General features: G+C 41.3%; 3 protein-coding genes and 1 long non-coding RNA gene across 5 annotated transcripts; 2 read left to right on the forward strand and 2 right to left on the reverse strand.

Annotated features, from left to right (window-relative positions):
- Positions 1-7,924: 7,924 nt before the first annotated feature.
- ACSF2 (acyl-CoA synthetase family member 2) lies at positions 7,925-100,495 on the forward strand. Its single transcript, XM_089537006.1, has 16 exons — positions 7,925-8,080; positions 33,417-33,612; positions 34,173-34,301; positions 34,636-34,689; positions 37,746-37,864; positions 40,774-40,936; positions 41,410-41,502; positions 43,456-43,604; positions 52,571-52,662; positions 55,724-55,800; positions 94,497-94,604; positions 94,726-94,877; positions 97,305-97,446; positions 97,653-97,763; positions 98,434-98,502; positions 100,113-100,495. Exons 1-16 carry the CDS (start codon positions 7,992-7,994, stop codon positions 100,161-100,163), a joined length of 1,794 nt encoding a protein of 597 aa, XP_089393132.1. The 5' UTR covers positions 7,925-7,991; the 3' UTR covers positions 100,164-100,495.
- On the reverse strand, positions 65,311-75,727 carry CHAD (chondroadherin). Its single transcript, XM_089537018.1, has 3 exons — positions 74,948-75,727; positions 66,719-66,882; positions 65,311-65,452 (listed from the first exon to the last, which is right to left on the reverse strand). The coding sequence occupies exons 1-3, from the start codon at positions 75,725-75,727 to the stop codon at positions 65,311-65,313; spliced, it is 1,086 nt and encodes a 361-aa protein (XP_089393144.1).
- A 381-nt stretch (positions 100,496-100,876) lies between the features above and the next one.
- On the reverse strand, positions 100,877-106,901 carry LOC149322228 (uncharacterized). The gene is made up of 3 exons (XR_016282214.1): positions 106,739-106,901; positions 103,790-103,841; positions 100,877-101,996 (listed from the first exon to the last, which is right to left on the reverse strand). It is a non-coding gene; the product is annotated as an uncharacterized LOC149322228 (long non-coding RNA).
- An 11,436-nt stretch (positions 106,902-118,337) lies between these two features.
- On the forward strand, positions 118,338-134,553 carry RSAD1 (radical S-adenosyl methionine domain containing 1). 2 transcript variants are annotated; one of them, XR_016282221.1, is made up of 9 exons: positions 118,338-118,558; positions 125,403-125,536; positions 126,112-126,316; positions 126,824-127,189; positions 127,609-127,672; positions 127,917-128,064; positions 128,507-128,561; positions 130,491-130,617; positions 130,852-130,924. XR_016282221.1 is itself a non-coding variant. In XM_089537030.1 (9 exons), the coding sequence occupies exons 1-9, from the start codon at positions 118,382-118,384 to the stop codon at positions 131,698-131,700; spliced, it is 1,368 nt and encodes a 455-aa protein (XP_089393156.1). In that variant the 5' UTR covers positions 118,338-118,381; the 3' UTR covers positions 131,701-134,553. The 2 variants fall into 2 exon arrangements, 1 of the variants encoding a protein (XP_089393156.1); XM_089537030.1 differs by lacking the exon at positions 130,491-130,617 and adding an exon at positions 131,586-134,553 and having other exon boundaries at positions 130,852-130,955.
- The last annotated feature ends 9,626 nt before the right edge of the window (positions 134,554-144,179 follow it).

Consider the following 144,179-nt stretch of genomic DNA (forward strand, 5'->3'; position numbering starts at 1 on the left):
GCAGTTTATGCACATTTAGTATGCTCCATGGAATTCAGTGGGACCCATCATGGTAACGTAGAGAGAATAAAGTTGGGTACTGCTCTTTTTCAAAGATGAATCCTCCTTGCTATAGGAAACAAATGAGGTGATAACAAGGTTTTCGACTACTGTTTCTGACAGATTAGAAGATGGTCCAGGAATTAAGAAAATAATCAAACAGAAGGTAGGCTCTCTTTCTTTTTGTATGAAGTTCCTATTAATGATATCAGTCTGTTTGTGGAAATGTTTGCATTTTAATTAAACCCTTTTATAATTTTAACATGGTGAAGATCATTTGTTAACAGAGTTTTCCATGCTGAACCTATGTAGGCAGTGGGAAATAGCTCTTAGTTCAGTGGAACTTATTCCCAGTACATTGGATTGCAGTCATGGACCTAAGTTCTATTGTTAGTCCTGACTAGAGTAGGCCCATTGAATTAGTGGGATTTACTAATGTGTGAACTCATAATTCATCAACTGATTTAATGGATCTGCTCTAGCTGGGACTAACCAACAGTATGGTCTGTAACCTTTATTCTAAGATTGCAGTACTGGTTTGTTTTGTTTTTCAAAGAAACAGCCATGTTAGTCTCTTGTAGCATACAAAAGAGGAAGGGAAGGGAAGAAAAAAAGTAATGTAGCAACACTTTTAAGACTAAATGGTTTTTATTTTAGCATGAGCTTTGCCTTTAATGGATATAAACCCACTTCTTTAGATGCAATACCAAGTTATTTGTTTTGGATATCTTTGTTTTTATGATTTGTTAATTAATGTTAACTTATTTCAGTACAAGTGAGATACACATGTCTATCAGTTGTGGGTTTTCCTTAGGGGCACCAGGGGTAAGGGCCTTGTCTCAGTGAACCAGCACACTTCAGAATTTACCACCACACCACTGATGAGGCATTCCCAGTGAACACGCATGGGATGAAACCTCTTATCTCCCAGTCACGGTTCTTACTGATAAGGATTCACATAAGAGTAAAGGAAAGAGTTTATATGGAGACTGATGTGTCATAGTTTTCTCCATTTTGTTTATGACACAAAGCAGTCTACAGTAGTTTTCATGGGCTTGTTGTCCATAAGTAGTTTCTTTTGCAGTAGCTTTCAAGCACTTTTCTGGCTCACTGCCTGACTAATTGTCTGAGTGTATAAAATCCTTTTTAAAAAACATATGCAATATTAAAGCATGTTGCAAGTGAGGCATTAAATTCATTACCTGCAAGAATCAAGCATAGGGACACTGCTGTAAAAATTGAAGGCACAATAAGTGCTGTGATGATCCTCCACTAGATTGAGATTTCTTTTATCCAAATCAGATGCTTCAAATTAGTGTACAGTCTAGAAAAAAGTAGTACAAAACATGGGCTGCATCCACACTGCAGAAATAATCCACTTTGACACCACTTTAACTGCCATGGCTCAATGCTATAGAATTCTGGGAACTGTAGTTTTGTGAGATATTTAGCCTTTTCTGTCAGAGAGCTCTGGTGCCACAACAAACTACAAATCCCAGAATTCCATAGCATTGAGCCATAGCAGTTAAAATGGTGTCAGATTCGATTATTTTTTCAGTGCGGATGCAGTCCATGTTTTGTACTACTGTCTTCTAGTCTGTACACGAATTTGAAGCATCTGATTTGGATAAAAGAAATGGTAGTGAAAAACAATAATCTGGAATAGTAGCAGACTGAGAAAAAGGAAGCCAAAGACAAGCAAAGACTGCTTTGATAATCAAGTCTGGGGCCAAACACATTCACAAATATTCATCAGACCCTGAATAAGTCTATCCTACTCCTTCGGAAAAAAATATGTTTATATCGTCAGCCATCCAGGGTAATATGCACAAGTAGAGACCTCAAGTGGTCAGAATGAGGCAGGATTGAAAGGTTAAACTGGGGCATGAGTGAATAATATCTGTACCTAAAAGAGTGCTCCCACTTCACATTCCTGCAACTCTAAAAAGCATCTGATAAAAATTAAAACAGATACAACTAAAATCCGTCATTAGTAAAACTATCAATAAAATTAAAAATAAATAAGTATACAAAAATAAATAAAATACACAAAAATTAAATAAATACACACAACTACTTTTCTAAGGAGACTTTTTAAAAAATATAGCCATTTAAAAGTGAAACATAAAAGCCCTATAGTACAGTTGTTTAAGTAGCTCTTTCACCATAAATGTTTCTCAGAAGCCTGTTGAAACAAAAAGAGTCTTTACCTGTTGCCAGAAAAACCCCTCAGAGGGAACTAAAACTAGCCTTTCTAGGATTCATTATACACAAACTGGGAGCAGCCACTAGGAAGGCCCCACCAGACATACCTGGGAAAATGGTAGGACAATAAGGAGGGTCCCCCCACTAAGATCTTAAAACCTAGGCCAGTTTGTATGTGACCATATAGTCTATCAGATAACTTGAACTATATAGGGCTTTATGGATCTTAACCAACACTTTAAATTGTGTGCAGAAACAGATCAGTAACCAGTAGAGCTGTTGTAAAAAAGACACCATTGAAATGGCAAGATGACACCTAACCAGCTTATATGATGTCTATATAGCAGGCATGAAGCCAGATTCAGTTTAGCAATCACAGGGGTGGGGGAAATCAGACATCAAATCAGATTAAGACTAGCAATCACAGGAGGGAAGAAAGTCTTGTTTATGGGCTGCTTGTTTTACAGCCTCTGAATTCCCCTGAAGGAGTCTAATCTTAGGAGACCGTTGTGCTGTCATTCACTGAAAGCACCACACCTGTCAGAACAAGGGTAAATACATTAAAAAGTTATAAAAGTGATAATTGCTTCAATATATTACCATAACAATGTAGGACAAAGTGTAGTGAACATTAAGATGTAGCAGGGAAATTAACTTCAAACATGGTGTCAGTGTGACAAGCACATGTCAGTGTATGTCTATTTTTAAACTGCCACCACTGGGATTTTCCACTTAGCATAACTATGAAATCCACATGTACACTAGGCATAAGTAAGCATGTGTATTTCTGCACTGTCATATGAGCCAAATGATAAAACTATTTCATTTATAGGAAATAAAAATTATTCTCAGTTTGTTCAGATGTATGAAGTTTCTTCATACTGGGTGAGCCTTTCAGTCCTAGTTCCTCTCTTACTTTGAGACATAAAGCTGCAGTAGTGCCAAGTGATGTGATAAATCTGGACTGGGCAACAGAGGAGGAATAACAGGGCATTTTTTAAATAATTGTTACTGGGTATCCATTGTCCCATTTGAAAAGGTCATCAGTAGAGACTTTTCCACTACATACAATTCTCATCTTCAGACTGTTGAAAATTATATTTTTTTAATGCAAATACACATCAACATCTTAGCCATTTTTATTATCCTGCCAACCACCAGAAAACATCTGAATTAAAAAAGAAGAGAAATCCCTAGAATGTTTAGCAAAGCTCAGGGGAAAAATACCTAGATAAAATACAAAACTGACCAAGAATTTCAAAGGAGATATCTTTGAGGATTATTTTAATTTATGGTTTGCAATAATTTGAAGAAGGCATTAAAACATGAATTTCATGATGTAGTTTGAATGTTGGACTGTAACTCTGGAGACGAGGGATCAAATCCCTGCTTGGCCATCACAACTCACTGGGTGGACCTTGGGCAAGTCAAACACTCTCAGCTTCAGAAGAAGATAAAGGCAAACCCCCTCTGAACAAATCATGCCAAGAAAATCCTGGGATAGGTTTGCCTTAGGCAGGTCACCATAAACAACTTGAAGAAACAACATGAAATAATGTCCTGCACTCAGGACAAGTGGCTACTGTCAGGACAGAATATGGAGAAACAGAATGATTTCCAATTGGCAAGGAGGTCAGGCAAGGCTGTATTTTATCACCCTGTCTGTTTAACTTGTATAATAAACATATAAAATAAAGCAGGATTAGTCACAGAGGAAGGAGATGTGAAAATTGAAGGAAAGAAGATTAACAATTTAAGATGCACAGAGGACACCATACTGGTGCCAGCAACGACTCATAACAATTACTGAAGAAAGTCAAGGAAGAAAATGCATAGGGAGGCTTACAGAAAAACACGAAAAAAACAAAAATAACGACCACAGATGTTTTAAATAATTTAAAAGTGGATAAGGAAGACATTTAAACAGTTCAACATTTTTCCATACTTCAGCTCAGTCATTAATCAAAATGGAGGCTGCAGTCAACAAATTACAAGAAGGCTAGGACTTTGAAAGGCAGCTATTGTATGTAGGAACTAGACAAGATCCTTAAGTGTACAAATATATCGTTGAATGTTAAACTTAGGATTGCCTATGCCATCATATTTCCAGTTTCTATGTATTACTGTGAAAGCTGGACAGCGAAGAAAGCTGTTGCAAGAAAATCAGCTCATTTGAAATGTGGTGCTGGAGGAGAGTTCTCCAGATACTGTAAACTGGTAAAAAGACAGATAAGCAAATCAAGTCTAAACTCTCCTTGGAAGAGTTTATGACTAAACTGAGATACCTTAGCCATATAATGAGTGACTCACTAGAAAAGAGAATGATGCTTTGTAAGGTAGTAGGCAGTAGGAAATGAGGAAGACCCCATTTCAGATGGAGAGAATCAGAGAAGCCACGGCCATGAATCTGCAAGACCTGGTCAGGGCTGTTGATGACAGGCTAACTTGGTGGTCTTTCATTCATGGGGTTGCCATAAATCGAAGTTGACTTAAAGGCAGTTAACAACAAAGGAATCATAAGATTCACATACCAAAATTAAATGGTTATTCCAAGTCCAGTCCCCCAGAATCCTAGTCCAACGCTCAAATCACTTCTCCACACTGGCCCACAAGATAACTCTGTATCACTTTAAAAACTGGGCTGTGCTTGGAAGGAAGTTCACTGAACGTGAGGGAACATTGTTTCACATTAATTACACAGTCACTCCTAATGGGGAGCTCAATTTTTGAGTGTTGAAAAACATGTGACAAAAATAAAGCTGCTGAGAATGGAGAAGGAGAGAGTCTGCAGAAAAGCAAGCTGTTTTTAAGGGGGGATATACGGATGTGAGAGCTAGACAGTGAAGAAAGCAGATAAGAAGAAAATCAACTAATTTGAGATGTGGTGCTGGAGAAGTGCTGAAGATACTGCAAACAGCCAAAAAGACAGACAAATGGGTCCTAGAACAAAACAAACTGGAAGTCTCCCTGGAAGCCAAGATGACAAAACTGAGGTACAATTTGAGACAAAAGGAATCTGAGAAAGTTTCTGTCCACAGTCCTTACTGCAAGCTCCACAGCCCACTGTCCCTTGCTCCCTGCAGTCACAACCCAGAAATGCTTTTCTACTATCGGTTAACAGCATCCCAGCACAGTAACATTTAAATCAAATTGCTTTGGATTATAGGGTAGGTCTTGATCTTCATCTCCCATCTTATATTCGTCCAATCCTTAGAGAGGAGAATTCTGCAGTGAATTGTGACTGAAAACAGAATCATATTTTGTCTGTGGATGATCTGTCTGTTGCCAGACTCCTCCTGAAATGCCACCTGCCAAAAGTCATTAGGGTCCACAAACATCCAGGTTCTCCATTAGGTGTCCCAAGAACAAAAGATGGATCAAAACCCCCAAAAAGAAGCAGTTTCACTATTTCGAGCCTCAGCTGTTCATACAAATTAGGTGAAATCAGGACTTGCGTTCTGGGGTGGAAAACCATACTGAAATAATGCCCTTTTGCTGTGCTCTAACATGGAAATCGTGCTTTATTGCACCAGAATATAAACAGCACAGTGTGAGTATGTGAATTCAGGAAGGCCTAGGCAGCTTACAGAAGCGGTCTGGAGCATGTCTCCTGGCCCCAATGAGATACAGCTGTGGTGTTCTCTGACAGAGAAGGCTCAATGACTCACAAAACTAGTCCCCAGAATTCCCTAGCACTGACCCAAGGCAGTTAAAGCAGTCTCAAACAGGATTGTTTTTGCAGTGTGTTTTGGACGGAGGATGCCACTGTCTGGCAAAAGGGTTTCAGGGGCTCTGAGAAGCAACCCCACCTGCTCAGAAACAACCAGGATCTGGAAGGGAGCTCGAAGGAACGCATCACTAGCACCTTCCAAATCTTGCCAAAGCAGCAATTTGTAGCTCTCCTGCTCTCACGGAGCAGCACAAAATGGGGCCCTCCACCAACAAAGCCTGTCCCAAATGCCCCCATATATTTGTTGAATATGATGTTAATATCCATATTATGATGATTGTGTTTCTGTTAACATACACACACATACATATAACTTATTATAATAATGTTATTAGAATGAAAAAACACATAATAAATGGTCACCTTATTATCTCTGCCCTTTTTCTTGGGAAGCTGTTCTGCCACTCTTCTTCCCAGTGTCAACGGTTTCCTTCCACCCAAGCTTTTGCCATATGAAATCTTTTGCACAGGTTTGCTTACAGCCATACATCAGGTTGTTTTTAATAACAATAGAATTCAAAGATATTGCCATGGTGTCAGTCTGTAGAATCAGCACCCAGAGAGATCGTGTAGCACCTGAAAGGAAGAAGCTGGCAGCAGGAGTTTTCCTACTAGACTTATAGTCTACTTCCTCAGATGCATAAAGTCTAGGAATGCTCCTGCTGCCAACTTCTTCCTTTCAGTTCCTTCCAAAAGTGCTACAAGATAACACACCTTTTAAACGATCACTATCATCCCCTCCATCTTTTTCCCCACGCATTTCTTAGGTCCAAAACACACTGTAGAAATAATCCAGTTTGAGACCACTTTAAGTGGCCTGGCTCAATGCCAGGGGATGCTGGGAACTGTAGTTTTGTGAGACATAGAGCCTTCTCTGACAGAGGAAGTGTCTGGGGCCACAACAGTTCCCTGGATTCTCTAGCACTGAGCCAGGGCAGTGAAAGCGGCCTCAGGGGGGGCTGGCTTCCAGCGAGTGAGGAGGGCTGGCTTGTCTCTCCTGGGCCCGGGAAGAAGGGGAGTCCGGAGAGCCCCTCCTCTCAGCAGGAATGGCTCCAGAAAGCAGCTTCTATTCTGGGCCTTCTCGGAAAACCTTTCCCGAGAGCTGCCTGCAGCCAGTCGGCCTCCTCTTGGGTGACATGAGGCCAGGGCCTGCCCGCCCCCCCGCCCGCCCGCCCTGGGATGGCCCCGCTGACCCTCTCCTCCTCCTCCTCCCGGCAGAAGCGCCGCTCCAACAGGGGTCCGGGCTGTTCTGCCAGGCAGCAGGGCTGGGTTCCCAGCGGGGCCCCGGGCAAAGCCCCGCTCCCTCCCTCGGCCTCCTCCTCCTCCTCCTCCTCCGGGGAAGAAGGCACGGCCAAGACCCTCTCTCTCTCTGAGTGAAGCAGCCTTGCCTTCAGCCGGAGGGCGACTCGCCAAACAAGCCCGCTCTTTCTTTCTTTCTTTCCTTCCACTAGAGCCCCCCCCCCCCAAAGCCAAGCTCAGGATGGCTATGGCGCTGCAGCAGCTCAAGCGGTGTCCAGCTGCTTTATTCCTACAGTGTAGATGCACCCAAGGGGAGGCGGGAGGAGGACGGAGCACGGCCCCAGGCAGCCCCCCTGGCCCCCTCTCTCCTCCCCAAAGGCCCGCCCGGGAGAAGAAAAGGGCTAAGGGAGCCGGAGGGTGCCAGACCCACCCCTGGCCCGCCCGCTTTCTCAACCTCCCCCCTCCTTCCTTCCTTCCTTCTTCTTTCTTTTTCTCCCTCCCTCCTTCCCTCCCTCCTTTCATTTATTCTTCCTTCCTTTCTTCTCTCTCTGCCTCTCTCTTCTGCGGGAGAAGGCGGCCTTGAGGCGGGAGACTGGGAAGGAAGTCCAAAGTGGCAGCGCCTCCCCTTTGCCCCCGGCTCCTCCAGACCAGCCCCGACGCCGCCGCTGCCCTTGCTCTCTTGCTGCTCTCTTGCTCGCTGCAGGGACTGAGGGAGAGGGGTCCTGCTGCTGCTGCTGTCGCCCCCCGAGGAGTCCCGGGAGAAAGGAGCAGCCCCTGGATGGCTTCCTTGGCGAAGCGAGGGGCCCGGAGGCTGCTGGCGGCGCTGCTCTCCCGGGCCCCGGGGCCCCGCTCCCTCCACCGCCCCAGGTGAGACCCCGGCCCCGCCGCAGGAAGAGGGCCACACCGAACTTTCTCCTCCTTTTCCAGGACAGCAGGGATTCCGAAAAGCCCTCCATTTGGAGGAGGACTGAGGGGAGTGCCTTGGCATCTCTAGAGGAGTCTTGTAGCTCCCACTGTGCGGTGTCCTGCCTTCTTCTTCTTCTTCCTCCATGTCCTCCATGTCCAGCTTCTCTCCAGGAGGAATTCCAAAAGGTCCTCCGATCTGAGTAAGACTAAGAAGCCTAGATAGGAGGACAGCCTTTATAGGAGTGTTTAGAGCTTTTGATTTGGTCACATCCTCCATTTTTTGCTTGAAGATCCTCCATTTTACAGCCCCTGCTCCTCCTGTAGGGCTAGGAACTCTGGCCAACCTGTCTCTTCAAGGTGCACCTGCACTGTAGAAATAATGCTGCTTGACATCACTTTAAGTGCCACAGCCCTGTCCTATGGAATGCCTGGATCTGTAGTTTTACACAGTCCTTAGCCTTCTCAGGGCCAAAGAGTGTGGGAGCCTCAGGATACTACAGATCCCAGTATTCTGGAGGATGGAGCCTCAGGCTCTGCTCTGGTGCCACAACAGACCACCACTTCCAGAATCCCATGGCACTGGGCCCTGGCAATTACAGTGGTGTCAAACTGGACTATTTCTGCAGTGTGGATGGGCTCCTGGTCATTCAAGTGGTCTCGAACTGCATTATTTGTACAGTGTAAATGCCTCCTTGGGTCAAGGTGCACTCTGTAGATACTTGTGGCAGTTGTGTGCCTTCAAGCCATTTCCAACTTATGGAGACCTCAAGACAAGCCTATCAAGAGATTTTCTTGACAGCGTTTCTCAGGATGTTTTTTATCTTTATTTCTTCACAGGGGGTTTGCAATTGCCATCCTCTGAGGCTGAGAGAGTGTGACTTGCCCAAAGTCCCCCAGTGGGTTTTTGTGGCTGAACAGGGATTTGAACCCTGCTCTCCAGAGTCATAGTCCAATGCTCAACCACTAGGCCATGCTGCCTCACCTATATTTACTTCGACATAGGCTATGAGGGAATATGTGGCTGCTCAGCAGAAGCAGTTAGTCTAGATCTCATTTGGGCATCTCACAGCAAATACAAACCCAGACAAGTTTTGATTTTTGTGCTGAATACAGTTTCCGTTATCCTGAGGTATTGACCCTAGATTCACCAATTTAAACTCCCTCCCATTTTACCAAACCGCTTTAATCTAGCCAAGCACTTTGGATACTACCCTCACCCCTGAATGTTTTATCTCCCTTTTGCCCCATTTCCAGTGCCAGTGTGTGGACTGGGAGTTTCTCCAAATCCTAATAAAACGTGAACGTTGGTACAAAAAAGGCCAGAGATGGGTGGTTGTGGGATTAGTATAAACAGAGAGCAAGAATCCTATCAATTACATGTCTGGGCTGGAGAACAGGAACAAACGTCTCTGAAGTCACTCCTGGTAGGCCTTTGTCAATGGCTTTCTCACACACTATATTTTTAAATATTTGGCGACAGCAGTGGATTTATCTCAGCAGTTATCTCTTTGCTGCCAGCAGTGAATGTTACATCAAAGACGCCACGTTCATGATCAGCCAGCCAAGTTTCTGCAAAAGTACAGGCCACGAGGGCAGACAGCTCAGACCTGGCTAGAGCCACCACCACCACCACCACCACCGTCTTGACTACCCAGGGACCAGTCAGGTTCTTCCTTCGTGTGACAAGCGTTCGGGGAGCAAGGAGCAGTTGTGTCCCCCTCTGGTTCTTTCAGGACAGGAATGAGCACTTTAAGGCTCTGCAAGTATAGGTGTTGGACTGTAATTCCCACCATCCCTCACCACTGTATTATGCTGGATGAAGCTAATGGGATCTGCAATCCAACAACACCCGGAGGGCCACAAATGGCCCATTCCTGCTTTTATAATCTTATTGTTATGAGCCAATGAAACTGATGTTATAGGACACAAACTGACAGGCTTTATTTGGCTTTTAGTAGAGTGTAGTAGTGGTGTAGTAGTTTGAGCATTGAACTATGATTCTGGAGACCAAGATTCGAATCCCAGCGTGGGGTACATGTAAACCCACTGGGTGACCTTGGGCAAGCCACACCCTCTCAGCCTCAGAGGATGGCAATGGCAAACCCCCTCTGAACAAATCTGACCAAGAAAACCCCATGATCTTACAGTCGCCATAAGTTGGTAACAACTTGAAAGCACATAACAACAACAAACATTGAGATGTGAAGGATGGTGAGGAGGCAGAAAAATCAGAGGAAAACTGTTTCCCTAGTTTTGGAAGCGTGTGGGTGGATTACTCCCTTTATATTTTCTGGTCCCCTTTGCCCTAACATTTTCTAGAATTGCATTGGTTCAGAAGGGACAGATAATTGTAGCAACAAGGCACAAAGAAGCAGTATAAGTTCAGTTTAAGCAAAAGGGAAACAAGTTGGGTGGATCTGAGTTACATGACCCTTTTAATGAAATCTGTGCCTGCTACCTCTCTACAGAGAGCTCTTTGAACAACTTGGGGCTTTCCTGCTCTGTTCCATGGGGAGAGTACTGGAATATAGAGGTGAAAGTGTTACCTTGAATCAACAGATGCAAAGGGGCTTTTAAGGTCAGCCAAGATAAGCTGGCGCTGTGTTTCAATAATTAAAACTATGTTGAAGTTTCCTCTGAATTTAATCACTACTGTAGCAAAAGAAAACAACATTCACAACAGATATGAACTGCAAAATAAATTAAAAAAGGAATTCTGGTGTCAGAACTATTTTCCCTGCAAGCCCTATACTTGTTTCCTTGAGAGGCTTTTGTACCTCAAGGTTCAGTTGCCATCTTTAGATAACTAATAAGAGCCAAGTGTGTTCTTATTGCACCATGTATTTGCAGCAAGGAGGCCCTCCTCTTGGAAGAACGCTGTACTGTTCTTGGCTCATTTGTTGACCAAATAGATTTTTTTTAAAGCAAAATGATGGTTATTGTGCTTTGGGGGCAGCAATTTCATTAGAAAGTCAATTCTGCTTTTGATTGAGTTGAGTTACTTAGTGGATACTTTGGAAAGTCACATGGAAGCCTGCAGTGTGGCTGATTCCCCCTTCTCTTTACAGCCTTTATATTACGTATTATTACTCTCTCCAAGCCTTTTGGAATGGACAAAATGTTTATCTGGTGTAATTAATCAAAACGACCAAACTCTACAACTCAAAGTTATGCTTCTACAGCCTCAACACTGTCAAATCATCAAAGTTGTTCACAAAATATGGCATGCTCACCAATTACACCTTGCCCTCCCTTATTAACAATTTGCCATTTTACCATTGATTCCACACACACCCCATAGGCCACATATGTCATCACAGTTCCCTGTGCATTGAACACTGACTCAAGTGAGTATAAGGGTTAACCAAACATGGCTGAAATCCAGGCCACAGAAGATAAAAAGTAAAACTCAATGCTCGTTTTAGATGGAGCAAATGTATTAGCAGATGGCAATATTTGTTCCTGCATATCCCAAAGATCCAAAGGGGGTTTCCCAATCACTCAACGTTTTGGACTATTTCTTTTACTTTTCTGTTGTATTCGAAAGTATTTTGTTCTTACTCAAAAGGTATTCATTCTTTCTGTTGTTGTGTACCTTGAAATCATTTCTGACTTACGGCAACCCTAGAGTGGATCTATCATGGGATTTGCTTTGTGAGATTTGTTCAGAAGAGGCTTGTCATTGTCTTCCATGATATTTTAATATCAATCTAAAGCAAATCCAATTCATAGAATTAAGCAGATGGTTTCCCAAGGCGAATGTGTGTGTTATGTGCTTTCAAGCCAGCTTCCAACTTATAATGACCCTGTCATAGGATTTTACTGGCAACTTTTATTCAGAGGAGATTTGCCATTGTCTTCCTCTAAGGCTGAGAGATTGTGAGTTGCTTAAGGTTACTCAGCAGGACCACCAACTGTAACAAAATGATCTAGATAGTAGAGGAACACCTTGTTAATCTAAATGAATTTAAGTCTCCAGGACCAGATGAACTACATCCAAGAGTATTAAAAGAACTGGCAAATGTAATATCGGAGCCATTGGCAATAATCTTTGAGAACTCCTGGAAAACAGGAGAAATCCCAGCAGACTGGAGGAGGGCAAACGTTGTCCCCATCTTCAAAAAGGGGGAAAAAGAGGATTCCAACAATTATCATCCAGTTAGTCTGACATCAGTACCAGGAAAGATTCAGGAGCAGATCATTAAACAGAGAGTCTGTGAACATCTAGAAGGCAATGCCATAATCACAAAAAGTCAACACGGGTTTCAGAGAAAGAAGTCATGCCAGACAAATCTATTCTCTTTCTTTGATAAAATTACCAGCTTGGTAGATTAAGGGAATGCTGTGGATATAGTATATCTTGATTTCAGTAAGGCCTTTGACAAGGTTTCCCATGACATTCTTGCAAAAAAGCTTGTAGAAGGTGGGCTAGACAAGGTAACTGTTACATGGATTTGTAATTGGTTGACTGACCGAACCCAAAGGGTGCTCAACAATGGCACCTTTTCATCCTGGAGAGAAGTGTCCAGTGGGGTCCACAGGGCTCTGTCCTGAGCCCAGTGTTATTCAACATCTTTATCAATGATTTGGATGACAGAATTGGGGGCATACTCATCAAATTTACAGATGACACCAAATTAGGAGGAGTAGCTAACACATCAGAGGACAAGATCAACATTCAAAATGACCTGAATAGACTAGAAAACTGGGCCAAAGCTAACAAAATGAAATTCAACACGGAGAAATGTAAGGTACTGCACTTAGGGCAGAAAAATAAAATGCACAGATATAGGATGGGGGACACCTGGCTGAATGAAACTACATGTGAAAGGGATCTGGGAGTCCAAGTAGACCATAAGTTGAACATGAGTCAACAATGCGATGCGGCAGCTAACAAGGCCAATGCGATTTTAGGCTGCATCAATAAAAGTATAGTGTCTAGATCAGTGGTTCCCAACCTTCCTAATGCCGCAACCCTTTAATACAGTTCCTCATGTTGTGGTGACCCAAACCCATCAAATTATTTTCATTGCTGCTTCATTAACTGTAATTAAATAGGTGTTTTCCAATGCTCTCAGGCGATCCCCATGAAAGGATCATTCGACCCCCAAAGGGGTCCCGACCCACAGGTTGGGAACCACTGGTCTAGATCAAGAGAAGTAATAGTGCCACTGTATTCTGCTTTGGTCAGGCCCCACCTGGAATATTGTGTCCAGTTCTGGGCACCACAATTTAAAAAGGATGTTGAGAAACTGGAGCGTGTCCAAAGGAGGGCGACTAAAATGGTGAAAGGTCTGGAAACCATGTCCTATGAGTAACGACTCAGGAAGCTAGGGATGTTTAGCTGGGAGAAGAGAAGGCTGAGAGGTGATATGATAGCCCTGTTTAAATACTTGAAGGGATGTCATATTGAGGAGGGAGCAAGCTTGTTTTCTGCTGCTCCAGAGAACAGGACCCGGAGCAATGGATGCAAGCTACAGGAAAAGAGATTCCACCTCAACATTAGGAAGAACTTCCTGACAGTAAGGGCTGTTCGACAGTGGAACACACTTCCTCTGAGTGTAGTGGAGTCTCCATCCTTGGAAGTCTTTAAGCAGAAGCTAGATGGCCATCTGTCGGGGATGCTTTGATTTGGATTTCCTGCATGGCAGGGGGTTGGACTGGATGGCCCGTGCGGACTCTTCCAACTCTATGATTCTATGGTTTCCCTTTCTGGATCTTTTTACAACTTCGAAACAATGCATTATTGGGTAGAAATTCTCTTTATTCATTACCAAGGTCTGTTATTTTTATTGTTTAATTAACTTATATCAAGTAACAAACTTATAATTTTTTTTTTAAAAAGGTCACTAATCATATTTTCACAGCTGAGTGGAGATTTGAACCTTGTTCTCCTAGAGTCCTAGTTTACCACTCAAACTAATACATCATTCTGGACCTCCTTTTTATCTGCTACTTATGAAGCAAAGGCTGTTGTTATTAAAATCCATATATGCTTAATTTGGAGAACATCTACTGAATTGCATCAGTATTCCTTCTGAGTAAAAATGCATAGGCTCAACTGAAAGCAGAGAAGCATAGACAATAAGCAAGATATGAGAACAGAACAAAGGTTCCAGGTGTAAAGCCAATGAGATTCACTTCTGAGTAAACTTGCACTGTAAGTCTGAAATTCTGTGTATTTGGGAGGAGGCCCCATTTAACACAGTGGACCTTCTGAGTAAATATGTATAATAAGATTGTGCTGTAGTTTTATGGGAGGTGATTTAAAAAGAAAAAAAGTATTTGGAAAGCAATGAAATGTATCTATAAGCTTAAAGTTCAATCTTCTGAAAGACTGTGCTGGAAAATAAAAATGTCAATGTAACATCCCCTATCAGCATTATATAACACCCCTTATTACAGATTGCCACAGCTTTGACTTGACATTCCCTTTTGTGTGTGCATGTTTCACTCCAAATTGTTGCTGCGTTGTATAGGACCTCTGAGTGGCTTTTGGCATCCTCTCACCTTGTATTTTGTCACCTCACTAAACAGTAGTATTTTCTTCCTGGGGAAATGCATTTTTGCTTTTAGAAAATGTCAGTTGTGATATTTGCTTTCCATGACAAGCCAGGGGACTGTGGCAAATCTAGCTTATCGAACACAAGCAACATACTGGTACAAACTGTCAATTGCTCCTATTCACAGTAGGAGTGGTGAGCCACAAGTGCTCTATGGTCAACTTATTGTTCCTTTTCTGGCATTTTTTTCTGCCTTGCTAGAAGAGGGATCAGAGGGGTAATAGGGCCTGCATTCAGGCAATATAAATGTTCTATGGTTTGTTTAGCTGCTCCAATTGCCAATAGAAGCAATTGGGGACAGTGTGCGCAACTAGACTTTATTAAATAAGCCAAGCTTCCTATGATTCCTTCCTTGTGAACTGGCCCAGTGAGTGATACATGAATGGTGGGGCTAAGCAAATATCAGAGGTAGCTCCTGAATAGTGCTGGTTATGACTTATAAAGCTCTATACAGTTTAGTTCCAGGCTATCTGGCACTATGGCCTAAAATTCATAGCCCAAACGATGTGGATTCCGGTTGTGTTTGGGGTGTAGCGTTCAGATGACACACGCCCCAAACACTGCTGGAAGCTGCACTGATGCCATGCCATCCAGGAAGAACTAGAGCCAAGAAGGAGTGGATCCTTCTATTCAGGTGGGCGCTTGTGGTTGCCATAGCCTTGGCGTTGGCGTGGCCATGCATCACTCTTTCAGCCCTATCTGTTTCAGGCCTATGTCTCCCCATATGAGACTACATGGACCCTGAGATTCACAAGAGAGGCACTCCTCTCAGTCCCACTTACCTTCATAGGTGCGGTTTATGAAAACATAAGAGAGGGCTTCTCAGTGACTGCTCCTAGATGTTGGAACTTCCTTCTATGTAGGCTAAAATGGCCCTTTCCTTGCTGATCTTGTATCAGCAGGTGAAAACTTTTTTAAAAAAAAATATTCAGACAGATTTTATAATTGAGGTGTTTTAAGGAAAGGTCAGTAAAAGCTGTATTGTTTTTAACTACTATTTAACTTTTAAAAATCTTTTTGAAGTGTATTTTTAATATGATTAATTTGGATTTCAGGTTGACTTTTTGTATGCTTTTCATTGTAATCTTTCTCATGTGCAAGCTGCCTTAAGTTTCAGTCTTGGACTGGGAAAAGGAGAGATATAAATAAAGAGGATATAATATTTGTATCCATAACTTTACCAGCAATGAACAACACATACATAATCTTTTACATTAAATTCTGCCTTGTTTTAAAGTATTTTCAGACATTCTTTAGAGCAGTGCTTCTTAAAGTTGTGATCCATGACTGGTGCCAATCTGTGAGCCAATGGTGGCTCATATGTGTTTGTATGTGCCTTCAAATCACCTGTTGGCTTATAGCAACCCCATGGATTTTACAGGGCTTTTTTAGGGAAGCAATACTCAGAGGTGGTTTTGCCAGTTCCTTTCTCTGAAATATGTAGCAAGATTTCAGGAACGAAGTGAAGAGTTTTAGCTGATGGGCACAAATATGACACACTGGGGGAGGAGGAAGTACTGTAATCGCCATTCCCCCATATCAGATAGCCTAAGGAGCTTTACATTAGAGGTTCTGCATACTTTTGACATGGTAGAATTGAGTGCAAAACACTGATGACATTTTAATAACATAACCATTAACTGAGTTAGCAGCAGCAATGCCATACTTCTTTTGTAGCAGTGCTCTATCATTTTATGAACCTTTCTTCTAGTACTTTCCAGGCTGAGCAAGCAGTCTCCCATTTCCAGCCCATGGGCATGCATTGCATTATAGAATTGGGACATTGCATCAAATACCCCTTAGATAAATGAATGCATTTGAAGTTGTCTATTAAGGCTAAAGCAAATATATCTGAATTGCAGCAGGCATTTCCCAGGAATTTATGATGACACTTGTCCTTTCCATGTGACAGTCAGCTTCTATGAATGACAGAAAATGGGACTTTTTTTTTTTTGGGGGGGGGGGGGGCGGTACTTGTTTATCCAAAGAAGTTCCAGAAATGAAATGGAACAGACTGTTTCAATACTATGATGGTCTCAGTTTAAGCATTACAGGACTAAAGGCATTCATAGAATCGCAGAATTGAAAGAAAACACAAAGGCCATGCAGTTCAGTCTCCTGGGACACATCATAATTATCATGGCCCCACAAATGTTTCTTGAACAGACATTAGTCATCCATAGGTTTTAATGAAATGAGTGTTCATGACCCTTATTATTGCAGTTCTCATTTCAGAGTTAAACAAAATCCTAAGGAAATGGAGGATTGCTTGGACACGTGGGTGCCACTGAATAGTTTGAAAAGCAACTCTGCAGTATAGTTGTTCTTGGCACTTTTATAAAATATGTATTTCAACAGAAGGAACAGGGTTTTTCCCCCATCCATGTTCTAATCAACTTCTAAATCCAGTTACCTCTGCAAGAGCTTGGACATTGTGCCAAAATCTAAGCATTGTCAGTTACTAATTATTTCTTTGGTCTCAGTCCCCATGGAAACCTGCATAGAAGAGGAAATTCACCCTTATTATACTTGCTTATACCTAGTTCTTAGGAGATGCTGAATGTCTTGAGTAGCCAGTGACTCTTGAGAATTTATGGCTGCTGATCTTCTAAAAGGCACTTTCTCTTCATCTTGATAGTGACACCAAGCATGGTAACAGATTGGAATAGAAAGACCTGTGTGTCCATGCGTGCAAGTGATTTTTGTAATAATGTCATTATTTAGATACTTCCCCCTTTCAGCTCCATTTTTCCAAGCTAATTTCAAGATTACAAAAGATTCTGGGAGTTTTGGCTGTTCTTAATCCTACTGTTGCCAAGAACATGTTTTAGGCATTGAAGGATTAAAGCTACAGCAGTAGTGGAATTGAGCATCTGTTAATCTTTTGTTTTATTTTTGGAAGATGATTTTAAAAGTTTGTTTCAGTAGAAGAATCTGACTTCAGGCCTAGATGTTATTTCATAAAATGTATAGAGGCATTTTCCCTCTAGAATACATCAATTTAATGTACAAATGTTGCCATGTCATAGAAGACCCTGTGATAGGTTCTCCTTAGGGTCACACTAAGTCAGAAATGACTTGAGGACACACATCAAAGAACTGATTTATTGTAACAAACAAAGAAGAGAAAAAAATATGCCATGCTTTCCAACTGGTTAAGTCTCTGCCATTCGACGTTCTCAGCTGCTTTTACAATGTTCCAGTTTCTGTCTCCTCCTCCCACCTTCTTTCTTTGTCCTTGGCTTATTTCAGTTGTTACAAACTAAGTTCAAAGTGCAATACAGATTCAGTCTCCCTCATCCAGAATTCCAAAATCCAACATACTCCAAAATCCAAAATTGCCCACATGGGTGGCTGAGATTGTGACACCTTTGCTTTCTGCTGGTTCAGTGTACAGAAACTTTGTTTCATGCCCAAAATTATTTAAAATATTATGTATAAAATTATCTTCAGGATATGTGTATAAGGTGTATATGAAACGTAAATGAATTTCATGTTTAGACTTGGGTCCCATCTCCAAGTTATTTCATTATATATATGCAAATATTCTAAAATCTGAAAAATTCCAAACTCCAAAACACCTCTGGTCCCAAGCATTTTGGATAAGGAAGACTCAACCTGTAGTAGTTTGTGCTGAATTAATTCAGCTGGAGGGAGAGAAGAGGAGATGTAGGGTCTTACTCTTCCCATTAGGCTTTTTAAAAAACTTTCCTAAACCCAATACATAAATTTAATGTTACTTTGCTTAAAATGGTGGTTTTGTGTCTTATTTATCAATTATTATTTATTTTCTTTATATCCTGCTTTTCTCCCCTGAAGGACCCAAAGCAGACCACTCCCTGCATTAAAACAATTCAGCTAAAAACATTCCAAAATACAAAAATTAAAAAAATACAAACCACTGAAAACATTGGTTTTAAACAATTAAAAGCACATGGAAACCTACCCATTATACTACTCCATCAGATACAAACTGGAGACATATTTGATTGGCGTATCAGTCTCATTAGTGAGTGGAAGCTTGTGCAAATGTCTTTTCTCAATCCCTCTATGATTTCGCTTCCTTCAGGAAATTTTTAAAAAGGTCCTGTTTTAAAGCATACAAACAAGAGATTGTGTGGGTCAGCTGTAGCAAGCATTGCATCTCCCCTTAGCCCAAAGAACTGTACGTTTTTGTCTCTGGGAATGCAAATGCAGTTGCAGAAGCAGAATAATTTCTCATAGTGTCTGCCAGTTCTTGGGAGAATAGAGTTAGTAGAAGCAACAAGAGAAAATGGAGATCTTGGGGAATGTGCACCTATAGGTGGTTATCGGTTTTATTACTTAGGTTGCATCCACACTGCAGAATTAATGCAGCTCAATCAGGTGGAATTCTGAGATTTGTAGTTCTGTGAGATATTTAACCTTCTCTCTCAGTGAGCTCACACTAAAAAACCCAGAATTCCATTGGATGGAGCCACTACAGTTAAAGCAATCCATTAATTCTGAGTGTAGCAGTAGCCACAGTTAACACTGGCTGTGTCTGAACAAACCAAATACTACATCTTCCCCTGTCCTCATGGCAAGGAATCCTGATAATCCAGGCAGGGCTCAGTCCCCAGTTCTGGTGTGAACTGTTTAGATGATGACCATTCAGTTCAGCACCAAATCTGCAGTATACCCTTTAATCATTGGGGGGGGGGGGGGGTAGCGTTTGCTTCTGTTGTTCCGGAGCCCTCTGGAGCAATGGTGGGTGGCTGTTTACAATGTGTCCTCCTGTGCCACCATTTGCCACTGCGTGGCCTCAGAAAGCAGTGATCCATGGTTGCAGCAGTGGGCAGCACAGCAGCACACATATGAAAATAGCTACCTCCTATTGCTCCAGAGTGCCAGGTAATGGGAGGACGTTGGAACAGTTCTGGGCCCAGAATACTCTAGGCTGCTTCTGAAGTATTCTGCTTATGCAGGGGCTAAACGGACAGGCAAAAAGAGGTGCTTTCAGGCTGACTTGAAGGTGTGGCCGTTTCAAAAAGAGGCAGCTTTTTTCCGTTTCTTCCTGGCTTGAAGCCATATCATGGGATCATGACATGAGCACTCCAGCTGCTTTGGGAGCCGGTGGTGCGGTTGGTGGGGTTTCAATGTGACTTCACGCCACTTTTTCCTGCCCATCTGTTTCGCCCTGCAGATACCACCACTAACAAAAATTCTAGATGTGTTTTGAGTGGGAGTTCAGCACCTTGAATACCTCCCTTGAAGTCTGAAATAACTCCCAGAGGCAAATCCAATATGCCACTGACAGGGGAGCAACCATCTACCTCTAGAAGGAGATAACAGTACCTCTGTACCAACTATACTATGTGTTGAGCCTATGAGTGGTTTTCCTGATTCATTTCTAGGTACTAGTTTTGACATTGAATTCAGCATCTTTTCCAAAAAAACCCTCTCCATTTTCATTCCATTTGGTGCTATGGTCATTTTCAAGACCTGTCACCCAGATTGGCTCAGTTTGAAACATTAGAGCAGTGTCCACAAATTGCGCTCTTTAGAGATTTTGGACTTCAGCTCCCAGAAGCCTCAGACATGTTGGCCAAAATCCTTTAAAGAGCACAGTTTGGGGACCACTGCATTAAAGCTGGGCCTTGATAGCGTTTGTGCTATCAAGAAACCCTTTCTCAGTATATATGGCATATGTATAAGGCCCAACTGTTTATGAAGACCATTGGCTACACACAAGAAGGGTTTGGTGAAGAAAAATGTTGCTCATTTTTCCTCTTATTTCTCTAATTATTCAAGTTTTGCAATTAAAGGTGAAGATCTTTACATCTGAATAGTCATTTCTAAATCAGAGATGAACATTGGATAAATCATTTTCATAGAGTTTTACTGAACTCTTGCTTATGCCAGACTGTGGTTAGAAGCATACATATTTATCATTGCAGGTGTTTCTGTGCATTTGTGTTAAGATCAAGAATAGGAAGTGGTAACAGGCAGCCCTTATGTGAAGCAAGAGAGAGCAGATTGTTCAGTATTGTTAAAGCAGAAAGCAACTGCAAGATTTGTGGAGAGAAGAAAGACACAAAAATAACCTTTCTGTTTTTAGGAGTGAGTTTGCTAACTGTAGCCTACATTATCTAGGTCATGCTGAGGTTGGGAGATAGCAGGTTGGTGGCTTCCCAAACTATATTTATTTTTATTTGAACTTCCATCCTAGCAATATAAGCATCCAATTTTTTTTTCCTGTTTCATAGCATTCGGAGTATCTTTCCTGTGAATAGAAGATTCCCAATTTGTAGATATTTCTACTGCAATTTTGTTCTTTTAAAAATTTATTTCTCTAACCTGCTCAGAAGTTTCCAAATAATAAAAGTTAATCCGGTTGAACATTTGCCAGCTGGCTCTTTATACATTTCTGTTTGTTCCCTCTTCTCTCATCACTTACATCCTGCCATAACACTGTTATTATGGCTTTAGTATATAATATAATAAAAGTGGGTAATTTCTGCAGTTATACAAACAGGAGGACTGAGAGAAGGAGGCTTTGCCTTTCCTTATGTCCTCCTTTTCCCTAAGTGTAAAAGGCGTGGCATACCACCATGTTCTTTTTTTAAAACTTACATCACATTTCTAGAGAAGCAGGGCTGGTTTGAAGGTTCAGTCTCTCCTTTCAAAAAAAAGTTTTAAAAAAGTATTTTGAACAAGAGAACCTGGGCAGATGTGAAACACAGAGACCATTCTTAGTTCGCTGAACTTGCTAACAGGGCAATTGCCCCATTTCATACCCCCATTATTAATCAACCAAAGAATGGCCAATAGGGAATTGGATGATGCCTTTTTAGAACAGATGACCACATACTCAGAAATGAGAAATGTAAAAGTGATGGATGATTCCAGCTGTCATCATATTTGATGGAAGTCAAACTCAGCCAAAAATTTAAGGTCCAAGCCAGTTCCTCACTTGCCTGGCAGATAATTTCATTGTTCAAAAGGTGGAAGAGGCAACAAGGGGATCAGCTATTTTAGATCTGATCCTAACCCACAGGGATCACCTGGTTAATGGGGTACAAGTGGCCGGATCCTTTGATGGGAGTGATCATGTTCTCCTGGAGTAAGTTATATAGTGGAAAGGAGAAACCAGGTGTAGTCAGACACACATTCTAGACTTTAAGAAAGCTGATTTCAGTAAACTTAGGCAAATACAGTCTGCCCTTCTTATACACTGATTTCTTATACACGGATTCAAGCATCCACGGTTTGAAAATGTTCAAAAAAAATATAAATTTCAAATATCAAACCTTGATTTTCCATTTTTATAAGGGACACCATTTTGCTATGTCATTATATTTAATGGGACTTGAGCATCCACAGATTTTGTTATCCACGGGGGATCTTGGAACCAAGCCCCAACGTATAACAAGGGTCCACTGTACTGGGTGTGATTCTGTGGTCAAGAATAGTAAAAGAGAAGGAGTTCAGGATGGATGGGAGTTTTGTCAAAAGGGAGATACTGAGGACACAGTTTCAAACAGTTCCAATGAGGAGGAAAAATGGAAGGTGTTTCAAGAATCCAGGATGGATGACTAAAGAACTTTCAACTGAGCTAAGTTTTAAAAGGGACATGTATAAGAAATGGAAAAGGAGGAAAATCACCAAAGAGAAATCCAAACAAATAGCGAGCATGTGTAGAGGGAAGGTCAGAAAAGCTAAAGCTCAGAATGAGCTCAGGCTTGTTAGAGAGGTTAAAAACAATAAAAGGGGCTTTTTAGTTATGTCTGTAACAAGAAGAAGGAGGAAATGGTAGGGCCACTGCATGGAAAAGATGGCAAAAAGCTAACGGGACAGAGAAAAGGAACAATTTACTCAACACCTTCTTTGCCTCAGTCTTCTCAGAAAAGGCAGAGGGTGCTCAACCTGAGGAAAATGGAGCAGATGGCAGAATGGGAGATTCAGCACAGAATAAGTAAAGAGATAATACAGGAATATCTGGTTAATCTAAATGAATATAAGTCTCCAGGACCTGATGAACTACATCCAAGGATACTAAAAAAAACCTAGCAGAAGTAATCTCAGAGCCACTGGCAATAATGTTTGAGAACCGCTGGAGAACAGGAGAAGTCCCAGAAGACTAGAGGAGGGCAAAAGTTGTCCCCATCTTCAAAAAGGGAAAAAAGAGGACCCAAACAATTTGTGTCCAGTTAGCCTGACATCAATAGCAGGAACGATTCTAGAGCAGATCATTAAACAGAGCATCTGTAAGCACTTAGAAAGGAATGCTATAGTCACAAAAACTCAACATGGGTTTCTCAAAAACAAGTCATGCCAGACCAATCTTATCTATTTTTTTGATAAAATTACCAGCTTGGTAGATGAAAGGAATGCTGTGGATATAGTATATCTTGATTTTAGTAAGGCCTTTGACAAGTTCCCCTGGGATATTCTTGCATAACAAGCTAGTAAAATGTGGGCTAGACAATGCAACTGTTATATGAATTTGTACTTAGTTGACTGACTGAACCCAAAGGGTGCTCACCAGTGACTCTTCTTCATCTTGGAGAGATGTGACTAGTGGGGTACTACAAGGTTCTGTCCTGGGCCCAGTGCTGTTCAACATCTTTATCAGTGACTTGGATGACAGAATTGGGGGCATACTTATCAAATTTGCAGACAACACCAAATTAGGAGGGCTAGCTGATACCCCAGAGGAGAAGATAAAATTCAAAATGACTTTAATAAATTAGAAAGCTGGACCAAAATTAACAAAATGAATTTCAACAGGACGAAATGTAAAGTCCTACATTGGGCAGTAAAAATGAAATTCACAGATATAGGATGGGGGACATCCAGTTTGACAACAGTACATGTGAAAGTAATCTAGGAGTCCTAGTAGAGTAGAAGCTGAACATGAGCCAACAGTGTGATGGTCACCTCAGTTCATAAAATGTTCACAAGCTGGAGCATGTCTGTGGAGGGTGACCAAAATGGTGAAAGGCTTGGACAGGCAGCGGCAGTGAGAGGAGCCCAGGCAGCAACACCAGCCCTCCATGGAAGGCGGCCAGAGGGAGGAGCAGCAGTGGGGAGGCATTTAGGCCCCCACACTCACCACCAGCCCTCCACAGGCAGCAGCAGTGAGAGGAGCCCAGCAGGGACCCAGGAGCCCAGGCAGCAACACCAGCCCTCCACGGGAGGCGGCCAGAGGGAGGAGCAGCAGCGGGGAGGCATTTAGGCCCCCGCACTCACCACCAGCCCTCCACAGGCAGCGGCAGTGAGAGGAGCCCAGCAGGGACCCAGGAGCCCAGGCAGCAACACCAGCCCTCCACGGGAGGCGGCCAGAGGGAGGAGCAGCAGCGGGGAGGCATTTAGGCCCCCGCACTCACCACCAGCCCTCCACAGGCAGCGGCAGTGAGGGGAGCCCAGCAGGGACCCAGGAGCCCAGGCAGCAACACCAGCCCTCCACGGGAGGTGGCCAGAGGGAGGAGCAGCAGCGGGGAGGCATTTAGGCCCCCGCACTCACCACCAGCCCTCCACAGGCAGCGGCAGTGAGAGGAGCCCAGCAGGGACCCAGGAGCCCAGGCAGCAACACCAGCCCTCCACGGGAGGCGGCCAGAGGGAGGAGCAGCAGCGGGGAGGCATTTAGGCCCCCGCACTCACCACCAGCCCTCCACAGGCAGCGGCAGTGAGGGGAGCCCAGCAGGGACCCAGGAGCCCAGGCAGCAACACCAGCCCTCCACGGGAGGTGGCCAGAGGGAGGAGCAGCAGCGGGGAGGCATTTAGGCCCCCGCACTCACCACCAGCCCTCCACAGGCAGCGGCAGCGAGAGGAGCCCAGCAGGGACCCAGGAGCCCAGGCAGTAACATCAGCACTCCGCACCGTCCAGGGCCCTTTAAAAGAGGCCCAAGAACAGCAGCCTCGGCACGGCGGCGAGGCAGCAGTGCGGGAGAGAGGCAACTCCCCCTTGGGGACACCCCACTACGCAAGTGTATGGTTAGAAGACAAAGACTGTTGAAATATATTTATCTTACTTAAAAACAATAATAAATACCATAGGTAAAGTAGGGGAGGGTAAGAGAACATTAAGGAGGGGAGGGAATAAGCAGGCTCTGAATGACTAACTGCCACAGGTGAATGGCGAAACGGAACTGAACTGGGAATAATTTTTCCAATTCAGTCAAAGTAAGGGTGAACAAGGTTTGAAATCCATTAGGGATATTGTATAAATTTACTTTTTTGTGTCTTGGAATAATCGTAGAATTGAAAAGGATACTAAACTGAACAGAAAAATTTTAAGCAAGAGAAAATTAGTATCTAAACTTATACAAGTAAAATTAACCTTGAAAATCTCCCGAAAATTAGAAATAAGTTACACTGGTAAAAATACAATATAAGGGGACAACCCTTACATTATTAAGGCCTAAGGGCAAAAGTGACGCCCACCTTTTTAAGTTTACTCCAGACCAAGGAAAGGGGAAGAACGGAGGGGAAGATAACTTGGGGGAAACAGTAATAAATCGAAAGTGCTAGGCAGTTTGTAAAAGTTAATAATCAATTTATTTTGGACACTCGAATGAAATTTTGGCTCTCCGCTTGAAACTACAATTTAAAAAAAAAAGAGGGGAAAAAAAGCGGGATAGGGGAAAATAAGATCATGGAGGAGCAGCAACAAATCTATCCCAAGAAATAGAAGGTAACACAACAGGGGAAAAGAATGGGGGGATAGACTCCCTGAACATTCACAATTCCAATAGTATAATCCTGGAAGAAATTAAAAAACTAAGGATAGACATCAGATCTGAAATTAGGGCAGAAATCCGACAAGAAATTAAAGAATGGAAAGAAGAGATAAAAACAGAAATACAAAAAGAAATAAGGGAATTAAAAGAGACATTAACAGATATGGCACAGGAGATAAAGGAAAATCATAAAAGAATTTTAGAGACAGAAGGGAAAACATCTAGAATAGAAGAGAAGATAGAACAAATAGAAGAGGCACAAATGATAGAAGAGAAATTCAAAATCCTAACAGAGTTAAGAAATAAAGAAAAAACCTTGAAAATTCGAGGACTCCCGGAACAATATAATGAAAATCTAAACACTCGGTTGATCCCAGCACTAGCATATTATATAGACTGGATGCCAGAACAACTAGATTTAGAAGTAGATAAATTATATAGACAAAATTCCTGGATCGCGACTAACAAAAAACTTCCCAGAGACATTATAATACAATTCGTAAGAACTAAAGTGCAGGATCTAATTTTGGAAGTTAACTACCAAAAAAAATTCTTTATAGAAAATTATCCTCAGGAAATTAAAATATTTAAAGATCTGCCTCCTCAAATCTTAAAAAAAAGGAAGGATTATGTAAGATTAACAGAATTTCTCAAAGAAAACAATATTAAATATTGATGGGGGAAGTTTGAAGGAGTAAATTTCTCTATAGACAAGAAATACCAAATAGACACTATAGAAAAAGCAAGAGCCTTCCTTAAAAAGTTTGAAGGATATGAGTCGATAGGGAGCACATCTTCGGAAGAAGATAATACCAATTTAGAACAAAGTACTGCCCAAAAAGCTAACCAACAGAAGCATAGAAAAGCAAAACAACATAGAAGGAAACCAGAAACAGAACTAAGGACAAATTTTGAAAAAGAAGAGGAAAGTCTCAAGCAAGAAACAAAACAGCAAAGTCAGTCACAGGAACTAGAAGAAGGAGAAATACTAGGAGAAGAAGAACAGGTTAACAGGAAAGAAAAAGGGAAGAGAAAATATAATACAAGAGCGGGGGGCGCAGCTAAAGGAATAAAAAAACTGGTAGAAAACAAATCCCACTCAGACCAAGAGAAGGAAGAGGAGGAAAGTTACCTATACTCAGAGATAGGTAGAAGGAAAAAAAGTAGGAGGAAAAATAAGAGATAGGAGAAGGAAACAGTGAGAAGTAGCAACGTTTATAATGGCTCTCAAAGTATTGTCATGGAATGTTAATGGCCTAAATTTTAAAGAGAAAAGAAATAAAGTATTCCATTTTTTGAAGAAGCAAAAGGCGACCATAATTTGTCTACAAGAAACGCATTTAAGACAGAAAGACATAAGACTGATACAAAACAAAGTCTAGGTATCTTATATTCCGCCTCTAGTACTCAATTGAAAAAGAAAGGAGTGGTAACTTATATAAAAAACAATATTAAATCTAAAGAAATCTTTAAAGATATCAATAATGGATTATATGTAGCAACAGAGGTTGAGTTACAATCCGGTAAAATATTGATAGTCAACATTTATACCCCACAGGAAAAAAAAGCGAAATTTTACAATGATTTAAGACAAAAGATAAAAGAACAAGACTATGATAAAATAATAATTAAAGGAGACTGGAATGGTGTATTAGATCCTAAAACAGATAGATTAACCCAGGCTAAAAGAGATAATACACAGGGAACACTTCCAAAAGCAGCACTTAATTTAATAAGGGAAAATTATTTGATAGATATATGGAGAGAAAGCAGTCCTAAGCTTAAAGAATTTACATTCTATTCTGAACGATTTAATTCCTGGTCTAGAATTGATTTTTCGGCAATATCCAGATCACTATGTAAGCAGGTAACAAAAACAGAGATCATGCCTAGGATCATATCTGATCATAACCCAATCTTACTACAGTTGAATGAAGGGAAAAAAGAATACTCTTGGAGACTCCAAGATTATTTACTAATGGATGAAGGAATAATAAAAAAAATTAAACAAGAAATCAATGAATATTTCAAACAAAATGTTAATCAAGAAACTCCAATAGATATCATATGGGATGCATCAAAGGCAGTAATCAGAGGGCATTTAATCCAACAAGAGATAAGACAAAGGAAGATCAAAAACAAGGAAGAAAAAGATCTAACAGAAAAATTAAAGCACAAAGAAAAAGAATGTGTAATGAACCCAAGCAACAGCAAACTAAGAGAGGAAGAACAACTACTCAGAATGCAGATAGAACAGAAAATAACAAAAGAGGTCCTGAAAAACATAAAAGACTGCAAACACTACCATTTTGAAAATGCAAACAAGGTGGGAAAATGGTTGACTAACAAATTGAAAAAAGACAAGGCGGGGAAAACAATACTGAAATTAACAGAAAATAGTAGAGTGTATACACAGCAAAAAGAATTAATTAGGATTACAGAGCAATATTATAAAAAATTGTTTAATGAAACAAAGGGGAATAAAAGTGGGGAAGAAAAAAGGGAATATATTAAAGAATGCCACCTCCCAAAAATATCTAAACAACAATTGGAAAACTTACTCACCTATATCTCTCTCGGAGGTTGACATAGCAATCGAAAGATTAAAAACAGACAAAGCGCCAGGACCAGACGGGTTTACGGCGAGATATTATAAAACATTTAAATCAGAAATATCTCCATTGCTTCATAAAACTATTCAACAAATTGACACAGGGAACATACCCGAAACATGGAAACAGTCGTTAACGGTACTGATTCCCAAAGAAGGTAAAGATCCCGAAAATATAGCAAATTACCATCCAATTACACTCTTGAATAATGATTATAAGATTTACACCTCGATATTAGCAGAAAGAATAAAGAGATTTCTAGGAGAATGGATCTCGGAAGAGCAAGCAGGTTTCCTCCCCGGGAGATACTTAAGAAACAACATACGTATGGTATTGAATATAATTGAATATTACAATAATTATAAGCATTTAAAATTAGGACTACTCTTTCTAGACCTAGAAAAGGCCTTTGATAATGTAAATTGGGAATTTCTAATGATACTGATGGAGGAAAGTGGAATCCAAGGTAAATTTCTACAAGGGATACAAAAAATTTACGCAAATCAAGAAACTCAAATAATTGTTAATGGGGAGAAAACAAGTAAGTGTAAAATATCCAAAGGCACCCGACAGGGATGTCCACTCTCACCACTGTTATTTCTTATGATAATGGAAATTCTATGTCGAAAATTAAAAATGGAAAAAAAGATTAAGGATCCAAAGACAGAGAACTATCAATACAACCTGCGAGCATACGCAGATGATATAGTAATATTTATTGAAGATCCGATAAGGGGTATAAAAAGAACAGAAGAAATATTGGCAGAATTTGGCAATACAGCAGGAGTAAAAATAAATAAAGGCAAAAGTGGAATAATAACCAAAAATCTAAGCCCAAAAGAGTTAGAAAAGCTACAAAAGGAAACCGAATTTAAACTAATTGATCCATCTAAATACCTGGGAATAAAAATAACTAATAACAACAAAGATCTGTATAAAAACAACTATGAAGGCACATGGAAAAAAATTAAAGAAGATTTAGAAAACTGGTCTAATAAGTACCTGTCACTCATGGGAAGGATAGCAATAATACAAATGCAAGTCCTACCCAAAATGTTATTTCTGTTTCAAACACTTCCAATATTAGAGAACAAATCTCCCTTCATACAATGGAACAAAGAAATAACAAAGTTTATATGGAGAGGGAAGCAACCGAGAATGAAATTAAAGGTATTGCAAGGTAGAAAGGAAAAGGGTGGTTTAGGCTTACCCAATCTTGAATTATATCATAATGCATGTGCACTTATATGGGTAAAAGATTGGATATTGTTAGAAAATAAGAAACTGAATCAATGGTAGTTACTTAAGTGTCAATGTTTGTTGCTGTTGTGTGCCCTTAAGTGATTTCTGATTTATGGTTACCTGAGGGCAAACTTATAACAGGATTTACTTGGCAAGCTTTATTCAGAGGGGTTTTGCTATTGACTTCTGAAGCTGAGAGAGTGTGACTTACCCAAGGTCACCCAGTGGGTTTTCATGGCCAAGCAGGGATTCAAACCCTAGTCTCTAGAGTTCTAATATAACCCTCAAACCACTACCTCATGCCGTATCACTCAGCAATTGATTCAGTGGGTCTACTCTTGCTGATATGACCAATTAGATTTAGTTCATTATTTCAGAGACATTGTTAATGCCATGTTTGCTTTGTAATATTGACTTCTAACATAGGATGGTCTTAGAATCCTTTTGCTATCATTTTGATTTCAGACTTTCACCTTAAAAACGTTTACAGAGACAGAAAACTGGCTAAAATGTACACATAATATATATAAATGTGTACACAAAATCTATCAGAAGGCATTAACAATGTAAATAAGTAATTTCCTTCAGATAGATGTTATCTTGATAGCAAAGCCAGATCACATCCCTGTTAAGAATAAATTAATTTGCAGGGACTAACAGACCCACAAAGTAATAAAAAACTAAACTCTTCCATATGCTTTAACTTCACTGGTTTGTCAGGAACAATCCCAATTAATCTACTGTCATCCCAATTTTTCAATTTTTAAAATGTTAAATTTTCATTCTCCTCCCACTTTTCCTCTTTGCCCTTTAGCTGACTTCCATTACTACAAACTGAATGTAAAGTGCAAATGTATTTTGCAGTCAATTTAGCTGGGGGAAAGGAGATAAGTGGGTACAATCTTACCCTTCCCGGGAGGCTGAGACGGCTACAGCTTCTCCTAGTTTTTGTATACTTCCTTATTAATAACTTTTGCCATCTTAACCACACTCAGATGTTGCTTGATCCCAGCTTTTATCTGTGAAATGTTAGAGATTTCTCTAACTCTTCCATTCCATTTTAAAAAAAAAAAAATCCAACCTAGATGTTAATAGACATCTTAGTTTTGCAAATTTCTAAGAATGAAAAATTCATTTTTAGGTCCAGGTTGAAAATCCGACATTTTCTAGATGTATCAGGGATAACATCCACAATGAGACCTTTACATAAATTTGTAGTCAGTAATATTGTAATAAAAGTGAACAAAAAAAAGCAACCCTGGACTCAAGCTGTACCAACTGAGAGGGCCATAGAACTCCTCAAAAGCTTTACCTTGCCCAGTAGAATTAAAGATACGTCATTGTTATGATATACTTCTGGAACACCTCAAATATGCCCATGGAATAAAATAGGGCTGCTGTTGGTGTACTTCTGTGGGATGGAGTCAGATGAATTTTGCCTGTGGAGGGACGAATCAGGTGACTCAGATAATGTCCATGCTTTGTTACAGGGGTGCTAAAGCATTCTCCTCTGCCTTATCATGTCTTAAGTGTGGTGGCTTGCCTTGCACCACCCTACGATGGCCTGGGCAAAGTGGCTTCTTCTGTGTCCACATAAAGCTGAGGCATTTTTGCTGGCAGTTCCTGATTTGCTAGCTGTGGTAGACTTTCCAGTTATACCAGGGAGTACATCTTTTCGCTGCCCTTCCGTAACTGAGTAGTGTGGGCATAGGATTTGTTTGCTGTCTCTGATTGTTCTATTGGCTGAATAGAGGACACAAAACTGAAAACGAAAGGGGGAAAAAGGAGTCAATTATGTTTATATTTAATAGATAATAAAGATAACTGTAATATTAACAGTATTTAAAAAGTTGAAAACTTGTAATTTAGAAATAGAACCATTATTTTATTTGTTGTTGTTGTTATTGTGTGTTTTCAAGTCATTTCCAACTTATGGCAACCTTAAGGCAAACCTATCATGGGGTTTTCTGGGGCTGAGTATGTGGTTCACTCAAGACCACCAAGTGGGTTTCCATGGCTGAGTGGGGAATCAAACCCTGGTTTCCAGTGTCATAATCCAATGCTCAACCCACTACACCATACTGGCTTGCCAATTAATTCTGCTTTTGAAAAGGTGGAAGTAAAAATATTGTCTTGGATCCATGCAAGCTATTATCATTATTAAGTTGCATATTTAAACAAAATGTAATACAGCAGATGTCAGAAAGCAAACCAAAAAAATTCCATGTGGATTTGAGATTTTTTACTATACTTTTATAATATCCAAACAAATAAATACTTGTGAAGTTGAAGGCTTTCATGGCCAGCATCCATAGTTTTTTGTGGTTTTATGGGCTATGTGGCTATGTTCTATAAGAGTACTTATTTAACAGAATACAGTTACTATAATCATATTAATTAGTATTATAATTTATTTAAACATGACAATAATTAAATATATAAACTCGAGTAGTGGTGCAACTCAAATTTAATTGCATGTTTTGGGCCAACTGCAAACTCATATAATTCCCATTACCATTGTCCTTGTAATGGCAAGTCTCTTCTCATTGTTTGGAAGATGTCACTCTTCTAGTAATCATTCTTTAATTTTTATACTGCCTGGAAGCTCAGTTGTCATTCTGAACCAATTGTTGTGCTTGTATGGTTAAGGGAATTCATTAATTACTACTTACAATTCAATTGGTTACAGTTAAGGTTACAGTCTTATTGCAACATGAAGAGGTGCTTTTGAGACGATTTTGCAGCACCAGAGAAGGGAGGGTTGGCCCTGCTGCTTTGACACACACACACACACCCGCCCCTGCTGGAATTATGCTTTTAAAAGCCCAGTGAATGCTGATTCTTGCTTTCCTGTTGAACCATCTTTTGCCCTATTTGCCAAGGGCAGTCTATTGACACTGACTACCCAGACAGATAATAATAATAATAATAATAATAATAATAATAATAATAATAATATTTATTTGTATCCCGCCCCTCTGCTTCCTCCTCCCCACCCACCATAGAGCACAACGAGGTCTCATATGGTAACTTGATGGCCACATGTGCAGCTTCTGACATTTGATTCTAAGGGAGGCAGCCAAGTACAAGTATTCTCAGAACCGCCAAGAGATAGTTTATCCTTCAATTCTTTCTGAGCAGCACAGTACTTGATAATGCCTAAGTGGCTTGCGGCTTTGGTCCCATTAACAGTGATGTAGACTTGAATCAATTGACTTGAACTCAAGTTGGACTCAAGTCATTTCAATGACGTGAGTTGGTTTAAAATCAGCAATGAATGATGTACTACCTCAACTTGGGATTTGTATATTTTTAGTGACTGACTTGTTGGTGTCATTCACTTTGAGCAGTAGGCAAGAGCTGTCCCCAGAATGCAGGGTATGCTTCTTTGAGGGGAACAGCAAATGAGTTGGGCAATGGTATTATGGGGGAAGGATCCATCTAAAGCTTTTTAAAAACTTTAGACTATGCAGCGGGGATAGTCTAGTCTCAACCCCCACCTCAGTCCCATTGCCTATTACATTTGCTGTTCTCATCTGAGAAATATGCCCTGCCTCCTTTTTTCCTGTTAAAAGTTGGCTCTCAGGCTTGAGACTCAACTTGTGACTTGACTTGAAAATATCTTGCAACGGTTTGAAACTTGACTTGAGACTTAAAGGTAGAGATTCGAGACTCAACCTGAGATTTAGAGTAAAAGGCTTGAATACATCACTGCCCATTACTGATGGTCTATGCCAATAGCAATTTTCTAACTATTTTGCTTTTTGGCACAGTTGCCTACCTCTGCTGTAGGGGTAAAGAGCATTCCGGACAGCTTGACATTTCTGAGGGCAGAATCCACTAAGCTTCCCAGTGCAGCTATAGCTTACTTTGCTAAAAAATGATTAAAATCCTAAGGAAGGTCAAAGAGTTTGGTGGGCTGAAAGGCTGTAGATATCACTTTCTACATTCACATTTTTGTGCATCGTGTGAGTGGGATTATGTCCCTCCTTTCCCTGGTGAAACTGATTTTTGTTTTGTTTTTTAATCATGTGGCCAGCATTTGTAAGCAGTCATATTTCCCATTGTTTATTGTAGTGGTGCTGTTGAGCTCTATTTGATTATAGTAAACAAGTCATAGCAGACCTTGATTCCTGATCTGCCAGTTTCACCATTTTATATTCTCTTTTCTTTGCAGTGCTCTGCAAACTGATGTACTCCCTGCTGCTCCTATAGCAAACAAAAGCTATCTCAGTGGGGTGTCAGACATTCCACTTCTCTACAAAACTCTGGATCAGTGCCTAGAGGAGACAACCCACCGGTATCCTGAACAAGAAGCCTTGATATTCTCCACACAAGGGATTCGAAAGACTTTTGCCCAGTTTAAACAAGATGTAGGTGACCAATTCACTTGTTACTCCATTCACACAGCTAAGGTAGACAGTTCGTCATCCCATAGTTACACTATATATCAAAAGAATCTTGAAATTGAGTTTAAAAGATTACTGGGGAAAATAAGAGTACTGTATGTTGAAAGCAAAAAATAAGTGAACATTATTTTAAAATATACAAGGATAAAAGGTTCTCTCACTACCACTCAGCAGTGGCACCACTGGGAGGGGGGGGGGACACCACACCAGGTGACAAGCTAAGGGAGGGGTGACCCCATGCTCCTCAAACATCTGTATTTTGGCAGATATAGGCAGTGGCATTCGGCTGTATCTTTTTAAAATGCTGAAGAGATTATTATTATTATTATTATTATTATTATTATTATTATTATTAATATCCTGCCTCTCTACAAAATGCAATTGGGGCGGCTTACAAAGATTAAAAATATACAGTCCAAACCCTCAATCCCCCCCCCCCTTAAAATACAATTAAACAATGTAGAATTTAAACATAAAACATACTTAAAAGCAATACAATAGACTGTGTCTCTTGCAAATTCTAGGTGGAGCAGGCAGCAGCTGGGCTTCTGGCCTTTGGTCTAAGAAAAGGAGACCGACTTGGAATGTGGGGGCCCAACCAGTATGAATGGGTTGTGATGCAATTTGCCACAGCCTATGCGGGAATTATCCTGGTAAGTTTATCTTGATTATAAGCAGGTTTGTGGTTTGATGAGAGGTAAAAAGCTTGGAGGGCCTTCTGAAGAAATGGGATGCTGTGGAAAAAACTTTGTATATCCAAAGGATTGACACTTGTTACAATCACATATACACAAACCTTTCAGGTAAGGTGTGTTATACAATAGTGTTTGCATTGGGTTGAAAATAAGAAGGATCAGGGGGGATTACCTATCCACCCCCTTCGCTGGGTCTTAGTGGCTTCCATGAAAGTGGACTAGACAGCCAAAGCACCTTGCATTTGTAGAATTGCCAATCTAAGTCCAGCCAAATATTTCTTTTCATTTGCAGGTTTCTGTGAACCCAGCATATCAGTCCCAAGAGCTGGAGTTTGTACTGAGGAAGGTAAGAAAGACCTATTGCAGTCAGCTGTCAGCACACAGCACAGCATTTCAGAAAAAGCTTGATGCAGGTAGCTTGGATTGTAGGAAAACATGGGAAAGAATACTACAGGGACAAGTTTTGAAATTAGCTGGGGATTTGTGAAACTAATTTGGAAAAAAATGAGCTACATATGTTTATCCTCTTATTCTAACTTACCATACTAACTCTGTGATCTTCACATGAAGTTAATTAGCAATAGATTAAGAACCAGAACTTGGAAGACTTACTTTTTTGGACTACAGGTCATGTTATCTCCTTGTGAACAAAGAAATTCAGGGAGTTTTACTCTTAAAAACTAACTTTTTTTAAAAAAAAATTATAAACTTTATTAAAACTAACTTTTAAAAATCCTGTTGTGGACAAGCAAAAGGGGCATTTCTTTCTATAAAACAGACACACTTGACCAAATTTGTTACCATAAGGTTTGTTAATTACAAATAAGTATTATTTTTAAAGCCACATTTTAAAGAAATTGGATTATTCACAATTATTAGCCATATTCATAAACAGGGTGACTAATGTGCAGAAGCAGCATACCTGTAAACATCAGATAAAATGGACAAACAATTGGGTAGACTATCATGATCTTGATTTAGACTGATCTTTGATCAACAAGACAATTGTTATGTTCTTAAATGCTAAGGAATCCACAGTTTGATTTTCTAGAAAAGTTAAGAATGATAATTCTCATTTTCTCACCTTGATTTTCTTGGTGCTTTATTGTGTATCAAAGGACAATGGCTTTAATGTATCATTATAAAAAGAGCCTGAAGCTCTTTGGCCTTTCACAGTCTTTTGACTACAATTTGCCCAATGTCTTATCTGTGACCATGCTGAACAAAGATGATGGGAACTGCAGGTCAAAACATCTGGAAGGCCAAAGACCCTCTACTCTTGACCTACAGGGTCTCTATAGAGAACCAGTACCACTGTTTAATAAGAGAAATCTGAGAAGTAGCCACTCAGAGGCCAGAACAAGCACATGTCTCTCCTGCAGCAAATACCAAAAGCTATTGCTGTAGATCTAAGCAGCTAGTGGATAGTACTGAGTAATTTGTGCTATACTGAAAGCAATGCAGAGGGATTCCCAATCCCTCCATGTTTAATGTAGGAGTTGCTTGCTTGAATTCAGGTTTCCTAAATAACACAGATAATTGCCATGTAGGGAAACTTTCCCTGACTAGACCAATCCAGTGTCTTATAATTAATAATGAGGGATTAAAACTATTTAGTGTCTTGTAAATAAAATTAATCTTGCTAGAATAAAGATGTTCATTGTACTTGCCTTTCTTATTTAGCTTTGTTGCTAAATGACTAAAACTCAAACACTGTAAGTGTGTGTGTGTGTGTGTGTGTGTGTGTGTGTGTGTGTGTGTGTGTAAACTGCCTTCAAGATAACATCAGTTTATGGTGACCCTATGAATGAGACAACTCCAAGACACCCTATTCTCACCAAAAACACACACCACCTTCTTTTTTTGACTCCCAGATTTGAGATTCAACTTGAAACATGGCTTGAAAGTATCTTACAAGGACTTATGATTCAATTTGAGACTTGGTGGAGACTTGACACTTGACTTGAAACTTGGCATAAAAGACTTGAATACATCATTGCCCATCTGTTTGTCTTTTTAGCTGTCCACAATATCCATAGAACCATTCTTCAGTGCCACATGAGTTAATGTTCTTCCTGTCAGCTTTCTTCACCATCTAGCTCTCACAACCATATACAGAGATAGGAAGTACAATGGCATAAACAATCCTTACTTCAGTATTCAGTGAAATTTCTTTGCTCTTCAGGATCTTGTCTAGTCCTTTGATTAGCTGCCCTTCCAACTCCTTGTATTCTGATTTCTTGACTGCAGTATCCATTCTGATTGATGACGAAGAAAAGGTATGGAAAAACATTAGCTATTTCAATTTCTTCATTGTCTGCCTTTTGTTGTTGTTAACTGCACTTGAGTTGATCTTGACCCATGGCAGCCCAGTGGATAAGACATATATCCAATACCCCCTGTTCTCCATTGCTCTTCTTAGTTCCTGCAAACCCATGCTCTTGATCTCTTTAATAGAGTCCATCCATCTAGCATGCAGCCTTCCTCTCTTTCTACTTCCCTTCGCCTTTCCTAGCATTATTGTTTTTTTTCCAATGAGTCATGTCTTCCATTGATGTGTCTGAAGTACAACAGCCTCAGTTCTGTCAGGGAGATTTCTGGCTTAATCTACTCTAGCATCCATTTGTTTGCCTTTTTGGCTGTCCACAGGATCCTCAGCATTTTTTGCTAGCATCACATGTTGAATGAACTGATTTTCCACCTTTCTTCTTTCTTAACTATCCAGCTCTCACATCCATATATAGTATATAATAGGGAAAACAATGGCTTGTATGATTCTGGCTTTTGTATTCAGTTGTATATCTTTGCATTTTAGAATCCTTTCTGGTTCTTTCATAGCTGCTCCCTATTCTTAATCTTCTGATTTCCTGGCTGCAGTCCCTGTTTCTATCAATGTTTGATCCCAGGTATGAGTACTCTTTTACCACTTCTATTTCTTCATTGTCTAGCTTGAAGTTGTCTAGATTCTCTGTTGTCATTATTTTTGTTTTATTTATGTTCAATAGCAGGCCTGCCTTTGCACTTTCCTCTTTGATCTTCCTTAGTAGTTGTTCCAGGTCTGGGAAATTTTCTACTAGTATTATGGTGTCTTCTGCGTATCTTAGATTGTTGATATTCCTGCCTCCTATTTTCACTCCTCATTTTTCTGTGTCAAAGCCTGCTTTTAGTCAGGACTTGAGTCTATTATGTCTCTGTAGACTGAAGCAGTTCGATAGCTATGCCATCTGTTCCTGGTTATTTATTCCTCCCAAGTGCTCTGAGTGCAGCCTTCATTTCTCGTATGGTTGCAGTGTGATCCCTATTGCCCCAATAGCGTATTCTGCTCACTGTTTCTGAAGTGTGACTTTATTGTGTAGACTGGCTTACAACCAATTTTCTTTCTCATTATACCTCTCTCTCTAGGTTGGCTGTAAAGCACTGGTATTTCCTACACAATTTAAAACACAGAAATACTATGAGATCTTGAAGTGTGTTTGTCCTGAGCTGGAACAGTCAAGTCATGGAACATTAAAAAGCAAGAAGTGAGTTCTTAGAACACTCTCCATTAGCTTCTTCTATGGCAAGGTTTTACAAAGTATCTTGTTAAACTGAGATAATAAGAGCCTATGCAATGAATAAAAAAAAAAAGCTACAGGAGCAGAAAGTTGGTGCCTCAAATCCAGTTGTTAGCACTAATGTAAGTGGACTCATTGAATCAATGAAATCTTACATAAGTGTTCATTTACCAGGTTCCTGTTGGTTTGCTCAGTCTACTTTAGTTGGTACAGTACTAATTATTGGATTGAGCCCATTGGCTTTAAAGACTGCTTCAATTCTGTCATGTTTTCCTTCCTCTGCATTGTAATTGCCAGTAGCAGTGATGCAGAGGCAAGAGAAAAGCAATACAAGGAATATCTTAACACTGAATCAGACATTTGGCCCATTCAAGCCACTGTAGCCTACAAGGATTGGCAGTGATATCCTCCATCCAACATGGCCAGCATTCTTGGAGTTGCAGCTTTCCTTAGCTCTGGTTGCAGGCAGATGTGTTTACCACTCTTGCTTCATATGTTACTTTAACCAGAAATAAAAACATGCTCCCTAAACTTGGCCCTTGGGAACTGCATGAATGCTCACAAGCTATGTGCATGCACATATTACATGCTTCCTGTTAAGATATTTTTTTAAAAAAAATGTACTGAAGATAGATTTAAAATATTACAAAAACACTGAGCATGAATGCCTAATTTACAAATCAATTATCTGTTGGAATCCTACGGGAGTTTTGCATGTGTTGTTTTGTGTAGTGAAGCAGAATTACAGGCAGACTTTTCTAGCCAGTTAATCTCTTGTATCTTCATAGAAATATCCAAATCAAAGTATCTTTTCTCATGTGCACACAGACACAATTCCATTGATTTTTTATCCACAGATTCAACTGTCCATGACTTGAAAATATTCAAAAAATAATATAAATTTCAAAAGCAAACTTTGATTTTGCTATTTTATATAAGGAACACCATATCAGTACCCCATGGGGTGTCCTGTAATCAAACCCCAGCAGGTACCAAAGGCCCTCTGTACAATGCGCTCGTGCCATACACGGGCACACTATATGCAGCTTCAAGCTTACACTGAAGCTGCATGACAGTAAAACATATGGTGTGCACGCTACCGCAAATATGTGCCCCCTTGTTTTCAATGGGTTGTGAGCATATGCAGAATTCACCTTACGCGGGGGGGTCCAGAATGGATCCCCCCACGTAAGCGAAGGGCCCACTGTATTTACAAATGTGCATGACTTTTTCAAATGTGTTCTTACACAGTACATCTGAACGACATTTTATCTCAGATTTTGGTTCTTTCCACCTTTCTTCAAGAACATTTCCACATAGTAATAAGATTTAAAGGAGTTATTCAAGGTGCTGTAATTATTTAGGAATAATGTTCAATGCCTTGAAAAAGTAAATGCCCCTTTAAAGTCTGAATTAAAACCTGGAATGGCTCCACTGCCTTACTGAAATGGGAGCCAACACCCACCACTGCTGGTTTACCAGCTAGTTATACAGTACTGTGGTAAATTAGAATTTAAATGATTGTTTGTATTTCTTTTCCATTGTCACTGGGTAGAAAGTTCTATTTTTTTAGTTGCCACCACCAACCAGCTCTCAGACTGTTCAGGTCACAAGTTTCTTGGTTATCTAGAAATGGCTATTAGATGTGGAATGGGTATCAAAAGAGAAGAAAATAAATAAAAAACAACACTACAAAATGTTAAAGAACAAAGTTTAAAATATACACTTGTCCCTCCACATTTGTGGCTTTAACTTTTGTGAATTTGATTTTTTCATGGATTTTATTAATATGTTCTCTCTAGAAATATCTAGGTACTTCAGCACAACTCTAGGGTCAACTTTAACCAAAAGTCGCATTGAAGGACCTAGAGAGTCCTAGAAAGAATACTCTACTAAGTATTTGTAGCTCCTCCAGTGTAATTCTGTGGTTAGTGTCTGGCAGATGTTGGCCACAGAGTTGCACTGGAGGAGCTAGAGATTCCCATAGAGGTGTTCTCTAAGGTAAAAACATAGTGGTTTTGTTAGTTATGGTTTTTCCACATTCACGGGGATCCTGTGCTCCTAACCCCAGAGAATGTGGGACAGGTGTATTAAAGAAAAATGTTTTAAAATATTTTAAAAAATAATTGGATATCTACATTAGTATGCACACACACACACACACACACACACACACACACACACACTATGAGCAATAGGGTAATAAAGCAAGCAGAGATATTCAGCTAAGTGGTATACCTCTTCTGTCTTCGTCCTGTATTTAAGCAATAATTTACTGTTTTTGATCTGCCGGTAGTTTTTTTCATATGGTTTTCCAGTTCCAGCAGCTCTGATTCTATCTGTAAGACTCTGCCATTTGTTTTTCTTTTGTTTATGATTTCACCTTTCTTCCTTTTCTCTCTCCAGTTCCAGCCAATTAGCATTGTCACCTCCTGCCAACTAACTCTTTCTTTCTTTGGCAGTCTTATTCACCTTTAATTTTTTTTGTGGAACTGAGTAGCGTAAGAGGAAATGAATGCACAATAATCTTATTTGCAAAAACTTAAAATTTTGGGAGATAGGAAAAGGGAGATAGGAAAATTAGTATTAAGAGGAATTAGTATAGTGAAACCATCCAGTGGTAGGATGATAAGACCTAGGATATCATCCTAATGCCACTCAGTTATGGATATTAATCGGCATCTCATTATAGTCATTCAACCTAAAAACAGATTCCCAAGCTTTTCCTAAAATCATACTGAAAGCCCAACTGGAAGACAGTGTGTATTGCTCCTCACCATGGAATTTGGCCTGTATACTAGGGACTTTACTCCTGAGTATGTGCCTGCCCCAAGACAAGCTTCTCTTGTAACTGACTAGACCATCCTTTCTTTCAGGCTTCCAGATCTTTCTGTGGTCATCAGTTTGGACTCCAAGCTGCCTGGCACATTCTCCATGGATGATCTGATGCAAGCTGGAGATAGCAGCCATAAGAAAGAGCTACATGACATACAAAAAACACTGGACAGCAAGGAGCCAATCAATATACAGTTCACTTCAGTAGGTGCCAAAATTTTTTTGTCCCTAGTGTAGAATGCAGGTCACAATTATTGGTATTAGGCATACTTTGCCAAAAATCCTAAAGGTGGTATTCAGAAACTGATTGCACCAAACCTTCTCTTTAGATTTGCATAAATTAATTATTCTGCAGTATTTACCCCCAAAAAATAATAGTTGGGAAGTTGCCTTTTGAATTCCCCTTTTCCTACCCCCCCCCCCCCCCGTTTTTGAAATGTCTGCCATGGTGAAACAGATATGTGGCTGTAATAGGTTCAAAAGGAATACCTGCTGAGGAGAAGAAGAGAGAGCAACACAAGGTCCCGCTGTTGCCTGCTTCAGTGCTGGTTCAGATTTTCTTACAGCACTCAGCATTTTCTTGGTTTATAGTTTACTTATGCCTTCACATCCTAAATGTTTCTAGTGGCAGAAAGTTCCAAAGAAGCATGAGTGAGTCAATGAATTCTTTCCTCCAGGGAACAACAGGAAGCCCCAAAGGGGCCACACTTTCACACCACAACATTGTGAACAATGCAAACTTGATTGGTATAAGGCTACAAATCGACCAGGTAAGACAACTTTTTAATTTGTTGGTTAAAGTTGACCAGAGGGAACACTTAAGTGTAAGGACCAAAATTTTATCCCCAATATAATGAGGCAGGTTTTTTTTTGCTGTAGTATGGAATAATCCAGCACTGCCGCTTTTAGATTTTCAGTTTTCTGGCAACACAGAGGAGTATTGTAAAGACAGGAAGTGAAAGAAGAACAAGTTGGATGTAGATGTATAATAATGTTTATTGAAGCTTTGTAATTGATATGTAATGAAAAGAATCTTTTCTTTACCTTGTAAAATTTAATAAAGATTATGTGGTACAAGATTTTCAGTTTTTTATAGACATTTACAAATTTAGGGATTAGTGACTTAGAATTTGAAATGAAAAGTATAAGGAGCAGAATTATGCGTAGGAAAGTTAGAGGGAAAAGGGTAACTATGGGGCAGAATAGAAGAGCAGGAAGGAGCAGCTAGAAGCCATTCCAAGCCTGATCACCCCAGGGCTGCGGCAAACACATGCCGTGGCTCCAAGGGCACCTCCTCCTGTGGCCTCAAATAGAAGTGAAAAAGACCTGCTCCTTTTGGGGCTGGATTTGGGTTGTCTTAGGTGGCACTGGGGCGGCTTCCAGCCACTCCAGGGGCATGTATCGTGTAAATAACACTCCCTTGGAGTAGCCAGATGCCACCCCCCATCTGCCTGTCTGTTTCAGGTTATGTTTACACTAAAAAAAAGCTTTAAAATATGCTAATTATGTTTGCTTACGTTACGAGTTAATTAAAAAAAACAACTCCACAACCCAACAGTTATGCCTTAGTTTCAGTTTCTGACATAGATTGAGTAATGTACACATTCCTACAAAATTTATAAATTATTTTCTGTATGGAAGTTCTTAACCAAGGATGGAAATTTTTAGTTGGCAGGTTAGGAATTCAAGCAATGAAGCCTTCTGACACAAAACTCTTTCTCAAAACCTCCCATCATTTCCTCCACCCTAAACTCCCTTGCTGATTTCATTTTCTCTCTAAAAAGCTGTGAACATGATTAAAGCTAAGATGGGAATGTGAGTCTTATTCATGAAGGAACAGGTGTGTAACTTGCGAGTATTAATAGATCTGTCTAGGTCACTGGAGACCCAAGTGGATTCTGTAGCTCAGCACCAGCTTTGATTGATGTGTCAGCTATGGCAGTGGTACACAAGCTTTTTTACCCTTAGGACCCCCCCTTTTCATCTTCATGTGGACAAGCCCCCCCACCCCCCCACCATAGTATATGAATGAAAATATTTTGTTTATCTAGTGTGTGTATTTTCATCTGCACATTCACATATGTTCACATTTTAACATTTTATAAGGAAATAACATCATTCAAATTAGAACAGTTTTAAATTCAGTATTTAATTCAATGCATGTGTAAATTTTATACATAAAAATCTTGGGAAAAGGAGGATGAGGAGGGAATAGGGCCTCCAAGTCTTGTAGCCCCAGTTGAGCAACACACACACACACAGAGGTCTTGCCCCACTGTTTAAGAAGCCCTGAGCTATGGCATTTCTTAATGTCATAATTAGACCATTGTAATTCATTCTGTGAGGCTGCCCTTGCAGAAGTGCAAAAATGCAACTAGTGCAAAAGCAGCAAGATTGTTGACTAGCCTTAAAGGAGCTGCACTGGCTGCCAATTTATTTCTGTCACCACATTCTAGAGCTAGGAAAGTTAGAGGAAAAAGGGTAACTATGGGGTGGAATAGACAGGCAGGAAGGAATGGCTAGAAGCTGCTGATGACATTTAAAGCTCTAAAATGGGTTGAGACTTTGATAGCTGAAGGAACACTTGTTTGAAACAGAGGTATCCATGAGGTGTCCTCCTCTATGTTCCATCTTGTTTTATTTGTTTGTGGCTCTGAGTTGCCATGATTAAGAAAGGGTTACAATTTTTTAAAATAAATAAAGTCTCTTTGTCTTGTCCATAGGGAACCCGTTGTTGTCTACCTGTTCCTCTCTACCACTGTCTGGGTTCTGTGGGAGGCTGCATGGTGATGGCTGTTCATGGTTCCTCTCTTGTCTTCCCAAGTTTAAGCTTCAATGCAAAAGCCACTCTGCAGGCACTGGACCATGAAAAGTAAGAGCTTTTACTCAAGATAAGGTGTAGAAAGATTTAACTGTGTATCAGTACAGGCATACAGTACAGTTAACAAAGGTGCTTATCACACGGAGGTTTTTGCAGCTCAGATCCAACGTGACTGTGGGTATAACGATGCGAATTCACATCATAACATGAATGTTTTATCACACCTGATTGCCCTTCTGTTGTCCTTCCGAATCCAGGGGAATCGAATCCAAGACAAGTCACGTGATGCGGATTCACGCAAAGCGGAATGAGTGCACATTGTATTACCACACCTGTACATACCATGCGGATTCAACGATTCGAATTGGGACCCTTACGCATGCTCAGTGGGGGTCTGAATGCATCCTGAACCTTTGCACTTCCGGGGTTAAGAAGGGAGCCATGTTCCACTTTCACGTGAATGCTAGCCTCACGTGAATGACTGTTTCACGTTTCTTCCTCCTTTCTATTTTCCCATCCTTGGCAGCCAAATTCAAACGGGGTCCTCCATGTCAGAGCCCCCATCCATTTCAGTCACATCAACATCTATCCTCCTGTCATTCTCCTCATCCATTTCAGACACATCTACATCTATTCTCCTGTCATTCTCCTCATCCGTTTCAGCCACATCTACATCTATCCTCCTGTCATTCTCCTCATCCATTCCAGCCACCATTTTGAGGGGTGACTGTTTAAATTTTTTTTAAACTCTAGGGAGAGTGTGCTTGTTGCAGAGGGGGTGGAGATTCAGTGAGTCACATCTGTGAGTCACTAGGGGGCGGAGCTAGCACACTAGCTCTATATCACTCCTCCCAGAGCCTTTCCAGAGCAGTTCCTGCTACAGAGAGGAGGAGGAGAGAAGTAGCTGGGCATTCTTTTTCATCCAAGGAGATCTGCAGCAGAGGCGGAGTTGACTGAGCTCACTGCCAGAAATTGGCGAAACAGGGGCTTTAACGTTGGTGTTTTCCGGAGGATTTTTTTTTTTTTTTTTAGGAGGAAGCCCACAGTCCTGTTCCAGTAATTTCCTAAGACTTTTCAGTATGGACACTGACAGAACCACTGCAGTCACCTGCAACACTTGTGGGATGTTTGCCTTCTTGCCTACAAATGTGGAGAACTTCACATGCCCCAAGTGCAAGTTGGTAGCCCTCTTGGAGGAGAAAGTGCAGCAGTTGGAGTCCAGAGTAGCTACACTTCAGTATATTAGGGAGCAGGAGGATTTTCTTGACACAACAGAACTAACAATCCTGGACGAGTACCACACAGAGGAAGTTGCTGGAGCGGAGGAGGTCACTTCACATACACAGGAGGCAGACAGCTGGAGGAATGTCACACAGAGAAATAGGCCAAGAAGGGATTGTTCTGGGAGCTTGCAGCTAGAGAATCAATTCGAAGCTCTTTCCCTTATCAAGGAGGATGAGGATGAGCAGCATGGACAGACTTCAGGGACAGAGCAGGGGAGCCTGAGAGTCCCACCTGAGGGAACAGTCGCTGCTAAGCCTTGGAGGAGGAGTGTGGTCATAGTGGGGGCAGGGACGTAGCCAGGAAGGGGGGGTCCAGACTAAGTGCCACCATTATATTGGGGCTTGGGTGTGGCGGCACAGCAGCACGCACCATTCATTTTTCTAACAGAAGGGGGGTCCGGACCCCAAGATCTCCCCCCTGGCTACCTCCCTGGTGGGGGACTCCTTGCTGAGGGGTACAGAAGCAGTGATTTGTAGGCCTGACAAGATGTCTCGAGAGGTGTGTTGTCTCCCCGGGGCAAAGATCTGTGATGTGACAGAGAGGCTGACAAGACTGGCGAAGCCTACTGACCAATACCTCTTCCTTTTGGTCCATGTGGGAACCAATGATACTGAAAGACACAGCCTTCAGAACATCAGAAGGGATTACAAGGCGCTTGGTAGGAAGCTGAAAGAAATGGATGCACAAGTTGTCATCTCGTCTCTTCTGCCAGTCAAAGGGCACGGTCCAGGAAGGGAGAGGAAAATAGTGGCTGTGAACAACTGGCTTCGCAGATGGTGCCGCAGAGAACTATTTGGATTCTTCTATCATGGGCTGCGGTTCCAAATGGACGGGTTGCATCTCACCCCAGTTGGAAGAAATGTTTTTGCCAACAGTCTTGAGAACTTGATCAGGAGGGCTTTAAACTGAGTTCCGTGGGGAAGGGAGGCAGTATTAAGGAAGGCGAAAGGGATGGTGAAAATAGTCAAACTTTCATAGAGGAAATAAGAAAAAAGATGCAAGTATCCAACAGTGGGAGGCAAAAAAACTTGCACAGGCAGCAAGTAAAAGGGACCCATGGTCTGCGATGTCTCTACACGAATGTACAGAGCATGGGAAATAAGCAAGATGAACTTAAACTCCTAGTACAACAAAGCAAATATGATATAATAGGCATCACTGAAACCTGGTGGGATGAGTCTCATAAGTGGAATGTAGAAATAGAGGGGTATATAATATAATAATAATAAATATTTATTTATAGCCTGCCCAATCACGAAGAATCCGGGCGGGTTACAACAATAAAATACATCAATTACAATAGAGTTAAAAATCAAACCCTAGACCGCCCCCCCATACCCAGTACTAAAACAGAATTAAACAATAATAGTATTAAAAACATTAAAAACATTTTAAAAAAAGGCAGAAACATAGGCGGGGAAGAATAGACAAATGAGGGGACAATATCTCTATATCTGGGAAGGGTAACTAAGTTGGAAAGGCCGGCCGGAAGAGATCCATCTTGAGTGCTTTCTTAAAAGCTGCCCGAGTGGAAATGTGACGGATCTCCTCCAGCAGGTTGTTCCATAGTTTAGGAGCAGTAGTAGAGAAGGCCCACTGGGAAACTGATGTTAACCTAGACTTTTTTGGCTGTAGTAGATTTCTTCCAGAGGACCTTAGTTTGCGGGGCGGACAATAGGGAAGAAGGCGTTCCCTCTAGTACTCTGGGCCCAAGCCATGTATAACCTATTTAAGAGAAATAGGCCAAACAGGAAAGGAGGAGGAATAGCACTATATTTCAGAGATATTTACACCAGTGAAGAGATCCAGGACATCAATCATGGAAGCCAGGTGGAGAGCATCTGGATAAAAATGAAGGGGGAGGGAAACAACAAGGATGTTATTGTGGGAGTCTACTACAGACCCCAAGTCAGATGGAGGAATTGGATGATGTCTTTCTAGAACAGATGACCACACACTCAGAAAGGAGAGATGTAGTAGTGATGGGTGACTTCAACTATCCTGATATTTGCTGGAAGTCAAACTCAGCCAAATCCTCAAGGTCTAGCAAATTCCTCACTTGCCTGGAAGACAAGTTCATAGTCCAAAAGGTGAAAGAGGCAACAAGGGGTTCAGCTATTATAGATCTGATTCTAACCAACAAGGATGACTTGGTAAATGGGGTGCAAGTCGTGGGATCATTAGGTGGAAGTGACCATGTTCTCCTGGAGTTCGTTATGCAATGGAAAGGAAAAGCCAGGCATAGTCAGACACACATTCTAGACTTAAGGAGAGTGGATTTCAGTAAACTTAGAGAAGTATTGAGGGTGATTCTGTGGTCAGAAATACTAAAAGAGAAGGGAGTTCAGGACAGATGGGACTTTCTCAAAAGGGAGATTCTGAAGGTACAATTTCAAACAGTTCCAGTGAGAAAGAAAAACGGGAGGTGTCTCAAGAAACCAGGATGGATGACTAAGGAACTTTCAACTGAGCTAAGTTTGAAACGGAACATGTATAAGAAATGGAAAAAGGGGGAAATCACAAAAAAGGAATTCAAAGAAATAGCAGGCATGTGTAGGGGTAAAGTCAGAAAAGCTAAAACACAGAATGAACTCAGGCTTGCTAGAGAGGTTAAAAAGAATAAAAAGGGCTTTTTTGGATATGTCTGCAGCAAAAGGGAGAAGAAGGAAATGGTAGGGCCACTGCGTGGAAAAGATGGCAAAATGCTAACAGGGGACAGAGAAAAGGCAGAATTACTCAACACCTTCTTTGCTTCAGTGTTCTCAGAAAAGGAAAAGGATGCTCAACTGGAGGATAATGGAGCAGAGAACAGATTAGGGGAATTTCAGCACAGAATAAGTAAAGAGATAGTAGAGGAATACCTTGTTAATCTAAATGAATTTAAGTCTCCAGGACCAAATGAACTACATCCAATGGTATTAAAAGAACTGAGAAATGTAATATCGGAGCCATTGGCAATAATCTTTGAAAACTCCTGGAGAACAGGAGAAGTCCCAGCAGACTGGAGGAGGGCAAACGTTGTCCCCATCTTCAAAAAAGGGAAAAAAGAGGATCCCAACAATCCAGTTAGTCTGACATCAATATCAGGAAAGATTCAGGAAAGATTCTAGATGTTCACAGAGTCTGTGAAAATCTAGAAGGCAATGCCATAATCACAAAAAGTCAACATGAGTTTCAGAGAAACAAGTCATGTCAGACAAATCTGATCTCTTTCTTTGATAAAATTATTAGCTTGGTAGATGAAGGGAATGCTGTGGATATAGTATATCTTGATTTCAGTAAGGCCTTTGACAAGGTTTCCCATGACATTCTTGCAAACAAGTTTGTAAAATGTGGGCTAGACAAAGTAACTGTTACATGGATTTGTAAATGGTTGACCGGCCAAACTCAAAGGGTGCTCAACAATGGCCTTTCCAGATTAACCATCCCAGCCCAGGTTCCCTGATTCCCTCATTCCTCCCGTGGCCCCATCTTAGTGATGGTTGAGGATCAACAGAGGGATATCAGGGGTTTTAGTTTTTAATTGTTTTTATGCTTTGATATTGTGTTTTTAATATGTTATACTGTTTAATACTGTCTTAAGGGGGGGGGGGAGGGATAAAGTGTTTTTAATTGTTGTATTTTATATTTTACTGTTGTCAACCGCCCGGATTGGTTTCCCATAGGGCGGTATACAAATAATAATAATAATTATTATTATTATTATTATTATTATTATTACAATGGCTCCTTTTCATCCTGGAGAGAAGTGACCAGTGGGGTCCCACAGGGCTCTGTCCTGGGCCCAGTGTTATTCAACATCTTTATCAATGACCTGGATGACAGAATTGGGAGCATACTTATCAAATTTGCAGATGACACCAAATTAGGAGGAGTAGCTAATACTCCAGAGGACAGGATCAAAATTCAAAATGACCTGAATAGACTAGAAAGCTGGGCCAAAGCTAACAAAATGAAATTCAACACAGAGAAATGTAAGGTACTGCACTTAGGGCAGAAAAATAAAGTGCACAGATATAGGATGGGGGACACCTGGCTGAATGAGACTACATGTAAAAGGTATCTTGGAGTCCAAGTAGACCACAAGTTGAACATGAGTCAACAGTGTGATGCGGCAGCTAAAAAGGCCAATGCAATTTTAGGCTGCATCATTAAAAATATAGTGTCTAGATCAAGAGAAGTAATAGTGCCACTGTATTCTGCTTTGGTCAGGCCCCACCTGGAATATTGTGTCCAGTTCTGGGCACAGCAATTCAAAAAGGATGTTGAGAAACTGGAGCGTGTCCAAAGGAGGGTGACTAAAATGGTGAAGGGTCTGGAAACCATGTCCTATGAGGAACGACTTAGGGAGCTGGGGATGTTTAGCCTGGAGAAAAGAAGATTAAGAGGTGATATGATAGCCCTGTTTAAATATTTGAAGGGATGTAATATTGAGGAGGGAGGGAGCTTGTTTTCTGCTGCTCCAGAGAACAGGACCAGGAACAATGAATCCAAGCTGCAGGAAAAAAGATTCCACCTCAACATGAGGAGGAACTTCCTGACAGTAAGGGCTGTTCGACAGTGGAACAAACTCCCTCGAAGTGTAGTGGAGCCTCTTTCTTTGGAGGTCTTTAAGCAGAGGCTGGATGGCCATCTGTCGGGGATGCTTTGATTTGGATTTCCTGCATGACAGGGGGTTGGACTGGATGGCCCTTGTGTTCTCTTCCAACTCTACGATTCTATGATTCTATGATCTATCTACATCTATTTTCCTGTCATTCTCCTCATCCATTTCATCCACATCTATATCTATCCTCTGTGTCAGAGCCCCCATCCATTTATTATTATTATTATTATTATTATTATTATTATTATTATGGAATTATTATTATTATTCACTGCAAAATAATCAGTGTAGAAGCTGCAGGTTTACTTGGAAGTAAATCCTTTGGATCTGAATGCTAGCCTCACGTGAAAGATTACTTCATGTTCTATGGCTTTTAGAATCTGTCTTGTCACTCAAACTAGCACTCTTTTTTGGGAGATCAGGCCTGTCTTGGCACTCAAACTAGAACTCTTTTTTGGGAGATTGGGTCCGTCTTGGCACCCAAACTAGCACTCTTTCTTTGGGAGATAGGGTCCATCTTGGCACCCAAACTAGCACTATGTTTTGGGAGATCGGGTCCATCTTTGCACCCAAACTAGAACTCTTTTTTGGGAGATCGGGTGCATCTTGGCACCCAAACTAGATCTCTTTTTTGGGATGTATGCTCCGTTTTTTCCCAGTGACACAAGCAGCCTTCACCAGCGGCATCTGAAACAGCTGCTTTCCCCCTCCTCACCAGCAAGTCTCCTGTCCACATTAAAATGTGAATCCATTCATTCCCCAGTAGCTCTCTGCCCCTTTCCCCAGCGGCATTGGAAACAACCACATTTCCCCTCGGCAGCAATGGAAGCGGGGGGGGGGGGGGGAGTACCGGAAGAAAATGAGGCAAAATTGCAGCATGGCATCATGGGAAATTTGGGACCTTGGAGGTTTTTTTTTGGGGGGGTGTACCAGGACAGAAGCAAAGTTGCATTCCACACCAGACCAATTTGGAGTGAAATCGAAGTGAGCTTGAATGCGAATTCTGTGAATTCACTTTTTTCCGAATTCATCAAAATGAGGGGTCACTTTGGATTCACTGCGGAAGCACCATTGAAGGAGCTCGCATAGAAAGGAATCGTGTCTGATAACACATTCACGTTATAACGTGAATTCGCATCATTGGACCCACAGTCACGTCAGATCTGAGCTGCAAAAAGCTCAAAAAACCTCCATGTGATAAACACCAGAGTCTCTGATAGTGAAGCTCCTTTTCACAAAGTCTTTTTATGCCTTCCCAGCCCTGATTTCCTTCTCATCCTCTGACTACCTGGATGCAGTCTGTGGGTGCATTTTGGAAGAAGCTTTGAGGTGGTCTCTAGAAGTTCAGAATATTTTTGTTTACTTCTGTGAGGTTTACCTGGCCTTTCACAAAATTCACATGTGCATATTGCTAATTTTGAATGAAAGGTTGGATGAAACTCGTTGAACTGTTTCCCCCCACATTCTTTCCATGTTATTTCCATCTCTGGTACTAATTTTTCTGCTAAATAAGTAATGCTGAGGAACACATCTATTTAATTAACTGAAGTGAACATCTATCAGTCAGGAAAACCTTTCTTTGTGTACCTACTGACATATGGTCCTAGCTTCTAGATTGTTCCCAGTCCTACCTGATCTGAGGCAAGAATCATTGTCTCTTGGACTAACCATTGTGTGGCTCTAATTAGTATCATAGGCCTGAAACAGACGGGCCAAAAGCGCTGTGGTGCTGCATGCTCCGGAACCCTAACATGTATGAAGGGCACCATCTTTATGTGGTGCCGTCCATATGTGGCACACATGCATGACACAAGCACGGTGCTGCATCCACAGCGCCAGGTGCTGCGCTTGCATCTTGAACGCGTCACAGTGTGCCAATGGTGCGCTGATGACATCGTCCCCATGCACCAAAAAGAACCCATTTTCTCCAGGTTCTTTTTGGTCTGAAGGGACGCCGTGCAGTTTGGCTGCTGCGGTGTCCCTCTGGCAGGAAACAGGCCACCGCCAGCCCGGACTTTCCCGCTGGTTTGTACCAGGCCATAGACAGGTAACTTTTGAGCATCTCTTTTCTCTTTCCTCTCTTAAGAACTGAGTAATCAGTCTGAAATTCAGGCCCACCACCTAACATCAAAGATTTGCTATTATGGAATAGGGGTTGCACTGGCATGCCATTAGGAATAACAAAGCAGATAACCTTCAGGGATCATTTTTTTATTATCAAATTATTTTGCTTCTTCACTTTACTGTTACATTGCATTTAGGCAGGCCTTTTGAATTTTAATTGTGCAGTTGTAGTGGGTATGTAATGTGGTGTGCTGTATTTTTTTTAAATCTTTAAATGAAATGATATTGTGAATATGTTTTAACTGTTTCTAATTGCTTTTAAACCATGTTTTAATACTACGACTATTTAATTCTCTTTTAACTTTTGTAATCAATGTTTTAGCTGTTATTGTTTTGTTTTTTTAAACCATTGGAAGCTGCCTTGGATCCCATTTTGGGAGAAAGGAATATAGGTGCAATAAATAAATAAATAAATAATCTCCCTTCCCCTACTTACAAGTTGCGTACAGTTTGCTTTTTAGTTCTTCATTGGCTGAGTACATCACAATTTAGGAGTGTTTCCAGACTGTCTGAAAATGTAGTAAAGGAACTATGGAACTCAGGAATTTGCATGATACATGGAGTCTGCTCCATCTAGCTTAATATGGTCAACACTAACTGGCAGCAATAGTTCTCCAGGATTTCAGGTGGGACTCTTTCCTAGTCTTACCTTGAGATTCCAGGTACTGACCTGGCACTTTCTCCATGCACTGCAAATGCTGAGCCATGCCCCCCTCCTTTGAGTTCAAATATCTGGTCATGATGAATCTGTCAGGAAGTGTTTCTTTCATTTTGGTTCATTGAACAGTGACATGCATTGGAGCTTTTGAGGAAATATTGTCCTTTACATATGGGAACACTGTTTCCTACTGTTCACAAAGAAAGTACGCTTAACCATGACGGTAAGGTTAAACTTCAGATTTTATACTCATAATCCAAATTGGGTAGAGGATACAGCTGTCATGCTCATATACTTTTTACAGCAACGTGGGATTTGTTCTTGTTTTTGTGTTTTGTTTTGAAGATGCACACATGTGCATGGGACTCCAACCATGTACATAGACATGCTTGGCCAGCCTGACTTTGCCAGCTACAACCTCTCAAATCTCCAGGGAGGTGAGTATAAAATTCAAATTTAATTATGATTCAGTTTGGCTTATCATCTGATTTTCTGGAAAGTTCATGCCTTTTAATCACTAAATTTGAATGTAAACAAAATTGCACAAAATTGAATATTATGGAAACATCAGTATAGGTGCCCTTTAATCTACTGAAGAATGTTAAAGATGGCTTACCATAAGATAAATGAAAGCTACAATAGATCCTTAGAAAGGGACATTATTGTTAATATTCTGTTTCATTCCCATATGAGAGTCAAAGTAGCTTTAAAAGCTAAAGTGTGCCCTTTGCAGTCTTATCATTTCAGATTCAATCTTGTAGATAAAGGGCCCATTCACACTACATTTTAACCTGGATCAGGATTTGATCCTTGCACGTGAAGTTCATATTCACCCCGAATCCCCCACAAGCGAATCAAAGGTTTGCACACCCGTTCTGCAGCAAATGCCCCTTAGAGTGGGTTAAAAGAAATCAGGGCAAATAGTGTTTCTTTTGGGAAACCCCGGGTTCTGCTGAATATGAACTTGCCCCCAATCATGATTGGGGCAAGTTCAGGGAGGGATTTAGGCCCGGGGGAGGGCAGAGGGCAGGGCATTCCCTCCCCTTCATTAGAGAAGGAGGAGGAAGGAGAAGAAAAGATCCTGGATGCAGAAAGGGGAATCGGAGGTTCAAGGGTGACAGAAGGCTAAAAGGGGAAATCAGGGTGACGAGGGCTGCAAAGGGCTGTCAGAGGGAGGGCAGGGGGGGCTGGAGAAAGTGACGGAGGAGGAGGATGAAGGAGGATGAAGGAGCCAGGGGGGAAGAAGGGGGCCATGGAGGGCATTCTCTAATGGAGCAGGAGGAGGAGGACGAAGGAGCCAGGGCAAGTCAGAGGGAGGGGAGGGGAGGGTCGGAAGGAAAGAGGAGGAGGAGGATTGCCAAGGGATATTGGGCTGTGGGGCCAAGCCGAAGGAGGGATGTAGGGAAATCAGGCTGCAGAAGGAGCCTCTTTTATTTTTGACAATCTATGCGCATGATTTTTTGGGTGACATGTCTGTGTGCTTGCTTGTGCTACTTTCATTTCTTCTTGCTCCTGGATTATTATTATTATTGTTGTTGTTGTTATTTGTGTTATATGTGGATGCTACAGTCAGAATGCCTGCGCTGCATTTCCCTTTTATTCCCAATTGATTCCATGGGTCTACTTTAGTTGGAACTGACAGGTCACTCTCTCTCAGCCTCAGTGGAAGGCAATGGCAAACCTCCTCTGAAGAGAATGTAAGCAGGAGGAAAAGGGTCAGTTCAGTTCAGGTCAAAGGCAGGGCATGAACGGAGCTCGCATCAGACATCTTCCCCCCCCCCTTTTTTTTTATTTTTTTAAATTATTTTTGACAAAATATGTGCATGTTTTTTGCTTGAGGCAGATATATAGATGGATAGAACGTGGCTAGCTGCTTGTTCACTTTCCCATTCATTTGCTGGCTTCCAGCAAAGGGGAAATGTTGCAAAGGGCAAGACTTTTTTTTCCTTTGCGAATGAATGCTACAATCCAAATGTTACAAAAGTTGCTCTTGTCAATTAGGCAAATTGGCAAATTGATACATGCTTTTGCTACTGTCTCTGAGGAATTCAGGGGTAGCCCTGAATTGCTTTTGAAAGCAAAAAAGAATGCATGGCAATCACATCCTTTTCTGGCATTTCCGAGGTGAGGCATTTATTATTATTATTATTATTATTATTATTATTACTACCTGTGTATGAGGCATTCTGGGGTGGCAAGGAGCTGGGGATACAGTATGCATTAGCTTGCATTTGGGTGTTGAATATGGGGCCAAGGGCAGAGCATAACCTGCACTGACCCAAATGCCCACACACACACACACACACACACACACACACACACACACACACAGTTTTTAAATCTGACAAAATGTGCACATTTTGGTGCATTTTGTGCCTGGCTCTTTAAAAAAAAGAGGGGGGGGAAGCATACTTCTGATGCCCCAATGAGTGCTGCAAACGTCACCTATGATGATCGCTTGATTGACAGCAGGCACCTTCATGATAAAACCGATTTCCCCAAGAGGGCATTCGAGTTAAAATGCCCCTGATTTGTAGTGAGCACTTGCTTACGGAGAAATTCGGGAGCCCCCGCCCCCCCCCCCCCCGAATCTGCCCAGTTCCTTCCAGAGCAAAACCGCCAGTGGGAATGGGACCAAAATTGGCCCCAGCTAATGCATCAAATAAAGATCTTAATGTTTAGATTAATCAAAAATTGCAGTCTTTATTTACATTTCTCAAGAAAGAATGTTGCTTATTCACATTATGTGAAGGCAGTTGGACAGCTAAACTCTTTCTTGTTAGCTTTTAACTCTTGTTGAAAGAAACACATTTGTGTTGTGTTGTGTGTCTCCATATGTAGCTTGCAGCCACTGGCTGCAGAAACAGCCCCCCAGGATTCTTAAAAGCCCATCTGAGACCTGATCATGTTATGTTTCAGATTAACATATCCACATTCACAAGCAATCTAATGCCGAAGTGCAGTAAGATCTGTGTGCATGCATGTGTGTGTACTAGCTCCAAAGAAATATTGGGATCTCAAATGTTGGTATTTATCAAGCAACTTTCCCTTTTTATTGCTCTGACACTGGAAGGTTTTCCTGTTCCTGAATTTTCCTGTTTCTGAAAACATGAGAAATCAGACACCAGTGTGCCACTTTTATTTTATTCCTGTATCTACCAGTGTGTGGCAGCAGATGCTAAACATTCTGTATTCATCTGTACTGAAATAAATAGAAATAGTTCAAAAGTACTGTAAATCTTTGCAAGTGCATATATCATGCTACCAGTTTTTTTCATAGTCACTGTTATTATCATCATCAGATTCTTATAAGGTAAATGAGCTGAGTTCACTCTTGTCATAATTAGATGCACCAAAATCTTAACTCATTTGGGAAGTTTGAAGACACAGGAATTTCAGGTCTAATAATGCAAGGATGTAAAATGCATTTTAAAAGTACAGAAGACCCTTGGCAGGACTGTCCAAGAAAGCCTTCCTTTTTTCCCTTTAATATTTCAGGAGTCATTGCAGGCTCATCAGTGCCTCCTGAGGTCATGAAGAAGATCATCAAGAACATGAATATGCGAGAGATAGTGGTGAGTCTCTTTCCATCTTTAGGCTACACACTTTGTTTTGGTGTTTATCCAAAAGATATACACATCTCTCTCTGTATGTGTACACAATTTCAGATATGTACACACTAACATACATGCTATAGCAGGATGAATTGGCTAGCTCATTTACTTTTAAAATTTCCATTTGACAATTCACATGCCTGATCTGGAGTCCGAAGGTAGAGCTGAAGCTTAAAAGCAGCTATACTTTTGGGGCACTGAGGGGAAGATAAGAGACAAACAATGTAAGATGGGAACAATAAGCAATTTTGTCATATTTTGGTACTGGACTGATGTGAAATCCAAGATGAATGTAACTTATGTTGCTACAGTTAGTAATGATTGAGGGAATTCATTTAGTTTGGTTTCTGATATGAACTGATCTCAGTCTACACCTACATTTTGTCTGGACTAAAATTCAGATTGGAATATAAGCATACCTTGTATTTTGTGTCTCTCCCAGTCTAGGTGTTGCAAGATGCCTTTAAAAAAATAATTCCTTGATCATTTGCCTCTCTTTTTGTAAGTAATAGTTACCTCTGGAGGGGAAATGAACATGGGATTGCATGAGCTAACATAACAAAATGCTTTTGTATTGTCTTGGTTTTCCTCAAAGGAACAAGCTGACACTGTGAAGGTTACATGGCATATTTTATTCCCTATGACACCAAGAGATTGGGAAATGGGTTATGTAGTAAGGACTGTGGAATGGTTGTTTACCTTAAAGGAGGCTGTATGTGATCAACTGATGCCTAGAAAATGTGAGTTCTATCCCATTTATTAGCTTCATGGAATTTCTCCACAGTTACTGGGGAAAGAAAGTCCCCAGTACCTCATTTGGCCTAGAAGGCTTGGCTTCTGCTATAGTGGCCACATGGACATTCAAAATTGCCTCTAAATAAAGAAGCTATCCTTTCTGGAGCATGTAGAAAAATGGGATTTTATTAGGAAGTGTGTTTGGTTTTGCATGTTGTGGTACACATCCAAACAATTTGTTGGCTTTCATACTTGGATTCTTTCAAATTAAAATGTGCCAGCCTTCCCCCTCAGCTTATCAAACGTGAACCTAAGTTCAGTATATAGCTACATATTTTTTATAATAGCTAATAAATAAAGCTTCCATTTAAAAATGGATGTTGATTCATGCTCTTGTGTGGTCAATAACAGATAACTTTCAGAATTCAACTGTATGCAGTGTAGCCTTTTCTGTTTATTCCACAGTGAGTGCATATATTGCTAATATGAATCAGAACCAGCATGAAAGCACAGAGAGGTTTAAACCTTAGCCATTTGGCTTTTATCTAAAACAATAATCCTTCCTCACAGGGGTTAAAAAAGACAAGGGTAAAACCTCCATTGTCACCAGCAGAGTATATTGAACATACCCTTTGTACCATTTGCAGATGTCTGTTACACTGGAACCCCACATTTGGTGTTAAAGCTTTTCAGATTTGATGCGATACTATAGACCAATAAAGTCTATAGTGACCAGTATAGTCTATAGTGTGTGAGGTGGGGGCAAAAATCATCCCATTGTGTCAAGGGCTGGGTATCACCTTTGTCTCCATTCATACTTTCCCAAAAACTTTCCAGGGACTGGGAGCTGATGGCTTCTAGACTGGCACTGACCACCAGTTTGCTATAGATCACTCTTTCATACATACACATTCATCTTCTGCTGATAGAGCTAGGAACACTGGTGCTGGTGCTTCAGGGAGAAAATAATGTCAAACAATATGCTAGGTTACTGTAGAGCTTTCCTGCTAATCTGTATATGTATCTGGACATCACTCACAGATCTATGAAGTGCTGATATTAGACAACATGCAATAGTCTAATATCAGCACATCCTTTGTTGCAATCCTGAGCTAATTCCTTGCCACAATTTAGAAGAGGCAGGCTGTGCTCTTATGTTATTTATTACCAGATTGTGTGACTATGCTGTTTCCAGCATGCCTGTTTTTTTCCTTAGAGTCAGTTCTAAATGTAGCAAAGCTGTAGACTGTTGTGTCTATGGCTATAACCTGGGTGTACTTTGTGCAACCAGAGTAATATGATGAGAAGAAAGGGAAACTCCCTCTTCTGAAGCTATGCTGGCTATAATAACACCAGAGATGGTATGTTGCATGTTCACCTCAGACAGAAAGTTGATTTCAAGAGTTTGGGGACTACTCTGTAGATTAGACAAACATCCAGTATTCAGAAGTATTCATTGAACTATTAAGGATAGATACAGAGACCTTTGTTTATGACTCACGGAAAAGAAAAACTTTGCAGCAAGAGCTTTATACCAAAGTTGTACATAAGAAAATATACCATTTGTTTTCTACATAAGAGTAAGAGGATTTTTAATTTTAAAAAAATCCTCTTAGGAGTCATTTACACTCAGTAATAGAGGAATAAATATTATATATTTATATAAATCTTTAGGATTAAAAATGCAGTTAAATTGAAATTGTGGTACTGTAAAATCCATGATGATAAAGCACAGTCATCTTGCTGCCTACCACTAAGTTTTTATGGTACACAGATAGTGGAGGGGTCATCTCCCAAGATGGCAAGTAATAATCATCTGCTTTCTTCCCTTCCTTATTTTACATATTCCTTTCTAGGGTCATGATCTTCAAATTTACTATACGAGATACCCCTTCTCCATCAGTGTGTCTACTGAGGACCCTTTATGCCAGGGGTGGGGAATCTTGGGTACTTCAGATGTTGATGTACTTCAGCAGTGTTTCCATTGTCTCTCACTGCTGGCCAGGCTGCCTAGGGCTGATAGGAACTGGACATCAACTTCTGGAAGGTTACAGATTTCCCAGCCCTGGGTAATGGGGTGGGGAGGCTTCTTCTGCCAATTGGTGTCAGCCTAGTTCTTGCTGATATTTTAGCATGTGTGTATAGAGGATGATGGGGTATTGTCTAACATGCATTCTCAGTTCACAAGGGGCACCAGCCAAATCTCTCAGGCTTTTTGCTCCACATGACTTGACAATGAAAGCTAGACATCACTCAACTGCTTTTGGAATCTGCCCATTGCTGAGGATGATTGGTAATGGTAAACAAAGGCAAGGATATTTTAGAGAATCTCCTTTTTTGTTATCACCAATATTCTGCATAAGAAACTTTCACTCAGAGAATGCTTCCATGGGCTCCCTGGGTTCCAATCAATTCATGGATGGAAAGCCAGAACCCACGGGGAATCTGTTGTGACACAGACTTAGTCTTAGACATCAAAGTGTGGGCCAATATCCATCTTCCCTGGCTCTTGGCTATGATAACTAGAGCTAATGGGAACTGCAGTCCAACAGCACCCAGAGGGCCAAATGTTAATTGGGTTTTAGGTTACTGTCTAATCTAATCAAATAGGAAAGAAAACTTTCTGTTGACAACTCACCGATGCTGCTTCAGAAGAGCACTGATCCACAGTCACACTGTCTCAAATAGATAGGTGGTTATTCAGACAGGTCTCTACCTATGAATAGTCACAGGAAAGACAACAGTCTGTGGGCTTCTCTATATTTAGAGAATCCATACTTTAATCCATGGATGAGCAACTGCCATAGCTGGGAGGCTTCATCACTGCTCACCCTGATGGGCTGTTAGAGGGATGGGTCACCTATGTGTCAAAAATGTTGGTTGTACATTCTGTCCCCTCGCCCAGCCAATACTATCCTGTAGTCCTCTGCAAGTAGAGCTGCTACTGGCCATTTCACTATTTGGGGAGCTTTTAACACCTCCATATCTTTTCTACTTCCAGAAGGGGCTTATTTCAAACTAGAAGAAAAAGCCCTGTCTTGGCCTTTAAAAGGATCTTTAAAAGGAAACTCAAGTTTCCCAGACATAGCATGAGGATCATCAGTAACCCCCATCCTCAAAGTTTGTTTCTATTTGTGTATGCTGTTATTGGCCATTTTGAGGAAGGAAATACACAATTGTTCTTAGGGAGGTGAGGAAATGTAGGGATTATTTAGGGTCTACAAAAATGGCATTGGGGCCTCCTCTGTCCTCATCTGTATTTCCATCTTTTAACTGTGCATCAAGGTTCCTAGAATGTACAGTATGGTGATAATGCTGATAAAAGTTGCTGCTAGAGAACCCTAGTGTCCCTCCCCTTCTAGTCCCTGTAGTTTCCTGAGCTCAAGGGAATCTTTTAAACCAATGTACACCTACAGTTTAGATACAACTATGAATTGCTTATTGGATGTTTCATGCAGCCCCTTCTTCACACTTAGATCTTGGGATTGAGCCTCTTGTTCCCAGAAGTCTAACATTACTGCCTCATTACTTTCCCCCTGTTGATTGACACCCATTCCAATTCCTACCCTGAGAATGTATGACCTTAGAAGGGCAATTTTGTAGTCAGTGTTAACAAGAGATCATAACATTTCAAATACTATAGATTCTGCTCAAAATTGAGATTTTGTGGTTGCAGACTGAGAGGTTTAGCACAAGTACACATTTTCACCTGAACAGTCATAGATCTGTGGGACTGGGATTGCAGGGGAAATGTTTTATATTCCTCTGTCAGTTGTCAGCATGTGGGAAGGCAAAGCCTGGTAACATAGTGGAAAACTAAATAATACCGGGAGAGATGACTGTATTTTACCAGCAGGATCTAGTTTAGCTTGTTTTAGCAGTGTCATGCAAAAGTTTATATTTCTTTTTTAAACAAACCTTATCTTTAAAAATAATACATGTAATATTAGGGGTAAGGCAAACGGAATGGTGGATTCCACCTTGCAATCTGCATTTGGCAGGACATAGATGTGATTAGTTATATGAAATGTTCCTTGATGGAAAGGAGATGCTTGAGGATGAAGAGTTTGGAAGGAGTCAGTAGTTTTCTAATTGGTTGAAGCGACCAGTCATCTGGACTGGCTTTCCCAGGTCCTGCATGAGGGAGAAAAAAAAATAACATCAGTCTGAAAAGCCTTCTGAGCAGGTGAGGTTGTTATAGCAGTAGCAGCAGTGAGAATCAGTATGGTGTAGTGGTTTGAGTGTTCATGTAGGATTCTGGGAGACCAGATTTCAAATTCTCACTCAGGCATGGAAACACATTAGGTGACCTTGGGCATGTCACTCTGTCTCAAGTCTCAGAGAAAGACGATGAGGTAAATTTGCCAAGAAAACACTAGGACGGGGTGTCATTGAGTCAGAGTAGATCTAATGGCACATAAGAACAACAGTTACAACAAAATAGTAGTAGCAGGAGGAGCAGATGTAGTAGTAGTAGTAGTAGTGATTAATAAAATTGAAACTGCCTGTATAAGCATATCAAAGTGCTGACAAAATGCATTATCACTACCATCATGGATTTATACAGCACTTCCAAATGTTTAACGTATACTAATTTTAATCTTTACATTGAACCTGCAATGGGAATGTTATTCTCTCCCATTGCAGATGAACAGGGTGAAGAGGTGAGGCTGAGACAGAGGCTGCATCTGCACTGCAGAAATAATGCAATTGGACACTGTTTTAACTGCCATGGCTGTGGAGATTTGTAATTTTGTGAGATTCATAATTTTGTGATGCATTTAGCCTTTTCTCTAAGAGACCTCTGGTGCCACAGCAACTATAAATCCCAAGATTCCATAGCACTGAGCCATGACAGTAAAAAGGGTGCCAAAGTGAGTTTTTTATGCAGTGCAGCTGCAGCCAGCGTGACTTGCCCCACAGAGAATCATAGAATCGTAGAATCATAGAGTTGGAAGAGACCGCAAAGGCCATCCAGTCCAACCCCCTGCCATGCAGGAAATCTAAATTAAAGCATCCCCAACAGAGGGCCATCTAGCCTCAGTTTAAGGACCTCTAAGGAAGGAGACTCCACTACACTCCGAGGGAGTTTGTTCCACTGTCGAACAGCCCTTACTGTCAGGAAGTTCCTCCTAATGTTGAGGTGGAATCTCTTTTCCTGGAGCTTGCATCCATTGCTCCGGGTCCTAGTGGCATTTCATGAGGACTTCTTGATTCATACACCAGCCTTTCAGCAGCTACATTGCATCAGCTCAATAAGACTGTCTTATCAGGATGCATGTGATCCTGCATGTGAAGTTTGATCTTCACATCCTTGCAGTACAATTCTATTTATTCTTATCTGAAAGTTAATGTCCAATGTGTTTAATTCTGACTGTTCCCTGTTGCATGAATTTAGGATTGCAATCCTATTAACTATTTGATGAGTTTCTCTTTTTGATGTTCCCATGAAACTGTGGCAAGTTGCTGAGTTTAAAAAAAAACCCTAATATTCTCAAAGCAACTAATGTATAGTGGCTAAAATGCAATTAGAGGTAAATTAACTAGAACAAGAATAATTGCATGATAATTATAATTACAGAATTTTATATCTCATCAGAGAATGTTGGATGGTGATGATTATTATTATGATGATTGACATAATTTGGAAGTCTATCATTTTCATTTTGGTGTTTCTCATAATGATATGGAAATCATGTTCCATGTCATAAGTTGTAGTTTAGTGGTTCACTTTTGGAATTAAACCATCATTTTATCAATTAACCCTGGAGGAGAGGAATCATGGAAAAGCTACTATTGAAAGAATGGAGATGAGTATACATAGTGAAATGTTTACTGTGATTTTTTTTAAAAAGGCAACTTTTCATAAAGGGAAGTTAATTTACTCCCAGCAAAATTATTAGCTTCATCTGCATAGCACCTGAGATTGCCAGCTATCCTTGAGAAATAATATTCTTAGAAGAACAGGGTTTTGCTGGTGCTTTGTCTGATCATTGTTGGGCTCTCTATAAAATGAAATAAATTCTCAGACTACAGGGTATTTAACATGATTCCTTTCCACAGAGATGCAAACAAGGCACAGAGAAATTCCACAGAAACATTCTGTTTTATGACCTATCAAACAAGTTTTAAAAGTTCGCTGAAATGGCATCTAGCAATTTTAATATTAGTTTAATCAAGCAAGAGATTTCCCACTATCCCAAATAAAACTCTGATCAGACATCAATACTTTTTCTGTTACGATCATGATATTCAGGAGCTTCTCTCTTTTAATGAGCAGAAAATGTATTATTAATATTTTAGCTTTGGAGTGTGATTTGCTTTTCTTTTGCTTTCCTGCTTCTCATTCATTTATTTGTACTCCTCTTTCCTGCCAAAACCTGTAATATTGGCAACCGATTTTCTCATAACTATATATCTGAGTACTGAACACCATGTCCCAGGACATGGAGCCTGTGGGTGTAGTAATGCAGATGTATGTATTTTGTAATGTACTAGGTATTTGACAACTATATGAAATGAAGTCTTCTCTGTAGACCTAAAATAGCAACAAGCTGGGAACTTACTGTGCCAGCTTGCTTATTGTTGACCTGTTGTTCTTCTTGTCTGCCTTCAGGTTGTTTCTGACTTATGGTGGCCCTTAGGTGAACCTATCATGGGGTTTTCTTGGCATGATTTGTTCAGTGGAGATTTGCATTGCCTTTCCCTGAGGCTGAGAGCATGTGACTTGCCCAAGGTCACACATTCCACACTCAGTGCCTTCCACATTTTAAGAGGACATTTTCGCTAGATTATTATGACTCTTTAAAGCAGAGCTTTGAAAAGTTATTTTTAATGACATCTTCCAATATCCCCCACCATGTTTTCCATTCTACCCAGTGACAAATCTGTACTCAGTGTTGACACCAGACCTCTGTGTACTAGTTAGCTGTCTTTCCCCAATTTCAGGACAAATATTTTCAGCAGCCAAGGACAGAACCCTTGTGTAATCAGTGTGTGTCTTGTACACCTTCAAGTCATTTCTGACATACGGCAATCCTATCATGGGATTTTTCTTGGCAAGATTTCTTCAGATGAAGTTTGCCATTGCTTTCTTCTGAGACTAAGAGTTTGTGACTTGTCATCACCCAGTGATGGCTAAGCTGGGAATCAAACCCTGGTCTCCAGAGTCCTAGTTCAACACTCAAATCACTATGCCACAGTGGCTGTTAGTAATTAGTAGAGTGTAACATTATGACAGTGTGTAGAGGCTACAGCCTCTGCCACAAGGTGGGTGGGTTTTAGTCTTTGTCAGCTTCATGGCTAAATGGTAAAAGCTGTACAGTGGCAGTGAAAGGAATATTTGGGGTTTCATAAGTCCTCATACTTTCACTTTCATCTAGCAGTTCAAGATTGGGAATAGATCTAGACTTGTGACTAGAGCCAGCACGGTGTAATAGATTGAGTGTTGGACTACAACTCTGGAGACCAGGGTTTGAATCCCCACTCAGTCATGGAAACCCACTAGATGACCTTGGACAAGTTACACACACTCAGCCTCAGAGGTAGGCAAAGGCAAACTTCCTCTGAATGAATCTTGCCAAAGAATCCCCATAATAGGGTCAGCTTAGGAACACCATAAATCCAAAATTACTTGAAGGCATACAACAACACAACTAGGAACAGATTAGGGGTGGGTGCGTGAACTTTGCCATTAGCAATGTGCTTGTAATTTTCTCTAGTTATTAGGATGGGAGATGTTTCACACTTGCACACTTCAATTCACTTTGCTGTACCCTAAATAACTTTGGGAATCCATCTTCCACTGGCCTTGTGCAGAGGTGGCAGCAGGATGAGGTACAGCCCAGTCCACAGGACTCACTATTTAGCTACAGGGATCAAGAGTGTTGGTCCTGGAAAAGTCTGAGTAGAATGTATCGTTTGGGGGCCCAGTTCACCTGCTGTATAAGGATCCTGAAACCCACAATCTAAAGGATTATGATGACGCTTCTGCTATAGACCACCTGCTGCATTATCATTAATAAAGCTTACTTTAAAGCAGTGATGTGTGTCATTTCTCACTACCAGATGAAGTCTTAGGAACGTCTGGAATTGCAGCCAATTTCAGCTCATTACCATGAGATTTACTCCAGTGTTTTACATTATATAGCTGGCTGTACTGTTAGAATTTGTATATAGCTATCAGCTCAACCTTCCCTGTCTTGATGCTTTCTGTGTTATCTTCTCAGTCATGCTTACCTTTAGGTTTTCGCACATAAAGTACACTATTTATCAATATTCGATTGCTGAAATCTTTACCATGTACATTTAGATTTTTTTGTGAATATTCCACAATATGACAGCAGCTCAGATAACTGCAAGAGCGAAGAGTAAGAGTTATAGACTCCATTAGAGTCAGACTACGGAAATTCAAAATTATGGTCATTATCAAATGGATAGATGAAATACTCTGAAGCCTATGGCATGCCAATTGATGCCTGGAGAAGAACCTACACTGGTGTGTGCCTGACCAGATGGTACTTGCATGAGAAAGATCTGACGTACTTTTCAAATCTGGGTTTAAATCCTTTTGTTAGTCCTGACTAGAATAGACCCATTGAATCAATGGGATTTACCTATGTGTTGACTCACCCTTCAACAATTGATTCTAGGGGTCTACTTTAGCTGGGAGTAACCAACAGGATGCCAGCCACTTGTGATATTTGATAGAAAAATGGGGAAAACTATGTTGCCTGTTTAATGGCGACTTCCCTTCTTGGACCTCTTAGTGGGGAGTTTGCAGCTGCGAAGTGCAGCCGTGTCTCGAATCTGCTGTCCTCGAGCCTGAGAGGGTGATGCACAGGCTGCATCAGGGCGTGAGCGAGTGGATTCCAGCCACCTAGAGAAAAAGAAATACATTTCCACAGTCAGTAAGAGCATATTTGTCAGACCAGACCAGGGCCAGCTCTAGGTATTTGGCTACCCTAGGAGAGAAATATTTTGGCACCCCTGTCACCCCTCATAATTATTTTCACCCCTTGATTTCCAATGTTTTGTTTGTTAAAGCTAAACATGAAATAAAACTTAGGTTCCAATCTCTCCTCATAGTACTGAGAATTAGTCAAAAAGCCAATTAGTTTTTTTACAGGCTACTATTTAAATTGTGTTTGAAAACTATAAAATCATTTTAAGTTTAAAGTATTTTTTTATTACAAGAGTAAAAGAGTCCATTTACTAAGTAGGTTAGGTTAGGTTAGATTAGACTAAGTAGGTGAGATGACTAGGTTGGTTACAATTGTGTTTTGCTATTTAACGAACGTTCTTTGTATTATTTTATTATATAGGTTGGAGTGTTTAGTCAATACAGTATAAGTAGTTCGTCTCCTTTTGTTAAAGGAGCCTTCTGCTTGTATTGTCTCTGTAGTCTAACTTATTGCCTTTTATAGAACCACATTCTTTTTCTGATTTCTGATTACATAATGATAAAAGACATAGGATACAGGGTGTCTGTGCACTCCCCTATCCCCTAGGATAATGTAATATAAGTAGAGTACTCACCTAAACAACTAAAACTTCATCTTTACTTAGTTAAAAACTTGTTGTAAGAATGCAGACATTCAAAATCAAACACAAACACTGAAACGCTATTGCATGATCACTACCAAAGAACATGAAAACAGACTAGTTTGTTTGTTGTAAACAGTAAACTCAAAGCAGCTGGCAACTGGCATTCCATGTTGTGGCACCAAGGGTAAAGCAGGTGGGCAGCGAGAGAAGAGAGGGTTGTTGACCTTGAGGTTACATTCAAGGTGCATGTGGAAGGCGGATGATGTACCATGTGACCATACCACAGACATAGGGGGATGCACATTTATGTTTTGCCCATTGTACAAAGAAACTGTCATACGGTAGCTTGCTTTTACGTTACTTGCTGTAATGAGAACTCACTTTAATATTGTTTAATTACACAAAAAATTATACAAAAAAAGCCATCAAACTGCCCCTAAATTTTGCTGCCCTAGGCGGCTGCCTGGTTCTCCTATAAGGATGAGCTGGCCCTGGACTAGACACATACCAACTCTGATGCCTTGTATGGCATGGAGTCAGTAACTAACCAACAACATACCCACAAACACAAGATAGGAGAGAGCAAGTGCTCTTTTACCTGCGCAGAGGTGCTAGCTGACAGGAGCAGTGCCAAGGGTTATTAGACAGGGTGAGGGTCTCAAGGCGGCTGAAAGGAAAGCTCCCAGGAAGACTGGAAAGTTTATTATTCTCAATGTGAACAGTCTTCAGTGTGGTTGTGCCAGCAAATGCTTTATCTGAAAACTGAATCAAAAGATCAGACCATACTTATTGTGTAACCAGTAGTTTAAGCCCAGGCTTTCTCCACATTCCTAGTGTGCTTCCAGATAAGGCTTTCACTGTGCAATTGATTGGCTCCAGACTGAATCCTAACAGAGGTCAAGATATCATCTTATATTTGTTACCATTCTATGGTTTCATTTTACTCTTTCTATCTTTTTATCTCACCACGAAGTCATTAGGAAGGAACAACTGGAATAGTTAAATACCCTTTCAGTTATAGGAAATGTCTGTCTGAATTCATCCATTTCATATTATGAGGGGGAGCGCATATGGGCTATGGGTGGAGAACCTGAAACAGGGCAGAATGTTTACACCCCCTGGAGTTCAGACCAACCTGGAAGTTCTTGGGGGCACAACTGGTCATTTTGGGGTTAAAAATGGATTATTTGTTTTGTATTAGGTAAGAGATGTGGGAAACCCTGAGAGTGCATGCTGGGCACCATATTTTTTATTCATTTATATTTTAATATCACCCTTTAGGACCAACTACAAAATACTTGAGAAGCATTATTGTTTTGATTTCTTTATTTAAAAATACAGCAATGCAGATAGCTGAAGCAGAATGCCTTGGGGTGTAAAAGAAAGAGAGAGGTGTAATGCTTTCCTCTCTGGCATTTTTGTTGGTGAAAATTACCTTCCTCCCCCTATGCTTTTTCCTCACTGGAATTTTTCACTTGAAACTGAACTTTTTGTAGATGAATTTTATAGAAGAGCAATGCATGCCACAGCAAACACCTTGGGAAAGAGCAAAGGACAAGAAGAGAATACTGCCATTTTTTTCTGCCTTTTGTGAGGACCACATCTGTATTTGTTTTCATATTTTAAAGTTGCTCAATGTAAAAAAATATGAAACCAAATCTTTACACATGTGGAGAGTATAAGGCTGGTTGCTGAATATGGTTCAGCTGGTTGCTGAATATACGGGTTGTTCCCACTTAAGATTTGAAACGATTTAAAATACAACGTTTTTAATAAAATCGATTCAAAATAACACTGATCTTATCCCGCTATCCGAATCGCTTTGTTCATCGTTCCCATCTGTTTGTTTAAATCGAAGTTTTTACCTGCAAGCGTTCCTACTTGGCATGAAATCGGTGTTTAAATAAAGCGATTCTTCTCCTCCATACCTTATTTGGAGCTGTCAATCAATAGTACGTCAGAATGACGTAACGTTAATCCGGAATATTTGGAAGCGATTTATCTTTTGGCATCGTTTCCATTTCATTGACAGCCAGGGAGAATCCCTTCAGAGAGCACAGAGATCAATGGGAGAGGCTTCTGGCAAAAAGCGAAGCTCTTTCCAGAGGAACTATGGGATAGGTTTTGGAGGGCAGCATCCTGTCTCCCAAGACAGCCAGGGAGAATCCCTTCAGAGAGCACAGAGATCAATGAAGGAGGCTGCTGGAAAAGCAGGGAGGGAGCACTCTTCCCAAAGATTCTCTTTCCAGGGTTGGAGGAGAAGGCAGATTCCATTTGAGAAATGGAGGGAGAAAGGCTCTATCCCCCCCACCCCCATTGATCAGAGCCCTTCCTTGCCTGGGCGAGATCAGATGCCTCCTCGCGAGGAGCTTTCCCTTCCCTGCCTGGGTGAGATCAGATGCCTCCTCGCGAGGAGCCTTCTCTTCCCTGCCTGGGCGAGATCAGTGCCCAAGCGGGCAGGGAATGCCTCTTTGAGAGGAGCCTTCCCTTCCTGCCTCTCCTCCGTTAGAAATGGGCTCTCCCCACACAGAGGGGAGGTTGCAATCCACCGGGGGAAGCCTTGTACTCCTTTGGCAGATGCAGGCGCTTGAGCAGCCGGGACTTCAGGCGCTTAAAGCGCTGAAGAGATTAAGCGCCTGTAAACCATTAAAATAAAAAATAAAAATAATCCTTATCTCTTATTGAAAGACCACAGCGGACAAAGGGGTGAGGGAAGCAAAAATGGCGACAGCCATGACGGATGGGGACAGAAAGGGCAACTCCCCCAAGGACAGCCCCATCGCACTCGGCTCCTCCCATTCATCTAACGCAATTTCAAAGGCTGTCGTTCCTATTTAAATGCTCCGGTTCCTAAATCGAATCAATGGAAAAACGTAGGTCGGACCCTAGTGTTTTTTTAACACGCGTTAAATGAGGAAAACTCGAATCAAAATTTTATTCCGCTCTACAATTCGATTTGTAGTGGAGACGATTGCGGGTTGCTCTAGAACCGTTCTAGGTTTAAATCGGATCCTAATAGGAACGCCACTCCTTGGATTCGATTCAGAACGCGGGGTTTCACCTAGTGAGAACAACCCCATAGAGATATTGATAACTTTTTATTGCATAGCCCCTTACAATTTCAAAGAGTGATGTGCTGTGATCTGTCCTATTTCTTTCTAGAAATCTCTTCATCTCTAAATTAGCAAACAGATGTTTTTGGCTTTTCAGAGCTGTTTTTTTTTTCCTGGCACCCAGTTGCCACATTCATAGAAGGGAGTATTTGCAGAGACTCAAGGTCCTGTAGACTTTGGCAGAATCCAATGGACTCTAAATGGAAAGTTACACTTGGCATTCAGAGTAGAAACAGCAAGGCACATTTCCAGCTCCTCAGATCCCTCTCCCCACTCTCACTTTTCTAGCTAGTCTAAGATGCTGTGGAATCTATTTGTGCTCTAAAGATTTGCTTTCAAAGTGCAGTTCTTCTGTACAATTACATGATAACACAAAAGTGATAAAACAGTTGTTTCTTTCAATGAACTTTCTCAGATAGTTTTCATCACTAGTGCTCATTTATTTTGGAATAATACCTATAGGCAAAACCCTATCCTTGGAAGTTTGTGTTGCAAGAGTACTTGTTTCTTTTGTGTCTTCACTACTCCTATTACTTATTTTGGGGGAATGAGGAGCTAATACACCAAATTCACCAGAATATTCCCCAAGTTAACTGCCCATCAGAATGTGCTCTCCCACTATCTCCAGTGCTTTTTCATATTTCATATTTGCCATCATGCCAGGATTCATAGACTGAATTTACATTACCATTTCCCTGACATTTTGTGGCATTTTGTTTGTTTGTTTGTTTTTGCTGTTGGAATGCAACTAGATACTAAACAGGAAGATTTATTCCACTACACAATGAATATTGACTAAACAATGTTATAGTGTGAACCGGTGGAAAATAACCAGAAAACTATACTGGATTGGTGCTAAACCAACAGATAACAAGAGCTCATTGCTCAGAGATTAAGGGTAGAAGAGAGAAGCAGAAGAAGTGAAAATGTCTGTGTATCATGGGATGGGCATTCTTTCCATGTTAGCAGTGATTCTGGCATAGGGAGGAACTATGTTGTGGCCCAGAGTTTTTCATATTACTTCAGTGGAATAGGAAGAAGCCACATCACAGTGATTCTCATTCCACCAGCAAAATTCAAATAGAAGATATTAGGAAGTAGATAAATGGAGTACATAAATGGATGCATTAAGGAAGCAAGCAGAATTGAAGATCTGTAGCATGTGTTAAATGAATTAGATTAAATAAAGATCTGGCATGTATACAGAACACTATTTTAAGATGCTGGGGAATGAAAAGTGTGAAAATAACTCTGAATTCATGAGGGGGCCCATACAGCAGCTGAGTGATAATTATGTTGCTGAAACATCTATTGTTTGCTATGGAGTCTTTCTATAGTTCTTGAAGAGGAACAAGGAGTCTCACAACAAACTACAAAGATGTGTATTTATGGTACTGTGGAGAGCTCCTTTATAGGTTTCTATTTCTGGGATGAAAACCGGATGTTTCTAAAATAGCAATCCAGTTATTGGTCTAAATGCAGTTCAAACTATGATCCAAGATTATGGAGTAGAGGAAATCATTATTGTATTTAAGGATGTTTATAATTCCTTAAACATGGAATCTTGGATCTTGAGTAGCTTTAATTTAGAATCACATCCTTTCCTGCATATGTATGGTTTCCTTTTCAGGTGAAGTATGACTATTTCAAGAATTTGTTGATATGCCTGTCACTAGAAGATGTCTTTATGACCATACTTGAGTAATATTTGAGCAATGCCGAGATTTGTATATGAAATCCACAGTTGGACAATATTTTTAGGGCCAAACAAAATTGTCCATAATTGTGAACAAACAGTAAATATGATGTCATATGAAAGTGGAAAAATTGTCTACTATCATCAAAAGGGTTTCACATTGCTTTACTTGAGAATAAATTACTTTTCTCCCTAAACATCAACACCATCAGCTGAATTACCTAGTATCCTGTGTCTCTTGGTGAATTTGTTCAGTAAACAGTATGTTTTTAATTTTGCTTGCCAACATGCTACCTCACCAAGCTTTAAATGGTTTCCAGTTGTCATCTCCTTCACTTTACCACTCTCCATCTCTTTGCATCTCTTGGAGGGGTTGCTGTGCTGATTCACCTGGATAATCTTAGCATGGTCCTGTACATTCTGGAAACTGCACTCCTTGTTCACCTGGAATTCTTCCATCTTGCTGCTTCTCTTTCATGTGGTCTCATCTAGCATGATGTCACCTCCTGTTTACAAATAGCACCTCATGCATGATACTTCTGCCCCCGGGTCATGACTCATTTGCTGAGATGAAGAGGAGCATTTTGCTGCATTACCTCAATATCCCTCTGGCTCTTTGGACAGGAACAGAGCTTCTTTGTGAAGTACTCTGAGGCTTTCTCTTGAGTGATAATCAATAAACAAATCCTTCTTTATAAAGTGTAAGGTTGGCATGGGGGTTATGGGGGAGAAAAGAAGTAAAATTCCTTATGTTTGCTCCATCTACCAGCTGTGATATACTTGCTAGTCATGCTTACGAATCGTCTCTTCTGTGGAGATCACTGCACTTACTCACTCCAATGTATCTCCAACAACAACCAAATAATCTGTTGTCTAGGAATAGGACTTCACTCTCCTCTATTTTGATAGATTATTCCATTTGCTACATAGTCTGATTGTCTGTTTGTGTCTGTCACTGACTCATGTCATGCACACACAGAGACGTACACTTACACACTCTTACACTTTATTTGCTTCATTTGTTGTATCAGTACCATGACTATGGTTAGTACTATATGGTTGAATCTTTGGCACGTTACAGACAGGCATAAGGGACATCCTCAGGACATCCTAGGTTTAAAAAGAGGTGTCACTTCTTGACGCCCCCAAGCCTAATACGTCCTGAGGACGTACAAGATGGCGGCGCCCCATCTACATGGGAGCCGCCATGATGGCATCACGAACGCGCTGCCTCCAAACGAGGCGGTGCGGATGTGATGCCGTTGCGCCGCGCAAGGGCGCTTAGTGCGCCCTTTCGTCGGCGGAGGAAGGAGCTCTGAAACGGAGCTCCTTCCTGGTCTTGCGTTGCTGGCGCAGCCTTTAGATGGCTGTGCCCAGCGACGTAGAGGAGAAAGGGGCCAAGTGGCCACTTTCTCCTTCTCAAGGACACCCCTTTCCAGGCCTCAGGGAAGTGGCGTTTTGCCGCTTCCCCGCGGCCTGGAAAGAGGCGGATCGGGGCCTCAGCGGCTGCCGCTCTGACCACTGAGGCCCCGATCCAGCGGGGAAAGGGGCGGGTTCAGGCCACCGCTTTTCGGCGGTCTGTAACGTGCCTGAATTTAGTTTAGTGGTGTCCTTACTATGAGCAAAGCAATGAAGCCTTGGATAGAAGGCTTATGAACACCATTAGCTAGATGAGATAAATACAGGGGACAGGAGATTTCAAATGTGTAATTTAAGTGGGAAGAAAGAGACAGCAGTGGAAGTGCTAGGATAATGCACATGAAATGAATCCTACAGAAGGAAAGAGCTCTATGGTTTGATGTAGGAAAAAAGAGAAATTGCAGTGACAAAATTATTTCAGAACTACTTATTTCAGATCTTAGAACTTAAAATGCACATAATCAGATTTTCCACTTTTATCTATCACATTATTCCCTTATTTAAACTGCATTTAAATGCTATGTTATTAAAGATTTGGTTCCTTTTGCCTGCAAAGATTGAAGGTCTTGGGGCTCACAGTTGTATGGAAGAAGAGCCACAATTTTTCAATAGTGATAAAACCCATTCTGTTGGACAGAAAATAGCTTTCTTTGTAACTGTGCCTTTTATTTTATTTTCAGTTAAATTGGTGCTACTGCCAAAGTAGGTTTTCATTGGATTTATGCACTATGGATTTGTACACTTGTTGGTAGATTCCCAAATAATGTGTTTTCTGTGATTATTTGTTGTCCTCAAGCATTCTGTAGACATACTATTTCCTACTTAAAATTAGCAGACTGTGCTTATCAACAAGAAGCTGATTCCCTTTAATGACCTATTAGCTAAGATATAGAAATTCAAAACTGTCTGGAAGGGGAGGGGAGAGAAGTCAAGGACGTACCAGATTAATGGAAAAGCCAAATAGCAGTTGAGGGCCTCTCATTAAATACAAAAAAGAGCCAAAAATGATAAACATCCTCTGTTAATATAACACATGCAGTCAGCCTTACATATCCACAGATTCTGCATCCATGGATTCAACCATTCACTGCTTGATTTTTTTTAATTTTTTAATTTTGTTTTGAAAAAGCAAACATTGATTTTGCCATTTTATGTAAGGGACACTAATTTACTATGACATTGCACATAGTGGGACTTGAGCATCAACCAATTCTGTTATCCACATGTGTGTGTGTTGGGGGGAGGTTCTTGGAACCAAATCCAATGGATACTAAGGGCCTACTGTATTTTGTGGTTTGTTTGGTAATATTGAGGGGCCTCAGGTCATCAGCACTTGTTAACCTGGCCCTGGTTCCTCCCCTTCTCCAGCCCTGCTGTCCTACTTCTCATCACCCCTCATTGAGGCTAATTACCCCTGGCACAGCAAGGAGCATATTCAAGCATGCTGCTCATCATCTGGTACTGCCTGCTAACTGAAAAGAGCCACAAAGTGCTGAAGAGAAGATAAGGGATATTTTTGCACTCTAAGCCAAACAGCTGTTTATAAGGAAGTAAAACAGGAAAATCTTCAATTTCTGAACCTGGCTCCTCTTTTGAAACCTGTTGTGCCCACTACTGATCAATGCCTTGAGGAGGAAGAAGAGGAGATCCTAACCAGAATCCTTGTGGTAGGTACACCAGCATAAGTACTTTTTCAGACCCTGTACAAAGATGGATCTAGTATCTCCTTGTGCATTGCTTCTTCACAAGCTTGCAGTAGTAGCCAGATTAGCATCAGGTGCAGGTCTGGCTCCTTCAACCCAAAGAGCCATGGATTGTCTTTGTCATGCTAGTGCCTTATGTCCCAGATCTCCTGAGTCCCTCCCCCTGGACTTCATACATAGCTACATTGGTAAAGGTAATGGTCTTCCAGCATTAAATCTGTTCCCATCTCCCATGGGTTCATTTCAGATTTCCAGCATTTGCTTTCCTACAAGTTCCCAAGTGCAGCATTTCCTTGGATCCAACAGGAATGGATTTTAGCTGTAGGTGTCATAATGATACTGGGATGAATGGTAAGCATGTGCTGCATTTATGTGAGAGAATGTGAAGATCTGCCCTTGAGAACATAATTTGGATAGGTTTTAAATCTTCTCCCTGTCCCTGGTAAATTTGCAACAGAATACCAGATTGTCTCTCTATAGCCCTGGACTGTTTCCTGGTCATGTTAAAGCATGAGTGGGCAACCCCTGATACCAACCAACCTCTTGCTACCAACATTTTCACATCATCGCTGCCATTTGAGTCAGCACTGTTGCATTTCCACCAGGAAGTTTTGCACATTGAGAGTGTGACCCTTGTTTCCTAATAGAACTGTGGTCCAACAGCTAGCCAGAAGCATTATTCTCCAGCAAAGCATGAGATACTTTGCCATAATAACTGAAGCAGTGGGGATCTATTGATGAGGCTTACAAAGTGGATGGGGAATGGGATGTATGCAGCCCAAGGTTCTTGTGTTACTCATTCTTATGCCAGGATGGTGAAATTCAAGGAGATTGCGATAGAATTTCCACACTACGCTTTTAGACAAATAGATAGGGAGAGCACTAGAAGCTCTTACCTTTTCTAGGCCCATGTTGTCCAGGCTGAGGGTCTCCATGTAGCGCCCAAAAGACTGGAAGGCTAAGTCTGGAATGACTTTTATTGGGTTGTGTGATAATTTCAGGTCCTCCACCACTCTCAGCTTGCTCATTGCAGCCAGTGGGTAGCTGGTCAATTGGTTCTTATCCAAGTGGAATACAGCTAAGTTTTCCACATCATCCAGTGCTCCTGGCTGAATGGAAGAGATGGAGTTGTCAGACAGATAGAGCCAGCGAAGGTCCTTTGTGCCATGGAAGGCTCCTGATTTCAACTCTCGGAGCTTGTTGCTGCCTAGTTGCAGGATGAAAAGGTTAATCATTGGGGAGAGGAGCCCCTTGGGTAAGTCAGGAATCTTGTTGTGGTCTATGTAGAGGTAGGTGAGTTCTGTCAGGTCATCAAAAGCTCCCATCTTGATGACACTGATGTCATTATTAGACAAATAAAGATAGACCAACTGCTTCAGGCCCCGGAAGGCTCCACTGGAGATCTCTTTGATGTGGGAATGTTGGAGATGGAGAGAGACAAGATTTTTCAAATCTCTAAAACCATTTGTTGGTAAGACAGGGAAGTTGTTCCTCTGGAGATTGAGGAGCCGTGTCTGTTCTGCTACCTTTGGGATCTTTCTCAGCCCAACATTGTCACAGATGACATGTTGGAGGTCGCCACCATGGCAGTGGCAGTTCTGGGGACATGCCTGGAAGATGGGGAAAAGGCATGCCAGCAAACAAAAGAGCCTGAGTAGGAAGGCTGACTGGTCCATATCCTCAGAGCTGCTATGGATGTTTGGGGAGGAGGAACAGCAACAGGAGGAGGGAGAAGGTGGAGTGGAAGACAGAGTGAATCTGCAGCAACTGAACACAGCTCTATTTATAATGTTATTAAAAAAAAAAATCCCTACCCACTAACCGCAGGCAGCAGCCAGGCTCTGACTTGGAAGTAACGGGACTTGGTGTGACTTTAACCCTTTGGGATCAAGCTGAGATGATCCCTCCCTCCTCCTCTCTTTCCCCATCTGCCCATACAGCTCTGATGTTTTTCAAAGTGCTTTCCCTCTCCAACACATCATATGAGAGAACAGCACTCACATGTCTCTTGTTAGGTAATTCTTCATTTGCCTTAAGTCTTATGCATAGGAAAATAAAACCTGTCCTTGGCTTTCCACTTCTTTATAGCTGTTGTGAGAGGAGCTTCTCTTCTTCTTGCATCCAAACAGGGGCTGATGATAGCAACCTATCAGTATGGATTCCTTCACCCCATAGCATCTTTGTAAATCTGTTTCATTAAGCAATTTTTTTTAAAAAAAAATTCTGTGGACACAATCCATCTCTCCATGATTCAGTTCAGTGTAGTTTCTATGAATTTCATTGGTGTACAACCTTTATGTAGTTTTTCTAATATTTTGTCATAATAATAAAGCACTGTGGTAACAAAGCACTGTCAGTTCACCTTAGCTGTTAAACAACACAGGATAATATCCAGTTGATGCCACCTGGCAATGCCACAGTTTCCTTCAGTGAAAGGGTTAATCCCCCCTCCCTCTGTACCCCTTGGTATGTTCTCAAAATCTTCTCCTGATTGTCAGAAGACCCATTAAAGTACTGTAGATAGAGAGGTGGCAGTAGAGATTTAGAGGAAGGGAGGGCAAAGTGCTACCAGGAAAGAAAGATACTGCTAAGAAGGGGGCTGTGATTATTTTAGAAAATAAGAGAGCCACTTCTGAGAAGAGAACTACAGTATTGTTAGAATATGTATATGTAGATATTACTGCCTGTATTACAAATGTTTGAGTGACATGATAATAATAAGATCTTTGCCATCCTAGCATGTATTGGGCCTGTCTTTATTAGAAAAATGGGGGGGGGGGGGGTAACCTTACTTCCTGCCCAATTCAATGTAATGGCGCTATTTTAAAAAAACGTTGTTAGGTTTGCATAAAACACATAGACATAAATGTAGAGATGGATTACTTGAAAACAATGACAAGGCACACGGTGTTACATGCAGTTTTTGTTTCAACCAGAGCAGACCCAGTGGAATCTAATCTCCCTTACAGACTTGGTGGGTAAAAATTACTGTAATCATATATGTAAGGTGTTTGGAATATGATTCCTCATCTACTAGGATTCCAAGATCTACTTGTACAAACTCCATTTATGGTAACTTGCATGAGGAATCCTAGGCAGAATAAGCATTGCATTTGCCCTCAGGAGAATTCCTGACTCAATAATTGTCTCTAATGTGTTTAATTTTTCTTTCCCATTCCCTATGACTCTAAAAGTCCATATCTGCCTTTTGGTGTGAACAATACCTCTTTTCTGCTTTAACTAGTGTTAATGGCAACAACTTTCTCTTCTTTCCCTTGCGGCTGCACAACCCTGCAAAAAAAATGCCACCCCTAGTGTAATGGACCATTATGCTAGCACAGTACACCAACAGGACTCAAATTAGCATATAACAACATATTTGAGATGGTTAATACTTAGAACAATCAAAATTAAAATATATTTAACATTAAAAATGGGGACATGGTGGCTCAGTGGTTGAGATGCTGACTGATGATTGCAAGACCGGCAGGTTGGCAGTTTGAGACCAAAGTGCCACATGACTGAGTGAGCTCCTGTCACTAGTCCCAGCTTCTGCTAACCTAGCAGTTTGAAAACATGTGAAAGTGCAAGTAGATAAATAGGCACCCCTTTGGTGGAAAAGTAATGTGTAGTCATGCTGGCCACATGACCACTGGAGTCATCTTCGGACAACGCTGGCTCCCTTGACTTAGTAACGGAGATAAACACCACCTCCTACAGTTGGTAATGACTAGACAATCTTGTCAAGGGAAACCCTTTGCCTTTACCTTTAACGTTAAAACATTATTAAAACAGCAGAAGTAGTTAATTTGTTAAAGGCCTATGTATTGTTTAAATATGCCTGCTGAAGGAGATCATAGACTGGGCCAAGTGAATATCCTTGGGCAAGACATTCCAGTGATTTTGTGTCATCACAGTGGGGCTGTTTTTTGTGTCAAGACTTCCAGTGTTGGAGGGACAAACAAGCACTATGTTGTTGAATATTCTTGGTCCTTCAGGCAGCTTCATTTCCTTGGAGGATAGTCTCTGGTTCCAACCCATTTAGGTCTTTAGAAGTCCTAGCCAGCACTTTGAACTGAATCCAGGAGGAAATTGGCAACTAGTGCAAATGATCTCTGACCAGGATGGCAAGTTCCAGTTCATTAGTTCTGTTAATATCCTGGCAGCTGCATTCTGGATCAAATGAAGAGTCACAGGTAGCTCCATTTTGGGCACATCACAGTAATCTAACCTCAAGATGAAAACACTATGAGTGGTATGGCCAGTTCCAGCTCCTCAAAGAAATGGCACACATGGGATATAGGTTGAAACTTGTATAATATAATCCTAACTACAACCATATCCTGGTCATGCAGGAATACAGCCAAGTCTAGGAGTAGCTCCCAGATGCAAAGCTGGTTTATATAGAGAGTACTATACCACCACTTTTATATCAGCTGACTTAGGGGCAAAGCAGATGGTGGGTAAGGGGTGGCTTAACACCACCCCTTTGAGTGCCGGATCAGGGCTGCAGCAACCGCATGTCATGGCCCCAATCTGGAATTTTTCCAGCCCCAAAATAAGCAGTCGGGAGGGCGGTGTGATGTCGACTTGGGCGGAGTGGGAGCATGCAGCCCCCACTCCACCCTGACGCCAGCCCTTTTGGCCGGTCTGTTTAGCTCTTAAGAAGTACTGACAAACTAAGACAAGTGGGGAGGGGAGTGAAACAGTGTCTTTCTTCTTGTTTGGCATACTGTGGTCTTCAGTTTATCAAGCCAATGGAATCAGTGAATGGGATGCACCATATCTCTGGCATTGAAAGATCAGCTCAGACTCCAGGATGGTCCTGGGTTGTAATCTAGAAAAACAAGGAGTCCCTGTGTTTAAAATGTGTCCAGCAGACAGTATTACTCGACCAGACACTCTAAGAAGCATTGTTGAATCCACACCCTCCTCCCACAAAAGAAACACTAGAGGCAGAATTCAAGAATGATGACACAGAAAAATCAAGAACTTCAAGTCTCACATCTTTGCACAGATTGGAGTGGAGGGATGACTGGAGCAAAAGAGACAGAAAGATCAGGGAGGAGGGTGAGTCTGGAGATGGAACATTTTGAGCTGGTCTCTAGCCAGGTGCTGCCTGCAGCAAACAGCTGAGAGCTGAAGACACATAACTGTGAGCCTGTTGAGGCTTCCATTGCTGAAGCTGGCTACAAAAGCCCAGCTGGCTGGGGTGTTTATGGAAGCGAGACAGTTTCAAGAAATGGAAGAAATCCAATGACTGATTTAGGATACAGAGGGGGGATTATTCATAGGCATGTCTGGCTTTTTCCATTGTTGAAAGGAGGTGTTGCTGAGCATGCGCTGTGTGCTGTTATGCAAACTGGCTGATGGTGACCAAGCCCCTGTTTTGCAGAGGTACATTTCAAAGGGACTTTTGACTAGAGTTGGAGAGGGTGTTTTTAAATATATATATATATATATATATATATATATATATATATATATATATATTGGTATATGTGTGTGTGTTAATTTTGGGTCACCATTCTAGGCAACTGTTAGTGCTGGCAAGGGAACTGCATAATATTTTTAAATCTTCCCATTCAGTTTTCTCAAAAGTAAAAAGCCAAGAGACAGGATATGAAGATCTCCCTATGGTGGCTACAGTATACAGCCCAACCCTGCGTATGCTGCTTGTTCTCTCGGTGTAGGTTGGTGGAGGAACATCTGGCCCACCATAAATTATCAGACTAAAGTTGCAATCAGACTAGCCAGCACAGTCAATAATGAGTGATGATGGGAGTTTCAGTCCAAGAACAGCTAAAATGCCACATTCCCCATTCTTATTTTAATTGTCTTGTTTCTTGGTTTTCTTATGTTCATTCTTACCAGACCTATCAGCTTTGGTGCTCTGGGTGCTCCTATTATGCTGGCTTTATGTTTTGTCCATGCTGTTTAAATAGTTTCTCTCTGTCTCTCATTTATATGCTTAGCCTCCACTGAATTTCTGGCTTCCTAATCTTCCTCCTCTGAATATCTCAGAGTCTGATCTCCTCTGAGCTCTTGTTCTCACATATCTATCTCTATTAGGTTCTTCCTTTATAACTCATGAACCTCAGCCCAGCATCTGAATCATTGTTTGTCTACCTACTATCACAAAATTCTTTTGACAATCTGGTTTTTGGTAACAGTTTTGTACAGTTCCACATGCGGGAATGTGCCTGCACAAGCAATAGATTATGTGAACTTTTACAAAGCTCAGATGATCAAGGAGGAAGCATCTCCCTTTCCCCATTGGCATTGAATTCTTCACTGCTCCAGCATGAGTCAGACTAAGGGCTACCACAATCTTCATTCCTGTTGTTTGGGTTTTGGCCACTGGAGGGTGCAGCAGCAGGAAGCTTGGAAGAATTTCTTTCTGGATTGATAAACAACTTCCAGATCTGTCTCAGAATTTCCCACAAAATTAGTTTAATGATTGCCAAATAAGAGCTCCAAACCCCTGATAGGAAAAGGATTGGGCTTGCAGGCTTGTAGTTTGCACCTATGATCAATGTCTTGACTACTAGGGAGAAGGTCACACAATTACTTCTTGCAATATTTAAAATAACATATTTAACAATTACAAATTTGTGATTTGGCTATTACCTATTTTTACCACTGGCATGACCGGTTTTTAGCAAAACCAGACTGGTGAAGATATACTTTTTTAATTCATAGAATGTATGCACCATGATCTCAGGACTTGACAGCTTGGACTTATACAGACATCAGTGAATGCTTGCTCCAGGTGATCTTTTTAGTGTGATAACAAATCCCATCTCAAATAATATTATAATGTAATATGTCCCATTGTGAGAATGTGGTACAATTCCTAGGAGAGAATAGTGTTACTGATATTTGCCCATTAAAGCATGTTTGATATGTACTGCAGTGTTAGGGTCGTTTCACACCAGTTATAGTACTATGATTCCACTTTAATTGCCATGCCTCTGTCCCACAGGATCCTGGTATTTGGAGTTCATGGAGGAACATTTAGAGTCCTCAGCAGGGAACTCCTTTGGTGCCACTGACCAAACTGCAAACCTTCGGATTTCATAGGGTACAACCACAACAGTTAAGGTGGAATTATAGTGCTATAATTCTGTAGTGTGAAAGCATCCCTAGTGAAGAGTATCACACAGCATTTGAAGAAAAAGGAAAATGTTAATAAAGGACATTTTTGACTGGGGTACCTATAGAGTTTTTAAGAGGCTTTATGTATTTTTTTAAAAAAAATAGTCAGTACAAAATACTTTTTGCCTGTTCGCTTAGGCCATTGTACAGTGAAGTGACAAAGTTCTAGCACTTGAAGGCAAGCCTTTGGAAAAGTTGGCAGGCATTCAGTCAGTGATATACACAGATGCAAGTCCTGCATACATCTGTGTATGTCTTTTGTATTTGTTCAACGTGTTTGCAGAAAATACCATAAGAAAAGCAGGATTATACTCAGAAGAAGGAGGAGTAAAGATGGAAAGAAGGAACATCAACAATCTTAGATACGCGGATGACACCATATTACTAGCAGAAGACATCATGGATTTGGAACTATTATTAAAGAAGATCAAAGATGAAAGTGTAAAGGCAGGCTTAATGCTGAATATAAAGAAAACAAAAATAATGACCACAGAAAAATACATAAATTCAGTCTAAATGATGAAGAAATTGAAATACTGTAATTAAAGAATTCCTGTACCTAGGATCAAACATTGATCAGAATGGTGACTGCAGCTAAGAAATAAGAAGAAGACTAGGAATGGGAAGGACAGTGATGGAAGAACTAGATAAGATTCTAAAGAGTAAAGACATATAACTGCACACCAAAGTCAGAAGCCATAGTATTCCCCATCACCATGTAAGGATATGAGAGCTGGAAAGTTTAAAAAAAAAAGCAGATAAGAAAAAAAAAAATTGAGATATGGTGCTGGAGAAGAGTGCTGAGGATACAGTGGACAGCCAAAAAGACAAACAAATGGAACTTAGAACAGATCAAGCCTGAGCTCTCCCTGGAAGCCTAGTTGATGAAGGTGAGGCTGTTTTACTTTGGCCACATCATGAAAAGGCATGACTTACTCAAAAAGACAATAATGCCAGGAAAGGATGAGGGTAGTAGAAATAGACTACATACCAGATGGCTAGACTCAATTAGGGAGGTAATGAACATGAATTTACAAGACCTAAGCAGAGCTGTGGAAGATAGGGGGCTTGAAGATATCTCATCCACAGGGTCATCGTGAGTTAGGGCCAACCCAAAGGCAGTTAACAACAATGAATGTCTTTTATGACCCTGGAGACCAGGTCTGATTTCCGCCTCAGCCATGGAAACCCACTGGATGACCTTGGGCATGTCACATACTCTCAGCCCCAGAAAAACCCTTTGAACATAATTGCCTGACAGAACCCACCTGTCTCCCTTTGCCCCCCTTGGCTGTCCCGGAGGATGATGTCGTCATTGTGCACCCAGTTATTGAGACATATATTCCCTCCCCTGCCACTAAACAGCCATGGAGGGTGCAGGAGATGGGTGGATCTTGCATATGAGAAGAGGAGAGTGAGCAGAGTTTAATCAGCTAAACTTTTGCATTCCATGAGAAATTATAGTATTTCAGCCTCAGGCTATATTTCTCAGAATCTTCCACCCAGCATATCTTCTTGTCATGCTAGCTGGGGAATTCTTGAGGTCTAACAAAGGAAAATTTCTAACCTGAGGTATGACTTCTATACTACAAGATTAAAACTGTGTTTAGGGACATATAGATATTTACATCTGCTATGCTGTATATAGTGCATTCTGTGGCAATGAAGAGGGTCACCAGTATCCATATGTCTTCCATATATGATGCATTTATTAATACACATGGTGCGGAGGCAGTATTAGCTACAGAACTCCACTTTCATGTCCACTTGCATTTTAGCAAAAGGGAAATTATTATTTTCTGACAATTTTGAGCTCTTAATTTGCTTCAGGGAACAAACTTCTGAAAGAGGAAGTATATCACACGGAGCTTTTTGGTGGTGTTGTGGCTCAATTCCAGCTCACATCCGAAGTGATTGCACTTCCAACGATGCGGTTTCACCTCGGAAAGTGACTGTTTTATCAGACGCCATTGATGTCTATGGGAGCCCCTTGCGAATTGCTTCAGCAGTGTTTCTGAAGTCACCCCTAATTTTGGTAAAAACGGGAAAAAAGTGACTTCAGAGAATTCGCTTCCAGGCTGCCTTCGATTGCACCACAATTTGTTCTGGTGTGGAAAAAGCACTCCAATGCCACCCCCCTTGGCCCCTGCGTCCTGCTCCGTCATCCCCCTCCTCCTCCTTCATGCCATCTCCTCCTCTCTGCCAACCAGCCGATCCCAACATCCCCTGCGTCCCCCTAGACCCCGATCTGCTCCCCTCCTTCAGCCTCCCACCAATCCCATCATCCCCTGCCTTCTCCTAGACCCTGATCTCCTCCCCTCCTTCAGCCTCCCACCAATCCCATCATCTGCATCCCGATCCTGGCCCCAGGGACCCCCAGCGACCTATCCCATCATCCCCTGACTGCTCCTGCATCCTGATCCTGGCCTCAGGGACCCCCAGCGAGCTATCCCATCATCCATGAATGCTTGGAATCAAACTGACTTCTCTTCCCCTTCACTTCGGAAGGACAACAGAAAGGCAATCAGGTGTGGAAAAACATGGCGTTTTAACCTCAATTCGCATTGCTAGAGAGGAGTGACTCTGGATCTGGTGTGGAAAAACATCACGCTTTGCATTGCTAGAACAAGAGTGACTGCGGACCTGAGCTGCAACCCTCCCCCATGTGTGATAAGGTTGGAGGTTAAGAGCCACTAGGTTCCCTCCATCCTATCATGGCTTGGCTTCTGAGAGAGGGTCTTTAGATTCTCTGCTGTTTGTGTCTGAACTTCTTTGTGGTGTGCTGACAGGGGTTAGTATTTGCACACTACATTTCACAGTTCTGTACTGGGGATGAGTAAAAACTGGGCAAAGAGCAGGCAGTGATTCTCACAGATCTGCACAGTTTACCTAGTTCATACCAGTGTCTCCTGGGTGGCATGTGGTCAGCAAGTGACAACGGCTCCAGTGTCAATGCTCCATCTACTCCAGGGCAAGAGATCCCACAATTACTGGGCTGTTATTCAGTCCCCCAACATGGAGATTCCCTGAGGAGAAGGCCAGTAGGGCATCTCAAAAGAGACAGGATTATCCTGCAATTCCCCCCTTTCTTAATTGATTAACAGTTCAGCAAACATTTGTTACTGTACAAAGTGTGTGAATCAAGTGGCTAATAATTTATGAGGGCCAGACTCCCCTCTGCTGCTCTACAGAGGCCCTTGTGTGGTAAGCAAATAAATATAACTTTTTTAAGAACAGCATAAGTATTGGTCAAAATCCTCTATTTGGCGACCTATGTGTATCACCTAGTTATGTCTCTGTAGCTACCCTGAACCTCACCTTGTAAGCAGTGCAGTCCCTCCCAACACAGCCATTTTAATGTTGTTGGAGAGGAGGCAGGAATCAGCTGGGACAAATTCAGCTATTTCCCTTTAACTGGACACACTGCAAGGACATCATCTATAGAGAGCTTGTAAGGACCCCTGGAGAGCTCTGCAGATGGCCCTTGGGTCTCTTACAACTCTATGATTCTATGATTCAGGCAGATCCTGAATAACAAAGTAAATTGGGATGATCCAGAATGATTTATATGTGCTCTGGATTGGATTTGTCCAATTTGGTTCTGGAGTAGTACATATGCCAAAGAACTTTGAACTGGTACGTATTTTTAGACATCAAAGACTAGCTGGGAAAAAGGTCAAATGATGTATATCTAATGTGATGGTGTAAGGAAAATATTGAGGTGGTGTGATACAGAAATGAAAGAGGGGAGCTAAGCTTTGCTCAATGATAGCTTTACCATGCAATCTGGGCTAAGAAACTCATTAGCCCTTTCTAGTCACAGTATTTATGGAGAGCATATACGTGAACTCATTGAAGTTATATAAGCAATTTGTGTCTTCATTTTGTGTTAGCAAAAGATAGTGAAAGATCTGTGAACAATGGATGGTGATTGCTGATTGTCATTTGAGTGGATCTCACTTGTCTCTTTTTAATTTCCCTTTGTCTTGTTGAATAGCCTATCTTCATTGTCTCTTGTCTTTCCTGTTAATATGCCTTAATGAGTTTGTTAATTAATCTTTGTGTGTTGGCAAAAACTATTCCTCCATCTCACCCCAGTGGCCCCTTATTATTGTTGTTGTTAACAGTTAGGTGTTAGATAGAAAGCAGCAGTCTGAGTAATCACAGAAAAAGTAGAGCATTCCCTGGGACCACTCTAAGGTAAAAGTGGATCTCAGGTACCATTCAGACTACCTTTTACTCCAGTTCAGAAACCGGATTAAAAGTGGGAAGTTCATATTCGCGCCAGTTCTTTTACACTTGAATTTGAGCTTTCCACTCCAGTTCAGGGGCAAATGCCCCTTGGCGTGGATCTTTTGAAAGCGGAGTTTTTCCTGTATCTTTTGAGAAAAACCGGGTGCTGGCAAATGTTCAGGTCAAATTCAGGGGAGGGATTAGGTCAGAGAGAGGGCAGAGGGTGGAACATGACTCCCCTCTCGCAGGCAGCTCTCTCTCTCTCTCTTGACAGATTATGCAAATGCTTGTTCTACAGGTTGATACATATTGATAGAATGTGTCTGCTTGTGCTACATTTCCCTTTCGTTTGCTTGCTGCCGGCACGGCACCGCACTTTGCAAGTGGCATTTTTAAAAATTATTTTTTTGTGTGTAATATGCGAATGCTACAATGCGAATGTTACAAATGTTTCCCTTTCAATTTGGCAAATTGATACAATGTGTGAATGCTTTTGCTACATATGTGTCTGTAAGGCATTCTGGGGTGGCAATCGGAGGGAAAGCAAAGGCTGCAGAGATGGCATTCTGAGGTGAGGTATTATTATTATTATTATTATTATGACAGGAAGAGGATGGTTTGGGGGGAAGCAAGGGCATTGGGCTGGAAGCAAAGGGGAAGGTAGAGGCTGGCATGTGGAAACCCATGACTTTGGGGGAGTCACACTCTCTCAGCCTCAGGGTAAAGGCAATGGCAAATCTCCTTGGAACCAATCTTGCCAAGAAAACCCCAGGATGGGGTCATTTTAGGGTTGCCATAATCTGTAATGACCCAAATACACAACACACACATACACACACACACCTGGAGGTTTTTAAATTTGACAAGTTGACAGAATATGCACACACTGCTGCCAGTTTTTTTTTTAAAAGGAGGGGGGAAAGCACCCATTTGGTTGGCCAATGGCTGTAGGATATGTCACCTTTGACAAAAGTAGAATTGAATTTGATTGACAACAAAGGAGGCTCCATTTTAAAGTGACACTGCAAATGTGAACTTCAGAGGGGCAAATTGCCCTGATCGAGTTAAAGAATAGTGGGCACTTCTTTCCGAGCAGATTTGATATGGGTGCAACTGGATCTGCCCAGTTCTATCTAGGGCAAATGAGCGAGTGGGAATGGGGACTCAGTCTTGCTGTCTTCCTTCACTGTGAGCTGCAAATCAGCAGAGGTAAATTTCAAGGGCAGTAGATCACCAGCAGCTTGCCCCAGCACCTTAACAGATAGCAGCAAATAGTCTTGAGAACTTCACGTAAGCAGAAATGCCAGATGATGAGGCACTTCAGCCTCTTCCCTCTCCCAGCAACACTGACTGGCATGGCTCCTACATTGGTGGATTGGAAACAGCAGTGTCAGTCATTTGTATCATACAACAGGAGTCATGCAACCCACACCTGCGATCTGTCAATGAGTTGGTTAGACTGGTGCTTGAATAAAAGGCTGAGAAGTGAAATTGGTCTGTTATGTCTACCCTTACTGGCTCTACTTTTGTGTTATTAGTGGAGACAACCACTCAAATCATTTGCACCCCAGCTTCAGTTTCTTTCCCTCTTTTGGCTTTCATTGACTATTTCGTAAGGAACTCTCATCTCTGCCCTCTACATGATGACCTCTCTCCTACTTGCAAAGAACTGGATTAGTTACTTTGGGAGGACATTTTTGAAGGCATTGATAAAATCACAACTTAATGTCACATGCCTCTTTCTGATGGCTGCCAAGCGGCACTTCTAAAACACAAGCGAAGCTGGAGAAATACTTATGTACCACAAGAATGCTAATCATTCTGGAAAGAAGATTAAGCTCCAAGCCACTGAAGCCAAAAAAATAACTGGCAGTTGGTTTTCAGCACTTCTGAAAAACAGCCCCAGATCTTCAGTGGTCTGGCCAGGTTGAATGCTCTGGCATTTCCCTCATGGCATGCTTGAAGATGGAGCCATTGTCCCTGCTCTTGAAAGACCCATTAAACTTGCTTCTCTTGAAACTAACTAATTATACAAATTCTGTTTGGTCAAAACACTTAATGCATTCTTCGTAAGGCTGTATAATCTCATTACAGGCATCTTGGTCAATTAGTCATATAGTTTTAGCCCATTGATTTATCAATTAAATTTTGCATTTATCTGCACACCATTGTAATCATTCTTGCTCAGAACATCTGCACCCCTCTTATCATTGCTGAAGGATCTAAACATTCTGGGCCACAAATGCCTTTTCAATTCAGGTAATTTAGTTCGAATTGAGGACTAGAGCCCAGTTCATCTCTAGATAACACTGGATGTAATTCACTAGAAGACAGCCTGATATCTGGTGGAGCCTGATCCAACCAGCACACTAACCAAAATACAAAGCAGCCACAGCCGCAGCTACACTGCAGAATTAATGCAGTTTGACACTACTTTAACTACCATGGCGCAATGCTGTGGAATTCTGGGATATGTAGTTTTGTGACCTATTAAACCAGGGGTAGGCAACCTGCGGCCTGCGGGCCGGATGCGGCCCGGCAAGGCCTTGGGACCGGCCCCAGCCCGGTCCTGCCACCGAAGCCTTTGGCCTCTCATGTGAGGGCGTGGGGCCTTTGGCCTATCAGGAGGAGGCGGGCAAGGGGGGGCAAGCGGCAGGCAAGGGGGGCAATTGTCTATAGAAGCCTCAGAAACATGCATTTATATTAACATTTATTTAAAAATCAGCAATTTTTTTTTGCGTGTCCTCCATTTTTTTTATAAAAAAGTCCTCCATTTGAAAATTTTGTCCTACATTTGTCCCGGTTTATTTATTTAACGTTTTTATAAAATTATTTTATTATTTATTTTTTGGCTTCGGCCCCCCAGTTGTCTGAGGGGCAGCAACCCGGCCCCCGGCTCAAAAAGGTTGCCTACCCCTGTATTAAACCTTCTGTGTCAGAGAGCCCTGGTGCCAGAACAAACTACAGATGCCCAGATTCCATAGGATGGAGCCATGACAGTTAAAGTGGTGTCAGACTGCATTCATTCTGCAGTGTGGTAGCAGCCCATGTCTGGTTAACATTCAGGTTGTGCAGTGTGAGTAGAGGAGTACTCTCATATGATGCTTGTGAATCAATGGAGACAAGCCAGAGTTTTTCCAGAAAGTAAAGGTGCTCATCTTTTATAAGAGCACTAATACTGGAATTAAATGACTAATTGTGAAGTGCTCTCAGAATGGAGAAAGTACACTGGGTTTCAGCTGTTTACCCAACCTAGGTAAAGGAAGGAGACCGAGAGCTTTCAGTCTTCACCACACAGCTATCCTCCTGCCTTTGCTTCCCAAGTGAATAGGAAGACTCTCTATAGGCACCACAGCAGTGCTGGTGGTCTGCAGGGGATTTGACAAAACAACAGGAATGCCAGAAAGACTATGGGCATCTATTACCTTACTGGCTATCAGTTTCCAAAGTCCTGTGCTGGTTGGACCAGACACAGGGGACCTAAACACATCTCTGTTGGGGATGCAGGGAAAGTTTTTCTTACAGATTCTTTGCATTCCCTGCCCCTCTCTCTCTGCAAAGGGGTGAACACTGCTGAGTCTGGAGGACTTTCTGAGAATGTGCAGTCATTGTGTTGGCTCAGTAGTCCAGCCAGCAGGAGAGGAGAGGAGGATCCAAGGGAAGAATGAAGCAGTGCAGTTGTGGCTGTGTCACATGCCATGTTGTGAAGTAAAGCGGGGAGTGAGAACAAGAGGATCTTCTGAGGTAGGGGTGAGACTCTGAAAGGAGTAGAAAATTGTCAGTGGACCCTACAAAGTTGCCCACCCCTTTCTAAGAGCTGAAAAGAGGTCAGAAAGTTATATTATAGGGCCATCTCTTGCCTAAAGAAAGCAGCAGGTTGTTATTCTTATTTCTCTTTCTAAAGTCTATGGAAGGAGAAATGATCAAGTGGCTTAGATCCCTGGGGAAAAGAAAAAGGGAAGAAACTGACAAGAGAGGGACGATCTTGTAATTTGTCCAGGAGAACAAAGGCAAGAGAAATTAGAGGCAATGTGAGTTGATTGTTGAGGACCTTACAAAAAAGATGAGATGATCCAGGGACTAAATAGTACAGTATTCAGCCAGATTGGTTTGTAGATTAACAGCTTTTCTGTGGAATTTCTTTACAGTGGGGATGGGCCTCTGCCTCTTTCAGCTGCTGGATATAACATGTATTCAGTACAAAAGGGTTTCATGTGCACCTCACCTTCTGTGTTTATGGTATTGTTTTACCAATGACTTTTACTCTTTCCTACATGTTTATTTCCACCTTAAGGGAATCTCTTGGTCAATACAATAACATTCCTTGTGACTTGATATAGGAGTATGGTTATTGATTAAGAACTAGGGCCTTGGCATATACAGTACCAGAGGTCCAGTGTGGAATTGATTCAGGACAAAGCAAAATGCGTCTTCATAAAGTGCTTAATTGATACATAGAAACTGGCAGCCACAAGATCCCTGGCGGTGCAGTAGTTAAATGCCAGTACTGCAGCCAGTATTGCTGCCACAAAGTTGTGATTTCGATCCTAGGGCTCCAGGGTTGACTCAGCCTTGCATCCTTCTGTAAATTACTAAAATGAGTACCCAGCTTGTTAGGGGCAATTAGCTTACACTTGTAAACTGCTTAGAGACTGCTTAGTGTAGTGCAAAGTGGTATATAAATACAGCTTCCATTTCTAGGATGGCCCCAGACTTTGAAAGACAGGTAAAAGAATTTCATGGAGGGAAGGCTGTGAGTGGCTACTGGTTGGGATCACCACATGCCATTCCCAGTATCGAAAGTAGTATACCTCTGAATACCAGTTGTGGTGGAACTCAAGTGGGAGGGTGCTGTTGCTCTTCTGCTCAGTTTGTGAAATTCCCAGAGGCATCTGTTGACCACTTTGGGAAGCAGTATTCTTAACCAGATGGACCAGTCATTTGATCCAAGAGAGTTCTCTTCTTACTTGAACAAAAATATGTTCATACTACAATTACTACAACTAGTAAAGAGGATAGAGATGTATGATTCTTTTTGATTAAGAATTTACCCAATGATGGATGTCAGTATCATGGAGTAAATATTATTGAAAACAAAAGGAAAAGTGAATTATTTGTAGGCTTTTGAACATTTCAGAATTTATCCTCAGAATATTTTTCAGTGTTTAGGCTCAGTGCACATGAAGAAACAAAACAAAACAAAAACTAAGTTCTCTGAGTATGTAAAGTGCACACACACACACACACACACATGCAAAGAGATAACCAGAACATGTGCTGTCTTTCAGGTATTAGGAGGAACACTTTCCAAGTCAGGTGGAATAGCTTCATTGCAGGCTGGAGTCCTGCTAGCCTTTCTTTGTAGAAGTTGAACATTGCTACAGCTAAAAGCATTATCCTCAGATATCCAAATTAGCCCTTTCTAGCTTAGGACAAGGGATGGCCTAACCCTGAGGCCTTGTACATAACAAAACCCTAAGAGACACAGCTCTGGGCCAGGTAGTTCCAACCACATGAAGACAAAAGTGTTGGGGAAACTGGAAGCAAGTCGCCAAAGGAGGGTCTGGAAAGAACATTGGTGTTGATTTCAAGTCTAGACAAAATACCCAATGTTATTAGAAGGATAATTAAATCCATCCCTAGAGCAAAGAGGGACAGGGATTGGTAACTGGCTCTTTTATTCCTAAGTATTTCCTTTGGTTTATTATTCTATTCTCCACTGTTTGTGACATTGCTTTGAAGTTGAAAAACTACTCTTGTTTTCTGGCCAGTTTTAACCTTTTCCCTTACGCCAATATTGCTCTATTTTCTTTCTGGTATTTTAAATGGAATTTAAACAGGGCTTTTAATATAAATGTTATTTGTGGCAGGCTGGCATAGTACAGGTCTGGTAGTAAAGGTTAACTTCTGTTTTATAGCCAGTAGAGGAAGCACACCTCATTGTAGTATATAGACTTTGAGAAGTGTAGTTTATACACTTTCTGCACTATAGAGTAGATGATGATTGTCTACTTCATTGAGTGGCGGAGACAGAACCATTGTCATCTGAAGGAAGAGTCATTCATTTCTCTCTCTCTCATTAGAGTCTCCTGTCAAACAGGCTTTCTTGTGCTTCAAGAACTGTTAAACTTCACACAAATTTTTCTATGCAACAGTGATGTCAAAATTACCTGATTTGCTGTAGTCTCTTTTCCAGCTTTGATGCACACAATGAATCATAGAGTTGGAAGAGACCACAAAGCCCATCCAATCCAACCCTATTCTGCCATGCGTAAATACACAATCAAAGCACTCCTGACAGATGGCCATCCAGCCTCTGTTAAAAACCTCCGAAGAAGGAGACTCCACCCCTCCCAGGCAGCGTATTCCACTGTCAAACAGCTCTCACTGTTAGTAAGTTCTTTCTCATGTTGAGGTGGAATCTCTTTTTCTGTAGTTTGAATCCATTGTTCTGTGTCCTAGTCTGTTGAGCAGCAGAAAACAAGCTTGCTCCATCCTCAATATGACATCCTTTCGAAGATTTAAACATGGCTATCATGCCACCTCTTAACCCCCTCTTCCCCAAGCTAAATATACCCAGCTCCCTAAGACACAGCTGATAGGACATGGCATATACTACTGAACACTGGCTAGAGGCAGGTTCTATTGGGCTATGAGCACAGAGGCATTCAGACCCATTGACTGACTTGTCCCAATTCCTTGATCAAAACCCACCAATAGTGGCATCTGAGTGGTGCAGTGCACATCTCTGCACAGGTCATAGGTACTCACACAGGCCTGCTCCTCTGGCCTCCTAATATATTTTCTACATCACACCTTTATCCCTAATGCTGAAATAAAGTTCTACTGCTTGCCTACTCAGCATGTGTATGTATGGAACAGGAGTGGGTGTCATCTTGACTTTTGTGTCAAGCAGCAAAATGCCTTAGGTATTTCTCTGTATGTGCATTATAAAGGCTCAGAGACTGGGAGACAGTGCTTGAATTTTGGAAGCAAAATTTACCTTTTTAGAGAATGCCCACTTCTTTTTCAAATGAGATAGCAATATTTGGGCAGCAGCACTGTGGTCTACAGGTTCCTGAACATGCTGGCAACCTGCCTTGTTATTACATCACAGAATGATACTGAAGTGATTTTACCTTTTTCTGATGGGTCTCTACCACAAAATGGTGGGTAGACTAGAGACTGTCCCTTTCCAAGGAGAAATGAAGTTATGTGACAAACATCCAACCTCATTAGGAGTAAATTTTCTCCCTGTACAAATGGTGGCAAGAGCCAGGAATAGAATTCTGGCATCCCAGGAACCAGCTCTGCCCACTAAATTAAGGTGCCTCCAAAAACTGCTACTTTTGGCGACTCCAGACATGTTTATTTCATCCTATTTTAGAGACATTCTGTACTGTAGGCTTACACTGGCTGGTGTTTGTGAACAATATTAGCAAGAGGGGTTTTGTGTGGTGTTCAGAACCAAACACTTCTGCTAAAACGTTTCTTATTCACAGTTTAGCCAGGGGCTCAGAATTCCCCAAGAAAGAAGCACTTGTCATTAAAAATAAACTCCTAGGCTAAAATACTTAAAATGATTCTTGGTCAGTCCACTGAATGAGGTGACCCACTTGCTAAATAGTTGTGGTTGAAAATTATTTTCAACCTACTATGTGATTATCTTCTCTATGGCCTCCTTCAAACCAAAGAAGACCCAAGATTACTCCAAACTTTACACTAGCATGTAAATGATATATGAGCACACTTTTAGCCATTAAAGGAATGCATCCATCTTTGGACTGGACTTTTAACACTTGTTGTGAAGGGAATGTGAAATGGGGTCAAGAGGAGCCTTTCACGATCAGACCCTCGCAAAAAGATTTCTGGAGTAATTACTGATTGAGCTGATCCTCATCCTCTATTCAGCAGGGGCTGTGGATGAGGGTGATGAAGCCACTCATGATTCGATTGCCTCCCACACTCCTCCCGATGCTGGGCCTTCTAGAGCTCTGGTATAACTTGGAGCAAGCTGCAGGAGGAATGGCAGTGAATCAAGAGTAGATTTACTAGGGCTGCTTCTGCTCTTCTGTTCACTATATGAACATGTTGTCTTAATATTTACGGAAATGTGTCACCTGTGATTTCTGTGCATAATGGGAATACTGAGGCCAAACCCAGTGAACCATGAGTCACAGACCATGTTGCTAGATGTAAGGACTTCAGGAAAAATTGGTATGCATTCTTAGGATATCTGCATTCCATTTTTTTGTGTTTGGCAGAAGAAAGTTCAAAAAGGTGTGTTTATTAATCACTCCCAAGAGTGCATGGATAACTGGACCTCTGACACTGTATCAGTGTTGCAGCTCCACCCCAAGCAACCTCTCTTTTCACCTTCTGGATAATATAAAGTGGATATTATTCCTTGAACAATCCCAGATCCAGATCCATTTGCATCAAACCTCACAGTTTATAAGCCCAGCCTTCTGTCCCATGCATGAGGGATGGGCAACTGTGGCCCTCCTGGTGTTGAACTGCAAATGCCAAACCCCTAGCTAGCCTAGAAAGTGATGAGGTGTCATGGGAGTTGCAGTACAAGAACACCTGGAGGAGCATAAGCTGCCCAATATCATTCATAAGAATATAAAAAGAAATGTGGGTCAGACTAAAGGCCTGTGTTTACCACAAGATCTGTCTAGCTCCCTCTGGGCATCCCACAAGCAGGACAAGAGAGAACAAGAATTTCTTCCGGTTCCTTGAGCTTTTTCTCCTATAGCAGAGCCAACCTTCATATCTGTTGTTGCAAGAAAACTAATTCTGCAGCATTCCAAACATTGGTAGGAGGTTGGCAGAAGGGTCAAACATGGACTATACTGTGGCAAAATTATATTAGCATATGTGAATGTAGCTATATTATTTATTTATTTCAATAACATGGACTATACTGCAGCAAAAGAGAACATAAACCCACTTGGTGGCTAGCCTAATATAGTTCTATCTTCATTTCAGACTTTTGGAACATCCCTTTGGGCTTCATTTCTTTGACAGCTGTTCTCCATTTGTGTTTTACAGGTTGCTTATGGGACTACAGAGAATAGCCCTGTAACTTTCATGGGTTTTCCTCAAGACAACATTATCCAGAAAACAGAAACTGTTGGATGTATTATCCCTCACACAGAGGTGACTTGTCACATCATCAGTTGTCATATTTTTAATCTCTTCCCCTCATCTCTCTCATACATACATTCATACAATCCAAAACAGCCCCATCCTCAAAGCATCCATACCATCTGTGTTACAGGCAAAAATTGAGGATCCAGAAACAGGGGAAGTCCTCCCATTCAACAGACCAGGAGAACTTCAGATCCGGGGCTACTGTGTTATGCTGGGATACTGGGGAGACCCCAACAGAACCAATGAAGTGATGACTGATGAGAAATGGTACAAGACTGGGTAAGTGGGGGAAGAAGCCATAAGTGTCTTGGCCTAGTTTTTGGAAACACATGATCTAATGAGTGTTCAATGAACAATTGGAATGAAATTCTATTGATACAATATATTCCATGTGTGTTTTTGAGCAACTTTGAATATCTTCTTTTCAGAGTTATCTGGAAAAAAAATAGAAGAAAAACATAACTTAAAATGTGTTTGTTATTGTTGTTGTGTACCTTCAAGTTGTTTCTGACTGATAGTGACCGTGAGCTGAAGCTGTCCTGGGGTTTTCTTGGCAAGTTTTGCCATGGCCTTCCCCTGAGGCTGAGAGAATGTGACTTGCCCAAGGTCATCCAGTGGGTTGCATGGCCAAGCTGGAAATCAAACCGTGGTCTCCAGAGTCATAATCCAACACTCAAATCACTATGCCTCAGAGATTAATTGGATTGAGTTACTTCATTAGATGGGAAATGGCAAACCTGTTCCTGGAGATGCCTGATCTCAGGACAGTGGCACTGGCACATGCCTTGATTACATCTAATTTGGATTACTATAATGCAGTCTGTATGGGGCTTCCTTTGAAAAGTGTTTGAAAACTTCACATTGGTATAAAGAGCTGCAACCAGACTATTAACTTGTGCTAGTTATGAGAATCATATAATTCCCCTGTTCTGCTGGTTGCTGGTCTACTTTGAGACACAATTCAAAGCTCTGGTTATAACCTATAAAGCCCCATATAGTTTAGGTCCAGACTATCTAACAAACCTTATTTCTCCTATGAGTGCCCACACCCCGAGAACCTTAGGAAAGGCCTTTCTTTCAGTCTTATCACCTTCACAGGTGGTTTGTGGGAACACAAGATAAGGCCTTCTCACTGTCTGCCCCTAGCCTTTGGAACTCCCTCCCAAGAGAGGCTTAGGCGCCTTACAGACGGGCCTAAGCGGTGCCGTCGTTGCGCCAGGAATACGCACGAGGGGCGGCGCTTCCGGACGCGCCTTGTCCCTCACGCGTATTCCGTACGACAAGATGGCGGCACCCTATACAGACGGGCTCGGCCATCTTGACGTAACGGACGCGCAGCATCCGGACATCTAAACCCGGAAGAGACGTCGCGAGTGTGCGCTTTGGCACTTGCGACGTCTCTTCCGGGTTGCCGGAAGGAGCGCAATTTTCACGCTCCTTTTTTACAGCGCGGGGGAGTCGCGTGGTTTGGCTGCAGCGGCTTCCCCACACTGCAACCGGCAGCGGCCCAAGACCGCCCCTTTTGGGCAGTCTGTAATGGGCCTTAGAATGGCCCTCTCCTTGCTGTTCTTCTGTCAGCAACTGAAGACGTTTTTATTTAGACAAGCTTTTAAAATGGAAGGCTTTTAAGGAAAGGCAGTAAGATAGTTCTGTATTGATTAAAATTACACCATTTTAACTGTTTTTAAAATCTGTTTAAATGCATGTTTTAAATTGGTTCAGTAAGTTTAATAATTTAATTCTATTTTAATGTTGACTTTTTAAATGTTTTAATTATATTGTAATTATTTTAATTTGTAAGCCACCTTGAGTCCCAGTCTTTCGGAAAATTCAGGGTAGTAATAATCATAATCCCAGTGTTGTCTTTGACAACACTGGCTCTTTGGCTTAGTAAGGGAGATGAACAGCACCACCACCAAAGAGGAAACCTGTACCATTAACCTTTACTTTTAATCATAATAATACAGTAAGCCAAAGTCTTACCTACCCTAACTCCATGTCAGATAGTAGGCAGGGGAGATAACTGATCCTGCACATCCAATTGAGTTGTCCACTTCTGTTGATGCCCACCAGAATAACAATACAGACATATTGATTTCTAGTTTGGGTTCAGCCCTTGGTCACCTTGGTGGATGATCTATGCCAGGAACTGGACAGGCCATGAGTCCTTGTAGGTTATGCTAGGCCTTTCAGTAACACTGGATACCACTGTATACTTCTGGGTCATTAGATTGGGGACATAATTTTGGAATGATTTGAGCTTATCATAACCTTGGGTGCTCAGGGCTCTATCATCTGTACTCTTTAATAAATATATTAAACTTCTAAGACAGGATCTAGAGTTTGGACCTCGTCAATCTAAAGATGATGCTTTTCTCTCACTGCCATGAAGTAGTGAAGACTACAAAAGATATGAACCATTGCCTGGATCCAGTGATGGATTGGACATAAAGTAACAAGTTGACTTTTCAATCCTGACAATACAGGGGTAGTGCTATCTAGCAGAGCAAGAAAGAGGTTCATTAGACCAAGTATTTTCTGTGACACCTATTTAGGGGAATAAGGTCCATGAAAATGAGACATCTGTTATTGTTTTATTGATTGATTATATTTATACCTCACTCTTCCAAAATGCTCTCAGAGTGGCTTACAAATTGTTTTGGAAATCTAATGGCATGCAGTGGGATGACTATGATATCATTGTAGGGACATTGCTGTTCTTGATGAGTATGGCTACTGCAAGATTGTAGGTCGCTGCAAGGACATGATTATCCGAGGAGGCGAGAACATATATCCTGTTGAGATTGAACAGTTTCTGCACACCCACCCTAAGATTCAGGAGGTACAGGTAAGAAGAATGGGGAACTGGGTTTTGGGGAGTCATCAGATTCAGCTTTGTGGATAAAGACTTAACACTATATGACTTAAGATATTCCAGTCAGCGGTAGACATAATGCGTCTTTCAGAGAAGCAAGAGAAACTGTTCAATTACAATAAAAGAAAACTTATTGGAGGCCCTGCCAAAGATCCAGTTTCTTTTTCTTTCCCACTCAGGTAGTTGGTGTGAAAGATGAACGAATGGGAGAGGAGATCTGTGCCTCCATCAGAGTGAAAGCTGGAGAGGAGTGTACAGAAGAGGAAATCAAGGCATTTTGCAAAGGGAAGGTAAGCACATCAAGATGAATGGATATGCTCTGCCTTTTCCATAGAATTTTTTTCCCATTTGTTTCTCAAAAAGTGTGAGTGACTGGAATCAGTTTATCAACACTGTATGACATGTGTTGAGTTTCTGACTTTTAGATTTTCACTTTGTATCTGGTTGTGAGAGCAGCTTGCCTTAAGTTCTGTTCTTAACATCACTAGAACTAAAAGTACCGCATATATTCGACTACTCGTCGAGCTCATGTATAAGGCAAGGGCAGGGTTTGGAGCCAAAATTATGGATTTTAATATGACTCATGGATAAGTCAAGGGTAAAATTTAGGGGTATATAGCAAAGGATGTAAAGGATATAGCAAAGAAAAACTATACCAAATAACTTATAAAATTTTAGAAGGCATAACTGTTTGTACTCACACTAAAGGCTAGATGCGTGACAATGCAGAGGGGAGACAGTACTTTCAGGTCAAATTATGCTCTTGCCTTTCACCACGAGATGGTTCATTTTTAATTAAGAGTTAATAAAGTACAGTACTTACATTGACCCATGGATAAGTCGACTTGGTTTTTTTGGGGGGTCGATTTTTTGACTAAAATTTCTAGATGTTTACATGAGTATATACAGTAAATCATATAGGATATGCGTTATCTGTAGCTGTTGGAATATTTATTACAGATTGCCCATTTCAAGATCCCTCGGTACATTGTGTTTGTGAAGGATTTTCCACTCACTGTCTCGGGCAAGGTGAGCGACAGTCTAAAATCTCTGTTTGCTTGTTTACTGTTAGCAAGAGAAAAGAATTATTTTGACAGTAGAATATTGTGTAAATGCAAGGAGATCTAGGTGCTAACATTTAAAGAGGAAAAGAGGGCAGACACTCCCTGCAGTTCACATTTTCATTCTAAAATTTGACACAGGCAGAAGAAGAGAGAGAGAGGAGCATAGTAGAGACAAATAGGGAAATAATATGCCTCTTTTTCAGTTACACATGTTTTATAGGCCGAGTTGCAGTAGGGCACGGTCACTGAGGACTGAACCAAAGATTTCCTGGCAAACGGTGGGATTTGAGGAGGGATTTGAAGGAAGTAAGATAGATAGCATAAGCATTCTGTGAGTGCAGTGAGCCATACTATTCAAGCCCATGGAGCAGTATGGGAAGGAGGGTAGTGGCAAAGAATGGGATTGGAGGAGGGATTTAAAGGAGCCGAAGACCTTACAATAGTGGATGGTAGTGGAATTGAAAGAACAGAGTTGAAAGAACAGAGATCAAAAAGAATTCAGGATTTAAGTGTGAACAGTAAGTTTATGGAAAGCTTTGAACATAAGGACCTTGTACTGCATCTAGGAATGGAAAGGAAGACAGTGTTGAAATTTAAAGAGGGATATATGTGAGGAGAAAGACAGAAGGGGTGGGTGATTTTGACAACAAACAGAGTTCTGGGTAGACATGAGGGAGGATAACCAGAGAAGACTGTAGTAGTCTTAGGCAAAAGACTAGCAGTTTTACTGAGAGGAAAGCCCATATTTCAGATTTGCTGTGAAAGGAGAAGCGGTGTAGTAATGTAAAAACACAGGAAAAGGAGAAGAAAGAAGAGTGGGAGGTACGGCTGATGTTATAGTCCTATTCAACAGAGCAGATGTGTAATGTTGTTAGTGCTGGCCCTACCATGAAGCTCAATTATGAACCTCAGCATCACATGGCATTTTGGAAAGGGCAGCCAAATGTGTGTACACTTGCCCCACACCTGCCCAACTCAATTCCCACTGCTGTCAATATCACCCAGCTTTGGAGCCAAGTTCCCACATGACTTAACAACAACAGGGGCATGGCAGCAGGAGGTCACCATTTTAAATCTCTGATGTCAAACTTTTTATTTTGGAAATTTAAATGTTTATCACTTGCTGCCATAGTTGGTAAAGCAGAGCAGCAGCTCAATTCATACTTCAGAATGTAGACAATAAGCTCTTTTGCTATCTCAGGGTGAAGGTACAAGTGACTGGAAGTGGTGATTGTGGCAGAATGTGGGGACCAGGCTCAAGTCTTCTTGTCTGGTGGTGGTGCTGTCACCACCAGCAACTTGCACACTTTTTCCTACCTCCTTACCTTACCTTCCAACAGGAGAATTTACCTATTCCTAGGCATCTAGCAGCCCCTTAAAGCAGGAGTGAAGCACCTGCTCAGATCTGGAGCATCAGACACAATAGCAGTCAATGGATACTGACAATGGACAAAAAAGAGGCAGGCTGAGGAAGAGAAAGAGGACAAGATTTCTCTTGCAGGTTGATAACAATTTACAGGTATACAAACACTCAACATTAATCTCTTTCTTCTCCTCTTCTCATTCTAATCTTAGATTCAGAAATACAAACTGAGAGAACGAATGGAGACGCATCTTCATCTTTGAATTGGGCAGCGGGAAAAGCACAACAGAATGACAGTGCTGTCTTCTTTTATATTTGAACTATAAGCAGTTAGGGAGCTGCTCCTACCACCAACCTGCCTTAAGATGTACTAGACTACTGGTATTTGTAACAGACCAAAATTTACAGGTGTAAGATAGGAATAAACATAAAGAATGATATACCATATTCAAATGTATATAGCTTTTTATATACACACATAATAGGAAAAATCAGTTATATTTACACTTATATGTTCAATGCAAATGACGTTATCACCATTATCTAGAAAGGAAAAATTTGTAATCTGCAGTAATTCATGTGTTGTGAGACTAATGTCTGAAAATAAATCACATCCAATGCAAATGTAGAAGCAATAAAGGTATTAGCAATGGAATTATTCACAACCATTGAAAGTGAAATAGGGGCTGTACAAACAGCCTGTAAGGGGAGGCTCTATGCCGCCCCTGGAAGTGCTGGGTTGGGCACACAGCAACTGCATGCCCCACCACCAACCTGGTACAAAAAGGACCCGTGAAATGCGGCTGCTCTTTCCGCCGCTACAGGGGTGCCTTAAGCACCACGGCACGGCCTTATGGTGCCCCTTGCATGCATTGTGTTTTGGGCGTTGCACACAAGCGACGTCATCATGGCACGCACCATCTGGACGGTCGCAACCAAGATGGTGCCTGGGTGCCACCACAAGGGCTTTGAATGTGTAAACTTTCAGCCCTCGCGGAACCCTAATTCGGGTTCAGGCCGGCACAAAGTGTCAGTCTGTACACCCTCATAGTTGCAAATGAAGATCCCAGGTAGTTTCTTTTCTCTTTTACCAAACATGAGTTTCTTTAGCTAAGTAGTCTGCTATATAACAAACATAATAAAGCTCTAGAGGCAAAGGGGTGGCTTTTTTCCGCCCCAAATAAGAACAGACTTTTTCTGCTGTTATTTGGGCTGGAAGCTGGCCGGGACAGTTTGGATAGAAAAAGTCAGGATCTGTGCTGTTTGTATGCGTACACAAATAGAGGAACCAACTCATGACAGTGACTAGAGAAAATAGTTTCTGTTCCAATGGTACATCAGATTATGAAGCAGAACTTTCCCACAGATTTAAATTTTTCAACCATTTATTTCTGAATTTGAAACATTTACAAATATTTAAAATCATTACAGATATCACAGAAATACCAAAGTTTCAATCCTATCAAAGTACTGTGTTAGGTTTATTTTTTACAGGAGCATTTGCAATCTCCCAACCATGACACACTGACTGCAGAGGTTGATTGAAAAAAATCTTCCTCAACTGCAGTGCCCACACCAGCTATATTTTCTTTTTAACAAGGTTACCCCCCCCCATATCTTCCTTTTGCAACCCACTCAAAACATTTTGTTCTGTTAGTGATCAGCTTACCATTACAATCACTAGTTTTCCCAAAACATCTCACATAATGCATAATACACAGGCTTTCACTGTAATATGGAACCTGATTCTAAACAAATGTTTATTAGCTGATGTCTGTGTGATGGGAATCCATTTTCTTAAATGAATCCCTTCCTGAATCTAAGTAGAATGAACATCCATTTGGATGGTATGGGAAGTCCATTTCCATCACTGACACAGGACAGTGGTAACCTCCATTTTAGTGAATTTCTTTTGGGAGGAGATACAAGAGGTGTTCATTTCTCTATAAAACAGCCAAGGAGGATCAGCAAAATGAAGGGAGGGAGTGTTGTATTCTCTGTTACTTTCCTGTTAATCTTGATCTTACAGCTGAGGAGTGGTCTCTACCCATGGAAGCAGAATCTCTAGGTATCAGGACCTATTCTCTGCTCTGTAGCTGAAAGAAAACAGAATCCTTGTCAGACTAAGAGTTTTACTGATAGGCCTCTTGTTTATTATTGATACCAACTGTGGCACCTTTAGCACAAAAAATTCTTTATACACTATCCACACACCTCAAGAGGATGGTGGTGTCATCTGTTGTTGCTGCTGTTTTCCAGTTGCTTATTCAATATAAACAAAAGCATTGTGATCCCAAAAAGCGTGAGAATAATAAAGAGGAAAGCTTGAAGCTCATGAACATATTTTTGAGGGGAACATTTCATTCCTTTCCTGGCTAGTCCAAGTCTGTGATATGACTGAAATTCTTTTTTTAAGACTTTGAACATTTAAAGCTGTTGTGCTTCTTTGTACAGGGAGATTATCAGGCAGGGGGAAATTGGGGAAGAAAAGGGCATGGTCCTGGGATAATTGTGTGATCATGCAGAAAATTTTCAGACACTGTTGTGCTCAATCAGAACTTCTCCTGGGAAGAATCAGCAATACTCCAGCAAGAAACCGTTCATGGGCAAATCCTGTGAATGGCTTCTCAATAGCGCAACTGAAGTGCAATTGCCAGAGTGCGAAAGCTAATTGTGTTTCATTCGCGCTGTTGGGGAAGCAACCTGGGATCTTTAAACTTTAAAGGGACTGCAGGAAGCAACCCAGGATCTTTAAACTGTAAAGGGACTGCAGGGAGCAACCCGGGATCTTTAAACTTTAAAGGGACTGTCAGGGATGATGGGAGTTGTTGCACTTCACCTCAGGCTGTAACTCACCACCAAGTTAATGAAGCTGAGCTGACCAGTTTTGGCCAGTGGTTATTGCTTACTTCCAAAGCAGCAGAGTTTCTGAGAATAAGCTGAAGACCCTGACAAACCTCTTCAGGCTTTCTCACTCTTCTTCCTCTGATGTCACCAACACCATCAGGATTTGCTGACTCTTGTTGTTTTCACTCAAGACACCAAACAACTTTGTAGTCTTAAACAAAAGTACTATTTTATTCTACTATACACTATATACAGTTACAATTCTTGCTCTCAGAATATGCCCAACTATCCTACCACAATTCTACCAATGAACCACAACCATCCACAACAACCAGCATCACATTAACAAAACTGGCAATTATTATAGCTATTGTTAGGTGCCACCCACTGGGTGTGTACATTCACATGATTGGTTGACTTTGTTCACCCCAGACTCAAGTCCAACCCATTAATATGATCTGATTATCTTGTCCATGAAACAAGTCTCAGGTGTTGCCAATATTCATTCCAAAATTTGTCCTTGGCTCCCAAGACTTCCAAATTAGATCACCTTTTACACCTGTGTGATTTCTCTGTCTACACATGCTTAGTCATTTTGCTTCTCACATACATATTTTATTTCTATAACTGCATATCCCATGTTGCATTTCTTGACAGGGACTGCAGGAAACAACCCAGGTTTAAAGGGACTGTGGGAAGCAAAGGCACATGTACAGAATGTTTAATTCTAATGTACTTATGATTCATTCACAAGTCTGTGTGAACAGCAATCATGCTATTTTGGAGTTTTATGTTGCCTTATCATGCAATAGCACGAGTGTGCAAAAATATTGAGTGTTATAGTACTACTATTGCTTTTTGTTTTCACTACCATGATTATTGCTGAATTAGCCCTGGTGTGATAATGTCTAGGATGGGAGCGCTAGTCAAGGGGCAGGTTGTAGTAAAGAAATCCCAAGGAATTAGGAACCCACAAGGTGTACTGAGATTCCCACTAAAAGGCAGCTGTCACCTTTGTGTTCTTAGAAGTACTATCACTTACCCAGACCTTGGTTGCAAGATGCATATCTTTCTCCTCTCCGCTTCAGTATTTCCTTTATCAAAACAAGTGTAGGCTTACATTAAGATAATTCATGACCGCTGGCTATGTAGCTTTACCAATCCCTGTCCAATGCTCATGACAACATCCTCTGACAATGCTAGCAACATCGAAGCACGCATAGGGCTTATTGGCTAACTGAAACTGAAAATTATTTTTCTTCTGCTGTGCATTAAAATCTCAGTCATCTCCTACCATAAGAGATGAAACTAGTGTGATTGGACTGAACTGGTGGAAGGTGACCATAACTAAGCACATCTCCTCCTATAAATAACAATATAGTTATGGAATTGTGAGATGACCATAACAGATAACAGAATCATAGAATCATAGAGTTGGAAGAGACTACAAGGGCCATTCAGTCCAACCCCTGCCATGCAGGAACTCTCAATCAAAGCATCGCCAACAGATGACCATCCAGCCTCTGTTTAAAAACTTCCAAAGAAGGAAACTCCACCACACTCCAATTGCTTTGACTTTGAGTTTCTGCATAACAGGGGGTTGGACTGGATGGCCCTTGTGGTCTCTTCCAATTCTGTGATTCTCTGTGAATCATCTACACCAGCATGTTCTCACAAAATACTTGGCTTTTAAGTAAGGACTTGTATCTTAGCCCCTTGAAGTGGCTGAGGATTCTGTTTCTGCCATTCAGAAAGTACAAACAATGTGAACCTTTCAGAATAATGAAATTTAAAATGTGATATATTTTCATGCCAGATATTGGGGGGAAACCATGCATACTTTTAACTGGTTTTCCATCTAATACATATACAGCAAGAAATACTTTAATTTTTATGTCTGGGCTGCAGCTCATCCATAACTATTATATAGCAATTGTGTACCACAGAATTCATTACATAATCACTACTTTGAAGAGTGGTGCTCAGTGGTGTCATTAGGGTTGATGTCACCCAGTGCAGTAATTCCTGGTGTTATCCTCCGCCATCCCATTCTATTGACCTCCTCTTCCCATTTCACACCCTACAGAATCTTTAGTCATGCTTTTTGGCACCACTGTTCCTCCTCAGTCATAATTCCCATATACTACTGAGTGTTATGCTAATAGTTGTGACATCAACAACTAGCAAATTAAAACGATACCTTCAAATGACAATATCATACAGACAAGCTCAGTTTAAATGTCTTTAAAAAGATAAAAGTATTCCCCGTTGTCATGTGGCCAGCATGACTGCACAGAACGCTGTTTACCTTCCCACCAAAGTGGTACCAATTTATCTACATGCATCCCATATAGTGAAGATTTGGTTAAAATGGGATGTTTTCAAAGAAAAGTTTATTTTTAAAATTTTTTTAAAAAATTCAAAATTGAAAATTTGAAAATTTTTAAAAAATTCTGGGGCCTCTCCTTTCTTCTCCCAATGAGCTTCATCCCACTCCCACCATCTCTTAAGGCATTTTAAAGGGAAGCAGATGAATGCCACAGCCTGTTTCTGCCAAAAGGTAGGTGTTTGATAAGTAGTGGTGCCACCCTCCCTTGTGGTCTCACCTGGTGCAGTCCACACCCCCTGGTGATACCACTGGTGCTGCTGGATTCTGCACTATGGAAATGCTGGCAATTTCTTAGATGGGAACAATTATTAGAAATAGTGCATAGATGTGCAAGAAAATCCAGCCATTTGAAATCATTAGAACAACTGGTGTGTAATACATGTTGTTTCTCCAGCCCATATATTACAATCTATCCCAATTTAAACAGCATGAAACAGTTCTGTAACTGCTTTTCTGTGGTAAGGTTTTACCATACGCCAAATGCCCAAGATTTTCAACCACTGCCATTTGTGCAAATGATCAATTTGTTCCTTGGTGTTCTTGGTGTTCTTGTGAAGAAGTATCCTGAAAGAAATCGTTTCCTTTCAAGTAAATATTAACTTGGTTTTGAACCTTGTTTTACATAGCTCTTTTCAGCAGCTGAGGTGCAAAACATCAAATGCTCTTGAATGTGTGAAAGAGCCACTGAAAAGCCAAAACTGCAGACTCAAAATTTGTACTGCCTTACACTATTGCATGGAGTCAGTGCACACAGTAGCCTCTTGTTACCAAGCAATGAAACTGTCTCAAAACATGACAAGGTCTCAAGAATAACACATGATACCTCTGTTCTTTCTATTATTATTATTATTATTATTATTATTATTATTATTATTATTATTATTAACCTTTATTTATAAAGTGCTGTAAATTTACACAGCGCTGTACATACAATCTTTTTAATTGGATGGTTCCTTGCCCTCAGGCTTACAATCTAAAAAGACACGACACAAAGGGAGTGGTGGTGGGGAAGGGGCCTCTCTATTAGGATAATACACACATAAAATACATAGCAATACAGGAAATGGTTCAATAAAACAGACAACAAAAGTCTGTGATAACCATATGCACCACTTTCCTGGCATCATGCCATCCTCCAACTAGACAGTAGTACAGTACAAACTGTATCATGAAATGGACCCCTAGACTCATCTCATGTTGGGTGTAGCCTGACCACTTTTGTACATACCAAAGCACTTCTCCAGCATTACTATGAGACAAGATTCATTCTGTCTACCTATCTCTGACAGGTTTACCAGTCTTCATTAACCCTCTAATGAAGATTTTAATACCATGATCAGCCTGATTTTTTACATTTGTTGAAAAATCTGACAGATAAAATTTGTTAGCCTTTTAAGGTACCACAAGGTTTTTGTTGTTTTTCCCCCAAGTGACCCCCAAGTGACGAGCGTGGTTGCACCTGCAGAAACTATTTCTTCCCCCATCCCAACAAGAAGTGTGCATCCAAAGATAAATATGTGCATAACCTCTTAATAATTTGTTTCCCACAGGATACACAGATCTTTCCCCACAAACCAACTGGAAAAAGATCATAAAACTCACCTGCCTTACAGTGATTCTATGACAGTGTAGAGTATTGCCTTGTACTGTCATTGCTTGTCTCCTCTGAAGATGTATCTCTGGCTGTCTTTTTATAAAGCTGATGTCAAAATGGGGGAATGCCCACTGCCAGGCCACAACACTCACAGCAAGCATCAGGGGTTAATCATTCTTTTGTGTCAGATTAGGTGGAGGGATCTCAAGTCCTATCATTTGGGAATTCCCCCTTTAAGAAACCACAATCTGCTCTGGCTGCTCCATATATGGGAATCTACTTCCTTCCCATGTTCTCTCTTGAGTGACATTTGTCCAGGATGTGGCAGAAACTGCAGTTGCCACAGAGATTTGTGACACATCTCAGGGGATAGGATTTACAGAACCACTCTTTGCATTTATATAAATGAAAAAAAAATGGAAATAAACATTAGAAGCCACACTGCACTTCCTCATTTTTAATTGTCTGCTACAAAAATGCCTCTGTGTTATTGTACAGTTTGGCCCAAAAATCCTAAGCGGAGCACTCTTCCAAAAAAGAAAAAAGTAACAGCCATTTATGTGATGTACTGATAGCTATGCATGATCAGAGAGCAGTAAATGTCCCAGCAGCATTAAGAACAGTGAAGAACCATAGGTGTTCTGAAGGTAGACATGATGATGTCCTCTGCCAGTTACGCTTTGCAAGGTACAAATACATCTGGAACAGATGTTCACCACAGGTACAATATGTAAACAGTTATGTGGCTGTGGGAGCAAACCCGCATGAGTAACAAAAACTGCTTTACATGGTGAGGCAGGCTTAAAGGAAGCAAGGCATGGAATTTTGAGATGAACTTGTAAGACAGGCATGGTATTACAGATTTTAAAACTTGTTAGCACATGCTAGCCATGGGACAATTCCATTCCAAAACAACCAATGCAATGTTGTACTAAAAGAATTGATCCACTAATACTGTACATGTGTTCAAGCAAATTATGGGTCATTTTGATTAAATGAAGCTTGTTTTAAAAGTTTTTTTTTAATTGGAAAACAGAAGAATAGACTGAGGGTAAGGTATTTTGATTACCAGTACTAAGAACAGTAACTTCTACCTACAAGGTCATTCAGACTGAACCAGAAACGTCATACAGCTCCTTACTGGTTGCCAAAGTATTTCACTTTGCAGAGAAGCTATCCTGCTGGAGAACTAATATAAAACACTTATACAAGGCTCTGTACTTTCCCTTATCTTAGCCAGTTTTCCCTTATGCAACATAAAATGCATCAGACTATAAGGTACTGACTAGCTTAATCTTTTAACACAAAGAGGAAGAAGAGAGGGAGAAATAACTTGTGGAACTGTGCTGTCCCCAAATGATGCATTGCATTGTTCATCAGGTCAGAAACACAGATCACAGAAATACAATTCATCTAAAAATCCCCCTAACTGCAGGCACCTTACAAGAATAATGCAAATAAGAGTTTGATTAACTATGTTAACTTAGAGGGACTTCCTTCTTCCTCTATGACATTACCCAAGAAAATAATTTAAACCCTCTTCATAAACAAGGCATAACTGAAAAGTGTTCTATCCATGAGCCAAAAAGAATTTTGACTCTGGCAATGTTATTTTGAAAGTAACAACTGCTTATATTTAAATTATATAGTCCAGTCTTAGACCAAATTAAACACTTTCAAAATAACATATTGTAGTGTGTGTATACATTTCAGAGTGTTTATTTTGAGTAACAAAGATGAGATAAATATTAAAGAAGCCACTCCAAAGCTTCTATATTTCAAAGAAGTGGCAGCTAAAGGGGTCTACTTCCATAATCAGGCCTTGCAAATTTTAACAGGTATGTGTGGCCCAAATCTTCTTTCTCCTGATATAGCAGAATGAAATCATATGGAATGATAATGTCCCCACCATTGTGTTCTTGTTAACTGCTCTCAAATCAATCTTTACCCCATGGGAACCCTGTGGTTGAGATGTCTCCAAGGTCCCCTGCCCGCCCTCAACTGCTTTGCTCAAGTTCTGCAGGCTTAGGCCTGTGACCTCCCTGATTGAGTCTAACCATGTGGCATGTGGTCTTGCTCTCTTTCTATTGCCCTCCACCTTTCATTGTCTTTTCTAAGGAATCATGCCTTCGCATGGTGTGACCAAAGTACAAGTCTCATATTAGTCATTTTGGTTTCCAGAGAGTGTTCAGACTTGATCGGTTTTAGAACCCATTTGTTTGTCTTCTTGGCCATCCATGGTATTCTCAGTACTCTTCTTTAGCACCACAACTCAAATGAGTCAATTTCTATCAGCTTTTTTCACTGTCTAGTTCTCACAACTGTACATGGTGATGAGGAATACAATGGCTTGGACTATCCTCACTTTAGTATTCAGAGTTGTATCTTTGAACTTTAGGATCTTGTCTAGTTCTTTCAGAGCTGCCCTTCCCAGTCCTAGTCTTCTTCCTGGTGGCGCAGTGGTTAAATGCCTGTACTGCAGCTACTCACTCAAAACCATAAAGTTGCAAGTTCAAGACCAGGAAAAGGGCCCAAGCTCGACTCAGGCTTGCATCCTTCCGAGGTTGCTAAAATGAGTACCCAGATGGTTGGGGCAAATTAGCTTACAGTTGTAAACAGCCTAGACACTGCTTAGGCAGTATGAAGCGGTATATAAATGAAGCTTGTTTGTTTGTTTGTTTCCTTCTGATTTCTCGACAGCAATCTCTGTTCTATTCAACAGCTGATCCAAGGTACAAGAACTATTAGACTATTTCAGTTTTCTCATTATCTAGGATGAATTCTTGAAGATCTTCTGTGGTCATTATTTTTGTTTGCTCAATGCCTACCGTGGGACTTTCCTCCTTAATCTTCTTCAGTAATTGCTCTAGGTCCTTGTTGGTTTCTAATAGAAGTATTGTGTCATCTATATATATCTTAGATTGTTAATGTTCCTTCCCATGCTCCTGATCTTCACTCCTCCTGTCTCTGAATCTAAGCCTGCTGTGTACAATATTTTCTGCATACAGATTGAATAGACAAGGTGATAGTATGCAGCCTTACATGACCCCTTTGCTGATTGGGAACAATTCTGTTTCTCTATATTTTGCTCAAACTGTAGCCTCTTGTGAAGTCGAAGACTTTAATGGCCAGCATCCATAGTTTTTTGTGGAACCAACGTTTGGGTCACACAGTATACAGAAAACCCACACATACAGACCGATACCTGCACAAGAACTCCAACCATCACCCAGGACAAAAAAGAAACACAATCAAAACACTGGTAGACCAAGTAAAATACATCTGCGAACCGCACTTCTTGGAAGATGAACTGAAGCACTTGGACTGGGCTCTACAGGCTAATGGTTATTCCAGCACAGACATCAGAAGGGCTGCCAGGCCCAGGAAAACCCAGAGAAGTGAAGACAAGCAGCCACCCAAAGGGAAGGTATTTTTACCATACATCAAAGGAGTCACAGACAGAATAGGCAAAGTGGCGAGGAAGCACAACCTGCAAATGGTATACAAACTGACAAAGAAAATCCAGCAAATGCTGCACTCAGCCAAGGACCAGAGAGAGCCTCTCACAGCTGCAGGAGTTTACCGCATACCATGAAGCTGCGGACAACTCTACATAGGGACCACCAAACGCAGAATCATAGAACCATAGAGTTGGAAGAGACCGCACGGACCATCCAGTCCAACCCCCTGCCATGCAGGAAATCCAAATCAAAGCATCCCTTACTGATGGCCATCCAGCCTCTGTTTGAAGACCTCCAAGGAGGGAGACTCCACTCCCTTGGAGTGTAGTGGAGTCTCCCTCCTTGGAGGTCTTCAAACGGGGGCTGGATGGCCATCTGTCGGGGATGCTTTGATTTGGATTTCCTGCATTGCAGGGGGTTGGACTGGATGGCCCGTGCGGTCTCTTCCAACTCTATGATTCTATGATTCTAAGAATCAAGGAACACGAGAGGCACTGCAGACTGGGCTAGCCAGAAAAATCAGCAGTAGCAGAACATGCCACTAACCATCCTGGGCATAAAATACTGTTTGAAAACACTGAAGTTCTAGATCATGCCAACCACTATCATGTCAGGATGCACTGGGAAGCCATTGAAATCCACAAACACCTGGACAATTTCAACTGGAAAGAAGAAACCCTTAAAGTGAACAAAATTTGGCTACCAGTCTTGAGGAATAGCAAAATAAGGACTCAGCAAATGCAAATGGGAAACCATTCAGAGTCAGGGGCTTTCCCAGCAGATAATGATCACCAATTAGTAGACACTAATCCTCTTTTGCATTAGCCTCTCAGCCTGAGGCCAGCCATCAGCACAGAACAATACACATGCAAATCACTCCTGCATTCCCAGGCTCACACAGCATATATATATATACCCAACTTTTTCCAGGCAAACATTCTCTGAAGATGCCAGCCCCAGATGCTGGCAAAACATCAGGAAGAAACTCTTCTAGAACATGGCCCCATAGCCCAAAAAAACCCACAAAAAACTATGTGGCCCCTTGTTCTGAGTACAGGTTACACATCAGGATTATTAAATGGTTCAGTAGTTACTGCAGACTTTTGTTTCTCTTTCTTTGTATTTGGGAATGTATATTGATCACTTCCAGTCTGTGGGCTGCTGCTTTGTTTTCTACATTAATTGGCAGATGTTAGTTAGAACTATACTTGAATTCAACTGTGGATTGTAGCAGTTCTATTGGTATGATGTCTGCCCCTGATGATTTATTCTTCCCTATTGCTTTGTGTGTGGCTTTCACTTCGCTTTTTGAGGTTCATCTACGTCAATTTCTTTTCCTCATGTGTCATTTGACCTTTTACATTTTTTGCATACCTCTTCTGTGTATTGTCTCCACAGAAGGTTTTTTTTAAAAAATCATTTTGGTCGTAAGGCCAAACTTGGCCAAACAGGAAAGGAGGAGGAATAGTCTTATATGTGAGGGACATTTACACCTGTGAAGAGATCCAGGACATCAATACTGGAAGCCAAGTGGAGAGCATCTGGATAAAAATTAAAGGGCAGGGAAACAACAAGGATGTTATGGTGGGAGTCTACTACAGATCCCCAAGTCAGACTGAGGAAGTGGATGATGTCTTTCTAGAACAGATAACCACACATTCAGAAAAGAGAGATGTAGTAGTGATGGGCGACTTCAACTATCCTGATATTTGCTGGAAGTCAAATTCAGCAAAATCCTCAAGGTCTAGCAATTTCCTCACTTGCCTTGGAGACAATTTCATTGTCCAAAAGGTGGAAGAGGCAACAAGGGGTTCAACTATTCTAGATCTTATCCTAACCAACAAGGATGACTTGGTTAATGGGGTGCAAGTGGTGGGATCCTTAGGTGGGAGTGACCATGTTCTCCTGGAGTTCGTTATACAATGGAAAGGAGAAGCCAGGCATAGTCAGACACACATTCTAAACTTTAGGAGAGCGGATTTCGGTAAACTTAGAGAAGTATTGAGGATGATCCCATGGTCAACAATACTAAAAGAGAAGGGAGTTCAAGATGGATGGGAGTTTCTTAAAAGGGAGATTCTGAAGGCACAATTTCAAACAGTTCCAATGAGGAAGAAAAATGAGAGATGTCTCAAGAAACCAGGATGGATGACTAAAGATCTTTCAACTGAGCTAAGATTAAAAAGGGACATGTATAAGAAATGGAAAAATGGAGAAATCACCAAAGAGGAATTCAAACAAATAGCGAGCCTGTGTAGAGATAAAGTCAGAAAACCTAAAGCGCAGAATGAGCTTAGGCTTGCTAGAGAGGTTAAGAACAACAAAAAGGGCTTTTTTGGATATGTCCGCAGCAAAAGGAAGAAGAAGGAAACGGTAGGGTCACTGCGTGGAGAAGATGGCAAAATGCTAACAGAAGACAGAGAAAAGGCAGAATTACTCAACACCTTCTTTGCCTCAGTCTTCTCAGAAAAGGCAAAGGGAACTCAACCTGAGGATAAAGGAGCAGAGGACAGAAAAGAGGAATTTCAGCACAGAATAAGCAAAGAGATAGTACAGGAATACCTGTTTAACCTAAACGAATATAAGTCTCCAGGACCAGATGAACTACATCTAAGGGTGTTAAAAGAACTGGCAAATGTAATATCGGAGCCATTGGCAATAATCTTTGAGAAGTCCTGGACAACAGGAGAAGTCCCAGCAGACTGGAGGAGGGCAAACGTTGTCCCCATCTTCAAAAAAGGGAAAAAAGAGGATCCCAACAATTATCGTCCAGTTAGTCTGACATCAATCCCAGGAAAGATTCTGGAGCAGATCATAAAACAAAGAGTCTGTGAACATCTAGAAAGCAATGCCATAATCACAAAAAGTCAACACGGGTTTCACAGAAAGAAGTCATGCCAGACAAACCTGACCTCTTTTTTTGACAAAATTACCAACTTGTTAGATGAAGGGAATGCTGTGGATATAGTATATCTTGATTTCAGTAAGGCCTTTGACAAAGTTCCCCATGATATTCTTGCAAACAAACTTGTAAAATGTGGGCTAGACAAGATAACTGTTACATGGATTTGTAATTGGTTGACTGGCCGAAGCCAAAGGGTGCTCAACAATGGCTCTTTTTCATCCTGGAGAGAAGTGACCATTGGGGTCCCACAAGGCTCTGTCCTGGGCCCAGTGCTATTCAACATCTTTATCAATGACTTGGAGGACAGAATTGGGGGCATACTTATCAAATTTGCAGATGACACCAAATTAGGGGGAGTAGCTAATACCCCAGAGGACAGGATCAGGATACAAAATGACCTGAACAGACTAGAAAACTGGGCCATAGCTAACAAAATGAAATTCAACATGGAGAAATGTAAGGTACTGCACTAAGGGCGGGAAAACGAAAAGCACAGATATAGGATGGAGGACACTTGGCTGAATGAAACTACATGTGAAAGGGATCTAGGAGTCCAAGTAGACCATAAGTTGAACATAAGTCAACAATGCGATGTGGCAGCTAAGAAGGCCAATGCGATTTTAGGCTGCATCAATAGAAGTATAGTGTCTAGATCAAGGGAAGTCATAGTGCCACTATATTCTGCTCTGGTCAGGCCCCACCTGGAATATTGTGTCCAGTTCTGGGCACCACAGTTCAAAAAGGACATTGAGAAACTGGAGCGTGTCCAAAGGAGGGCGACTAAAATGGTGAAAGGTCTGGAAACCATGCCCTACGAGGAACGACTTAGGGAGCTGGGGATGTTTAGTCTGGAGAAGAGAAGATTAAGAGGTGATATGATAGCCCTGTTTAAATATTTGAAGGGATGTCATATTGAGGAGGGAGCAAGCTTGTTTTCTGCTGCTCCAGAGACTAGGACCCGAAGTAATGGATGTAAACTGCAGGAAAAGAGATTCCACCTCAACATTAGGAGGAACTTCCTGAGAGTAAGGGCTGTTCAACAGTGGAACAAACTCCCCCGGAGTGTAGTGGAGTCTCCTTCCTTAGAGGCCTTCAAGCAGAGGCTGGATGGCCATCTGTCGGGGATGCTTTGATTGTGATTTCCTGCATGGCAGGGGGTTGGACTGGATGGCCCTTGTGGTCTCTTCCAACTCTATGATTCTATGTATAGCAGACTGTAGAGCACCCCCACATTTGGTTTAAATTTCTCTTTGATTTCCCATGATACCTAAAAAAAACCTAGCAATTTTTTAAAATCTCAGAACTGGTTGCAGTTCATTGAAAGTTCCCAGAGATCTGGTATTCTACAGAGATTAGATATTCTGGATTTAGTTAAATTTAATAGGGTTTAGCCTTTTTCTGTCAAATTAAAGTTGAAAAACTCAACTGATTGACCAAAACTGGACAGTTTTAAATACAACATATCTACTGTTTTTATTATGTTTTACAGTATTTGTAGGCTACTTGTATCTGTAATTTGTAGGGATACATCTAAGTCATCAATTACATAGAAGGTGGGTGTATATATGCCTTCAAACTGACATAGCAACTCACTTAATTTCAGAGGATACTCAAAGGTGGTTTGTCATTGCCTTCCTCTGAAATATAGCCTAACAGCACCTGGTATTATTTAGTGGTTCCTTTCCAAATAATAACCAGGCCTGCTTAGCTTCCAAGATCAGATGGAATCTGATCTTGGAAGCTTACAAAGTACACATCAGTCATGAGAAATGTTGTGAATATTCTTAAGGAACACCATTTTACTTAGCCATTATATATAATGGGACTTGAGCATCTATCCATTTTGCTATCCACGGGGCAGGTGAGGGTCCTGGAAACACACCCCATCAGATACCAAAGGCTCACTGTAAAAAATATTTATAAGAGGTAAGTTTTAAGCTTTCTCCATTCACGCTTGAAGTTCTGTATACAGATTGGAGATATGTCTGCTTACCTGAATATAATGAAGAATGTGGTTTCTTTATGTTTTGGCTGAGCATAACTTTTAGTGTTAAGTCATGCTGATGTTACATTGACATGTTTCACTAGAGTTGCACATCAATTAAGATCCCTCACCTTACTTGCTTTGTAACAAGATGAAGGTTGAAACCAATATGCTTTAATCTGCTTTGCCTATTAATCAGGTAGCTCCAGTGAGTATTTATCTAATTTTTGGTGTGAGGCAGAAAGAATGAGAGTTCTCACAACTCTTGAAGGAATGAAAAATGCACTTCTTCATTTCCAAAAGGAGTCTATAATTGTTTTTCACTTCAAGAAGATATTTAATAACTGATGGAGATTTTTAAAACATTCCTAATGGTTTGGTTGATCTTTTTCCTGGCAACTTTATATTTTGGATCAAACCAAGAAGCTCCATTTTCTTTCAGTCTTTCAGTACACAATCCAATACTGCTAATTGAGGAAGTGGTAAAAACCCTGCTTTGCCAGCAGAACTTGAGACATACCACTGGCATATAGTAATCTAAATTTCTATGGCATAAGTCAGTTGGAACTACTAAATACCATTCAGTTCAATGATGGAAAAAAAAGAGAATGTTTTTAATTTTCCACTGAAATAAATTCACCCTTTAAATTATTTTAACTTGGCTGCATTAATCATACTTGTTGTTGTTGTGCCTTCAAGTTATTTCTGACTTATGGTGACCCTAAGAAGACCCAATCTTATGGGTGTTCTTTTGGTAAGACCCATGCAAAAGAGATTTGGTCTCTTGTGCCACCTAGTATTTTAAAAGGAAACAGGGAAATGCCACAGACCTTTTCTGCTCAAAGGCAAATGCTTTTTTAGGTTAAGTATCACAAAAAACAATCTGCTCCAGTGGACTTTGGACTTTTTCACCTATTAGAGCTGTATGGGTACAATAACCCTTCACCTTTCTCAGCCTTTCTTCTTTGTGGGGACTTCTGAAATCTCAACAGGCAAAAAATCACAAGCTGTGAAACTCAAGTGACAAATGTAAGAAGTTAACAAATTGATACTAGGTGGCACAGATTTGCCACCTGCTGCCTAGCTAGTGGAACTGAAAAGTCATTTCAAAAAACTCATACAGGGCAGCGGGTGTTGATTGAATTCAAGGCAGGAGCCTCACTGGGGGGTGCGGGCCACACAAGGTGATGCTCTAAGAGGGGTGATGCTACCGCTCCCAGGCATCTGCCTTTGAGCAGAAAAGGTCTGTGGCATTTGCCTGCATTCTTTTAAAATGCTGGAGCTCAGCAAAAGAGAAGGTATGAGTGGGGCATGGCTCAGTGTATATGAGGTTTTTTAAAAATAAATTTTACATTTTAAAATACATTTTACATTTTTAAATAAAATGTTTTTTAAAAATTTCTCTAAAAACATCAGATCTTACTCTATTTTCACTTTAATCACATTAAACTATATACGTAAATATATTCAGGCTGTGTGTATTGTAATTTGAAGGTATAATTTTGTTATGGCATAGCTATTGCGATTACTTTCAGTGATACACAGCAATAACAATTTATGAGTAACATTAGTACAAAAACATGGACTAAGGATTCTGTATGGTGTGGGATAGGAGGTGGTCATGGGGGGGATGACACTGAGTTACCACACCGAGTGACGCCAACCCCAGTGATGCCACTGATTCAAGGTACCACTTTTTATGTAGTTTTCTAAGAAGTAGCTCTAGCATAAAAAGCAAGAAGGGGGAGGCTGTTAAAGGAAATGTGGCAAAAACTTTAATACTGACTGGTTTGTATTTGTAGATAAAAACTCTGAAGAAGTGTGTTTATATAGAGTGGTATTAAACCCTCAGATATAAAGCATATTTATACAGTTGTGGGAGTAGGATGGAATGTAATAGGATCCAGAAAGATGCAAATCACGTCCCATGCCCTAAATTTTCAAAGATCTTTCAGATCTTTACAATGGTCAGTTGGTAAAATTGTCTTTTGGTAAGCAGATATATTGCTTTCACATATCAACACTTTACTGACCATCGTAAAGATCTGAAAGACCCTGTATCACATTAAGCAACCCTTCTAAAATTTAGTGAGATTAACACACTTTGTTGTTGTTAAGTCACACTGTCTCAGCCTCAGGGGAAGGCAATGGCAAACCTCCTCTGAACAAATCTTGCCAAGAAACCACTTAGGATACAGTCAGTCAGTCAGTAATCACTTAAACAAGGCATTGAATAACAACAGATGGTTTCTGACTGGCAGTAGAGCCAGCTATGCTAGAGCCAGTGTGGTTTGAGCATTGGACTCCGACTGTGGGGACACCGCCTAGAAATTTCCTGATGGAAAAGCATGAAGGCTTCTCAAGGAATTCAGCCTTCTGCCTACAAAGGGGCCTGTGGCCTCACAAAGGATGGAGACATATTAGGTTGCAAAGGAAGTATCGTTTTGTTTTGAAAACGGATGCTAACTTTTCCTGGACCTTCGGCTGCCACAGAGCCAGGAGGAGGAGGAGCTGCCAGCCTGCAAGTAATGTTCCCTCCATACCATCTGAATTCAGAACAGAAACAGAAAAATGCAGGCCTATGACTAACAACACTGTCATAACTTTTTTCCTCTGTGATTTTTAACACCTTGCCTGATCATGAAAGACAGTGGAGCTTTGAAAGCTTGCAAGTGCAACACGCATACTGTGCACTTTGGCTACCAGCAAAGACTTCACTAGTTTTTTGTGGGTCTTTCAGGCTATAATGTGGCCCTGTTCTGGAAGAGTTTATTCCGGACGTTTCGCCAGCATCTGTGGCTGGCAGCTTCAGAGAATGCTGGCACGGAAGAGAGTGGGGTATATTGTTGTTGTTATTATTATTATTATTATTATTATTATTATATCAGTGTTTGGTGGGTTTTGGGTGCAAATTTACAGCTTGATTTGTAGTTTCCTTTGTTCAAAATACTCTAAAACCTTGGTTGGTTTTAGAATCGTGGTCCCAGAATTTGGAGGAAGCACAGCTGCAGCTGAAAACAGTCTTTCCAGCCGAGCTCCTTGGTCTCCCTCCCTGCTGGCTTCTGGCTGAAATTCTGGGTTTAAGAAAACCATCAATAATCTATAACACAGTCTGAGGAAAACAAAGCGAGCTCCTCCTCCTCCTCCTCCTCCTCCTCCTCAGCCTCCAACAAGGCGCCAAAAAGGAGGAAGGCAAAGGGTATGGGTTCCTGTTCCTCCTCCTCCTCCCACTCGGGAGGCGGTCCTTGCGGCCTCTGACCGCCGGGGCGGGGAGCCTCGGTGGCGCCCGCCTGCCATCATCATGGGCCTCCTCCGCCTGTCGTCGTCGTCGGCGCAAGTGCGGGGGGGCCTATGGCTGCTGCTGCCGCTGCTGAGGGCCACAAAATGGCCGCCGCCAGCCACGCCCCCCGCGCGCCCCTCACCCTCCTCCGCGCGCCGCCCGCCCCCCGCCGGCCCCGAAGCCTCCCTCTACCTCCATGTGAGTAGCAGCCCTCACCCGCCGCTGCTTACCGCCCCTGCAGCACCTCCTGCGCATGCGCAGGCCGCCTGGCCTTCTTGAGCAAAAACGCCGATGATGAGCTCTATTCTGTATAAACAACATTTGGAAAACTCCTCCCTCCTGGAGAGAGAGCGGTTGAGATGTAGGACGCGTCCTGGGAAAGGAGGACGCCCGGCCACCCTAAGGTCGCCTCCTCACTCCCCCCCCCGCGAGAGGTGTATACACACACATATATACATACATACACATATTTTTATATATATAAACATACAAACACACACATATATACATACACACACATATATATATACACGTACTGTACATACACATTTATAGATACACACACACATATACATATATACACGTACATACACACACACCTTGCGGGGGGGAGGGAGGAGGCGTTGTTAGGCTGACTGGACGTCCTCCTTTCCCAGGACACGTCCTACATCTCAACCTCTGCAGGAGGAGTTTTCAAAACGTCCTCCATTTGGAAGACAACTAAGAAGCCTGGGATTACATGTAATCTTGGTGTTGTTAGCTTTTAGTGGGTCATGTCCTACATCTTCCTTGAATGTCCTATATCTTTGTGATGCCTTGTCCTCCTTTGTGGCTGTGAAGAGATCTGGTCAACCTAGGGCAGGGTGACCAGACGTCCTCTTTTCCCAAGACACATCCTACATTTCCACCTTCTGTCCAGGAGTTTTCAAAAAGTCCTCCATTTGGAGCATGGCTGAGAAGCCTGGGTTTACATTTCTATGAGTGTTTAGCTTTTCATTTGGTCATGTCCTCCATTTGTCTCGAGGGCCCTCCATCTTTGCTGTGCTTTGTCCTCCTTTGCGGTTAGGACACCTGGTCAACCTGGGGCAGGGTGGCCAGGCATCCTCCTTTCCCAGGACATGCCCTACATTTCTGTCCAGGAGGAATTCCCAAAATGTCAGAAAGATGTTGCCACCTTGAGCTTTCCTAGACTTAAGTCTACTTCCTCAGAAGCTCCTGCTGCCAATTTCTTTCACTGAGTCTCAAAGGTGCTACAAGAGCTTTCTGCATACTGATCCTACAGACTAACACAGCTCTGAGTGTTTTTAACCTTCATTGATCCTACATTGTTTTAGAACGCGCTACACTTTGTGGTGCCTTGTCCTCTTTTACGGTGATGACATTGAGCCCCCTGAGGCGTTGTTAATGTCTCTTTCCCCAGAAGTTTTTCCTTCACTTCTTCAAAAGATGTTTTTATGCGATAAGCTAAGGCCAACGAGAGTGGGGGTGGCTGGAATATATTAAATTGTTATTAATAATAATTTATTATTATTACTATTATAGGAATGGGCTTTCCTTTCTCTATCTTGGCAGGAGAAGAGTGGCCCTTCCCAAATTTTGAACCATCACGGCCGGGGACTTTGCCATCTTTTTCTTTTCTAGTGTGTTGTGGGCCCAGAGCTCTCTGACAGAGAAGGCTAAATGTCTCACAAAACCACCATTCCCAGAATTCCCTAGCATTGAGCCATGACAAAGGACTTGTAATTTATACTGACATCCTGACATACCAATGGCATATAATATGTCTGTACCTGGCTTCCACTCCATCAAATGCATCTGAGGAAGTAGACTGAAGTCTACAAAAGCTCATGCTGCCAATTTCTTTCTTTCAGTGAGTCTCAAAGATGCTACAAGATTTCTCTTCATACTGATTCTACAGATTATCACAGCTGTATCTTTGAACTGAGCAATGACGGTTAAAATGATGTCAAACTGGATTATTTCTGCAGTACGGGTGCAGTCTCAGACTTATGATGACCCTGTGAATGAGAAACCTTTAGATCACCCAATCTGGTCTGGTCTGACAGACTCAGGACCTTAGCTTCCTTGATTGAGGCTATCCATCTGGGATGCGTCCACACTGCAAAATTAATGCAGTTTCACACCAATTCAACTGCCATGGTTCCACTCTATGGAATCCTGGGATGTGTAGCTCCAGAGCTCTCTCAGAGAGAAGGCTAAATATCTTACAAAAGTACAAATCCTAGAATTCCATAGTATTGAACCATGGCAGTTAAAGCAGTGTCAAGGTGCATTAATTTGGCAGTGTGGATGCAGCTGCAGTCTTCCTGTTTTCCTACTGCCTTCTGCTTTGCTATTTATTATTGTCTATGGTGAATCAGGTCTTCTCATGAGATGGCCAAAGTACAACAGCCTCAATTTAGTCATCTTGGCTTCTAGGGAGAGTTCAGGCTTGATTTGCATCAGGAACCTTTTCTTGGTCTTTTTGGCAGGCCACCGTATCCATAGAACTCTCCTCCAGCACCTCATCTCAAATGAGTTGATTTTCTTCCTATCAGCTTTCTTCACTGTCCATCTCATATAGCCATACATACAAATTGGAAGACCAATGCCCTGGATGATTCTCACTTTGGGATTTAATGATGCAGTTTTATTAATGGCTTTAAAATGGTTCATGGCCTCAAGATGGCTCTTATTCTTCTCTTGGTCAAAAGCTTTGTGGGCCTATGCTAATGCATAATGTAGTGCAACAGTGGTTTCATACCTATTGTATAGTTTATCAGACAAGGGAAATTGGAAGTATAATCCAATGGCAGTCCAAACACAATCATGGGGTTTCACGTTATTGCATGATAGACTACCACACGCAATTTCAGGCAATGACAAGCTATTTTCGGGCAATGGGAAGTCAGTTTGAACGCAATTCGAATTCACGTAAATTCTCTGAACTAGCGAGTTCACGTGAATGCGTTCTGGCCCCACTTTATTTTCATTTTAAATTAAGAGAAATTCCTCCCATGTGATAAACTCCAGAGTGTGCTTCAACTCATGGGGTGAGCATCTCCCCCCGCAAATCTCCACTCAAAATGTTTGCAAAATTATTAAACCTCTCTTAAAAAGGTCATAGCGCAGAATGCCATTTCTTAATGCGTAAAAGGCTACTATTACTGTGTCCCTACTACTTTGTCATTTCTTTGCAATTTGTTAATCAGGAATTAAATTTAAGGGGTAGGGAGTCTTGGAAAAGTCTCATCCTCAGTGTCACCATGAATTGAGATCACCACGAGATCGTTAACAACAACAACAACAAATTAAATTTGACTAAAAATTTATTATTATTTATTATGAGTAACTTAATGCAAGAAGGATAAATAGCAGAATTTCCATGCTTTAGGGTTAGTATAAGTAGCATGATTTCCTATTCCTATCAAGCATTCTATCTTGTAAATTTTATCCCAGAGCTTAAGGAAACAAGGAAGAATGTTACTTAATTCTAGTGAATTGGTTTTGTGTGTGTGTGTGTCCCTTCAAGTTGCCTGTCCACTTAGAGTGACCCCATGTATTTCATAGGGTTTTCTTCTTCTTGTGTACCTCCAAGTCATTTTTTACTTATGGTGACCCTGAGAGTTTTCTTGGCAAGATTTATTTAGAGAGGATTTGCCTTTGACTTCCTCTTAAGTTGAGAGTGTGTGACTTACCCAAGATCACCCAGTGGATTTGCATGGCTGAGCAGGGATTGAACCCCTGGTCTCCAGAATCATAGTTCTGCATTCAAACCACTATATCACACTAGCTTTCAGTGTTGTTTTTTTTAGGGAAAGGGATATTCAGAGGTGGTTTTGCCAGTTTATTCCTCTGAAATTTAGCCTACACCAGTTAGTATAGAAGAAGAGCCCTCCCTCCGGTCCATCTGCCTTGGTCCAGGCCTCAGAGGGAGAGAAGAATGCTGGACCTGACCCCCTCCCCCCCTCACCATTCCCTTCTCCTTTTTGTGTCCTGTCTTTTAGATTGTAAGCTTGAGGGCAGGGAACCGTCTGTTATCCCCTCTGTTGTAAACCGCTGGGATTCCCAGTGATTGGGCGGTATAAAAATAAAACCTATTATTATTAGTAGTAGTAGTAGTAGTATTTATTTGCAGTATTCCATTCAAGTTCTTACCAGGGATGACCTTGCTTAGCTTCCAAAATCAGCCTGGATCTGATACCTTTAGAGTATGTGCATAGTAGTGAAGAATATTGAAAAGCACATTCAAAGCAAAACAGAGTAAGTGCTCTGAGAAGATCACATTTATTCATTTAAAAAAAAAAGCCCAAGGTGTTTTGGCCTCAATGAGAAAAGACTGGTCCTGTGTTTTGGACAATGTTCTCAACTCCAGTGATTTCAACTGAAGGCTGCTGAAGAAGGCCTTTTCTCATTGAGCCCAAAATGCATTGGGCCTTAAAAAATAAATGAATTAATAAACAGTTGACCATATCAGAGCCCATGTTTTCAGGTATTTGTGTAGTCCTCTTGAATCTTCCAGGAGAACAAAAGGTAGGTTGCAGTGCTATACAGTGGGACCTAGCTATCTACAGGGGATCCGTTCTGGAACCTTGCTCCCCACAGATACCAAAATCCACAGTTGCTCAAATTTTGTTGTTCCCAGTGGCAGCCTGTGCACACGGCAGCACTGCCATTAGGACAATGAGACTTCAGGTGAAGTCCTGTTGTCCCAAATGGTGGCATGGCCATGTGCATGCACTGCTGCTGAGGACAAAGGAGGCTGTCCCTAATGGCCATATACATGCACCACCATCAAGGACAATGCAGGCTTGCTATTTGCAGATGCTGAAATCCACGGATAGCAAGTCCATGGATATGGAGGTGCCACTGTACTCTTAAGACAAGTGCATACAGTATTGGAAGGGCTGTGTGAGAAGGAACTGATATACATCTACCATATATACTCGACTATAAGTAAGCCTCGTGTATAAGTCAAGGGCAGGTTTCGAGGCCAAAATTGGATTTCTTTATTTTTTTTTATTAATTGATTTTTGATACAGTACAAAGCCAATACAACACCAAAGGATAAAATCAAAATATAAACAAAAACATAAAATAAAACCAAACAAAATAAAACCAACCTTAAGAGACGAAAGAAAAAGAAAAAAGAGAAAGAAAAGGAAAGGAAAGAAAGAAAAAAAGAGGAAGAAACCTGCTAAACCCAAAATTAGCACAAATGAAAATACATTCATTCAATCACCCATTAACCCACCACCCTGTGAGATTTATGGCTTCCCATTCACCTGTGTTGCAATATGACATTTGTCATATTGTTACTCCTCTTCCTAAAAGACAAAGAAATGAACAGAGAGAGAAGGAGATTAAAGAAAATAAAATAGGATTTTCCCGTTTACTCTCTATTTATTCCCCCCTCCTCTCCCCTCTTTATACATTAAATCCTATTACTACAGTACTATGGCCGAAGCAGCTTTATTTTGGCTGTCTGTAACAGGCCTAACGTTTCCTCTTATAACTTTGACATAATCCATAAAAGGTTTCCAACTCTTTTAAAAAAAAATCATCCATACCATCACCATTTACTAAATTAGTTAGTTTTGATATGACCTGTGGGTAAGTTGAGGGTAAAACCTAGGTACATCTAACAAAGGATGTAAAGGACAAAGCAAAGAAAAACAGTGCCAAAGAACTTACAGAATTCCAGCAGACATAAGTGTTTGGGCTCACCTTAAAGGCTGGATGAATGGGGGAGGGGGTCAGTGCTTCCAGGACAGATCTTGCCTTTCACCAGGGGATGGTTCCTTTTTTTAATGAGAGTTAAAGTACTGTACCTACACTGACTCATGGATAAGTCAACTTAGTCTCTAAGCCTCAGAGGATCACAATGACAATCACTCTCTGAAGAAACTTGCCAAGAAAACCCTGTGATCGGTTCCCCTTTAGGGTCAACATAAGTTGGAAATAACTTCAAGGCAAACAACACAAGATGGGAGTTTTAAGAACAGACTCCAGGTGGCAATATAGTCCAACTTTTTCACCAAGCCTTAAATGCAGGGAGATCTTGTAGCACCTTTGAGACTACATGGAAGAAAGAAGTTGGCAGCATGAGCTTTTGCAAACTTAAGTCTACTTTCTCAGATAGTCTCAGCATGCTGGTCTTTCATGCACATGGAGCATTTGTAAAGTGGATTATATTACATGGAGGGCCCATCTTAATCTGTACACTGATTTCATTCCAGATCACCCATGTTCTGGGACATACAGAAAAGCAGATTTAGCTGTGATGTCCTTTCCCTGGTTCTTATTCCTCTCTCAGATTAATTTATATGTAGGGTGCCTCCTGACTATTATTTTCCATGCATTGATTTAAGACACATAGTTCTCCTTCCTCCCCCATTGAATTTCCCATGATTAAGAATAGTCTTTTAAGCATGTGTTATTGTTATGTGACTTCAAGTCATTTCCAATTTATGGCAACCCTAATTTTCTTAGCAAGATTTGTCCAGAGGAGGTTTGCCATTACCTTCTTCTAAGGCTGTGAGCATGTGACTTGCCCAAGGTCACCCAATGGGTTTCATGTCTGAGTGGGGAATCGAACCCTGGTCTCCAGAATCATAGCCCCACACATATGCTGGCTCATATCAGCTGCACATCAAATAAATACTATGAGGTACCACACTGTATTTATGATGGCTATTTTGATCAAAGTTAATCAAAGCTAAAGAATCTTTCTGAAGTAGGATCTTTCTGTTCATGTTGGCATTTAGTGGCTGAGATGAAAACTGTGTTGACTCTGAAGGAGTATATTCAGCATTCTGGATAATTACCCTGTTAATTTTTAAACATGCTGGGCACCATGAGCAGAATAGGGTGCAAGCAAAAATTGCTGGTGTTTGTGCCTAGTAAATGGATACGTTTTCACCTCGCTAAGGCAAGATGGAAGTGATGTTAAGACTCATGTAGGTGATGACAATGGAAAAGATGCTGGAAGAATGTTTAGTTTTTATGAGTAAATATTTTCTTGTTTCTTTTTGTCTCTCAGTGGCCATATTGTGAGAAACGCTGCAGCTACTGCAACTTCAACAAGTACATTCTGCGAAACATTGATGAGACCAAAATGAAGAATTGCCTCATTCAGGAGGCCAGGACCTTGATCCAGCTCAGCCAAGTTGAGAGGCAAGTAATAGTGGAAGAGAAAAAAGAAAAGTATTAAAGAATCAGGATTTATAGTTGGGATCCTTAGAAGAAATAGGGACAAGTGGCAGATGTAGACAAGTTTTATAATTAAGCCAGGAACAGCTCTTGTGTTTTGAGTTTTATCACTTAGAAATAAAACTATTGTAAATTCTTACTGGATTACTTCATTGTCAATGCAATAGTTTGAGTTGCAGTAGTCTGAGAAGTTTGATGTCTACAGGTCCTTACCTGTATCAGTCAGAAAAGTATTTTGGAGCAGATGCAGTAGTTGTTATGTACCTTCAAGTTGATTCTTATGACAACGTTATTCTAGCAATTTCTTGGTAAGATTTATTCAGAACAGGTTTGGCATTGCCTCCCCCTGAAGCTAAGAGAGTGTGGCTTGCTCAATGTCAGCCACTGGGTTTCCATGGCTGAGTGGCTATTTAAACCATGGTCTCCTGGAGTCATAGAATCATAGAGTTGGAAGAGACCACAAGAGCCTAGGGAGGGAAATAGAGTTCTATATTGCTTTCCACAGGTGTGTGACCTCCTTTTTTTCCTTGGCTTTGCAGAATCACATCTGTGTATTTTGGTGGTGGGACACCAAGCTTGGCCAGTCCACTCACCATTGCAGCAGTCCTGGATGCCATCTCCCAAGATGTCTATTTAGCAGAAGGCACTGAGGTTACACTGGAAGCCAATCCCACTTCAGCAGATGCCTTATGCCTTGCTGAGTTCCACAAAGCAGGTGTCAGTCGGCTTTCTGTTGGCATCCAGGTGAGCAAACAGATGCATAGCTTTCAAAGAATGGTAGAGTTGGAGAAGGCCAAAGGGGTCACCTGGTTTATCCTGCCTTACTCATTAGCTCTTTCCACAACTCTTTCCCGGGTGATTGACAGAATCAGGAAACAAGTAATTATAGAAGTTTTAATTCAGAATAATTCATGCAAAAAAAAAACAGTCTCAGAAGGATTTGACTGAGAAAAGAACACTGTAAAATATTTAAACAAATACCTTCTGTGCTGCTTTAGTCAACTTGGTGGTCACATTTCAGCTCAGAAAAAATGTCAGGGATTTCCCATGTATAGTTTTCCTGTCAGGCTCTTACTATTCTGCTTCTCAGTCTCTGCAGCCATTGATTCTTGTTTGCTGTTTACATACACATGTTTGCATACTTTTATATTGTTTAAAATAATTTCCTCATCATTCATATTCCCCCAAGCCTTTTGTGACATTTTCCTGCTACAAAAAAGCCAAGCATTCTCATGTTTTCCTTCTCTCTAGTCCCTTAATGATGTAGAACTCCAGCTTCTTGGAAGGAACCACTCAGCTTGTGATGCTCTAAGAATTTTAGAAGAAGCCAAGAAACTCTTTCCAGGCCGTATATCTGTTGATCTCATCTTTGGCCTCCCAGATCAAACCACTGCCTCCTGGGTTCAGGATCTGGAGGCATTGCTTGCAGTGTGCGATGACCATGTTTCTCTATATCAGCTAACACTGGAAAGGGGCACTTCACTCTTCAAACAAGTTAACCAGGGCTTTCTGCCTTTACCTGATCCAGACATTGTATCAGAAATGTATGAGTATGCAAGGCACATTCTTCAGAATGCAGGTTTTCTTCAATATGAGGTCTCCAACTTTGCTCGGAATGTAAGTCTTTTCTTTTGGTGTATAACCTAAGTAGAAGAGAGTAATCTGAAAGCTCCTGATAATGAAATAAGTTTGATTTTTATGTGGCTGGGTGTTGGGGGGGGGAGGAGAAAATGTCTTCCTGCTTCACAAGTGAAAAGAATATTGTCCAAGGACATCCTTTTAGCTAGAGCAGAGCATGTTTCATGGAGGAACAGACTTAGACTCGGATATGAGGCCTGATTCTTACCCCCCCTCCCCATGGTGAAAAAATTGTTACAACAAAGAAGAAAGCTGAGTTTTAAACATATTTGAATGCCAGCCTCTAGGAGCTCAGTATCTCTAGGAATCAGTCACTGAAGGCCATCCAGCATCATGTAACACTTGTGTGAAGGCTAGCAATCTCTTACTACTTTATGACTTGTTTTTTTTCCCTGCAGGGGGCACTTAGCACCCACAACCTCTCTTATTGGCAAGGCAGTCAATATATTGGAGTTGGACCAGGTGAGCTTCCTTGAGGAAAGTAGGCCCAAGTTCTGTTTCAGTGAAAACAACAACATTCCAAAATAGGGGTTCATTGAAGTGCTTTTCAGATGGCACTGTTTCAATGGTGTTTCATTGGGAGTTGAAGAAAGATGGATCCTGCCATCTGACATCAAGTATTTCTGGGTAGCCAGACAACTACTTCCCATACCTGCCTCATCTAGAGATCAAGAATTAGTCTCAGCATTGACTTCCTTTTACCCAGGAGCCCATGGGAGATTTGTGCCGTGGGGAGATGGCAAAATCTGTCGAGAGGCTAGAATACAAGCTCTGGAGCCAGATATATGGATGAAGGAGGTGTTGGCTTTTGGCCATGGGACCCGGAAGCGGACCCCACTCAACCAACTTGAGATGTAAGTTAAATCAAATTTAGGGAGGTTGGTGGCTTCAAAATTAAGAAACTCATTTGCTTTCCATCATCTTAAGTGGTATTCCTCCAAATTGGATGAGCTGAAAAGACTTTGGTTCAGATTTTGGCTCAGTCATGAACTCGTTGGGTTGCCCTAGGTATACCATGTTTGCTTAGCTCCTATCTGTAATATGAAGATAACAGTAAATAATGTAAAGGGGGCTGTTGGAAGGAATACTGAAAAATATGTGCAGAATGCTCTGGGAAGTCTAAAGCACTATCCAAATGCTACAGATGTTGTTTACATAATTAAAATGATGGGCTATCAGTTCTACACCTGTTTTGGACACTAAGCTATTAAAATAATTGGATACCTTTTCATGAAATGTTGCATTCTGGTGACTCTGCTCACATTGATAGATCCTGTGTTTGTCTCTTTTACACAGATTGGAGGAGATTCTGATGCTGGGACTCCGCATGGATGTAGGAATCACACACCAGGTGAGATTTCACTATCTTGGGAATTATAGCAGCAAAAGGGGCTCTTGCAATTGACTGAATGGACTTGAAATTTTTGTGCCCTAATTCCAAAGATCTCAGGTGGAGCAACATGGCAACTCTGCATACTCTTAGGGCATGCTCAGCCAACTTCTGCAGTCCATATAAAATTTCACCCACCCTACCCTATTGCTATTTAATCTGTAAGTTTTTCTCCTGATGATGGTTTGTTGGTCTCAGTATAAAGTGGTGTAATCAAACTATGAAGTGTTTGCCACAAAACTGAGACTTGGGCCCCATTCATACTGACCTTTTTGTGCTGGAAGGAACTGGGAAGATTCGGTTCCCCTTCTCCGAATCCCTCTGGAAGCAAGTGCCCACTACCTCAATCAGGGTATTTTAATCCTGAATGCCCTCTAAGCTCCTGTGGAGAAATTGGTTTAAAATGAAGGTGCCTTTGCTGTCAATCAAATTCAGTTCCGTTTTCCTCATAGGTGACGTTTCCTGCACCCATTGGGCAATCGGAACTGTGCTCCCCCCTCATTTTTTTTAAAAAAACCAGGCACCAGTATGTGCATATTTTGTCTAATTTAAAAACCTCCTCTGTGTGTGTGTGTTGTGGGTATTTGGGTCACTGCAGGTTATGGATCTTCCCTTGGCCCCGTTTTCAACCCCAAAATGCAATCTAATGCCATCTCTGCATCCTGCATCCTCGTTCCTTGTCACCCCAGAGTGCCTCATACACATGTAATAATAATAATAACATCAACAACAACAACAACTTCTTCACCTTGGAATGCCAGAAAAGGATGCCATGGATTCTTTGCTTTCCCTAGGCCACCCCTGAATTCTTTACAGACAGTAGCAAAAGCATCCTGTATCAATTTGCCAAATTGGAAAGAGAAACATTTGTAACATTCACATTGTAGCATTCGCAAAGCAAAAAAAGCCTCCTGCAAAGTGCTGTGTTGCTGGAAGCAAGGAAATGAAAGAGAAAGTGAACAGGCAGGCAGCCACATCCTATCTATATATCTGTCTACCTGTAGCAAAAAACATGCACATAGTCTGTCAAAAATAATTTAAAAAAATAAAAAGAGAGAGAAAGCTGCCTGGTGCAAGAGTGGAGGCTTGCTCCGTCCTGTGCCCTCCCTCTGACCTACCCTGCTCCTTCCTTCTCCTCCTTCAGCTCTGTTACCCAGATTGCCACACTTTCTCCAGTTCCACCCTCAGCCCTCCCTCTGACCTAAATCCCTCCCCTGAACTTGCCCCAATCATGATTGGAGGCAAGTTCATATTCGCCGGACCCATTTTCCCCCCAAAAGATACAGCTTTTACCCCGATTCCAAATGACCTGCACTAAGGGGCATTTGCCCCGAAACGGTTGTGGAAGCCTCGGATTCACTTGTGGGAGATTCGGGGCAAATATGAACTTCACATGTATTATTCGGTTCCTTATCCGGCGTAAAAGGTAGTTTGAATGGCCCCTCGGATTCTGTTTTAGCAGCTGATTAGAAAGCTATAGTCAGCTGTGGAGTTCAGAAGATTGTGTCTCTCCAGCTTTAAGTGCCAGTTGCCTGAATGAACAGATGGGGGCAGAGGGAATGAATTTTACTTATTGTTATATAAATATAAATCTTCCATCTTTTGGCCTGAGGGACCACTAGAGCAGTTACCAAAACAAAATAAATGACTCCAGTTGGGTCCCTTTCTGTGAAAAAGGTGGCATAAAAATGAAATAAATAAATAAATAAATAATACAGTTGAAAACAAATCCTTAAAGCAATGTTTACAATTACTTAAATAAATTTATACAATATAAATGTATACAATTATGCAAGTTATACAAATATTGTAGTTTTAAAAAAACAACTTCAGGCAGTATGTAGTGTTTTAATTATCTGATTGTTTTCTGCAACCTGCAAATTGCAAAAGACTCACCTACCAAGGCTTGATAGACGGTTCTGACGCCTTTCCTGAAAAATTCCATGGAGTCAGTCTTGTGGGCCTGTGAGGGAAGGAATTCCAGAGGCCCCACATTGCCACCAGACTCTTCTCTTTTGTGAGTACAAGTCTGAACTCTGGTGGTAGAGCAGGCTTCCATAAGGAGACCTTAAAGCAGACAAGATAGGAGAAGGAGAAATTCATTGGGTAGACTTGATATCTGACTGTGAAGAAACATGCATTCTTAACTGGGGCTTCAGTACAAGGTTTTCCTCAATAATACTTAAGATAATTATTCAGAGCTCTGAAATAAACTCAGTTTTTGATACAACGGTGTTGTTTTTCCTCACAGCACTGGCTACAGTTTGCTCACAACCTCAGTCTGTGGGATGTGTTTGGGCATTCAGAGGAGGTGAAAGAGCTAGAGACACATGGCTTGGTGCTTTTGGACCACAGGTAAGGGACTTCAGGAGTTGTATGTCTAAGGAAGAAGGATGCTGTTATTTTAGCACACGTGGGTGGAGAAAGTGTGGCCTGTGAGCCACCTGTACCCCAGGGACATTTTTATGCCCTCATTACTACAGTGCTTCTCAATTATTTTCTGTCATGCCCCCCCTAAGAAGAAGAAAACATTTTGTGCCCCCCGCGCGACTGTAAATAGTATCATTTGTCTATAAAATTGTTATAAGTACTGTATCCTTACGGAGCCTCGCGGCCCCCCCGGGGGGCACGCCCCACTATTTGAGAAGTACTGCTCTACTACCACCCCAAGAGCAATATTTGACTCAGAACATACACATGAGTAGGTGAGAATAGTTTTGCCACATTTTAGATTTATTTCAGCTGTTTTAGGTCCAAGTGAGGCCTTTAGTTAACACAGTAATAACCCAGATGTTGAGTAGCAATTTACTTACTTTTTAGATAAAGGCTTCTTCTGGGCCTAAAACAGCTTGGGGGCGAGGGGAGGGCATGGGATGGTGCCCCTAGTGGGGGCCAATGCAATTCCTCAGAATCCTGGCAATTGCTTGCCCTATGAGAAAGACTAATCCAGGCTTTTCATTGGTGGGAATTTACTTGTTTTCACAGGGGACTTAGATGTTCTTGGAAAGGTCTGGCAGTGCTAGATTCTCTCCTGCTGACACTTCTTAACCAGCTGCAGCAGGTCTGGGTGGAAAGAGAAAAAGCATTCAGTGACACTTGAAGTCCATACACAGTATCCTGTTAACTTAAAGCAGAAATAAAAGGGCCTCTTAAATTGGAGGCTGAAGAGTATTCAAATATTCCCAGTCTGGACGGTAGTTCTAATACAGAGGACATATCCAGAAATGAGTGCTGTTTCTTAAAGAAAGCTGGTGAATTGACTGTAGCATCCTATTCCAGGGTGCAAGGCTTGGTGAATATGCTTTTACATCCCTATGCTTTTGCTCTTTGAACCAAGATGGAAGATAGTCTGGGTTATTGTTGTTTTCGCAGAGGAAGGGGCTGTCTACAGCTTGGTGCCGGAGATAAATTAAGCATGAAAAAGGTGATATGATGAATGGGTTCAATTATAACAGGCTTTCTTTGACAAAAGTCTTATATTTTTGTGAAGGCATGATGAAGAAATGTTTCTGTGGGAGAAAATTACATGACAATCACAAAACATTATTAGGTTGTATCCACAGGACAACTTCCCGTGGTCGAGGTTCAGGTCAGCAGAGTACAACTGAAATGATGAAAATGCTTTTCTGCCTGGGATTCACTTGCACTGAGTAGAAAACCAAAAAGTGCTTCCCTGAGAGTAACCTGCCATATAACATCAAACTAAATCTGGTTCCAGAATTTGCTTCCTATTTGGCATTGTGTGCCTTGGTCCAGCCGTGAATCTCATTTCAAATTCGATTCCTGTTCCATTTTTTCCTTGACCATGGGCAGATTCCAGACTAAATATTGAGTTATGGTCTAGAATTCAGAGTTTAGCTAGGCTGCTGGACTTAGTTTGTTTATTAGCCATCTTATAGCTATCTCATCCTGGACTTGCATCTTAATGGTATCCTTATCCTGAGCTAGGCTTTCAGATTTTACTAGCTGTATTTAGAGATACCAGGAATTGAACCTGGCACCTTGTGAAGCATGTATACTGTGAATGACTGACACCACATGAACCAGTTTGGGTTTGCTTTTAATAATGTATTGGACATTGTCTTTAAACTTACTGGCTCCTGATCCTCTCCAAGATCACATACAGTGGAGTTTCTGGTGGCCAGCTAGTGTTATCATTGTGTTGTTCTAGTCATGTGAGATGATCATTTAAGCTTGTCCCAGAAATTTAGCTCTGACGAAACACATGTATGTTGATCCATTTGCTACTATATATCTTGAGGTACTCAGAAAGGAAAATAAACACACACAGATTGAGTAACAGTAATAATTACATCAGGGTTCTGGTAGCACCTTTGAGACTAACAGAGAAAGAAGCTGGTAGCATAAGCTTTCATAGGCTTGAGCCTACTTCCTCAGATACATGAGATCCCTTTGCATACTGAATTTCCAGACTAGCACATCCTTGAATTACATCAGGGGATATACATGTATACATGATACTATACATACTCAGCCTCCATCCTTCATTTGTATGGCAACACATAATTGGTGATATTAAAAGGGATACAAATACCAATTTTAAAAACTATACAGCAGACCCTCCATTTTCGTGGGGAAATCGTTCCGGAACCCCCTGCAAAAATGGAAATTTGCCAGTATTCAAGCCCCATTGGCTTGAATGGCGGCACGCTCCATTTTGTCCCCCTCTGTTTGCCACCCACGAACGGGCAAAGGACGAAGATTCGAAGTCCATGAAAACGGAGGGGCAACTGTACGTAAGTTGTTGTCACAGAAGCAGATTGCATCAAGGAGTTGCCAAATAGGGGAATGGGTCCTGTGGGACTTGCTCATATGGGCTGGAATGCATAACTTTCTTTCTTCATTTAAAAAAACAACCCAAACCTTTATTTTGGGCACGATGTGAAGCAAATATGTAAACATATGTATTAACTCATTGTCGCTACCAATATTTTCATGAAATTCCTTCTTTACAACTCAGGATAGCAGCATCCAGATTCTCCATGGTTTTCAAGCACCTCTGTATGAGTGGTGCCACTCCACAGCAAGAGGGATAGTAGTTTGCTATGTGGGAAAATGCCCTGCTCTCTCTTTCCTCCTACAGAAATAATAGCTGATTTTCCCCAACAGGAAGTTGCTAAATGGGCTTGAGAAAGAAAGAAAAAGATTCCTGACTGTTGTGACAATCTCTGCATGCCATGGGGTATTGCATATATCACAGGCCTACTCCCTTTATTGACACTTCGAAGTTGAATCCAGGAAGTCACTGAGGTTAAGTGATAAATACACAATTGTGAATAGTGGCTCTGTGTTTATGTAAGGGGGGGGGGGAAATCCTCTAATAAATATAAAAGTGGTCACCAGTTATCTTCCACTTCTGTATCATGGAGAAATGGTCTAAGCCATTTTAAAAAACACCTAGCTTTACCCACAGATTCTCTGCCAGTGGAGAAGGAGCCATGAGTTAATACCATTCTTACTCAGGAGAGCCAGGGGTCACACAGTCTTAACCTTTGCACTGACCCTCTTGCCCAATGTTCACAATACATTCTCTTCACTGTTCGGCTCCTCCTTTCAACCTGCTCACCTCTCCCTCTGTAGACCTGTCTGAGGATTAAGATCTGGAGGAGGAGTCCTCCTTGGTGCCTCACCATCATGGGCAATATACCCTCAGATGAAAAGGGAGAGGGCCTTCTCTGTTGTGGCATCCCAGTCATGGAATACCTCAGAGGGCCAACTGGTGCCAACACAGATGGCATCAATTAAAACCTGGTTTTTCCTTAAAGCCATTGGGGCATAATTGATTTTACCCAAATTTGCACATGTTACGGCTTTTAACAGTCTTTAAAATTGTTTAATATGCAAATAAAAGATTGTTTTATTTGGTTGAAGGTTTTTCTGTACACCTCCCTGAGACTATGATGTAGGATGAGATACAAATATTTTAATAAATAAATACTAACATGTTATTCTTTAAAAAAGAAGTCTGGTCTGCTTTTCCTTTCTCCTCCTTTATTGCCTTTGGCATGGTAACTGTGTAGAAAATCTTGTCAAGATCCTCAAAGCTGGGTAAGGAGATCAACAGGACTTGACAGTTTGTCCATTCTCCATATTCATGTTTTGAAGACTCACTGTAGCTCACTAAGCAGCTGTGTGGAAGAACAAAAGCCAGTTTTACTCACTGTACTTGTTGCATTACAAGCCTTTGAAGTGGAAACAGTTGGTTTCCTAATGGTTTGAGCCCTCTTGAGTCTAGAATTGCAATCAGATCTCCTAACCATGCCTTTGTGGCCACTAAGCCTGACTTTAAAAGCACAATGGGGAGTCACATTGCTCACTATGGATGTTGAAGAAGCAAATCAAGAAATGTAGGATTCTGATGAGCCAATGAGAGGAGGGACTAGGAAGAACTGATGTAAGGTGTGAACATTTCACTAGTGTTGTGAAAAAGAACTGCTTCAAAGCCCTAACCAATGTATCTTTTCACATTGCAGGGAAATGATTTGCAGTTTCATCCTCACTTTGCTCAGAATGGCTTTTTTACTCAATTTGAAATGGTAGATGGCTATTTTGGTTTCTCATCACCATTTTTTTTTTGGGGGGGGGGGGGGTTAGCTGACTTAATGGCATTTGAGCTACCACTGTGAGGTGTTAATGCCCACTCCACAAATCCAACTCCTATTATTCAGTTGTTCTTGTTGTGTGCTTTCAAGTTGTTTCTGACTTACACCAACTCTAAGGCAAACTTATCATGGGGGTTTTCTGGCAAGATTTGTTCAGTGGAGTCCTGGAGGTTTGTCATTGCCTTCCCCTGTGGCTGAGAGCATGTGACTTGCCCAAGGTGGGTTTCATGGCTGAGCAGGGAATTGAATCCTGATCTCCAGGGTCATAGTCCAACACTCAAACCACTACACCACACTGTTCAGTGAGGACTTGTAAATGAAAGGACTCTTAAATCTGTAAATTCTGCCACTGTGAGAGAGCTAACAGATGGTTCCTGAAACGAGCAGAGTGCCCCAACTTGCCTGGCTCCATCATAAAAAAGGTCCAGGTGGTATAACCCATGGAGTCTCTGTCCCTTTCTTCCAAGGCTCACAGAAAGGTGACTAGTGATCTTCTAAAGCCTCCTCTTAGCCTGCAAAATATTCTCACTCCTTCCCAAACCTGAAAGCTTCAGGCACTGTGACTCAGTCTGTACAGAATAAAGAAGTGGGTTTAGCTTTTGTGCATTCTTTGTCCCTCCAGGACTGGTCTGACAAATGTCATTGTGACAGTTCTGCCTCAGGTCAGGTAGAAAAGTCTACTTCTTGCAGGCTGTTTAATGTGAATGGCATGCACATTTGGTGGCTTTGCTGCATATCCACGGATGACAGACAGCCCCAGAAGGCTTGCCACATCTGAGTCTGAGGGACCACAATGGCCCCATTCATACTGGTCTAAAAGACCTGGAAGGAACTGGGCTGATCCGGATGCCCCTCCCTGAATCGCTCCGTTAGCAAGTGCCCACTACAAATTTGAAATCGAATGCATTTTGACCTGCAAATTAGAAATCGAATGCATTCTGTGTCTGCTGGCGAGGTGGCTGCTGCCAATCAAGCTATCGTCATGGTGACGTTTGCAGGGCATCGGGGAAAGTGTCCTCCCTTTTTAAAGAGCCAGGCACAGGGGTTTCAGCGGCTGAAGCAGGGAGAGAGATGCCTCTCTCTCTCTCTCTCTTTTTATAAACCTGTGGGCTTTTTGGTCAGATCTGCCCCTGTCCCAGGCAAAGGATGGGATTGCCATGCATTTTTTTATGCTTTTAAAAGCAACATTAGCTTTCCCTTTGCTTCCCTTGCTGTATCTGCTCAAGAAGACAAACCATGCGCATATTTGCTCCAAAAAAATTGTTAAAAATGTAACATTGATTGTTTGCAACATTTGTAGCTTCCCCCTCTGCAGAAGGCAAGGAGATCCAAGGATATAAAGTGCAAGCCCAGCTCCATCTGCCTCTGGAATACAAACATAATGTATTCAATGCGCATATTTGCTCCAAAAAAATTGTTAAAAATGTAACATTGATTGTTTGCAACATTTGTAGCTTCCCCCTCTGCAGAAGGCAAGGAGATCCAAGGATATAAAGTGCAAGCCCAGCTCCATCTGCCTCTGGAATACAAACATAATGTATTCAATGCGCATATTTGCTCCAAAAAAATTGTTTGAATTTGAAAAGGGGGGGGGGTGTTTGCCTGACATGAGCTCCGTTCGTGACCTGAATTTTTTCCTCCTGCAAGGGAAGGAATGCCCAGCGACAGAGGGCTTTGGGCAGGGGATGCAGGGAAAAGAGGCTCCTAAAGAATGCCTTCCCTTGCTCTCTTCTTCCCAGGGCTCTTTCCTCCTCCCCCTCCCCTCCGATGAGGGGAGGAAATGCCTTGCCCTTTGCCCACCCTCTGACCTAAATCCCTCCCTCAATTTGCCTCGATCGTGATCGAGGCCAAGTTCTCATTCCCAGGACCCGGGGTTTTCCAAAAGAAACGATATTTGCGCTGATTTCAAAAACACCGCGCTAGGGGCCATTTAACACGGAACGGGTGTGCAAGCCCCAGATTCGCTTGTGTGAGATTCAGGGTGAGTAGGAACTTCACGTGATTGAATCGGTTTCAGAACCGATTTTTTTTGTAATGTGAATGGGCCCAATGTTTCCAGAGTCCAAGGTTTCTAACAAGATGCTCCCTTTCCACCAAACTTTGACAAGCTGATGATGGCTGCATGGGTTGCACAGGGTAAGAAAAGAACAAATATAGCTCAAATTCTTATTTCCTAGCACAGTGAAAGAGTCGCTTTGCTTGGTGTACCAGTACCAGTTGAAGTTTCTGGCCATAGCTCTGGCTCTACAGAAGGGCTATGTTCCCCTAAAAGATCTGGGTGAAAGACAATTTAATGTGTCCTTTTACAGGCACATGAGGAATTTGCCCTTATAATTAAAACTGCCCCTACTACAGGGGTAGGCAACTGTGGGGAAGGCAGGCACCAATTCTCCCCCCAGCAGGACTCACCCTTTCCCCACAGCAAGCCCTAATACCTCCATTTTCCTTTGAAGTCCTTCTCAAAATGGCAATTTGGCATCTCGCCCTGTTGCCATATTATCAGGAGAGGCCCTTCTGTCAGTCCCACCACTGTCACAAATGTGTTTGGTGGGGACGCAAGACAGGACTTTCTTGGTGGCTGTCCCTTGCCTCTGGAACTCCCTTTGCAAGGGGGGCTGGATGACCCACTCCCTTCTGTCCTGTCAGCAAAGATATTTTATTCCAACAAAGCAGAGAATTTTTAAAGAATGGGCTAAGGGTGCTGTACTGTTGTAAACCGAACTATTTTTATTGCTTTTTAATCTTTTAGTTACATTTTATCTTTTTAAAGTGCAGTTTTAAATCACTGTAATATTGTGAATAGCTTAATTCCATTTTAATGTTAAATTTTGTTAAGATTTAGCTGCCTTGTCCTTTTTAAATTGTAAGCTGCCTTGAGTCCCAATTCTGGGAGAAACATAGGATATAAATACAGTGGACCCTTGCTATATGCTGGGGTTTGGTTCCAAGATCCCCCGTGTATAACAAAATCCGTGTATGCTCAAGTCCCATTAAATATAATGACATAGCAAAATGGTGTCCCTTATAAAAAATGGCAATTTGAAATTTATACTTTTTGGGAACATTTTCAAACCGTGGATTCTTGAATCCGTGTATAAAAAAATATGTGTATAAGAAAGGCAGACTGTAACTATAATAACATATAAATCCAAACAACCTCTGAGCCCCATCCACACCTGAAAATGTTTTTTGTGGGGTATCACTTATTAGTCCAACTGTTCTACTTATCCTTCCATCTCGGATTCTCCAAGATTGCTTCTTAATGTGATGATTTTTGGGTTTTTTTTAGTGGCGGCAACTTTAGCCATGAGAATTTCAGATCTGGAAGCACTTGCGAGCAAACATCTGTGTATTTTTTTTGATACTGACTCCTTCCTTTAAGCCAATTCTAGAATTCCATTCTATTATTCAGAATCTCATTTTATCTGATTTTTTCTGAATCCCTCTCATCCTCCATGTTTCACAAATTGGAAGTAGGTAGAAGATTCAGATTTATATTAAGAGAGTATTCTTTAGACTTTCAGAATCCCTTTTTTTCTGTCATCTGAGGAGCAAGGTCACTGTTTTTACTCTAACCAAGTGGTTGAACAATCATGCTTAGAACCAGAAGTGTTTTGGATTTCAGATTTTTTTAGATTTTGAAATATTTGCATATAAATAATGAGATATCTTGGAGATGGGATCTCCAAGTGCAAACATTACCATCAGTTATGTTTTGTGAACATGTTACTGTATATACATAGATTTTATACACAATATTTTTTAAAAAAATTGTGCATGAAACAAAGTTTGTGTACACTAAGCCATCAGAAAGCAAATGTGTCACTATCTCAGCCACCCGTGTGGGCAAGTTTGGATTTTGGAGTATTTCAAATTTCAGAATTCCAGATAAAAGAGACACAACCTATACTATGCAGTTATCAAAGCCTGGGTAAGTTACAAACTAGTCAGCCAGAACTGCAATAAGATCAGCGTTCTTTTCTAAAGCATGTTTTTCTGAGACATACAAAGCAGCCTCATGGGCTATCGTTCAACCTTCACCAGGCATTATACAACACACCATTATGCCTGAGCAGAAGCTGCTTTTTGCAGACAGATACCACAGCATGTTATTTCCCCCTAGATGTCAGTCACCTTCCCTCCCAAAGAATGTCGTTAGTTTTTTGTGGGTTTTTCGGGCTATGTGGCCATGTTCTAGAAGAGTTTATTCCTGACGTTTTGCCAGCATCTGTGGCTGGCATCTTCAGAGATTCTCTGAAACGTCAGGAATAAACTCTTCTAGAACATGGCCACATAGCCCGAAAAACCCACAAAAAACTATGGATGCCGGCCATGAAAGCCTTTGACTTCACAATGTCAAGTTAGTCACTTATCATGATTGTTCAGTCTTGTCTGTGGAGAAGGAGACATCCCGACTCATCCAAGTATGGCTGGTGCCTCTTTTGTGGTGTATATTTAGGGTATTTTGGTCTGGCTGTTGCCACATTCCCTTGGAGGGCTTTTTTTTTTAAAGCTGGAATTGTGTGAGAATTGTGTTGCCCTCCAAATGTTACTGAAGGTCTCAGTAGTCCTTACCTTGGGTATACTGGGGCTGATGTGTGTTGCTGTGTAACAACATCTGTAAAGACATAAACCCCCAATTCCTGATCCACTGTTTCCATTAACTGTCATAATTTCCTCTATGATATCCCATCAAAAAGTAGGGAAAAGCCAAGGAAACCTTGCTATAAAGGTAAAGTTTACGATTACATGTCCCCTGGATAGCCAGGGTGGCAATCAGAATTTACCCATTCCTAGATGCCATCTTCTTTGCAGACAACATTACTGTCCCTTCTCCAATGCAGGTAAGGGAGAAGACGAACATATATATTTCCTGCTCTTTTTCCTGAATATTCAGAATGAAGCTAGTGGTTTAGTGCTGGTAGAAGTGCAATAGTATTCCAGTTCCATAACCACCAACTTTTCACAGTAGTGTACCTAGTATATTTGACACCTAGTGCAAATCATTTTTAACAATCATCCTCTTCTTTCAAGAGTCTCTTCCAGGTTTGGCAGAGCTGCTGGCTGGACAACTGAGACTGGTATTTTTGCCTGGCCTGCAAAGCCACCAGACACAGAAGACAGACCAGTCCCACAAGTGGCTGCATCTACACTGCAGAATTAATGTAGTTTGACACTGCTTTAACTGCTATGGCTCAATGCTATGGAATTCAGGGATTTGTACTATTGTGAGATAGTTAGCCTTTTCTGTCAGGGAGCTTGTGTGCTACAACAAACTACAAATCCTAGGATCCCATAAGACAGAACTATGGTTGTTGAGTAGTGTTAAACTGCATTAATTTTGCAGTGTGGCAGCAGCTGCAAGTTCCTTCCTACTCAGGAGTAAGAGAGGAGAGGAAGGTGGTGGGAGAAACTATGGCGGGTTACAGACCGCCGCCGCCAGTAGGTCCGCGGGGGAGCCGGAGCCTTCAGACGGCCCGACTCCCGCGCAGACCGAAAAAGAAGCTCCAAAATGGAGCTTCTTTTACCGTCGCGTTTGCGACGTAGCGAGGCGCCAGGGGCGCGCTCGCTACGTCACAAGCGGCGCGACGCGTACGGACGCTCAGCGTCCGATACGCAAAGATGGCGGCGCCCATGTGGAAGGGGCGCCACCATCTTGTACGTATAGGATACGTACTAGGGTTAGGGGGGTGCGAAAGCACCGCCCCTTCCTAACCCTAGTACGTATTCTATACGTACTAAATGGCGGTATGTATCCCGCCTAAGAAAGAGTATGTTTCTTAAGGTTGGTATATGTTTTTTTCCTCTTTTTTTGTTTTTGTTTTTTGCACCTGGCCATATAAAAGCAAACACACACCATACAAAATCAGTAGGCCTGAATGGATTCTGCTATTTTAAAAATACGTATTCAGAATTTAAAAACTACAACTCCAACTGGATTGCTAATCCTTGTCATTGAACCATGGAATAATACTTCAGTGAGGTAGGATGGGGCATATGTATTATCCCTTCCGTTGTCCAATCACTCATCATTTTTCTCTTGAGGACACTCCTTGGCATTGCTACACATACCAGCCCTTACCTGAGTAACCTCAGGATTTATCACAGCTAGCAAGAAGCAGGATGCTGTGAGACAGAGAATTTTAGGCATGCACCCTAATCTAGGTTACTCCATTCATCTCTGCTGATGACACCCAGGCCTAGTACCTGTCCTAGGGCACTGCCCTATATATGCTTGCTAGAGGTCATACTGCAAGTAGGGTGTCAAGGAGGAAAGGGTTTTACTACACCTTTGTAGTGTACACAGAAGATGAAGGATAGTTGTTATTTCTTTTAGAGCTTAAAAATAAAGTATATCCTTCAGGTTACCTGTTGGTTTATGGAGACCCCATTAACTTCATAGCATTCTCTTAGGCAATAAATATTTGGACCTGGTTTTGCCAGTTCCTTCCTCTGAAATATAGCTTACAGCACTTAGTATTTCCTGGCGGTCTCCCTTCCAATCAGGCTGACACTCTTTAGCTTCGAAGATTAAATAGGATCGGACACTTTCACAGTATTTAGGATCTTTAGAGCTTACCTTTTGTGAAATGCCTGAAACGTTCACTTAGCAACATGAAGGCCAAGAGGTTTCTCTGTGTCTATGAGGAAACTAATTGGCTCAGTGGAGGGGTGGTGACCACTGAAACAAATGTAATTTTGAGGGTCATTTCTTTAAGGTAACGTATAGAAGAAAAAGTGACCACTTAAATTCTTGTCATGCTTATGTTTCTATTACCTACACAGTGCCAGGTTTTGATGACATAAGAATTACATCATTAAAAGATCTGAGGAAGTTGACTGAAGTCTACGAAATCTCATGCTACCAACTTCTTTCAGTCAGTCTCAAAGGTGCTACCAGATCTCTTTGCATACTAATTCTACAGCCTAACACGGCTATAACTTTGAATAATGAAAATAAATTTGCAATTTCCTAGACAAGTATTTGGGTAAAATCTAATTGCTAATCCCAATTAGAGTAGATTCATTAATTTAGGGAGACTTTTAGACAGGTTTTGACATAGCATTCAGTGACTGGTTTTGTGGGTAAGCTCCAGCTGGGAGTAGTCTTTATGATACCAAAGATTTTAAAAAAGAAAAGAAAAAGCTAACAAACCAGTAAATGTTATATAAAGTACCATATCCCCTGGAAAGTGAATTTAATGTTAGGAGCTTTGTTATAGTAAAAGTAATAAAGCCAGTCTTAAAAAATTACTTATAAAATCAGGAAAGAAAAACTATGATGCGCTTTTACTGTACTGTAGCCCATACACAGTGGAATGAGGGAAATGATAAATAGATTATAAAGCCAAGTGACATTACCTAGTATGAGAAATCAAGACCTTATCTGATTTTGCAATTCAAACCAGGTCCCTGTTTTCAAGGTGGAATTGATGCTATCGAGTTCTTCACTGCAATACCGAGGTGTTATTTTTTCCTTAATGTTTATATGAAATATGGCACAGTTTGGCCACAGCCTTCTGTTCCCACTCACTCTTCCCCTTTTCTACATGGCATTGGTTATATATACTCTGTTAAAACAGCACAACAAAAACAACAACAAATGTAATGTTGAAATGATTGTAGTCTTGATTGCATTAAAAGCATTAGCTACCTTACTTCTAAATACAGTTCCAGATGCTGGGGCTTATTTATTATAAAGCCCATTCAACTGTTTGGGGTCTTAGATCACCTCATTCCCTTCAATTGTGCTGATTTGGTGATGACAGTCCTGGTTGATCCGTAGTCCCATATTTTTAGCTGCTTTTAAAATGTCACTTTCTAAACGTCCTGCTGTTTCTGTTATCATCACATTTTTGTGTTACTTTTGTAAGTGAGTGAAAAAGGATGAGATCGGGCTCTAGTCTCACTGCAGGTTCACTAAAATTTGCACAGGAAAATTTTAGTGTTGCAGGTTACTGAACTTTATTTATTGTTTCTTTTTTAAAAAAAATTAATTTCTTTGCTATCTCACCCAGAACAGCTCACACATGTCCAGAATAAGGACCCTGGTTTTAGGACTGCTCCAGAGCCCAAACCCACTTAAATCTGATCTTATAATCCAATGCGTAGGCAACTACGGGGTTGTTCCCACTTAAGATTTGAAACGATTTAAAATACGTTTTTAATAAAATCGATTCAAAATAACACTGTTCTTATCCCGCTATCCGAATCGCTTTGTTCATCGTTCCCATCTGGTTATTTAAATCGAAGTTTTTACCTGCAAGCTTTCCTACTTGGCATGAAATCGGTGTTTAAATAAAGCGATTCTTCTCCTCCATACCTTATTTGGAGCTGTCAATCAATAGTACGTCAGAATGACGTAACGTTAATCCGGAATATTTGGAAACGATTTATCTTTTGCCATCGTTTCCATTTCATTGACTGTTTGTGAATTTAGCGAATTTAGGAAAGCGAATTTAGGAAACCCAAGCTCTTTCCAGAGGAACTATGGGATAGGTTTTGCATGACAGCATCCCCTCTTCATGTCTCCCAAGACAGCCAGGGAGAATCCCTTCAGAGAGCACAGAGATCAATGAAGGAGGCTGCTGGAAAAGCGAATTTAGGAAACCCAAGCTCTTTCCAGAGGAACTATGGGATAGGTTTTGCATGACAGCATCCCCTCTTCATGTCTCCCAAGACAGCCAGGGAGAATCCCTTCAGAGAGCACAGAGATCAATGAAGGAGGCTGCTGGAAAAGCGAATTTAGGAAACCCAAGCTCTTTCCAGAGGAACTATGGGATAGGTTTTGCATGACAGCATCCCCTCTTCATGTCTCCCAAGACAGCCAGGGAGAATCCCTTCAGAGAGCCCAGAGATCAATGAAGGAGGCTGCTGGAAAAGCGAATTTAGGAAACCCAAGCTCTTTCCAGAGGAACTATGGGATAGGTTTTCCATGACAGCATCCCCTCTTCAT

Source organism: Sceloporus occidentalis, unplaced genomic scaffold, assembly GCF_023333645.1.
Source record: "Sceloporus occidentalis isolate IW3139 unplaced genomic scaffold, rSceOcc1.0.p SCAF_1, whole genome shotgun sequence".
Lineage (NCBI taxonomy): Eukaryota > Metazoa > Chordata > Lepidosauria > Squamata > Phrynosomatidae > Sceloporus > Sceloporus occidentalis.

What these genes read in the sequence shown, in the direction of transcription:
- ACSF2 (XM_089537006.1), top strand. Translation starts at nt 7,992, where the DNA reads ATGGCTTCCTTGGCGAAGCGAGGGGCCCGGAGGCTGCTGGCGGCGCTG. An exon ending in AGGCATTTTGCAAAGGGAAG is followed by an intron (nt 97,764 to 98,433) that starts GTAAGCACATCA and finishes TATTTATTACAG; the next exon opens with ATTGCCCATTTCAAGATCCC. An exon ending in CACTCACTGTCTCGGGCAAG is followed by an intron (nt 98,503 to 100,112) that starts GTGAGCGACAGT and finishes TTCTAATCTTAG; the next exon opens with ATTCAGAAATACAAACTGAG.
- CHAD (XM_089537018.1), bottom strand. Translation starts at nt 75,727, where the DNA reads ATGGACCAGTCAGCCTTCCTACTCAGGCTCTTTTGTTTGCTGGCATGC. An exon ending in ACAACATGGGCCTAGAAAAG is followed by an intron (nt 66,883 to 74,947) that starts GTAAGAGCTTCT and finishes CTTTTGATTCAG; the next exon opens with TTTTCAGATAAAGCATTTGC. An exon ending in CAGCTAGCACCTCTGCGCAG is followed by an intron (nt 65,453 to 66,718) that starts GTAAAAGAGCAC and finishes CTTTTTCTCTAG; the next exon opens with GTGGCTGGAATCCACTCGCT.
- RSAD1 (XM_089537030.1), top strand. Translation starts at nt 118,382, where the DNA reads ATGGGCCTCCTCCGCCTGTCGTCGTCGTCGGCGCAAGTGCGGGGGGGC. An exon ending in CCACTCAACCAACTTGAGAT is followed by an intron (nt 128,065 to 128,506) that starts GTAAGTTAAATC and finishes TCTTTTACACAG; the next exon opens with ATTGGAGGAGATTCTGATGC. An exon ending in ATGTAGGAATCACACACCAG is followed by an intron (nt 128,562 to 130,851) that starts GTGAGATTTCAC and finishes TTTTCCTCACAG; the next exon opens with CACTGGCTACAGTTTGCTCA.